The sequence below is a fragment of the Acipenser ruthenus genome, chromosome 6 (assembly GCF_902713425.1).
Source record: "Acipenser ruthenus chromosome 6, fAciRut3.2 maternal haplotype, whole genome shotgun sequence".
Classification (NCBI taxonomy): domain Eukaryota; kingdom Metazoa; phylum Chordata; class Actinopteri; order Acipenseriformes; family Acipenseridae; genus Acipenser; species Acipenser ruthenus.
This window is the reverse complement of record NC_081194.1, coordinates 33,022,593-33,166,771: the sequence shown is the minus strand read 5'-3', so window position 1 is coordinate 33,166,771 and position 144,179 is coordinate 33,022,593. Positions and strand designations below refer to the sequence as shown.

At 39.3% G+C, this 144,179-nt stretch overlaps 1 protein-coding gene across 3 annotated transcripts; it reads right to left on the bottom strand.

Annotated features, from left to right (window-relative positions):
- Positions 1-71,973: 71,973 nt before the first annotated feature.
- Positions 71,974-141,963, bottom strand: tmem63a (transmembrane protein 63A). Of its 3 annotated transcripts, none has more exons than XM_059025345.1 (23): positions 141,779-141,962; positions 134,118-134,288; positions 125,867-125,946; positions 125,278-125,350; positions 121,128-121,165; positions 117,783-117,925; positions 117,193-117,244; positions 116,936-117,044; positions 116,571-116,641; positions 115,684-115,764; positions 112,386-112,509; positions 111,548-111,681; positions 100,813-100,950; positions 100,256-100,409; positions 91,421-91,527; positions 90,892-90,978; positions 89,117-89,182; positions 88,069-88,231; positions 87,661-87,766; positions 78,185-78,352; positions 77,564-77,679; positions 77,097-77,153; positions 71,974-74,395 (listed from the first exon to the last, which is right to left on the bottom strand). In XM_059025345.1, the coding sequence occupies exons 1-23, from the start codon at positions 141,887-141,889 to the stop codon at positions 74,258-74,260; spliced, it is 2,487 nt and encodes an 828-aa protein (XP_058881328.1). In that variant the 5' UTR covers positions 141,890-141,962; the 3' UTR covers positions 71,974-74,257. The 3 variants fall into 3 exon arrangements, with proteins under 3 accessions (XP_058881328.1, XP_058881329.1, XP_034777607.2); XM_059025346.1 differs by having other exon boundaries at positions 134,118-134,314; positions 141,779-141,884; XM_034921716.2 differs by lacking the exon at positions 134,118-134,288 and having other exon boundaries at positions 141,779-141,963.
- Positions 141,964-144,179: the final 2,216 nt, after the last annotated feature.

Genomic DNA, 144,179 nt, shown 5'->3' with positions numbered 1-144,179 from the left:
AAATGACAACATTCCTTGCTGACCTGGTAGTGAAGATTCAAGCCCAGGAATCTCATTAAGGTAGGTACGTTATATACAGTGCCTATATTAAGTATTCACCCCCCCTTGGACGTTTTCACAATTTGTTGTGTTACAACCTGAAATCTTGATGCATTTAAATGGGATTTTTTTTTCTTTGATTTACACAACCTACTCAACACTTTGAAGAGGCAAGAGATGTTTTATTGTGACACAACAGTTAATGAAAAATAAAAAAACTGAAATGTCTTGGTTAGATAAATATTCACCCCCCTGAGTCAATACTTGGTAGAACCACCTTTGGCAGCAATTACAGCCGTGAGTCATTTGGGGTAAGTCTCTACCAGGTTTGCACATCTGGATCGTGCAATATTCACCCATTCTTCTTGGCAAAATTGTTCAAGCTCTGTCAGGTTGGATGGGGATTGTTGGTGAACAGCAATCTTCAAGTCTTGCCACAGATTCTCAATCGGATTCAAGTCCAGGCTTTGATTGGGCCACTCTAGGACATTCACTTTATTGTTTTTAAGCCACTCCAGTGTTGCTTTGGCTGTGTGCTTGGGGTCATTGTCCTGCTGAAAGGTGACTCTCCTTCAAAGTCTTAGGTCTTTTGCAGACTGAAGCAGGTTTTCCTCAAGGATTTGCCTGTATTTAGCTCCATCCATTTTGCCCTCTACCCTGGCAAGCTTCCCAGTCCCTGCTGATGAAAAGCATCCCCATAGCATGATGCTGCCACCACTATGCTGCACAGTAGTGATGGTGTTACCTGGGTGATGTGCTGTGTTGGGTTTGCGCCAGACATAATGCTTTGCATTTAGGCCAAATACTTCCATTTTTGTTTCATCGGACCACAGAATCTTTTGCCACATCTTTTCAGAGTCTCCCACATGCCTTTTTGCAAATTCCAAGCGGGATTTTACATGGGCTTTTTTCAGAAATGGCAAACAAACTGTGAAAACGTCCAAGGGGGGTGAATACTTACTCTAGGCACTGTAAATACTTTCTACATGTACTTATACATATACACATAAAAACTAGTTTCAAAAGGCTGTTGTTAAAAAATGTGTGGCAAGTGGCCTGTGGTAAAAATCCAAACACCAAGGTGGTCCCTACATTGAAAAAGGTCGAGAACCACTGTTCTAATAGACAGGGGCGGCAGGAGAGCACATCTGCGTTTGTGTGGTGGTTGCCCACTTTGTGTTGGATGGCAAAGTCATACTCCTGCAGCTCCTCCAACCAGCAGGCGAGTTGACCTTCAGGATCTTTAAAACTAACTAGCCACTGGAGGCAAGCGTGGTCAGTTCGCAGCCTGAAGCTCCTTCCACACAGGTACAGCCGGAACTTCTTAAGGGCAGCTACAACAGCGAGAAGCTCCCGGCGAGTGAAGCATTATCTGCGCTCTGGTTTGCTGAAGGCGTGGCTGAAGTAGTCGATCACCCTCTCCCTCCAGCCATTGGCTGGGACCCCCTTGGCTTGGTGGGATAAAGACATTCTGCTCAGAGACCAGCTTGTCATGGGATTGAAAGACAGTAATGTGCAATGTGAACTCCACAAGAAGTTTCGCCGAAGGAACGACATGACTTTTGAAAATATTTGACAAGAGGTGATCCTCTATGAAGAAGGATTGCTTGTAGAATGTGGGAGCCAATGCTTTTGTCATGCAGCAGGTGAGTCTCTCCCTTTGTTTTCCCACAAGAGTGCCAGTGGACAAGCCATAGAAGTGCCAGCAAACAGTGAGATCTTGATATGGGGGTGAGTGCCAAATTGAGTAGAAGGGAAAGCATATTGCTGTATGATTGAGCCAGTAGAAGAGCAGAGCTTATTGGGGGTAGCCAGGACTGTGGGGTTAGGAAGGTCACGTGCTAGTGAGAGTACGGAACCTGACTAGTTATCCTGACCAGTTAAAAAGATATCAAAGATTAGCTGCTGCATTTTATGTAGACCCTACATGAGGGAGATAAAGAGTTGTGCCTGATGCTGAAGAGGCTTTGTGAAATTGAAGTGGATGTGCGCTCAACCCATGTGGGAAGACCGGACTGGAACTTTGCACATTCTTGTCCAGTGCCAGCAGGGCCGGATTGACGCAGGGGCTTTATGGGCTACAGCCCAGGGCCTCAGGTTTTGAGGGGCCCCAAAATATATATATATACACACCTTATTACTATATATATATATATATATATATATATATATACAGTGCCTTGCGAAAGTATTCGGCCCCCTTGAACTTTGCGACCTTTTGCCACATTTCAGGCTTCAAACATAAAGATATGAAACTGTAATTTTTTGTGAAGAATCAACAACAAGTGGAACACAATCATGAAGTGGAACGGAATTTATTGGATATTTCAAACTTTTTTAACAAATAAAAAACTGAAAAATTGGGCGTGCAAAATTATTCAGCCCCTTTACTTTCAGTGCAGCAAACTCTCTCCAGAAGTTCAGTGAGGATCTCTGAATGATCCAATGTTGACCTAAATGACTAATGATGATAAATAGAATCCACCTGTGTGTAATCAAGTCTCCGTATAAATGCACCTGCACTGTGATAGTCTCAGAGGTCCGTTTAAAGCGCAGAGAGCATCATGAAGAACAAGGAACACACCAGGCAGGTCCGAGATACTGTTGTGGAGAAGTTTAAAGCCGGATTTGGATACAAAAAGATTTCCCAAGCTTTAAACATCCCAAGGAGCACTGTGCAAGCGATAATATTGAAATGGAAGGAGTATCAGACCACTGCAAATCTACCAAGACCTGGCCGTCCCTCTAAACTTTCAGCTCATACAAGGAGAAGACTGATCAGAGATGCAGCCAAGAGGCCCATGATCACTCTGGATGAACTGCAGAGATCTACAGCTGAGGTGGGAGACTCTGTCCATAGGACAACAATCAGTCGTATACTGCACAAATCTGGCCTTTATGGAAGAGTGGCAAGAAGAAAGCCATTTCTTAAAGATATCCATAAAAAGTGTCGTTTACAGTTTGCCACAAGCCACCTGGGAGACACACCAAACATGTGGAAGAAGGTGCTCTGGTCAGATGAAACCAAAATCGAACTTTTTGGCAACAATGCAAAATGTTATGTTTGGCGTAAAAGCAACACATCTCATCACCCTGAACACACCATCCCCACTGTCAAACATGGTGGTGGCAGCATCATGGTTTGGGCCTGCTTTTCTTCAGCAGGGACAGGGAAGATGGTTAAAATTGATGGGAAGATGGATGGAGCCAAATACAGACCATTCTGGAAGAAAACCTGATGGAGTCTGCAAAAGACCTGAGACTGGGGTGGAGATTTGTCTTCCAACAAGACAATGATCCAAAACATAAAGCAAAATCTACAATGGAATGGTTCACAAATAAACATATCCAGGTGTTAGAATGGCCAAGTCAAAGTCCAGACCTGAATCCAATCGAGAATCTGTGGAAAGAACTGAAAACTGCTGTTCACAAATGCTCTCCATCCAACCTCACTGAGCTCGAGCTGTTTTGCAAGGAGGAATGGGCAAAAATTTCAGTCTCTCGATGTGCAAAACTGATAGAGAATACTCCAAGCGACTTACAGCTGTAATCGCAGCAAAAGGTGGCGCTACAAAGTATTAACTTAAGGGGGCTGAATAATTTTGCACGCCCAATTTTTCAGTTTTTTATTTGTTAAAAAAGTTTGAAATATCCAATAAATTTCGTTCCACTTCATGATTGTGTCCCACTTGTTGTTGATTCTTCACAAAAAATTACAGTTTCATATCTTTATGTTTGAAGCCTGAAATGTGGCAAAAGGTCGCAAAGTTCAAGGGGGCCGAATACTTTCGCAAGGCACTGTATATATATATATATTATTATTCATTTCTTAGCAGACGCCCTTATCCAGGGCGACTTACAATTGTTACAAGATATCACATTATACATTATTTCACATTATACAGTTATCACATTATTTTTTTTTTTTTTTACATACAATTGCCCATTTATACAGTTGGGTTTTTACTGGAGCAATCTAGGTAAAGTACCTTGCTCAAGGGTACAACAGCAGTGTCCCTCACTGGGGATTGAACCCACAACCCTCCGGTCAAGAGTCCAGTGCCCTAACCACTACTCCACACTGCTGCCCAATTATATATATATATATATATATATATATATATATATATATATATATATATATATATATATATATATATATATATATATATATATATATATATATATATATATATATATATATTGTAATAAGGTGTGTGGAATGGTGTTGGAAAGTAAGTATATCAGCTTGAGAATGAAGAGGGCACTGTTCCCAGAAAGCTCCTGATCTTAAAACTATTTAAAAAGAAAGGGTTATGTGCAGAATGTCCACTAGGGGGTCGAGAGCCAGTTCTCTCTCTCAAATGCTTAACTAGCTGATTAGTAGGAGCAGCTGAAGTCAAGCTGTCTCTTTGTCAGTGCTTGGTGTTCGCGAGTGGAGAGAGTGTGGAAGACTAAGGGCAAGTAAAATTTACATGGTCTGTGAAAAGGGGGAAATCCCTTACTAAAGAAAATAACCCTATGTTTGGTTACGGTTTGATAATTGTTTTGTTTGTTGGATAAGCGGCTTATCCGTTCCAACCGTAGTTTAGGAAAGCCTGTGCAGATCTAGGCCTTTTCTTTTGTGCCCTGTGAGGTGCCATGTTTTTTTTTTTGTGTATTCCAAACCTGTAAATAATAAACTCCAAGTCCCGTTTTTGAAGACCACTTTCAGCCTCCAAGTACTTTTATTCTGATTCCAGCCTACCCTTCCAGGCACTGTGTTACAATATATATATATATTGTAAACGAGCGCACTCACTCGGGTTCGTTGCCCCTTTAAAAACACGACCCAGCACACAGAAATTGAGTTTTCAAGCGCTGACGCGCTAATTTTTAATAAACACAAAAATAAACAAAACACAAAACAAACACCTAACTCCGATTTGGAGCACTTACCACACAGGTATTTCCCTGACTAACTTGCAGGACGGCTAAGCCGTTTACCTGGCACAGACACAATCACCAACTCGGGTTTACACAGCACTTACTCTTTTTCTGACTGCTCAGAGACAGAGCACCTCTTCTGCCTCCTTCTACTCAGCAGCCTCGATCAGACTGACTGCTCTCCTTTTAAACCCCGCACCTGGATCTAATTCCCCAATAACACCCAGGTGCGGATGATAATTAATAATAAAACAATTAAACAATTAAACTAAACAATAAAACAATTAGCAAAACTAAATGAAACAATAAAGCAATACAATACAAAAAGGTGCATTTCTCTCGCAGGGAGGTTTTAACCCCCTCCCTGCTGTCACTCACAACCCGTTATCTCACTATATATATATATATATATATATATATATATATATATATATATATATATATATATATATATATATATATATATATATACTGTATATATAATTTATAATACAATATCTAAAAAATGAGTAAGTAGGAACAACAGGTCTGTTTAACCACACTGTATTGCGTTGGAGCAGGAACTGCCTGATCATATGACTTGACCTGCGATCAAGTCACCTGCCACTTTTATCAGGTGTGCTGTGCCGCGAATGTGACGCAGATCAGAACCTGTAAGTGTCTGATAACGCTGACACGCTATTTTAATACCTTAACAAAAAATGTACCAGTACTTTGGAAAATACTTTCTAGAGAAATCAACAGGAGGAAACGACCTAGGTTTACATGGATTACAGTGGGGCAATCTCCATGGAAAAATAAAAATAAGTCTCACCTTTTTCTCTCTCTATTTTGGTAGTAGTTTCGGGTTGTGTGTGTTTCCATGTAGTTTTCTTTTAGACTGAGAAATTCTGTGCCAAATGCAAATAAAGTAATTCATATTAAAATATGGGAGGCTATGTTTGTGACTGAGTTCCAATTTGGCCTTGCGCGACTTACTGATATCGTACATCTTTCTTAAACCGGGTTTACATGAAGTGTTTAGGTTGTCTTAAAACACATCCTGCCTCATTTGCCCCCCGCCCCCCGCCCGCCAAAAAAAAAAATCAAACAAGTTGTAGCGTTATACAAATATTAATAAAAAAACAACATTTCATAAGAAAGCGGCGTGTACTATCGTTGTATTATTTGCTAAACATTTTTGGCTGCATATATATTTACTACAAACCTATTATACCTATTATACATAGTGGTAAGAGATAAGGACAACACATTTCCAGATAACTTAACAACTAACAGATAACAAACAGCATTTAACACTAGAAGCCCCGCGGCAGTCATTTTGGTGTTTTTTTATTTTAAAATGTAATTTTCTCCATTCATGTAACACATATGGGGCTGTGCGTTGGTGTACCTTTCTGTCTGTATGTATTAAATATTCTCACAAAGCATGAAACGCGGGAGTGCAGAAATAAAGGAGATATATTACATTATACCTAAAAGCCCCGGGAGCAGTCACATTGACGGCCACACAGAAAACAATTGTATTTTGATTATACAGAACGGTATTCTACTTTCTTATTTTTATTTACCAGTCCGCAATGTGTTTTGCTGTAATCAGATTAGTCTCTACTCTCTGCCTGAATGAATGACTGACAGTTTATTGTTTTCAATCAGCCTTTGAAGGCTGGCTCCTGCTTGCCAGCTGCGCTGCTTTGGTCAGTCAATTAGCATCGGGACTAGTGAAAATAAATACCAGAGACCATGGAGTTTTACAACGCAACAAAATATGGAGTTGATGTTTTGGATCAGATGGCACAGAAGTATTCCATGAAAGCTGGCTCCCGACGGTGGTCTGTTCAGGTGTTTTACAATGTATTGACCTAGCAGCCATCAACTCCTGGGTACTTTACAAATAATGCATGGAGAAGAATTTACCAAGGAGAGAATATATTTTACAGTTAGCACAGCAACTTCGCAAGAAGCATTTGGAATAGAGGGAGACTACCAAGCATGTACCCACAGCTGAAGCTGGCAACCCCGCTGAGAGCCGCAAGAGACGCCAATGCCAGGTTGGCAAGTGCAACAAAAATAAAACTTTGGACAGCTGTGCCCTGTGCAGAAAGGTGGTGTGGAGAAGCGCATTATCTGTGTTGATTGTGAACAGTCTTAGACTCAAGGTAAAAAGGTACCCTTTTGTCGAAAAAAAGAAAAGGAAATTAGACTGTGCGCTTCTGTAAAAGAGTTGGGGAACATTGTCAGAGCAGAAGGAAGCAAATTTTCTTCCAGGACAACCTTGTACTTGGCTTGATTCATGCCAAAGCTGCCTGATTCCAGCCTTGCTGAAGCACCCCCAGATCATCATCGAGCCTCCACCACATTTCACAGTGGGTGCGAGACACTGTGGCTTGTAGGCCTCTCCAGGTCTCCGTCTAACCATTAGACGACCAGGTGTTGGGCAAAGCTAAAAATTGGACTCATCTGGGGGTGCTTCAGCAAGGCTAGAATCGGGCAGATTTGTCTTTGTGAAGGACGCATGAATCAAGCCAAGTACAAGGTTGTCCTGGAAGAAAACTTGCTTCCTTCTGCTCTGACAATGTTCCCCAACTCTGAGGATTGGTTTTTCCAGCAGGACAATGTACTGTGGTATTTATTTAGTCAGAGAACCGAACAAAGAAAACTCAGAGGCAAGCAGTAGCAGTAACACTATTCAAAAGCCATTTGAGAAATCACCACGCAAGTCTCACTCAGCATGTAATATATATATATATATATATATATATATATATATATATATATATATATATATATATATATATATATATATGCAGTAACGGCATCTACTTATTAAACTAAATATAGCCTTATAAAACTGACTAGCGAGTATGCAATGTTTAACACAACACAACTCGACACAACAGATACATCTCACCACTACCCTCTGATTTCAGAAACATATTTAAAACAAAACTAAAATCTCTCCTGCTCTCTGCTGACACAACCGTTGGGCTTTTAAACAAGGTCGGCTTCGGCATAGAATTCTATTGTGCTCGCCGCGGACGGGAAGGACTGCGGCACTGCACAAACTGACACGGAAGTCGTTTAGTCCACATATCATCTCATGCTGGTTTACAATCTAGGGAAATTATGCCAGTTACCAGACATCGGTGTGAAAACTCAGAAATGATTGGTCAGCTTCTCTTGAAGACCGCAAAGCCTGAGTAGGATCATTTCCTACAAAAAAAAAAAAACACTCGGAAGCCCCTCCCTCGAGTGCCAGTGCAGTGCAGTGGTTGGCTGTTCCATGAATCCTCCCTCAGATGTGTAAATCAGTCTACTTTCAATTCACAAATGCCATTTCATCTTGAAAATTTTACTATAAATGACTATGTTCAAAGTAATGTTTAAAATATATGTTACAATCAAACAGATATTCTTCAGGGACTATTTTTTCTCACTGGAAGGATACATAATATATTTCTTATTTTTTTCCTTAAAAAAGCTAGTTTGTGTAAAAAAGAAAATGTAGCCATTTTATAAGCGAAATAACCCACTCTAGGGTGTGCAGTAAGACCATTTTACCGCATTTCCTGGGTGGATGAAGGCACTCGGCCTCACAACACACCCAGGGTGTGCGGTAAGAATTGTCTTACTGCACACCCTGTTGTGGGTTATTTCTTAAGTAGACTATCGCAAGTTAAATGCAATAATCCATAAAGAGACCTATCCCCTCCCTTGCATTGAGGAGTCTTTAACAAGCCTGCGCTGAGCTGAGTGGTTTTCAACTCTTGACTTAGCCAGTGGCTATTGGCAAGTCGACGTGGATCACCAAGACCGGGAAAAGACTACTTTTACTACCCCATTTGAGTTATATGAATTTGAAAGAATGCCCTTTGGTCTCTGTAATGCACCAGCCACCTTCCAGAGATTGTTGCAGCATTCCCTTGGAGGCCAGGTCTCTGAATATTTGCTGAGCTATCTTAACAATGTGATCGTTTACTCTGCTGATTTTGCATCTCATTTAACAGACCTAGAGACTATATTTGTGAGGTTGAGCCAATATGGCTTGAAGCTACATCCAGAGAAGTGCACATTTTTTAAATCAGTTCAGTATTTGGGACATGTTGTGGGCTGTCAAGGAGTTGCACCTGACCCGAGCAAAGTTGCTGCAATAAGAGACTGGCCACCACCTAAGATGGTTAAACAGGTGCGCTCATTTCTTGGATTTGCTGGATATTATCGCAGGTTTATACCTGGCTTTGCCACAATTGCTGGACCAATCCATAAGTTAGTGATGGGAGTATCGAATGCAAACAAGGGGGCTGGGCAGAAATCAGTGGAATGGACTGAATAGTGTGAATCAGCTTTACAACAGCTAAAGACTGCCTTGCTAGAGGCTTCAATATTGACTTTTGCTGACTCTTTATGGCCCTTTATTGTCTACACACATGCCAGTAAGGACGGACTTGGAGTAGTTTTAGCTCAGCGTCAAGATGGGCAAGAGAGTTGTGGCATACACAAGCTTGAGTTTGCACCCAGCAGAGAAAAATGATGCTACCTATAACTCTGGAGCTTTTGTCATTGAAATGTGCAGTAACAGAAAAATGTAAAGACTTTTAATGGGAGTAAAATTTACAGCTTATACTGACAATAACCCCTTAGCCCACTTGCAAATCGCTAAACTGGGGGGCTGTGGAGCAAAGATGGGCAGCGCAATTGGCTAATGTAAATGCAGACTTTTTAGGCTGCCAGAGGATTTCCCAGGGAGAACAGGGATACAATAGTACCTGCTTTCTGGACTGTGAGTTATGAGGTGGTACAAGCTTGCTGTAGCAAAGTAGCCAGCTCGGTTATACAGGTAGAAGATGGTGATTACTCTCCACAGTGGGGGTGAGCACCAGAGAGATGGATAGAAGCATAACTTAATGACCCATTGATCCAGCAGTTGAGGCGCTAAAGAAAGGGGGATTGCACTGGAACCCGGCAACTCAAGAGATGCGGCAGGCCTTGTAGCAATGGGATTGGTTGGAGTACCGAGATGGGGTGCATGGTTCGGCAGCACTTGGACCCAAACATACTAAGTTTTTGGTCCAAAAGGTGAACAAAGATTTGGGAGACTTGCAGGACATTTGGGAATTGAGAAAACCCTCTCCATTATCTGGAATTCTCTTTACTGGCCCCAGTTAGAGCAGGATGTAAAGGGGTTGACATGTTACATGCCCTCGCTGTGTATTACGGGAAGCTAAACCTGATACTGAGGCTCCCCTGGTTGTACAGACTACAGCACCATTGGAGGTTGTATCCCTTGACTTTTTAACATTGAGTAGGCCTGGGGATGTGTATCAAGACATATTGGTAATTACTGACAAGTTTACTCACTTTGCCTGGGCAACACCGACTCAAGATCAAACCACCCTGACTATAGCGAGAGCACTGCGGCGGCATGTTATACAGCAATTCGGTTGCCCAGGAAGATTTCATTCACATCAAGGTCCAAACTTTGAATCGAACTTGATCAAAAGAGTTATGTACAGTGGCTCTCAAAAGTATTCACCCCCCTTGGACTTTTCCACATTTTATTGTGTTACAACATGGAATCAAAATGGATTGAATTAGGAGTTTTTGCCACTGATCAACACAAAAAAAGTCCATAATGTCAAAGTGAAAAATAAAATCTACAGATTGTTCTAAATTAATTACAAATATAAAACAGAAAATAACTGATTGCATAAGTATTCACCCCCTTTGCTATGACACACCTAAATACACTCTGGTGCAACCAATTGTTTTTAGAAGTCACATAATTAGTTGAATGGAGTCCATCTGTGTGCAATTAAGGTGTTTCACAAGCCTAACACTGCACATCATCCTGAGAACACCATCCCTACCGTGAAGCATGGTAGTGGCAGCATCATGCTATGGGGATGCTTCTCTGCGTCAGGGCCTGGAAAGCTTGTGAAGATAGAGGGCAAAATAGATGCAGCAAAGTACAGAGAAATCCTGGAGGAAAACCTGCTGAAGTCTGCAAGAGACCTGGGATTTGGGAGAAGATTCATCTTCCAGCAGGACAATGACCCCAAACATACAGCCAAAGAAAACTGGAGTGGCTTAAAAATAAAAAGGTCAATGTCCTGGAGTTGCCCAGTCAAAGCCCGGACCTCAATCCAATTGAGAAAATGTGGAAAGAGTTGAAAATTGCTGTTCACCAAAGGTCCCCATCCAACTTGACGGAGCTTGAGCAATTTTGCAAAGAAGAATGGGCAAAAATTGCAGTGTGCAGATGTGCAAAGCTGGTAGAGACTTATCCAAATAGACTCATGGCTGTAATTGCTGCCAAAGGTGCCTCTACCAAATATTGACTCACGGGGGTGAAAACTTATGCAATCAATTATTTTCTGTTTTGTATCTGTAATTAATTTAGAACAATTTGTAGATTTTATTTTCCACTTTGACATTATGAACTTTTTTGTGTTGATCAGTGGCAAAAACTCCAGGCAAGATGATGGCTGTTTGGTGATTACAGAAAGCTGCAGCATTGCTGGTGTGTATGGAAAGCTGAGATACACAGGACCGTGAAATATCCAGAAAGCAGTAGCATCGCTGTTGGTGAGTAGCGAGTATGTTCTACTTTATTGTTTGGTTTGAGAACTCGTTTACATATTTATTAATGCATTTTGGTTTAAAGTGCAGAGAAGCAGAAATACGTGGGACTTCTGGATATATTTCTGTGTTCGTGGGGGTGAGTAGATTTGCTCATTCTCGTTTTGTGTTATGTATTAAATCACCTATTTACTGTTGTTTACGTTCTCTCAGTGTATGCTGAAATTGTATGGTTATATACGTGGAGAAGTGTTGTGTACACAGATTAGCTACGTTGTGCTTGGGGTAGGTTATGGTATTTTTTGAGGACACTTTTCTTCTGCTTCATTACTTTTTAAATATTAAGCTACTGTGTTTTAGTTACAGGGTAGAATGTCTGTGGCTGAAAGTGCTTTTGATTTAAATAAAGGATTTTATTTTAAAAGGGTTTTATTACTTTTATGTGTTAAGCTACTGTGTTTTTAGTTACATTTTATGAAGCCAGTCGTCAAAAGTGCTTTTGTTTTAAATAAATGATTTTATTTAAAAAAACTAAAGAACAGTACAAAAAATCTGCATGTATGTTAATAATTTGTAAATACATTATTTTCCTTGTATTGCAGATTTTTGTTAGATATGTCACAGCTTTAACCCTTTGCGGTCCTATGTTGGACCAGGTCCGACATTACAATTTTCCCTTTCCGGTCCGATGTCGGACCCTGTCCGACATCATCAAAAAGAAATAAAGCATAGGTCTCTAGTCGTTTTTTCTCCGGAAAAAGCTGAGAAAACTACTACCGGTAGGTGAGACCGATAGGAGCCGAGAGAAGCAGAAAAATAAAAAAGGGGCGGATCTGAGCAATACACATAGCCCCAGCACCACAGAGATAACACGGCCAGAAACAAACAAGATAGCTGCTTCTGCATCCAGCGCTCAAAGAATATCACAGACATTTGCAGAGCTTTTTGAGATGTTACAGTAATAAAATAATGACTTGGATTGCATTATTGAGGAGTTTGGTGATAAAATGAGTGATCAGGAGATGATTTATCAGTATGCACGACTATGAAGAGGTATGTGAAAAATATAGCGAACAAGGGGTGGGGCGGGGCTGGAGATGCAGTACTGAGTGTCCTGTTGATATGCAGTGCCTTTTAAACCTGTTTTACTGTGAAAAAAATACTTTTAAACAGCGCGTCTAAAATAAACTGTGCGTGTGAAAATAAATTGGACCTGATGCGCCTGAGACACGCTGAATAAACCTCCCAGAATTGCTGCACTCCTATAATAACTGTGCATAGCTCTACAGATTTTATGCCATTCTTTCTGATGTTTGTGAGAAATGCCCAGATGCCAACAGATTTGGCACTGGGAACTGCAGAACCAGAAGTACCATGGAGTACAGAAGAATGGGTGTGTTACCATCATGAGAAGATGATCTTTGCCTACGATAAAGTGGAGAAGCAGATGATCCAGAGTGCTGAGCGACATCGCAGAATTTATGACCTGGTGACGAAGCATGCTCTCTTGTTACCAGGTGAAAGGGTGCTGGTTAGGAAAATTGACAGATAGATGGGTAAGTATTGCTAACACAAACTTGCCAGTTCACACAGTGCGGCCTGAGCAACGTGGAGGCCCTGTAAGGACCTTGCATTGTAATCTGTTCCGGCCTTGCCTGTTGCCTCCACAGGATTCACCACATAGCAAAAAGCAGGATAGTGTTTAGGCTCCAGTGTTTCTCCAACCAATGTGGGGTTATTTGTTTAGAGAGGCTGCTCCACCACTTATGCCAGACCTAGAGTTAAGGAGGTCCAGTAGAGCCAACCTGTGTATTTTAGCGACTCCTCATGAATTTGAGAATATTGAGAGTGCAGTAGAGCTATCTATTTTTGGGCCCTCTTCGAGGGAGTCGCGAGCACCTCGACCAAAGCGGGGAAGTGTGTCACAGGTGTGACTATTGCGTTTCCTTTTATTTATATGTAAAGTATAATCACAAAATAATTTTGTATTCACATAGTGTGTTAATTCTTTTATATATTTTGTTTTGATTGCACTTTTATCTTGTCTTTTATTATGATCACAGATATTATTTATTTGATTTGTACATATTTTGTTATGCTCACTCATTTGTTTTATGTACGGGACTGTCACGGATAACTTAGTGGTAATGTCAGATCAGGAAGAGGCACTCACAGTACTGTGGGATGAAACGCTGATACGCATATTTATTGAAATAAAAGGTTTGAACACAAAACAGAAAACACTTAACATAAAACAAAACTGCATGGTGGCCAAAGCAGACAAACAGATATACAACAAGTACTGTGCTGGTTCAACTTCAAACCACATAGCAATTGTTATTGTTTTCACTCATGTCTCTCTCGTTCTTATTCCCTGAACACCTAACACAGACTGTCGGTCTGTTTGGCAAACTAACCTAGTCTAGTTCGCTTGCTAAACCTCAATGTGAACAACATCTTGGGGAACTGCATTAGGGTTACCAGACATCCTGGGAAAATTGAGATTGTCACAGTTTTCAGCCTTCATTTTTTGTTCCAGTCAAAAACAGTAAAATTGCAAATGTATTAAGTTGTGTTTTAGCGCCATTCAAAAATAAAATAAACAATTTTATGGATTATTTGTTTAATCATTCTAATTATGTGTATACCATATTCTTAAATGATAATATCTGATTTATTTTTTAAATCTGGCTTTTTGTACATTCAACATGTTTTGACTAGATGAGAATATAAATAAATAATGAGTTGCCATCATCTGCAATAAATTAACCTGATGTTTCATTTTTAAACTATTATTGTGTTATTTCATATACTGTTGTTTTTGTTAACGGCTTCAGTTGCTACGACATCAGTGAATTGAAGAAAATAAACTGCCTGTTTTTCACTGAAATCTGGTAGTCCTAAACTACATGGACAGTGTGAGAAACTGAAGCTCTGATAGAAAATTTGTTCAGACATCAAAATCCAAGCCGAACTGGACAAAACTCACAAAAATAGTAAAATATATTCAGTCTTTTCTTAAATTACTTTAATGCCGACATTAGGAGAACTGTGCAGAATTGCGTAAACTGCATTCTTCTACTGAAGGCATTCAAGAAATATATTCATTAAATTAGCAAAGTGCATTTGTATAGTGCTTTCTTTTACAGCAATATGTAAGAATCTAAAACATGCTATATTAAAAACCGGAGCAATACATCAATAGCTGCAATCTTTTAATATGCTTTCAGGATATTGTAAACGTCTGGTTCACACACCATATAAACAAGCCAAGTGCACTTGCAAACTTCACTGTGAACACAAACGAACTTGGTCCTGAAAAAAAAGGGACAAAAAAAACCTGAACTTTAGCTCACCTCCAAACAAACTCAGTCCCTTTGCTCGTTGATACATTGTTTCAAATTAAATGAACCAGACTGAGTCTGTTTGAAATCAGTGTGAATGCAGCCTTAAAGCAAAGGGGCCAATTAAACTGAATTAGTGTTAATTAAAATGTTTCTTATGATGTGTACTCATGCACACTTGACAATAGGCTTACAGTACATTACCACATCGGATCTGCACAGCTGTCAAAACTAGTTTGGCATGGAAACTTGGTACTGACGTGAACAAAGTCCTCGGAATAAAAGGTCATTGTTTTAAGCTTCTACATAAATCCAGAGCTTTACTGGATCCTTTTTTTTAAAGAGGAAGTTTTATTTGCTCTGGTTAAACTTACATTCATTTTATTCCCTGATGTTAATGTGTAAACATGAATAGTAATGTCAAGGTTGTGTCTTTATTTGCACAGTGCCCTACTACAGTAGAAGCAGTGTGGAGTAGTGGTTAGGGCTCTGGACTCTTGACTGGAGGGTCATGGGTTCAATCCCAGGTGGGGGACACTGCTGCTGTACCCTAGAGCAAGGTACTTTACCTAGATTGCTCCAGTAAAAACCCAACTGTATAAATGGGTAATTGTATTAAAAATAAGGTGATATCTTGAAACAATTGTAAGTCGCCCTGGCTAAGGGCGTCTGTTAAGAAATAAATAATAACAGAAGGGTATATTTCTGGTCAACCACCATCTTTTAGTTGTATTTCAATGCCACGGAGCACACCACAGTGTGTGTGTGTGTTTGTGTTTATGTGGAAAATAGATTTAAAATTAGGATTCAAAAGTGCATCTCAGCACAGTATTTCACACATTATCATCAATTTGTGATTTTAGTACAGGGGGTAGTTTTATTTAAGACACAACCCTAACTATGAGAGAAAATTACATTGATGTCCTAGTTTACCAATTCACTGATACATGCAAAAAACTAAACTTTACGATAGATTGAATGTGGCAGGTCCCACGTTTGTGTCCCAAATCTAGAATACACAATTGTGCTTTTAAGGTATCGGGTAGGTCAATAGAAGGAAGCAGGGACCTCACTTCTTGATAGCATCAAGTGTTTGAGATACAGTCAGACCTGTATTCAGAGACCACTCAAGGGACAGTCTAATAGTGGCCTCTTAACACAGGTGGTCTCTTAAAAGAGGGCCCATAACTTATGAATTTTCTGTTTATCTCTGACATGCTTTCCTGTAATTATGTATGTCGTACATGCACTGTAAAAGCCAGCAGATGTAATATGAATAAAAGGAAGTATGTAATTTAATAACATTAATTATTTATAAATTATTTTGTGAAAGTAATGAATGTTTGCCTGTCTCAGATCACACAAAATGTTTTAAATCCTTTACAAATTTCAATGCCCGTGTCTGCCTTTCAGGTACGTGTTGATTCATTGCATCCTTAAACCAACGCCAGAATAAGCATAAGATATTTTTCGATTACCACGCACATTGTTTTCATGCTCTTATAAGTATGGCTTGAATTTTTCGGTGTTCATTTTCCTTTTAACGGTTTGCCTTTAAGTCTTAAGCCGCTACATCCTAATTATGAGACCTCTGGGTCTAACTAAACAGTTAAATTGGCCCTCTCTAAACAAGGACGGGCTATTCCTGTTTACCCCGATTTACACTCACAGGTAACTTATTTAGTTTTCCTTACTTTAGTTTAATTCGGCCCAACCAACTGCCCTAATGCTCTCAGTAAGTCCTCTCTTCATGTTCCACCCCACCTTCAACCTTACCACCCTTTTAACTCCAAGCCAATTAAACAATTAACCAATTAACCTATATTGGAGAGCATCCTCACACCAGTATCATCCCCAGGGTCTTAATGCCTCCATATACCCTATCCAATATAATGGCATACCTTTTATAACCCAACATAACATTAAATCTTTTTTTAAACCCAAGTCTGCGGTTTAACCTATCTTACCCAACCTGTATAATCCCCTTTATGTTCCTTTGATAACTCTCTGATTTTACTTTTACACCTTTTACATTATCGCCACCCTTTGTTTACCCTCCAGTTGGTTTATGTTGTCTTTTCACACTTTACCTTTGTTTGTTTAAACACCTTCTCAAAGAGTTATACAATCGTTCACCCAGCTGGAGTGTGCATTCTTTACACCCAGGGCCCCACAGCTGCCCAAGTTTGATCCAGAATGTACACTCCCTCACAATATATATATATATATATATATATATATATATATATATATATAATATATTGTGATGGAGTGTCCCGCCCTATTGTATATTTTATGAGTTATTGTATTGTTTGCGACACAGGTGAAAAAGCCTCCGCCATTATTTGTTATTGTTTTATTTTAGATACCTCGTGAGACTGCCTGACCATCAGCTACTGATTATTTAACTAGCTGACAGTCACACAAACTTAATAAACTCATGCAGACTATGCCCATAATTATAAAAGGACCTGCAGTTTGGTGCACGGTGATGAGTGGGTGGGAGTGTTGAGAGGAGAAAGAGAATAAGAACAAATGCCACTCGTGAGCCTCAGTTTCACCCACAAGTACTGTCTGTCTGTGTGTTCTTTCTTGGTCTGACGTCACCACCAAACCCAGCCTGTACACATATGGTGTCCTGCGTGGGATTTGAACCACAGCCTCCGAGTCAGACCAGGGAAGGATGGCATTTTTTTATTTAATTTTTGAAAACAGTGTTTTAAAAAAAAAAAAAAAAAATGGAGAGAAGAAGCGGGAGAGGAAAGCTGCAGCAGCAACAATAACAGCAACCGCAGCAACAGCAGGAGGAGATCTGGGATGATGGCTGGGAGGCATTTGCAAGGAACCTCGCGGCGGAGTTGTGCCCTGGCTGTGGTGAGTACAGGCACACCTTGGCTATCTGCCCCTCCCAGTACCAGGAGGAACTAGCGCCCAAGCAGGAGGAGCCTGAGCATCCAGCGCCCACCCTGGGAGGGAGGCTGCATGCTGCTCCCGCCTCCATCACCAGGGGGAGAAGTGGAGCTCCCGCTGCCCCCTTACTGGCTGGGGGCTCCCCTCCTACTATCACCTCCTGAGGGTCCGCTGCTGCCATCACCTACGGAGGGACTGTTCCTGCCACGCTCCGCACCACCTAGGGCTGCCGAGCCTGCACTACCTGGAAGGCCTGTTCGCCATTGCCTGGGGATGCCAGTTCGACATCGCCTGGGGATGCCAGTTCGCCATCACTCAGGGATGCCTGCACGTCATCGCTCAGGGATGCCTCTAAGTCACCGCCCGGGGATGTCTGCACATCACCGCCCCGGGATACCTCCACAACACAGCTCGGGGATGCCCCTTAAAACCTCTGTTTTTAGCACGAGACTTTGTACGAGACTGTTGGGTTTTTAAGGGGGAGGTGGCTGCGCACAAGGGGAGGCATGTGTGGCGAAGTGTCCCGTCCTATCGTATATTTTGAGTTATTGTATTGTTTGTGGCGTGGGCGAAAAAGCCACCGCCATTATTTGTTATTGTTTTATTTTAGATACCTTGTGAGACTGCGTGACTGTCAGCTACTGATTATTTAACTAGCTGACAGTCACACAAAATTAATAAACTCATACAGACTATGCCCATAATTATAAAAGGGCCTGCAGTTTGGTGCACGGTGATGAGTGGGTGGGAGTGTTGAGAGTTGTGAGGAGAAAGAGAATAAGAACAAATGCCACCAGCCAGCGAATGAGGTACCAGAAGCATTTAAACTAGAAAGGAAGCATTTAAACTAGAAAGGAAGGGGGGAGAAAGCAAAAAAACAGAAGGGAGACCACATCAAAACAAGGGCAACAACTCAGGTAAGACAACTATTAAATGTATTTATCTTAATGCTAGAAGTCTCAGAAACAAAATGTTAGAACTTCAAGCTACTGCACTAACAAGTAACTACGATGTGATAGGTCTTACAGAAACTTGGTTGTCTGAGAGTGATGGAGACGAATATAATATTAATGGGTACTCACTGTATAGGAAAGACAGGCAGGACAGAAGAGGCGGAGGGGTAGCGCTATACATAAGAAATAGTCTTGAAGCCCAGGTGTTAAATCTGGACAAAGAAAACAATGCCAAATCAATATGGGTCAGAATAATGGACAAAAATTCAAAAAGCATAATAATAGGAGCATGCTATAGACTGCCAAATTCAGACGCTGAGCAAAATAATCTGTTATACAATGGCATTCGAAATGCGTGTAGAAAAGGAGAAGCCATACCAATGGGGGATTTCAACTTCCCCTGTATAAAATGGGAGAACCCGGTGGGAAGCATGCCAGACGAAATTGTCAAGGCACCGACTAGAGGGGAGGCATGCCTTGATTTAGTCTTTTCAAATAACGAAGAAAGAATAACTAAAACAGAGGTCAGAGAGCCATTGGCAAACTCAGATCACAACATGGTCTCATTTGAAGTATTTTTTAAAACCCCAAAAGTAATGACTAAAGCTAAGGTTTAAAATTTAAGAAAAGCAAACGATGACGGTATGAAACAGAGACTAACAGAAGTAGACTGGAGTAAAATAGAGAAAACATCCACAGAAAAAGGATGGATGTTTTTTTAAAAATGTAGTACTAGAGGCGCAAAACAATTACATCCCAAAAGTAGACAAATCTAAATCTAAAACAAAATGGCCAAAATGGTTTAATAGATCAATTTAAAAAAATATTCAGCGAAAAAATGCACTTTTCAGAGCGTTTAAAAGGGACCAAAAACAAAGTACACAGAAAGAGTACTTGGAACTGCAAACACAAGTCAAAAAGGAAGTTAGAAAGGCCAAGAGAGAGATAGAAATCAATATTGCTAAGGGGGCTAAAACCAATTCCAAAATGTTTTTCCATTATTATGACAGCAAGAGAACATTCAAAGAGGAGGTTAAATGTCTAAGAGACACAAATGGCAAAATCGTAGATGAAGAAAAAAAATAGCAAATATATTAAATGATTACTTTTCACAGGTTTTTACAAAGGAGGACACGGACAACATGCCCCACATGTCGACCTGCTCCTATCCAATTTTAAATAACTTTAGCATAACAGAGGCAGAAGTGTTAAAGGGACTAGGAGCTCTTAAAATAAACAAATCCCCTGGGCCGGATGAGATCCTCCCAATAGTACTCAAAGAAATGAAAGAAGTTATTTACAAACCGCTAACCAAGATCATGCAACAGTCTCTTGACACAGGGGTTGTACCGACAGATTGGAAAATTGCAAACGTAATACCGATCCACAAAAAGGGAGACAAAACCGAACCAGGTAACTACAGACCAATAAGCCTGACTTCTATTATATGTAAACTTATGGAAACTATAATAAGATCCAAAATGGAAAATTACCTATATGGTAACAATATCCTGGGAGAGAGTCAACATGGTTTTAGGAAAGGGAGATCGTGTCTAACTAACCTGCTTGACTTTTTTGAGGATGCAACATTGACAATGGATAATTGCAAAGCATACAACATGGTTTATTTAGATTTCCAGAAAGCTTTTGACAAAGCCCCGCATAAAAGATTAATTCTCAAACTGAACGCAGTAGGGATTCAAGGAAATGCATGCACATGGATTAGGGAGTGGTTAACATGTAGAAAACAGGAAATACTGATTAGAGGAGAAACCTCAAAATGGAGCGAGGTAACCAGTGGTGTACCACAGGGATCAGTATTAGGGCCTCTGCTATTCCTAATCTACATTAATTATTTAGATTCTGGTATAGTAAGCAAACTTGTTAAATTTGCAGATGACACAAAAATAGGAGGAGTGGCAAACACTGTTGCAGCAGCAAAGGTCATTCAAAATGATCTAGACAGCATTCAGAGCTGGGCAGACACATGACAAATGACATTTAATAGAGAAAAGTGTAAAGTATTGCATGCAGGCAATAAAAATGTGCATTATAAATATATGGGAGATACTGAAATTGAAGAAGGGAACTATGAAAAAGACCTAGTAGTTTATGTTGACTCAGAAATATCTTCATCTAGACAATGTGGGGAAGCTATAAAAAAGGCCAACAAGATGGTTGGATATATTGTGAGAAGTGTTGAATTTAAATCAAGGGAAGTAATGTTAAAACTTTACAATGCATTAGTAAGACCTCACCTAGAATATTGTGTTCAGTTCTGGTCACCTCATTACAAAAAGGATATTGCTGCTCTAGAAAGAGTGCAAAGAAGAGCAACCAGAATTATCCCGGGTTTAAAAGGCATGTCCTATGCAGACAGGCTAAAAGAATTGAATCTATTCAGTCTTGAACAAAGAAGACTACATGGCGAACTGATTGAAATATTCAAAATCCTAAAAGGTATAGACAATTTCGACCCAGGGGACTTTTTCGACCTGAAAAAAGAAACAAGGACCAGGGGTCACAAATGGAGATTAGATAAAGGGGCATTCAGAACAGAATATAGGAGGCACTTTTTTACACAGAGAATTGTGAGGGTCTGGAACCAACTCCGCAGTAATGTTGTTGAAGCTGACACCCTGGGATCCTTCATGAAGCTGCTTGATGAGATTCTGGGATCAATAAGCTACTAACAACCAAACGAGCAAGATGGGCTGAATGGCCTCCTCTCGTTTGTAAACTTTCTTATGTTCTTATGTTCTTACCTGTTGATATAAAAGCAATCATTTGTTATTTACCTGTTTTATTTGGCCAACATGCCCTTTTCTTTGTGTTTTTGTTTAACTGTTTATTTTTGTTTAATAAAATGGTGAGCGCCGTAGAACCACCCGCCAGTACTGCCTGTCTGTGTGTTCCTTCCTGGTTTGACATCACCACCAAAGCCAGCCTGTTAACAATATATATATATATATATATATATATATATATATATATATATATATATATATACAGCTCTGGAAAAAATTAAGAGACCACTGCAAAATTATCAGTTTCTCTGGTTTTACTATTTATAGGTATGTGTTTGGGTAAAATGAACATTTTTGTTTTATTCTATAAACTACTGACAACATTTCTCCCAAATTCCAAATAAAAATATTGTCATTTAGAGCATTTATTTGCAGAAAATGACAACTGGTCAAAATAACAAAAAAGATGCAGTGTTGTCAGACCTCGAATAATGCAAAGAAAATAAGTTCATATTCATTTTTAAACAACACAATACTAATGTTTTAACTTAGGAAGCGTTCAGAAATCAATATTTGGTGGAATAACCCTGATTTTCAAGCACAGCTTTCATGCGTCTTGACATCCTCTCTACCAGTCTTTCACATTGATGTTGGGTGACTTTATGCCAGTCCTGGCGCAAAAATTCAAGCAGCTCGGCTTTGTTTGATGGCTTGTGACCATCTATCTTCCTCTTGATCACATTCCAGAGGTTTTCAATGGTCTGGAGATTGGGCTGGCCATGACAGGGTCTTGATCTGGTGGTCCTCCATCAACACCTTGATTGACCTGGCTGTGTGGCATGGAGCATTGTCCTGCTGGAAAAACTAATCCTCAGAGTTGGGGAACATTGTCAGAGCAGAAGGAAGCAAGTTTTCTTCCAGGACAACCTTGTACTTGGCTTGATTCATGCGTCCTTCACAAAGGCAAATCTGCCCGATTCCAGCCTTGCTGAAGCACCCCCAGATGAGTCCAATTTTCAGCTTTGCCCAACACCTGGTCTTCTAATGGTTAGACGGAGACCTGGAGAGGCCTACAAGCCACAGTGTCTCGCACCTACTGTGAAATGTGGTGGAGGATCGGTGATGAACTGGGGGTGCTTCAGCAAGGCTGGAATCAGGCAGCTTTGGCATGAATCAAGCCAAGTACAAGGTTGTCCTGGAAGAAAACTTGCTTCCTTCTGCTCTGACAATGTTCCCCAACTCTGAGGATTAGTTTTTCCAGCAGGACAATGCTCCATGCCACACAGCCAGGTCAATCAAGGTGTTGATGGAGGACCACCAGATCAAGACCCTGTCATGGCCAGCCCAATCTCCAGACCATTGAAAACCTCTGGAATAACTGATAATTTTGCAGTGGTCTCTTAATTTTTTCCAGAGCTGTATATAATTTATACCTGCATGCAGATATTGCACACTTACAATTATAGCAGAAAACGCATGACTGGCAGGCTCAAGTATTTTGTTTTACAGTGCAATTTATGAACAAAAGACATCTAAATCATATGAGATCTCCTTGGTGATATTATCCATTTCTTTTATTCGCTCGTCTTTGAACAAAGTGCCCCTCCAGTTTCTGCCAGATTTTTTTATGTTGACATTGTGGTGTTTATCTTCCTTGGTGAAGTAATCCAAGTCGTTGACATTCTTGACAGCTGGCATAGCTGGCTCTGTGTGCTGCCTGTCTTGTTTGTTTGGTGTTCCTGTTCCCATGTGATGGGACCTTGGCACACCACAGCTGCCTATCACAATTGTTTACTATCACCCTGCTGTCCCAAAAAGGAAATGTATTTGAACAGTGTGCCCTTTTACATTTCGTTAAAAGGTTGTGGCTTGTCTGATAAGAAGATTCACCTTTAAATGCCATTTCAACGTTTCCCATGTACAATCATAGGCAGGATTTTGGGCCAAAATGTCTGAGCAGATTTTTTGGCGGTCACTACATTTTTTCAATTTGAAAAATCTTTCTTACAAAACATTACCTCTTTGCAACCACGCACCCACCAAATACAGAGCAACAAAATGCTTTATACAGTATATATATATATATATATATATATATATATATATATATATATATATATATATATATATATATATATATATATATATTGTAAGAAAGAAGTAACGTCGCCTTTAAGGAATGGCGGCGCTACTAAGGAAAATGAAACAAACAGCACCCAGGAACCGGAGCACTAATTGGTAGGGCAGGGTTCCTGGGGTATATAAGGAAGTAGGGTAGGACAGGACGGGGGTGATCGTGGGGAGCACCGCCGGATTGTCCTGCAGGAGATACCCAGAAAAATATAGAGTGTTAGAAAACTTTGCAAGGTAAAGTGAACGTGTTTTGTTTGGTGAACAAGAGTTTTGTTTTGTGTAAATGGTGAGCGTTTTTCCTCTTGGTGAGGTAGCCTTTTGTTTACGAGGACAATTTGTTTTATTTAAACGTTTGGATGAACGCCGCTCCTCAGTGTTAAGTAAAGCAGTTCCGCAGCTTCCGTGACGGGTGAGAACCGTCACAGCGGCCGTCTGTGTGTCTGTGTGGAGTATCCGGGACCTGGAAAGGGATTGTATGAGTACGCGCTGCAGGAGCAGCGGGTAGAAATAAAAGGAAAAGAAAGCGGACTGAAACAACAGTTTGGTTTACAGGACACAGTTTATTGTAACAGGAAATAAGCACGTTTTACACAGGGGTGCTCTGGAACCTCCCAGGACACTGGCTGCCGGGGTTCTTCCCCACAGTCTGGATATAGTCATCAACGCCGTTGGGCACGTCTTGCTCGGGAGGTGGGACACAGGAGTGTTCATCCAGGAGCTGTTATTCAGGGCCCCATTACATACTCCAGCCAAGAGTCTTCCCGTTGTGTGTTACCTGTGTTGCAGCGAGATTCCAGCAGAGGGAGTCGGTGCTGTACTTACCTGTTACCTGTGTTGCAGCGTGACTCCAGCAGAGGGAGTCAGCGCTGTCCTTACCTGTTACCGGTGTTGCAGCGAGACTCCAGCAGAGGGAGTCGGCGCGGTACTTACCTGTTACCTGTGTTGCAGCGAGATTCCAGCAGAGGGAGTCGGCGCTGTACTTACCGGTTACCTGTGTTGCAGCGAGACTCCAGCAGAGGGAGTCGGCGCTGTCCTTACCTGTTCCTGTGTTGCAGCGAGGCTCCAGCAGAGGGAGTCGGCGCTGTCCTTGCCTGGGCTGCAGCGAGACTCCAGCAGAGGGAGTCGGTGCTGTCCTTACCTCTGTGTCAGAGAGACTGCAGCGAGTGAGGAGTCTGTGGATACTTACCCGTGTTGCAGGACTACCCCAGCAGAGGGAGCGGTTGGGCTACGTGGATTACAAAGCTCATACCACTGGGAGAGTCTACACTGACACTTCCTCGGGAGCGGACTTCTACAGGCTCCGACCTGTAGGACTTGGTATTCTATACGAGATAGAGAGGGGCGAAGAAGTGAGACAGTTAGTGTCCCGTACAGGGCATTCAGTGATTCAAAGAGTCTGTTGTGTCTGAATATTGTAAATAAAAGTTACTTGCCTGCAATCTGTACGTGTCTGTGCTCGTCGGTGGAAGCCGTGGAAAGGAGTATCCCGCAGGGTACCCCGCCAGTTTGTTACAATATATATATATATATATATATATATATACAGGTATATATATATATATATATATTGTGAGATAGAGGGTTGTGAGAGACAGCAGGGAGGGGGTTAATACCTCCCTGCGAAAGAAGTGCACATTTTGTTTAATTGTTTTATTGTTTTGTTAATTTGTTTATTGATTAATTATCACCCGCACCGGGGTATTTAAGACGTGCAGCTTGTCTACACAGGGCTGCTGAGTAGAAGGAAGCAGAAGAGAGGTGCTCTGCTTCCGAGCAGTCGGAAGAAGTAAAGAAGTAAGTGCTGTGTTAGCGTTTGTGTTCGGTGGCAGGTAAACGGCTTAGCCGTCCTGCAAGGTAGTCAGGGAAAATCCTGTTTAGTTAGCGCTCCAGTGGGAGTTAGGTGTTTGTTTGTGTTTTGTTTACTTTTGTGTTTATTAAAAAAATAGCGCGTCTGCGCTTAAAAACTCCATTTCTCGTGTGTTGGGTCGTATTTTTAAAGGGGCAACGAACCCGAGTGGGTGAGTTCGTTTACAATATATATATATATATATATATATATACACGTACAAATACGTACAAATACAAATAAATTGATACATTTAAGATAAATAAATAAATACAGTCCATCCTAAATTATGTATACTGATGCGCTGGGTAGGCCAGCAACACATGAAAATATAGCAAGTTGCTGTATGTTAAATTTAATTCTAATGAATAGAATGGTAAAGATGTAAGTATAGATGTTGTCACAACCAATAGACCAGAATTACATCAGTAATAATATAGCTTAGATTTAAATTTAAACAATAACAAATAGTTGTCATACCATAAATATATTGTACCTCTACTGTTTGAACAGATTTGTTACAAATCTTGCTGCATTTGCTAGGTCATGAAATTGATCCTTTTCCAATAATCTGTTCCTAGTTCTGGCACTTGCACACGCACATTATCTACAACTTTACTTCTTTTTGAAGACTAATATTTCTGTTTCTTCCTCATCACTTTGACTGCCATTGTCAATAGTGATTCTAGTACTATTTCATTAATTAATTAATCTACCTTTTATCTGTCTATTTTCTTTAAGAGATACAAAACTGCAAATGCAAGCAGCTTTGTGAATTGTCCCAAACTGAACCAATAATACTAATACACTTCAAATCTAGCCTTGTTTCTTTTTTTAATTTTAAAAGCAGAACCATTAACATCCCATGGGCACATTTAGTTTAGTTACCTTGCTGGATAATGCTATCGTTTCATAGATTCCTTGTAGTCATCCATCACCATTATTGCAAGTGGTGAGGCAAAGCCTCAGCAGTATTGTCAGCAATAAATCTTACACATCTAAAGGTCACTACATTGTCCATGATACAACATTGGTAATAGTTGTGCACCTTGAACAGATGTTGATTGTTTTAGGAAAGCAGTTACCTTTCACAATGAATGCATTAAGGCCAAGGACAGTATATGTGCAATCGTTAAAAGTGTTGATTCAGAGGTCTGCGATGCGGTCTTGGCAGCTGCGCTTCTGCACTTTAAGCAATTTATAATATAAAGTGGAAAGTTAAATGCATTTATCTATCAAATGTGCAAACAAGCGCTGTACTTGAGAAAGATGTTTTTCATTTGCTTTTGCCTAAAGGGCACATTTCATAAACTGCTTTGTTCTCCAAATTTCAAAATGTTTTAAATATCAGGTATGAAGACACAGTATCATATTCTCTTTTTAAAACCCTTAAAGGAGTTCTAACCAATGCTTTTACATTTGTTATCTTAATTATTAGCAACATTATCATTTGTCTCTAGGGCTGAGCATATACTAAGATTTTCCGAGTTATTCTCGCCGAGACTGATCAGGAATTTTGCAATCATACAGTAACTTTAAGGTTTAGATTAAACTAAATGTTTGTGGTAAAACTGTGATTTAAAGCTGGGATTGTGTTTATGTGTAGATGCTATTGAAAGTGTGGATGTTCCTGGATCATTTGGCTCCACACAAATAATCATTTGTTAACGGACCATTTTTTCCTATTCCCATTCATCACAAACACCTGCCTGTCTGTGGAAATATAACGTATAATTGAAAATCTTCTTGGGTGGTTTACCCTAGCCAGATTAGATGGACTGATGCCTAGAAAGTTTGGTTTCTGGCAGCACCTACCTGTTTTTTGGGCAATTTACTGTATATTTTAAAGTTCACAAAAGAGCCATTGTTCCTCTTGCAAATTAATGGAATATTATTTGTATATATTATTGATGTTTTTATATATTTATATATTCATGCAGTTTTACAAAATATATTGATTGACGATATTTCAATTGATTGTGATTATAATTTCTACTACTTAATCTATTTTCAATGTACCCCGTAGGTTAACGGTCAAACACTACTGAACTAATATTGAATCAAGCTATCTATACAAGTATTGTAGCATTAACTGTTCAGAAATGACAGTAAATATGATTTATCTAGGAGTATATAAATGAACACACTAAACATTTCCCATAATAATTCTTATGGTAACTTTAATGTCATTTTCCTATGCTCAAAGATGGTCAACTTTCAGGTAGTACTAAAAACCCCTAAAAGCCCTCAGCGGGCCATGCATTTATTTTAGTGGGCTACATATTGCATACTGAGAAATATTTGCTACAATGAATGTAGCAGCATGTCAACATACAATTAACCACGTATTAACAGTGTGAAACTATAAATGTCCCTTATAGCAAATAACCTTTTACATAAAAATATCTACATTTAAACATATATCCTTTTTCAGTGTTTAGAAGAGTAGGCAGTTAATAATTAATCATAGCAAAAAAATAAAAACATCTTTATTAATTTTTTTTTTCTCATTTTTGTATCTTGACAGTCACTCAGTGACAGAGTGAAACTTGTGGTTCAGGTTAGGCTATATTCCATTGGCATTACCACGACTTGGAGATACAAGGCATTAGGTCTTATCTTTAACTTCTTTAAGAAATCACACTCCCACTATGCATGAGAGACCTGGTTTTCTCTATCTGTCTACCTTTTATGATAAAAAGACAGAGGAATCGGTGACTGGTTTGTAAATGCTTCACTTCCCACCTCATGGCATCGCAAGGGCAATACACAGACCTGACACATCACACATTGAAATCCATTCTACTGGTAGATCTGTACAGCACACAAGTTAACTAAAGCTACCCAAACAAGTGCACAACCCTGCCCCCCAGCCATCAGTCTTCCACATTGAAAAAGGCAGTTTAGACAAAAATAAAGAAACATTTAAAAATCACAGCAGAATAATTTATCTCTTAAATGCTGGCAGACCAAATAAAAATGTGCAGTGAACAGAAAAATATGAGCGCTTGAATTATTTAAACATTGTATTCAAAATATAGTATCACAAAATCCCAACAAGAGGGTTTATTGATTGATTAGACTTTAGCTATATATCAGTATCGCATGACAGTATTATTCACACTATTTATGGATTTATTTATTTTTTGCGCCCCCCCACTTATGTCGCCAACCCCATAATGACGGGCCTATCTATCAGAAAAGTTCTTCTGCTCCATGGGCTTTTAGACTTCAATTCAATGTGCTGTCATTTGCCATGATGCTGGCTACAAATGACAATTTTGCCAAGCGCAGACTTGTAATGCCTACTGAGCATTCCTTTATAGCACAATGGTCCTCAAAGCTGTGCCCATGGGCAAATTTGTGCCAGCGACTGCAGTTAACAAAATCTGGAACAGTGCAATACTGATGTGTACAGTATTGGTAAGGGAATTTAAGTCATTACAATATACTATTCTGGATCTCAATCTTCGCTTTATGTTCCATTTGATAAATCTGTATTTTATTTCCAAAATGTGCTCATGGACAAATATTTGTTTTAGGTCCACTGCTTTAGCGAGCCTCTGCTAGAAAACAGTATATCTGCCGGTAGATTACTGTAGAAATGAATCACATAGTCCCAGATGCTTGCCACAAGCAATTCATTTGTTCGCATGCCATTTTTTCACTGTTGGCGCATTTGCTAACTTATTTCCCTAATAGACAGTGGATTTCATTTTTTTGGTCATTGCAATGAACAGCAATGCTTAAATACTTAACAGGATACATAGTCTGATGGGCGGCTGTTAGTAAACTAGAGTAACTTTGTTGCCTGCAACTATATCGTCCCTTGAAGTTTGTACTACAGTGTTATAGTATATCATCTGTGCATAAAGCTCTTGCAACATCCATCATCTTGGTGCTTGTGACAAAATCGCTTCATGCATCACAGACTTAGGACAGGTGCCTATATCCTCCTTCATCTTAGCAACAAAATGGTGTATACCACAGTGTGGCAAAGTGGTGCGTGGTGAATGGCAAATAATGTACACAAGAAGCTATTTTTACTCCCAAAACAGTCCATGTTTATTAAAGCAGGTTAATCCACAAAATAAATAGATTGCCCCTATACCAGCAATGGTATAGGGGAATTCAAAACACGGTGGATTTGCAGTCCCAAACAAAAATACCCTCCGATAGCTACAATCCTCCATGCACGAAACTGTGCTCTGTGATCGTGTTCTGAGTGTCCGTGCTTCGCTGGGCTGTGCTGTGCTGTGCAGAGATGTGGTGAAGTGTGGTTATGAGCTGGCTCCGTGGCTGCAGCTCCCATTCTCCATCTCACTCGTCTGCAACAACAAAGCAAAACAAAATAACAAAATACAGGCTCCGGTCGTATGTCTCGTCTCACCGTAAGGGGTTGTACTCACACAGCTGCATCCCTTTTGTACCACCAAACTCCTCCCTGCACCCAGCCCGTTGCCATGGTTTATCCAATCGCTGCCTGACCCGTTTCTGATCACAATGGAGTTGTTTAGGTACTTGCAGTAACGCACTTTCCCCAAGATGGCCGACTTCTGGTTTCCGCCCACCGCTGAGTCGACAAGTCTACGGGGAAGGTTACTACCAACCTTACCTGGTGCTCTTTCTGATCGGGAGGGAGATTCTTTCTCTCTTTATCACACACACAAACACCCAAAAACATACCAAATAAAAAAGCACTGTAGTTTGTGATTAAAATAAGGTAAATGCTTTCCATTTATGTTGCTGTGACAGGGTGAAATCTCTGCACATGATACATTTGAAAAGCACATTGACTGTGAATTTTCTGTGAAAATTCAATTTTCCTGAAAATATACCGAGCATCAAAAGAAACTTATCACTATTATAGCACATTTATTTTCGAAAAAAAGGTATATAAATGATGGACATTGACAAAATGTTTTTGGTTTCTTTTTAATCACTCGATCATTCATCCGTGACCATGACACGCTTGAGTGATTATGACTGAAGCATATGCACTTAATCACCTAATTGGTGAGACAGTTGATTGGACACTGGATATGGAGTGATTTCAACTGTTGAATTGCAAGCTTGAATAAAAGCAATAAAGAAAATCACAGAAAAAAAACAATATGCCACGTCTGTCAAGAGAGCAGCGCCTTCGTGCAATCGGCATGTTGGAGGCTGGACTAGAGCAGCATACTGTGACTCGCCGACTGTCAATGACAGGCCACGAACTGGGAGACCAAGAGTCACAACACCTGCCCAAAATCGACAGATCATTTTGCAGCATCTTCATGATGTTGATTGTTAATCAGCGTGTGGAAGGGTGGTGGGCAATTCACTGACACAAAGGAGACAGAACTTTATTTGTAACGCCGCTCAGGCGCACTCATTTATTTTTACCCAAAACAGTGCACATATATACAGTATATATATATTTTTTATAAGCCTATTGTACACGTACACCAGTGCGTAATTTGCTAAGGGGCAAATGACGCACTGATGTGTGTCATTTGCTTCTCCCCCCCCATATGGCACTATGACTTCCAATTTTTGACCCCTCCAGAAATAATATAATCACATATAAGATGGTCGAAGTTTTCTTCACAAACAAATAAAATAACATTGTTTTCTAATCTAACCCAGATCTGTAATGATCCAGTGATTATATTGACAACAAAGAATTACATTGCATTCTATTATTTATATAATAATATAATACTATTGATAAAATGATGAGTGAAAGGGAAATCTCTGATCTGTTTGCCACAGGTGAAAAACAGAAGAAATTAAACACGAGACAACAAGGAGGGATTCACTATTAATATTGCTTATGCCCAGCTACAATTATTTATACATGTTTTAAAGAAAAGGTACCATAGATTTGAAAATGAGATTTAGGCTCATGTGTAGGGCTGTGCTGTGTGTTTTTTGGGTTTCCTTGACCCTATTTTGATGTTAGATTTTTGTCATTTATTTAAATTCCAGTTATCTTTAAAAATATATATATAATTCACTGCCCATCCTTTGCTTGATCGGGTTAAATTAAATGATCAATAGTATTCGGTATTGCAGTTCTCACATAATATAATGCACCTGTCGGACATCCTCCCCACTAACACGGCAGGACTTTAACTCAACCAGGAGGCTCATTTGCATGATTGGCAGAGCAGAGCATGATGGGAGGTACTGTTTTGGCTAATGGCACTTATCTAAATGCTCCGGGACATTGTAAATAAATGTAAATAGTTGTGTAAATGCTGTCTTGACTTGCCCTGTTTCCCCTGTACCTGTTCCGTGTGATTTCGGTAAAAAGTGTCGGTGCCACCTTAAGTGGCAGTGGAGTGTGTGAGAGGCTCCAACTCCAGGAACTCATAAACACAGGGTCCACCATCAGCCTCATCTGCCCTGGTACGTTCCCTACCGGATAAAGACTGTGATCGGTAAAGTCGCTCCCATCCATGGCAAGCAGGTATTGCAGTTCGCCTCGGGAACCGCCTGCTGGACCACGAGTTCTGGTTCGCCGATATCGGGGATCAACGTATCCTAGGCTTGAACCTGCTCACCTAGGCTGGGGCTCGCCTGGACCTAGCCACAGCGATCCTGCAGGTTGGTTGACACCACCTTCCTGTGGGCCCAAGGTCAGATGCATCACCTGAGGTGCGCAAAACCACAGTGCAGCCCTTTTCAAGGCTCCGGTCCAGCTGCAACCGACACTCCAGGCTGAGCTCCAGCAGCAGACGGCAGAGCCTTTTTCAACCTTTTTCAAGGCTCCGGCCCAGCGGCAGCCGATGCCCCAGGTCCAGCTTTCCCCAGAGCTCTAACAGCAGGTGGTGGGAGGCTTTTTCAAGACTCCAGCCCAACCGCTGTCCCAGCCCGAGTACTCCCACCCCACCACCGGGACACCGTCTTTCGAGGGGACGATAGCCGAACTGTGGCAACTCAACTGCACCGGCCTCATCGCCAACAAGCAGCAACAACTTTGGAGTACAGGACATCTTTTCCACCAGCCCCTAGGACTGCGGCCCCTAGGTGAGAGCGACCCCACCATCATCCCCTGGCTAAGAGGGAGAACGCAGAACAAATGGTACAGGAGATGGCTGCCACCGGAGTCATTCAGCCCTCAAAAAGTCCTTGGGCAACCTCTGCTCTTCTGGTCAGGAATAAGGATGGCTCGTACCGGTTCTGCATGGACTACCGCCGCCTCAATGCCGCAACCCACAAAGACACCTACCTGCTTCCCTGGATAGACGAGGACCTGGACAGCATCACCCGGTCTTTCTGGTTCACCTCCCTGGACCTGAGGAACGGGTATTGGCAAGTTGAACTGGACCCTTCCTGCCTCTCGCCAAAGACAACCTTCTCCATCGGGCAAGGACTGTGGCAGTTCACTGTCATGCCCTTTGGACTGTGCAATGCCCCAGCCACCTTCGAGCACCTGATGGAGAGGGTCCTGGAGGGTGTGCCCTGGACCGCCTGTGTGGTCTACCTAGACGACCTCATGATGCACGCTGCCACCTTCCAGCAAGCCCTGGGCAACCTGTGGACTGTCTTCTCTAGAATACGGGGGGCCCAGCTCAAACTCCATCCGGGCAAGTGCCACCTACTGTGGCAGGAGACCACTTTCCTGGGGCACATCGTTGGAGCTGACAGAATTGCCATAGACCCGGAGAAGGTGAATACGGTGCGGGAGTGGCCAGTACCCACCTCAGAGGCACAGGCGTCATACTACCGGCGGTTCGTGTGGGACTTTGCATGAGTGGCCAGACCCCTGCATCGTCTCATAGAGAAAGGGCGCCGGTTCCAGTGGGACCCCGGATGCTAAGAGGCCTTCCACCAGCTCCGGGAAGCACTGACCCAGATCCCGGTCCTCACTTTCCCTGATCCAAAGAAGGGGTTCATCCTGGACACCGACGTCAGCAACGTGGCATGGCCGAATTAAGTTTAATGGGGGCCCGGCGCTGTTATTATTTTGGGGGCCCCTCTTTGCATATTAATTTCCTTCCTGTTACTGTTTTACCACCACCATGCTCGATTAACATTAATATCAAATTATTCAGTTTTAGCTGATCCATATTTTACCTGATTCGATGTTTGAATTAGCGCCAGTTTTGAAAATGAGCATTGGCCACAGCATTAGTTGCTAGCAGTTTCAAATACAAAATGGGAAGTGCAAACTGCAGACTCTTTTGTCTTAAAAACAAGTTATCTTGAAATGTGTTGTCCTTTTCTCTTACGAATATGTACGTGTATAATAGGTTTGTTGTAAATATATATGCAGTCAAAAAATGTTTAGCAAATAATACAACGATAGTACACAGCGCTTTCTTATGTAATGTTGTTTTTTATTAGTATTTGTGTAACGCTACAGATTATATATTTTTTTTGTTTTTGTTTTTTTCGGGGGGGGGGGGCAAATGAGGTAGGCTTTTTTTTAAGACAGCCTAAAAACTTCATGGAAACCCGATTTAAGAAAGCTGTACAACAGGCCAAATTGGAACTCAGGCAAACATTTAAATATAGCCTCCCGTATTTTAATATGAATTGGTTGATCAGCATTTGGAATGACATTTTCTCAGCTAAAAGAAAACTACATGGAAACACACACAAACTGAAACTACTACCAAAATATAGTGAGATAAAGGTGAAAATTATTTTTATTTTTCCATGGAGATTGCCCCACTGTAATCCACATAAACCTAGGTCATTTCCTCCTGTTGAGTTCTCTCCAATGTATTTTCCGAAGTACTGGTACCTTCACATACATTTGTTGGTAATGTATTAAAATAGCATGTCAGCATTGGTGTTTTGTTTAACATATCTTCCTCGAGATGACACTGTCTTTGTTGTGTTTCTGCTTTTCAGCGTCGCTCTCATACTTGCTAGGTGCTGCTTTGTCAGACATTGATTTACTGGTTCTGATCTGCGTCACATTCACGCCGCAGCACATCTGATAAAAGTGGCACGTGACTTGATCGCTGGTCAAGTCATATGATCAGGCAATATGGCGTGGTTAAACAGACCTGTTGTTCCGATCCATACAGTCACATGCTACTTATTCTTTTTTTAAATATAGCCCTGAGCTGCAGCCCCTAAAGCCCCTCCGTTAATCCGGCTGTGGGTGGTGGCCTACTTCAACAAGACGCTGGGGAAAGCAGAACACAACTAATGCGTAACTCGACGGGAGCTGCTGGCGGTGGTGAAAGGGATCAAGCACTTCTGCCCCTACCTATACGGGTGGCAGTTCCAGCTACGGACTGACCACGTCTCGCTCCAGTGACTTGTCACGGAGTGACCCTAAAACCCTTCCCTTGTACAAAGTGAGAGCACCTTTTTTGAGTGAAAGGTATATGCGGCCAAGATGTCTGACTCTTTGATAGAAACAGTTTCATTTATTTGAAGTCTTCACACTGACAATGGGAATGAAAATGTAGAGATGGGAGCCCAGTTAACAAGATTTAAGTTTTTGCAGGTATCAGACTTTTAAAGGCTGTCACCCACACCTGTGAACAGAAACTGACTCACTGAGAGCAGAAACTGACCCAAGACTGTCACAGCTACTGGAAGCAGGCCTATCTTTGGGAAACAAATTGAACATTTGTGAAACTGCAACAAATATTGTAATGACTGTAATGTGTTTTAGAAAATATTTTTAGCAGATGTGCACAGGCCTGTCGTGGTGTTCGCAGAACCAGTCCGAGCTGAGCATGGGCCAGAGTTTGAATCCTGTTGGGAACGTGCTAAGTTATTGGATGATTTAAACTAACCTGTATTGATTGAAATAATATGATATACTCTTTGTCAATAATTATAATAATACTGTATATGTTCCTTTCAAAAAGATCTGTATACTTAGTAGAAAACAATGGATAGATGTTGTGTGCAGTCTATGAAAGCACCTGCTGGAAGGAGTCAAACTCGGCAGGCTCTTATCATAAGGCCTTGTTAGCATATTACAGTTTTATGAGAAAAAGTAGCTTCTTTTGATACTTTACTTTCTTTGCTTCATGTCTCGTATTAATCAACACCAAAAAATTGGCAAAAAGCAAAGGTTGTCTTAAAACCTGCTTTGACTGGGTTTTGTATGAACAGAGAAAGGGGTCAGATTTAATTAAGTAAAATAATATTAGCAACTGCTATACTGAAGTAACTGAATTAGAAATTCATGTTATAAAATAATTTAAAGTTAAACTGTTATACAAATAACAGTATTATTGTTGAAAGAACATATTACAGTTAAAAACTAAAGAAGTTCAGTACAAACTGACACTGTCAGAATATTGTAATAATTGTACTGTGTTTCAAAGAATATAAAACCATCATAAATAATATTGCAGCAAATTATGAACAGATTACAATGATTTGAACTAAGAAGTGGTAACGTTAGAAAAAAAGCTTGTCTATGTGCCTTTGTTATTAGTACACATACACTCGTGGAAGTCTGTAACCTTGAAAGGAGGCATTCAGAACAGAAAATAGGAGACACTTTTTTACACAGAGAATTGTGAGGGTCTGGAACCAACTCCCCTGTAATGTTGTTGAAGCTGACACCCTGGGATCCTTCAAGAAGCTGTTTGATGAGATTCTGGGATCAATAAGCTACCAACAACCTAACGAGCAAGATGGGCTGAATGGCCTCCTCTCATTTGTAAACTTTCTTATGTTCTTATGTTTGAAACTAAAAAGACCTATTTGATTTTATTTGATTGTGTTGTTACTAAGCATAGAGATTTTTTTTTAAAAAAGTATTCTGATCTAATAATAGAGTGACAAAACTCTGAAGAGAGAAATAATATGTTTTAAGTATTTTGATCTAATAAGAAACATAATATTTAAACTAACAAGTGTTTTTGTTTGGTTAAGACTACTGTAATACAAATGGACTGTAAAAACAGGAGCGAGCATTTAATTTAATCAATTTAAGAATTAGTTCATTTTCTTTTTCCAACTAAACAAAAAATATTTTAGACATTACAATATCCATTAAATTAAAGAGTATAAATGTTTAGTTTATATAAAGGTTTTACTGCAATAAAAAACAGGAACGTTTGGCATATTAGACAAATAAAGTGTAAACTGTTTTCAATAATTTTAGTACACAATAAATCTACAGAAAAATAACCTTGCCCTTATCTGCTTTGAATCCAAGGTCTTTCTATAATAAGAAACCCTTGTAGTAGAAGGGAGCGTTCCACGAATTAGGGGAGTTGTGTCCAGTCACAGTTCTTATCAAATCAGTAGCGACTTTCGTTGGGAGAAAACTGATTTAATGCAATGAATTTGGAGAAGTGCTTACAATGGTGTTTCATATTAATCAAAACAATAGTCTTGGCAAGTAAACAGGGTGTCTGAGTCCTGCTTGCGCAGGCAACTTTTAGAAACAGAGAGAGATCAGGCATAGTCTGAGAATGGAACAGTTAAATAAGGCTTTTATATTTAACATGTTTATTATAGCTTAAATTTAAATGAAACTAGCTGAACTGACCACTGTATGCTTATTCAAAGGCAGTCTTTGTCAAACACACATTTGTATATGAAGTTAAACTGGCCCATTGATAACACACTGAAAAGGTAATGTAATATGCGGCTAATAGGGACATATCATTTTTGACTAAATAATAATATAATTTTACCTTAATATAATCAAATAGAGCTGGCGTTACATATTAAAAACATCTCTCATATATACACATATACTTGTATTATATTATAGCAAGGATCCTGTGAACTTCGGTCCACCTGACTTTTCAGAAAAAGGAGGAGTTGGAAAAAGAGAGCGATGAAATCATTTTTCAGTGTTTTTAGGCAAGAAGTTATATTCAATCAGTTTTGAAAAAGGAGTTGAATAGATCCTTCTAGAATGTATCATTAACTTAAAGATAAGAAATGTCAAGGCCGAGTGATGATTAGATTTACTTGGGACCTGATGTATTCAATGGAGGGAAAAACCTATAAAAACCAAGGTAAACCCCAGTCAAGTATCGCTCAACTCGCTAACAACAAGCTGATGTGATCCATGCTCTGAGGATCTCTGAAAAACTGATTGCTGTTTGGTCGTATTCACAAGTCTCTGCCTTTTGAAGACAGTTCTTATTTTTCAATATATCCTACACTACACTTCCATATATAATGTGATATCTGTAAAAAATGTGAAATAATGTATAATGTGATATGTTGTAACAATTGTAAGTCGCCCTGGATAAGGGCGTCTGCTAAGAAATAAATAATAATAATAATAATAATATATTGGAAGGTAAACATATATTTGAATTAAATATCTCTTTTATATTGATGCATTGCTATAAGGTATAGAAATTATGTTTTAGTCTTAAAAGAGTGATGTATATATTGAATGTTCTAGAATTTAGCGGTGGGCATTTTTAGCTTTTTGCATTTTATATCCATATTCATATTACTGTATTGAAGTATTAATGCTGTTAAACCTGTAAAGGCATCAGATCGCCTGGACTGCTTATCACTTGGGATTTATGGTGGTCTGCGCAACCAACCAATCCACTTTTTAACATAAGCATTGAATAAACCGAAAACAGCACTACTACTGCTCTGATTCGTTAAAACTTCAAATTAAATGAGTCTGTGTGATTTTCTTTATTATTAAAAAGTCATCTGGATACGTTGCAAGCCAAGTGCGCGAACAAAACCACTACAGGAGTTTGAAACATCTTTATGTCCTCCTGAACGTCTCCCCTGAGTTTAAGAGTGTGTTCAGAGCATATACATAAATAAAAAGAGTACGCTATCTCGTTGTAAACTGGCCCAATTACTGCCTGTTTTTTTTTCTCATTCATGATGCTATTTGGGACAGAGAGTGTTCAATGTTGACACAGGTTTTCCCCCCACCCAGAATATTATATATATATTATATAGGTACCCCTGACGTACATATATAATATATACAAGTTTTCCAACAGAACTGTAGCTTCTGCAAATCTGATCCTATACCTCTTTTCAACTGTACAATCGAGCCCAACACAGCTTAAGACGAGACGTTTTTCCACTGTAGATCTATGAAAGGCCATCCGGGTCAGAAATGCCTTATTTAGTATGTGTTTCTCATTTGACTTTAGTACATGTTGTAATTCTAATTACTACACATACTAATTTGACCAATCAGATCACTGAAAATGAACTGAGAACCAATTAATTTAAAGTAAATAGTATGTGTAAGAAATTATCCAATTAAAAGTCGTGTTACATCTGTCATGCCCGCCCAATTGGTGCAGGTATATGGACTTGACATTGGGTAAAGGCTACTGAAAGATGGATAGACCTGGAACCTCCGAGCCAAGCATCAACAGGCGGTTAAGAGCCTTAGAAATCGCTTTAATTCAGTGGTAACCCCACTGTAACTAGTATGTAATTTTAAACAAGTGTTGAAAGATCTGACATTGAATCTAATATTATCTATGGTAACTTAATATTTTAGTGTAAAACTGAAATAAATATAATAAAAAAAACAATTGTGTACCTCGTTAATGCAAACTGAACCGTGTCACAGTCAACATTGTCTGTCTCAAGAAGTAGGCAGCACTCAGCAAATCTTTATTTGCAGTCGCCACCATGATTTGCAATTTTCCTTATTCTTGATTTTTGTTACTGTATTTCATGTCTGAAATTGAAAACATGTTATCTCAAAGGTAATTGGCTACTCTTGTAATTACTCTGCATGACTGTAAAATGACCAGCCCCTACGTAGATGTGTAGTTAATTGCAATTTATTTAGAACACACAGCTTTTTATGTATTCTGATTGGCCCAAATCAATACGTGTATTAAATATTTGAACGTGTACTAAATAACGTGTTTTTGACCTGGACGGCTTTCCGTATAGATCCTGAGCCATGCAAGTGACGTCACACGCAATGAACGTCTCGAGTCGCATGTAGGTGATGCAAGAGGCACTGTATTTGACTTGTGAATTGCAGCTACAGAGGTTATGTTTTTTGTTCTTCATATATTAGGGTCATTTTTGTCACAGTTTATGATATTTTACTTTTAGTTAATAAAAAGGATCCTCTTATGTTGGCACACATTTTCTTGAAAGAGTACAGAAGGCAATGGAGCCTCAGACAGCTCCGGTTATTAATGTTTAAAGCTTTTCTTGGTCCTATCAAGTTCCTTTCTGGTGTATTGTGGTTAGTAATATAACTGTATTTCATGGGTGATTGTTTGAATGGCAAATGGTACAGAAAGACAGTAACACACAATTAAATTAAAATACAATTAATTATTAAATGGCAGATTTTTTCAGTATTTATTTGTTACTGTATTCCCCTAGTTTACAAATACATGCACCATTCATTCAGATACATACAATAAATAACATTTCTAAAATCTGTATCTCATACAGTACATCCTACCATAATATATATATATATATATATATATATATATATATATATATATATATATATATATATATATATATATATATTAAACTAAAACACACAGAAAAGACTATGTTTTTACCGCCTTGGAAATCCATAAACCAATGGACGACCACAACTGAAATGCAACTACGGGCTGTACTTGTCTGTCCTCCGATTCGCTGCATGCCGTGTTGTTTGTCTTTCTCCAGTGAACTGACTGATGCAACTTTATGACAAAAATCATTAACCCCGCCCCTGGCCCTGCTCGGCTCTGAGCCAGATTTAGATGTGTTGTGAGGCGAGTTTCACGGTTTGGTTCTCACTCGGCACAAGAAATAGCCAATGGAAAACCATCCGTACCATGAGGATCTGGAGCCCTCACGGCTCGGATGTGCAAGTGGAAAGGGATATTATAGGCTACGAACAAAGCTAAAATACCAGCACTTTAGGTTAATGATAATCCAGGTGCAAAGTTTGTTTAATGATATTCTTGTGTCCAGTGCCTGACGGCAAAAAAAACAGTAAACAATAAATGATGTTAAGTATACAGCAGCGTGTATTACTTAATTTTTAACCCACGGGTTTGTCCCGAAATAATAGTTCCATTTTTATTATACACCCACACAAAACACAAAACACATACACAAGTACGTTAGTGCGTGAATTAGTGCTAGTGGTGCAAATTAAATTATTTGTGATACAAGTGCAGTGCTGTTCTGGGTTTGTGCTGGCCTCTGGCGACAGCTCTGAAACGTGTTAACTGTCTAGTGATAACAAGCAACAAATCGACAGAACAAACAAACACTTACGGATATGGATACAAATATGGATACACAAATCACAGGTCCTTCCGGGTCACTTTTTAACCAAAACGAAGGAACAGATTATGTCGCTTCGACCCCTATTTATACCGTCACTCATGACTCCTTGGTAAATGATTTCTGCTGCTCTTCCAATCCGTGGCTGCCACATCATTTCCCTTTCGGGTCGATGAGTTATGTACCAAAGCCCCGCCCCTTTTCTAAATGACCGACTTCCTTTTAACCCTCGGAACGAAGTGTCAGACCAAGCAGTCCAGGGTACTGTAAGTTCCCATTATTTAGCGCCCTCACAGGTCAGGAGGGAGATTTACCACCAAGAATCATTGTCTTTCTGTAATGTAAAGGTGCCAATACTTTTGTCATGAACAGATATTTGAAATTGCTTAACTGCTTTTTTGTTTTTTCTTTGTTGTAAAGATTGTTTGTTAAACTACCAGAAAATGTATATTTTGGTCTCTGTCATATTAATTAGTGGCTCATGTTCACTAAATGCTTGTATTTAATTATCTTATACTAAGTGCAAGGCACCAATAATTTTTGTAATATTGGAATAAATAATGATAAAAGAGTATTAAAAGAAAGCATTTAGTAAATAAAAAAATACAGTATATTCATAATTTGCAAACAGCCAATTATAACTAGATATTTCTATTAATATTTTATTGACAAATTATTGTTTTTGTTTGGATATACCAAGCTGAATAATTAACCCAGAACCTCAAAATCAGAAAAACTCACAAAAACTTCAGGAGACATTTCCCCATTGCTTCTTCTCTTGGTCAATGGTTAATCAAGATTTTATTAATTGGTCCATTGTCGCTTGAGGTTTGGCATCATTAGGACAGACCTAGTTCCCATGCCCCCGTTCACTCATCTTGATTCTTAATTATCATTGGCATAATGACTTAGGTTTCATTATCGAAGGCTGCTTTTCATTGACTGAAGCATTCTTAAAACTGCAGGAAGGCAAAAAGAATATACTTCATATTGGTACAGACTGAATGTTGTCTACACAGATTGTGAGTTTCCTAAGTGTCAGTATCAACAGTTTGCATTTTCATAAGTCTAAATAATGGCAGGGATAAGTGGGTTTTGGGTGTTTCTTTAGAGCAGAAGGTTACATTAATTAAATGGAGTTGCAGAAGAGAGTCTAACAAACCATTCATAGAAATCATGGAAGTTACTGATGATGTTAAACTGAAAGCCTCTAATATAGTCATCCTCCTATTCCACAGGCCCTGTCAACAAACCTAAATGGACAGCATGGATGAGGTTTTCCAACACAGCCATTGACTCGATTGAGAATACCTTGTGACATGTAGCAAAAATATTTTCAACTCTATTTAAAAACAACATTTTATTAGAGAATAAAAACAGGTGACATAGCATGTATCACAGCATTTTAACTGCTTTATTTTTGGTGCTCAGCCTCGCTTTTTGGGGAATTTGAAATTTTGATTGACATTTCTCAGCCAGTGCTGAGAGATACACAGGTAGTCAGTTCGACTGGGATTTCCTATAAATCAAATGATCATTTTTGCAGGTGTATTTACTGTAGAGTTTCCTGTCTGAAACTTTGTGTGGCTGTACACTTTTCTTTGATAATATTGCATATTGCATACAGTAATTTTTTTTTGTTATAATGATATGACAAGTGCAATCCCTCCACCAACTTGACATACAGGGATTGACTAAAGAAAAATGGCACATACAACCATCTTCTTCTGAAGTGTTCTTATCCATTTGGAATAAGGCTTACTGATACAGATGTACATGTGCAGCTTTATTATTATTCCAATAGAAGAAGAAGAAGAAGAAGAAGAAGAAGAAGAAGAAGAAGAAGAAGAAGAAGAAGAAGAAGAAGAAGAGCTTTACCCGCGGGCACTCTCACCCCCCCCCCCCCCCCCCCCCCCCCATTTAATGATTATCTATCCTAGTCGATCAAAACAGTGAAATTGGACTAACTCATTAGTAGATTAGTGTTTTTAGAACTGTGTCTACAACTATCTGCAAAAGCAAACAACTAACTCAGAGAGTCATGACGAATCAGCATCAATGGTGACACTGAGTGACCCAGTAAGATTGAGGTATTTGATAGAAATCCGTTCTGAATCATAACTCAGACTTGGTTATGCCAGTGCGGTGTGATAATGTAAACAACCTTAATGACTTTTCACTTTACACAGCACACATCATTTATTTTATGGTTATTGTGCATGAGTTAAGTATTACTACTATGTAGTTCTCTTTCACACACTAACCCCATTTAGTAAATGGACTGGAAGCAATTACAGTAATGTTTAGGACTCATTTTTTATTTGCTTAAAGTTGGTACTGTTGAAATCAATAAAATACAGCCTTTCCAATGGGACGAGGGTAGCAACTGACATTAAGGGAGTTGGGAACTCCCTGCTATTTTTTTAACAGATTGACATCCATGTGGATTTTTTTTTTCAAGCTTTTCCTTGGGTCCTTATTATTTTTGGTCTCCATCCAACTTCAGAAGGCCCTTGAGCATGGTGAAGTAACAAGGTATTACATCTGGTAAAGTACAGAATGGTACAAACTGTTAAAATAAAACACCTGAACTTAATTAGCTCTACATGTCTCTTGCTGATAAGTTGATTTAACCTCTGCCCTGCTTCACATATTTGAAGTTTTTTTTAACATAACTGCTTTAATTTATGTACCGCTTAGTGTTTCTTTGTGCATTGTATGCCATGAGGATTTAATGTGGCTTTAAAGGTTTTTTTTTGTTTTACATTTTGACCACTTTTTAAAACCTTAAAATTGCATTTCCTGCCTCAAGATGGCTTCCCATGTACCCGCATGGACCTCTCAGAACTACATTTCCCATGCCTCAAGACGGCTTCCCATGTACCCCCATGGACCTCTCAGAACTACATTTCCCATCAACCTCCTGCTCACTTGTAAATCCATCTCAGTTACATATGTGAGCAGGAGGATGATGGGAAATGTAGTTTTGAGAGGTCAATGTGGGTACATGGGAAGCCATCTTGAGGCAGGGAATGCAATTTAAAAGTTTAAAAAAGTGGTCAAAATGTAAAAAAATAAATAAAATTAAAACAATATACACACGTTACGTAAACAGTTGTAGCAACACATAGGAACATGTAACACAATAAAATAAAAATCCTTATGTACTCTTTAATGTGTTTAAAATGAAACAGGATAAAAGAAAGCTGTCTTAACCTGAACCAAATTGACTTTTTAGGCCAATTTACTGTGATAATCTTCTATCTGATGTTTTATTCCTTTAATTACTTTAAATCAACATCTAAATCTACTTTCCGTCAAATGCTATAAAAGATAAGAAGGTATTTACAAAAGTCACACCGCTTGTGGCAACACATGGTCTTTGATGGAAGTTAAACATAAACAATGAGAAAGCTATAGGCCTCATCCTGGGCCTGCAAATTGTACTTATAAATACCATGTTTACTCGTGTGTCTTTACAGAAGACAAAAAGAAGATCATTGTTGTGTTTAAACCATGAAAACAATCTATTTTATAGTTCTGTAAGGACGTGTGTGAAGCGCAGAGAGAGGGGTAGGGTTTGAGTTGAATGTGTATTCATTGCACCCCTGTCCCCCTCTGTTGCTGTCCATGTCTTTCCCAGGGTGATGAATGCTCACTCTGTCCTGCTTCTCATGGCTCTTTGCCCAGACCTGTGACAAGAAGTCTTCTCTGCCTGAATAAGATATACCCCCTTTTTTCTTGTCTAAGTAATGTTTGAAGAAGCCAGAGGCACACATTGCCCAGTGCTCATTGATATACACCAGGAAACCTCCCATTGTGTTGCCTAACTGACTGACTGACTGCATAGATTTTAGTGTTTGAAGATTATTTTGACATCAGCAAATCCTCCCCTCCCAATATTGCCAATTAGCATGTGTACCAAGGTCAAATCTGTATTACTGTCTGCATAAACACACATGGGAAAAGGCCTCCTTTGTGTAAACGGCCTGCATGAGGCAATGTAATCAAATTCATGTATCTCCTAGAACAGGGAACAGGAAGGCAAGGCAGGGTTTAATAACTGAATTAGTTGTATACTTGCCGGGTGGTTATGCCATGGTTTTGTTTCCAGATGTTTCACTCCAGTCCACGCTACATAAAAAAGCATAGCATAAATAACTTCCCTTTGATGATCATTTTATAATTTTGTTACTTGGACTCCAAAACAAATACAGTTTATTGACTCATCCTTGGCAGAAGTACAACATGGCAGTGGATAAAATGTTAGAAAAGGAAAATTTACACACACACACACACACACACACAAACAATACATTTTGCAACAGCAGGTGTATTTCATTTTTGACACACCACTGGAAGACAAATAGTGTTTAATTTTGCAAGCTGTTCAAGTGAAGTAAGATTCTTTCAGACAGGGCAATTCCAGATTGGGTTTTTTTTAAAACTGAAACTGATTAACCGCAAAAATGTATTGGTGATAACAAGACAGACCATTGTATAGAAAACTAATGACTGTAGTAACAATACGCGACAATCATTTTACAGATGCCATAGTACGTTGTTTGTTCTTAAATAAGTTTATACAAAAGCAGACATGGCAGGTCGGAAAAATTGCAGGTCATGAGAAAAATGTACAATTCTCCAGTGCCACAAACGGGCGCCACTTCAGATTTCAGTATTGGGGGGAGGGGGGGGGGGAACTTTCAGTGGGGGTCCAGGGGTCACGTAGCAGATAAAAACTTAAATCTTTTTATTACAGGAGCAATTTCTGTGATTGTTTCCTATATTTTTTATAAATCATATAATAACAACATTACCAACACAGAACAGACAGGCAACTTTTAAAGCTAAGCAATCTGCACAAATACCAAATAAAGCCTTATTTTTAAGCTTATATATTAGGGCTTCTGATTTTTGATTTAACTGATAAAAAACGATAAAACACCCCCGATACAAAAACTAATGAAACCCATTATATACAATAAACACCAGAAAAACACTGGAAATGGTTTCACAATTCACGCTGACTTGACCCCTTTCCCCATGAAAAAAATTAAATAAAAATAACCTGCAAAAAAACTTGTGCACTGCAGTTGGGCAATGTCCCTCCTTCCTGATCTGTATCTCGCATTGATTCGTTCTGAATACTTAAACCCTATCGAGTGGCATTAAATTCCTACATTTCTATTGGAGGATTATAACACACTTGCGAGATTTAAAACAAGATTACAAGAAACAGAGGATTGTTCTTGCTCACAAGATTTAAAGCTATATTCCAGTTCGATAGGGAGTATTTACACGCTCGTGGAATTTAAAACAAAATTGTAAATTGTGGCGAAATGTAAAAAAAATGCCTAAACACACAAAACCCCAGAAGAATATGCCTGTAATGCATGTTTTACATATCAATACTACAGTGGGGTCACAAAGTAATTTTTATTGGTAGAAGGGGGTCGCAGTACCACGAAGTTTGAGAACCGCTGCTATAGAGAGTGCTGCCTGGTTTAAAAAGTTTTCTTATGACAGGACATGTTTTTTTCAGATGAGACTCGAGTTCATACAAATACAGTTTATATTAGATTTATAAATAATTGTCTCAAATGGGAGTTTTGGAAATTATTTTTCTAAAACAAAAAGAAAACAATTAAGGTTGCAAAAATGTAAATAATCAGATTGTTTAAGACCTTTTTTCTTTTTAGTTCTGTATTCTTTTTTCAAAAAATGAACAAAACATGGGAAAGCTTAACACTTTAGTTAATACTTAATGGATTGTCTGCAAGTAGAGTTAACATACTGTGATGGGAAGAGGCAGGCAGAGGATCAATAATAACACTGTCTGGAACATTTCATTGTCAACTATCTTCTATTTTAAATGAACAAGCTATTGCTGTATATAAACACATATTATCAATCAATCTGAATTTCTAAAGAAACGTTGATGCTCAACTTTTAATATAAATGCTCTTTCACTATTTGTGTGACTTTTAGACTTTCCTGCAGAACACTTTGCAATTTGTGAGTCTGGGAACATGTCCACTACAGACTTGCTGAACTCGTCATAACATGTAAAGGTCTCTGCATATGCAACTTTCTTGATCTCCGTTTTTCCTTTGGCAGTGAAAGATGTTATTGAAGCGTGGTTACAGAGAGTATGTATTTTCCAACGTTGCTTAGGATTATGTGAGAATATGTTTTGTGGTCCAAGAAGCTTGAAATTTGCATATATATATATTTTTTTTTACCGGACGAGGAGGGCTTATCGCACGAGCAGCATCGTAGATGGTCAACTATGTGAGCATGCCTCACACACTGAATGCATTCCTGCTACAGGGCTCCTCTGGGTCCTAAACCCTGATATGTACAGATGGAGATTGCAGTAACCACAGACAGTGCATGCCTTTTGTAGAAATTAAAAGTTTGCTGGCATAAAGAGGTTTAACAGTAAAGTTTTGAGCAAAATACAGGATCAAATCCAGGAGAAGTGTCTAAAACATGGGAGAGTCCCGGCAAATAAGGGAGAGTTGACAGGTCTGCATTAATTTCAATTAACAAGTGGTATGAAACACAGGGGCAGGCAAATGAGGAGTGGGGTGGCCTGAGCCTGCTGTGGGGCCAAAAACCAGCCTAGGAAAAACAGTCCCTGGTTTAAACAATACGCAAACATTGGCATAGATTTTCTTATACATCTCTGTTGCTAATGCCTCTTCAATTAAGTTAGATTTCCCAGTCTAAAAGGTATTCAAAATAATATGTGTTATTTAAGATTAAAGGTAAAATATGAATCATGGGTAATTACCGAAAGTGTAATTTAACATTTTACCTTTACCTAAATGAAATATGTTATAGCCTATCATTAAAGCACTGTGGAAATGAAGACCCACTGTATCTTTTTTGAAATAGACCAATGGCTTACAGCAGTCTATCTGTATTGTAGTTCATTTTAACAAAACATGCTTTTTTGCCAAAATGTAAAAAGATCATGAGGAGATGTCAATAGAGATATTACATGATATATGAGATATGATATTTTTGGTAATCATCCTTTTAAATTGTAGATATTATCAAAATAGCAATACATTAGCAATTAAATCACTTTTGTTTCTGCTGTAATTCCAGTAAAAGTAGGATGAGGTAATAGGGTTTGCTTTCTAAAAAAAAAAAAAAAGAAAACATTGACTTTTTATGTTAAACACTGGTTAATCAATTCCTAAATACTTGGCATATTTAAATGTCTAAACACATTTCAGTATTTGTATTGTGTCATTTTCTTCCTTCTGTATAATTGTGAACAGTGTGTGTGAACATTTAATATGCTCAAATGCAAGCTTCTGAAAATAGGAAATAAAAATCATACAACTTATAAAACTACCTTTGCAGAAGACAAACAACTGATAAAATGTAATGTTTAAATTATTCAGCATGGTATGCTATCATCCAGTCTTTGGTCAGTTTGAGGGTTAATTCATTCATAATTTAAACCCTTAGTCGTTCAACAGAAGAGTCTTTTTATAAACTGGTTGATTTGATCAATCTATACACTGCTGGGAAAAAGCCACAGATGGATTTTATTAGAGCATGATATAGAACGGGGGAGTACACTGGGTTGTATCCAGAGCGTTCCCACGTACTGTAAAATGTTCAACAACATCCAGAGGTGATCAAATATGCCCCTTAGAAATTGAATACATTTTTTTTATTATTATTTTGAAGTTAACCTGTATAGCTTTGCTCATTAGAAAAAAGAAAAAAAAAACATTAGATATGGATTTGCTGCCCTCTGCCCATTGTTACTGTAAATGCATGTAAGAAATATCAACAAGTACACTAGGGTAGAGTTCACTTACATCATTAAAAAAGAGGCTCCTGGAATTATCCCTTTTCTCTCTTATTTTGAATATTTTAGTGAAATTAAATAAAACTAAATCAGGATTGCTAGTGTTTGATGAGAGTGCTTGGCATACTTTTTTCATTTCAGTTAGGTGGCCAGATAGGTATCTCTACTAATGAAGGAGAAAACTCTTTAAAAAGGGGCAAAAAAAAAACTTAAATGTAAACTTAGAAACACAAAACATTTTTTTTTTCCAAAATACATAACTTTTACGGGACTCATCATAAACATGTAACTATCAGTCCAGAACCTCCAACCTGTCCAGAACCTCCAATTTATGTACAGAGAATCCCCTTGATGGAGCTAGAAGTGTGTGGCTTTAACATGGTCTACCCTCAGATCAGTTCCTCTTTTAGAGGGCGAATGCTTCCTTCTCCCCTTGAGATGCAGGCCAAATCTATATCTATATTTTTTCTTTATAAAAGGGTGACATGTCCAGATTTCTACCCAAAGATGTCTATTAATTTGATTGGGGTTCTTATCAGTTTTAAATCATATTTCATGTTTGAGGTTTTGCATGACTTAACCTTTTCAATAAGATAATGGAACCTAAAAGCGGAACCTTTCTCTCTTACAGATACACATGTTGAGGTCCAAGTGTCTGTGTCACATGGATGATAACTAACATCTTTTTAGTCTCCCACAAATTGCATAGTGGGGGTCAGTCACCCTGCTCTGATGCAGATTCCAATGTGGATTGAATGACCCATCCTAAATTAGTCTTCCGTTCGACTGATGAAGAAGTCGATCCATTTCAGGTGGAGTGAGTATTTTTAGTTTTTTTACTGAATATCTCAGTTTAAAAAACATCAATTATGAAAAAAGGATGGATAAATGATTTAAACTTATTTTATCTACAGCCATATGGCAAGTTAAATTCCTTAAACTAAATCTACAGGCTACATGTTGTTCCATAATCCTACTGTTTAATTGTATTCATGTTCAAGGGAAGGCTCTGTGTTAAAATGTCCTCAGTCTTTCATGGTCACTGGCTCTATTTGCTGGGATTACACGGTTAATGCAATAAAAATTCCAAGAATGTCATTTTAACAAGGCATGTTTAATCTGAGTTATGAAAATTGCATAATACAATTTGTGCATGAAACAAGACTACCCTACATAAATGATGTCAGGTGTACAAGATATCTAGAAGTAATACTCAATAACCATACACCAAGATTACTCAATTACAAGCATGGCTTTTAAAGTTCTGAATTGTAAGTTGCGGTCCCAATAGTTTCTTAGATTTCCGTGTGTTGCAGACATCCTTAGTTGAATTGCCTTATTATTTTGAAATTCAAATACACCCTTTTTTAAAATCTGTTGTAAGACAAATACAGTACATATATGCAATAACACTTATCTAATAAAAGCAAAGCATGCTGCACCTTCAATTTACTTGAAAAGGAAAGCAAAAATAAACCAGAAGTTGTGGAAATAAACTAAAACTATGCACTGGTATTTTATCTTACCTTATGTTTTTATTTTGGGTAGCTCTGAGCTGAACTGATTCTAATTCTGGATTAAACTATTAGGTAAAACACAATTCAACAATAAAATACTAAAGGGAAGATTTGGGGAGTTTTTTTATATATATAATTTCTTCACTCGTAAAATCTTAACCCATTAATACTGATCGTGGCCCAGTGTATTTTCAAGTGTACAAAATTAGGTGTTGAGGAAAATTGAAAGCAATGAAGCCAAGAGCTTAGTGACAAAAACTCTACAATGTTTGATTTTACGGTCAATTGTTTGGTTCTTTATAGGTTTTAAGCCTCCTCCAGCAACACTTGTTGATAAACTGCTTCTTTGCTGTCCTCTTCCTGCACACTACAGCAGAGTGTCTTCAAAGGCACTGGCTCGATTCTGAGTGGCTTCTTCGTGGACTGACAGTTTCCTGATGTATTATAACCAACCAGCTCCTCATTCACCCCCAGAAAATCCCATGTGTTTTTTTTTTTTTTTTTTTTTTCTAAAGCGTCTGGCTGGGTCAGTAGCTTTAAAACTACACCAAAGCCATATTACTGTTCTCTGGGGAAATATTTTCAAGGAAATCCCTCAGCAGCCAGCCTCCATCAGACTCACAAGTTTATCCAGCTCAAATTGAACAACGTGTGGTTTTTCAGTATTATTTAGCTAGTGTATCTCATTCTTATCTCTAACCAATTCCATGTGTTCAATTGAATGGGAATCTAAGGTCACTATTGTCATTTTATGATTGCCTTCATAATAATAATAATAATAATAATACAATCTTTGTGAAGGGGTAATGCCTGTGTAATGTTTAGGAGGTATTACTGCCAAAAATGTTTTTTTTTTAATTTCTCATAGTAGGATAAAAATGAGTTTGTGAAACAGATATGAATACTTAATTAGCGGAATAACAAATTGGAAAACAATGTGGGTGGATATCATTAAAATAGATGTTTAAGACTTACTCATTTATGTTCTTAAAATTGGTGATACCTGAAAAATGTTTGAGAATCAACCGCTATGTGTTGTTTCATGGTAGACTACTGAAGAAAAAAAAAAATCTATCAGCTCCAATATTCTTTACACTTAGTCGTTCACTTTACACATTCAAAATAAATCTTCGGAAACTGTGAATTTTAAAAATAAACAAAAATGTTATTTGAAAACTGAGGACTACATAAACACAAATACAGGATTTTGTTATTGTCTAAAGTAAAATATTAATAATAAAACTGATAAAAAGAAAACAGATATTTCAATACAGTACAGAGTCAATTATCTGGAAATCATTAAACTGAACCATTATCAGCATCCAATAAAAACAAAATGGTGTTAGACTTTGATTTGGGTTTTGCGGGATACAATGGGTCATAACATGTAGCGTTGGGTTTTTGAAGCAGGCAAAGCTAACTGCTTGCAATAGTTTAAAGTCTTCCAATTCATCCTGTCAGTCAGTTATCCAGAAAATACTGCTAACCCCCATTAGTCTTCACTTGATGTTATACTGTAGTTAAAAGATACAAGGAAAATAATTTCCTTCATAATCATTGAAATTATTATTTTTTTGTTGCTGGTGTATTCTAAGTCCAAAAAAGTAGACATTCCTTCAGTGATTTAACAATTATTTAGTTTTATGTTATTTACCTTTTACCCAATACACTCATCGGACCTACTTTTTGGATCATATATAAAACCTTTTATGAGTGCTATTTTATTAGCAAGATGCTGTTGTCCTGCTTATGAAAAACAAAATCAAACTTTCTATCAATTTATCACTTCATGGTGTCCACCAACAAAACTTGACCTGATTTTCTGTACTCCAGTGACATGTGACTACCCAGTCACCTACACTTTGAGCCCTGAATCTTAACTATTCCAAGTCAGAAGGAAAAAAAGAGGCTGTGTGCACTCTTGCACGTTGCTTGGATAATTGCGCGGTGGGGGAACCTGAATAAGACTAGCATATTAACGGCCTGACTGGCTTTATTTGGACAAAGCAGGGATTCAGTATCCTAGGTAATAAAATAGTTGGCCGGATAACAGTGGATGCTAAGCTTCAGAACTAAATAAGCCTAAGTAAAAAAAAAAAAAGAAATAGGCCTTCTCAGTCGAACGTAAGCAAGGGAGAAAAGGAAACACAGTGAGAATAAAACCTGCTCTGCTGGAGCTGTGCCCAGGTTCTCCTGGACTTAAAAAAAAAAAACTGAGCCTAATTATAAATGTCAGAGTTTCTGAAGGGCAAAGGTAGGGGGTGGGCAATACAATGGGCACGAAACCCACTTGTTCTAGACTGCTGCCCATGTCAGTCAGGCCAAGTTGTTGCATGGTTTCCATGGTAGCAGGCTTATGCTACTTTTTAATGCTTTTTTCATGCCTTTTTAAAGTTATATCAGCTGAGTTTCTATTCTGCCGGCATCCCTTCAGTTTCATTATATTGTGGTGCAAATTGAACATGAATACTTTGTGATGGCCTAATGAACTCTTCCATAATTACTGACAATATGTGCAGCTATCACCATTAAGCTCTGCTTTTCTGGATTTCCTGTGCTGTGAAGCTTGATATTTAGTTTGTTTATAGAAAGCGCTTCTAAATGGAATAGTTCAGCGATAGTGTCCGTTGATGAAGGCTTTACTGTGTGGTAGTTGACCGCGACAGTAGTTATGTGTCCCTAACCGAAGGCATGTATTTTTTTATCTATAAAATAAGGGTGCCCAATTATTTTATCTCAATTTTTCTCCCCAATTATGTTCTCTCACTGCAGCATCTCCCCACAACAGCTCAGGAGAACTGAAGGTCAGTGGGCATCCTCCAATCCCACCACCAAGCCAATTGCCTCCACTGGCCAGCGGAGATGTGCTCTCCTGATCCTCTGACTGGCACAAGCACACCACACGGTCCTCACTTTACCAGGTGAGCCACGCTGGGAACTCTGTTATATTTAAATAAGTCACTTCCAATAATTCGTATAGTATTTCAATTAAGTCACACTGATGTCTTTCCATAGGTAATGTGGGTCCTTCACATAATATCGAGTTCCACACTTCCTTTTTCTTTGAGACTGTGTCTATGCTAACACAGGCCGAGCTACCAATTGTTGCAGATATATATATATATACATACATATATATATATATATATATATATAATGTCTGCACGGTAGGGCAGACATAGTTAAGGTTTGAGCGAAGGTTCTGTTTAAAGTCGATTTTACAACCAGCTCAAAAGGGGGGTAAATCCCCATCGATATGCATGAAAATTGGTGTGGTCGGATTGACAGGCTCAACAAACCCTGTGAACGGGGTAGCATTTGGTGAAATACTTTTTGAGATACAGCGTGGCGATAAAAACAGCTGTTTTTTTTTTTTTTTTTTTTTTTTTTTAAAGAAAAATTAAGACGCTTTTATATACACATGTACCTAAAAAAGTACTGCTAATTAAGGAACCACACTTGGCATACATATAGTCCCGGGAGTGTAGATGTGCAACACGGTATTTATATTTTCGGGGGGTTGGTCCTGGTTTTACCAAAATTGAACCAAAAAAGATAACGGTCTGACGTCACTTCTGTCTGACGTCAGTGCCTGGCAGAGTTGCTTTCGACCGTTCCATTACACTGAATAGAGAGACATTACTGTAAATGGTTATGATCTTGTATAGCATACTATTATATGTATGCGTGTTATATATTTCATATTTAAGCACATACATTAAACACTTTCTGCTATTTGTTTACTGTATATCGCTGCCAAAGGACGTTTGAGATTTTTTAAATTAACAGCGCACGCTGGTCCACAAAGTTGTTCTTCAACTGCTACAGAATGTTTGATACCTTCTTCACAAAGCGAAGTAATTTACTGACAGGTGGGTAAAAGCTATTATTAATCATGTGTGTTGATTTAAGAAACCCCTGAAATAAGGATGTATCAGACAGCAGTAGAACATCCACGAGTAAAATAAAAAGTTATTGAACTTTTGTTAATGAAATGGGTCAATAACAATATATTTTTTAGAAAGTATAAGACATGGCTGATGACGATAATCAATTGGCATGAATTGAGAACATAAATAAATTAATATTACTCGCAGCGAGTAGTCTAAAGCCGGTAAAAAAAAAAAAAAAAACATTACAATACAGTATATTATTAATAGTGGCAATACAACTGTAGTAATATTCGTATTGTAATTGTTTATGTGTAAAACTCATCAAGACAGTACAGTAAAGTACAACTATACAGAATTCTATTTATTACATTTCGAGTAAACTTTTGGGCAATTCAATTTAGAAATGCATGTAACCTGTTATTGTTTTTATTTCATGTTTAATAAATACTCTTAGTATATCACAGATCATTATATACATTTTCAGATATCCAAATCACTATTCAGAATTCTATTTATTACATTTCAGAAACCTTTTTTTCCTTTGGTGGTTGGTCCAAATATCTCCTATCTAATTCAGGTAAGAACTGACAAGACTTGAAAGATGGGCCTGACTGATAGAAGAGAGAAGAAGCAACGGCAAATCCAATATGGCATCAAGACCTTAAATTGCACACAACGCATCCTTCTGCCTAAAAACCTGCAAGATTCTTACATGATCTTTCTAGAGAGAGTGGACAGAGCCACACAACATGAAGAATAACTACTCCCTGGCAGTACTGTTCAAATAATGTCACCAGCTCTTCAGCCTCAGGTACAGCCCTTGCTTTCCCCACCTTTCCAGCCTCAGATAGAGCCATTGCTGTCCCCACCTCTCCAACCTCAGGTACAGTCCTTACTGTCGCCATATCTGCAGCCTCTCTGGCAACCGTTGCTGTCCCGACCTCTCCAACCTCAGGTACAGCCATTGCTGTCCCCACCTCTGCAGCCTCACCTACAGCCATTGCTGCTTCCACCTCTTCAGCCTCCAAGGCAGCCATTGCTGTCCCCACCTCTCCAGCCTCAGGTACAGCCGTTGCTGTTGCCACATCTGCGGCCTCAGGTACAGATGTTACTGTCCCCACCTCTCCAGCCTCCAAGGCAGAAATTGCTGTCCCCACCTCTCCAGCCTCAGGTACAGCCATTGCTTTCCCCACCTCTCCAGCCTCACGTACAGCCATTGCTGCTTCCACCTCTTCAGCCTCCAAGGCAGCGGTTGCTGTCCCCACCTCTCCAGCCTCAGTACAGCCATTGCTTCTTCCACGTCCTCAGCCTCAGGTACAGTCCTTGCTGTCCCCATCTCTGTAGCCTCCAGGGCAGCCGTTGCTGTCCCCACCTCTTCAGCCTCCAAGGCAGCCATTGCTGTCCCCACCTCTCCAGCCTCAGTTACAGTCCTTGCTATCCCCACCTCTCCAGCCTCAGGTACAGTCCTTGCTGTCCCCACCTCTCCAGCCACCAGGACAGTCATTGCTGGGGACTCCAGGGACAGTCTTTGCTTTCCCCCCTCCTCTAGCCTCAGGGGCAGGGATTAACAACATTTGATTTTGCCTCAATAAACCTGGCTTTTAAAAAAAATCTTTACATACTTGTTGTTGGTTGTTTGATTTTCCAAGATGCCTTCTGCAAAACTATGGAAATTCAATGGCAAAAACTTTGTTAAAGTAACGTTAAGGTTTGTTTGCAAATGTCCAAAAGGTTAGGAAATTGCAAGTTAAGGTAGCCACGCAACCTTAACTCTGCACCCTTATGTGTATGTTTCCTGTCACACTTGACATCACATGACATCATCAATGACATGGGCAATGACATCATTAAGCACATGACAAATTCTCCCCAAAGACTGGCCATACGGAAGTCATTGTGACTGGTAACATGTTCAGTAACTGCATTCCCACAATCTTTGCTGTCAAGCTCGATATTTCACCAGCGTTCTAAATAAAACCAATTAACTCAGAATACAGTAGAGAAATTAATCAGCTGGGACCTTCCACAAGCCATATTTCTCCAAACTCTAATACTGGAATCCACAACATTGGCTTTCTTGTATGAACTACACTGTTTCACATGGCAAAAGGAGTCACTGCATTTTCTACAGTATTATTATTCATTTTATTTTTGCACTGTTACCCATTCTTTCAAACTTTACAGTTCAGTAAGAATTCTTGCTAACATAATCTTATGGCTGGAAGCCAATTATGACATTGAAATGTTTCGGTACAATTGCAGATTTCTGCAGTTCAATGAAGTACATAAAGCAGAAGTGGATTGTAATGCGTGGATTTTATGCTTCCAAGAAACATATAACACCGCTTTGTGTACCACAGTATACATGGAGCAGCAGTATACCATACAGTACTACAGAAGATTCCTTTTCTATTTCACTGGCGCCTAGTGAGTGAAATTTAATGGAGAGTGTTATCTTACATGTAGGGTTTCACATATTGCATGTCCCATCCATTTTCAGGTACTCCTTTCCAAACATCAAATACTGATCACCACATACCTCAGCATGAATTACACATTTCTGAGTACATGGAAATCTGTTGTTGGTTAAAGCACATTTCGAAAGGCAAAGATAATGCAGTTACTGAACATGTTACCAATCACAATGACTTCCGTATGGCCAGTCTTCGGGGAGAATTTGTCATGTGCTTAGTGATGTCATTGCCCATGTCATTGATGATGTCATATGTGATGTCAAGTGTGATAGGAAACATACACATAAGGGTGCAGAGTTAAGGTTGCGTGGCTACCTTAACTTGCAATTTCCTAACCTTTTGGACATTTGCAAACAGACCTTAACGTTACTTTAACGAAGTTTTTGCCTTTGAATATATATAGATATTACTTTTCTAAGACTTTTGTTCAAAGATTCACTCCTTTTTTACTTTTATATCATTCATTTATCTTTTTGTTTTATTCATAATTTTCTTTTTTTGTTGTTGTTAATTGCAAAATCCAAAGGGCTTTAATATATAATATAATATATCAGCTATAGCTACTCTTCATAAGAACATTCTGTAATTGTTTTGCCTGACATTACCCCCTGAAACATTGTGGTAGATCACAGAAAATGTTGGAAGTGTGATCTGGAAACATACATGTCTTGTATTATGTGAAATATTAAAAAGCAACTTGGTGTGGGTATGAGATATAACAGTTATCTTAACTAAGATACTCTTGTTGTGTAGATGTGTTCTGTTCCAGTCGCCACATCTCAGAAGTTTGAAAACACATATTTACAGTCTGGTGCAGGAATGTTTGCAATGATTAGGAGCAGAACATTGTTTTTTATATGACTATGATTACCTCCAGTACATGGCCGTAACTAGCTATGAGGACACTGAGGTTGTGTCCTCTGTTGTTTTTTTGCATCATCAATGCTGATGCTCATGAAAAATTCTGGTAAAGTACAAAAGACTCCTTAATTTTCTCTGTTGGTTTGCTGTGTAACACACATTTTCTAGGTTGAATAGTAAATACCAAGCAGTCATATAAATTCTGCCAGCTATAGCTTGAAACCTAAGTTTGACCTTGGCAGAATGTCAGGTCTGGTTACGATGCTGCTCCAGTAGTTGAAATTACCGGTAAGTCATTACATTCAAGAAACTGAAAAGCTTTGAAAAATAACACTGATTTTGAAACACTGAAGCAGCTAAGAAAACGCTACCTGCTGTATCATTTTTTTGCAAAGACTAAAGGTGTGTCATTCTTGATAGACTGTGTCACCTACCATTTGTTGCCTCCACCTGCCAGTTAAATGTTTGTGGTGTGAATCGACTTTCTGTCTTTGTTTTAGGTGTGATGTGCTTTTAACAAAACAAAAATGTTAACTTCATTCTTTCTAGTCTCTTATCTTGGTAGAGCTGCATGATTAACACAGCCTAGACTCGAAAGTCCTTTGGTTAATACAAGTAAATGAATAATACTGTCTGAAAACTGGAGAATGCAAAATTATTTTTTGTATTTTTGATTCCTTCCTAGTCTCAGAAACAGGAAACTGGGTATGGTAATTCTCACAATATAATACACACCCTGTCTATAATGTAATCTGTATGACATACTCCTGTGTATAATGTAATGTGTATGACATCATCCTTTGGTTACTTCCCTTCTATAACATTTTTCTTTTGTATTCAGTATATTCAGGGCCAGCGTGAGGTTAGCTGGCGCCCTAGGCAGCATTTGGTGGCACCCCCTCCAAGCTAAAACTAAAGCATTACTGTTGTGTTTTGTATCATTAAACTCTATTAGTTTCTGGTAAATCTTGGTGAATAGGTTTAAACTATAACATTTTCAAGATATTGTTATTCATAACTTTAATGTAATTTCCCTTCTTTCAGACACATTTCAATCCCACCCCGACCCAATTACACAAACAGCAATACAATGCGTCCAACAGTAAATATTCTCATCAATCAAAAAACTATTTGTTCACACAACTCATTGCTTTTCTCTGAAACACTAATGAAAGCACACGGCCAGTAATAAATACTTATTGGCTTTGCATTTTTATTGGTATAGCAAAAAAAGTGTATTCTGTAAACTTAAAGTGATAATTCTGTTATAAATATTACAGCTATACCAACGAGTCCCCAAGGCACCAACTACAAATTAAATCTATAGGTGAAATGGTAACCCCATAATGGTTATTTGTACTTTCATAGTCTTGCTATGATATCAATGTCTGTAAATACATCAAAGACTTTATCCCCAAAATGATACAAGAAAACAACAAACAGTCCGGTTTCAGGAAATGTGTTTCAATACAAGAAGTACAAACATCTTCCAACAGAGCAACAGTTCAGTAACAGCACATTTATTTTAGTAGGCTACATAATACATAAATCCAAAATATGTGCTACACTGAATGCAGAATGTTATTATACATTTATAGTGCCTTGCATAAGTATTCACCCCCCTTGGACATTTTGTAGTGTTACAACCTGGAATTAAAATGGATTTAATTGGGATTTTTACCATTTGATTTACACAACATACTTAACACTTTGAAGGTGCAAAATATTTTTTTATTGTGACACAAAAGTTAATTAAACAAAAAAAAAGACATTTGTTGGTTGCATAAGTATTCACCCCCAATACTTGGTAGAAGCACCTTTGGCAGCAATTACAGCCGTGAGTCTTTTTGGGTAAGTCTCTACCAGCTTTGCACATCTGGATCCTGCAATTTTTGCCCATTCTTATTGGCAAAATTGCTCAAGCTCTGTCAAGTTGGATGGGGAACGTTGGTGAACAGCAATTTTCAAGTCCTGCAACAGTTTCTCAATCGGATTGAGGTCTGGGCTTTGACTGGGCCATTCTAAGACATTCAGGTTCTTGTTTTTAAACCACTCCAGTGTAGCTTTGGCTGTGTGTTTAGGGTCATTGTCCTGCTGGAAGGTGAACCTCCGCCCCAGTCCCAGGTCTCTTGCAGACTGAAACAGGTTTTCCTCTAGAATTTCCCTGTATTTGGCTCCATCCATCTTGCCCTCAATCCTGACCAGTTTCCCAGTCCCTGCCGATGAAAAGCATCCCCATTACATGATGCTGCCACCACCATGCTTCACCGTGGGGATGGTGTTCTCAGGGTAATAAGCAGTGTTGGCTTTGCGCCACACATAGCGTTTTGCGCTAAGGCCAAAAAGTTCAATTTTGGTCTCATCAGACCAGAGAACGTTTTTCCACGTTTGCTGTGTCTCCCACATGCCTTTTGGCAAAATCCAAACGGGATTTGATATGGTTTTTTTTCAGCAATGGCTTTCTTCTCGCCACTCTTCCATAAAGCCCAGCTTTGTGCAGCGTCCGGATTATAGTTGTCCCATGGACGGTTTCTCCCATCTCAGCTGTGGATCTCTCCAGCTCCTTCAGAGTCAACATTGGCCTCTTGGTTGCTTCTCTGACTAATGCCCTCCTTACCTGGTCACTGAGTTTTGGTGGACGGCCTTCTCCTTGGTCTTCATGATGCTGTTTGTTTAGATATGCTCTCTAACAAACTCTGGGGCCTTCCAGAAACAGGTGTATTTAATCTGAGGTCATGTGACACTTTAATTGCACACAGGTGGACTCCATTCAACTAATTATGTGACTTCTGAAGGCAATTGGTTGCACCAAAGCTTATTTAGGGGTGTCACAGCAAAGGGGGTGAATACTTATGCAATCAAGACTTTTCAGTTTTTTATTTGTAAATCATTTTGAAAACTATGTAGATTTTTTCCCCACTTCGACATTATGGACTATTTTGTGTATATCGGTGACAAAAAATCCTAATTAAATCCATTTTAATTCCAGGTTGTAACACTACAAAATGTGGAAAAGTCCAAGGGGGTGAATACTTATGCAAGGCACTGTAACTATGTATTAACAGTGTAAAATTCTAGATGTATATATTTATACATTTTTTCAGTGTGCAGAAATGTAAGGGGTTCCTAGCAGATGATTGATCTCAAAACTTTGTCAAGTTGGGTTACTCTGTTGTAAAATGTGTAAAATGCATGTTATATTCTGAAAACACAACGCTGTCATGAGCTCTAAAATAAAAGATGTAGACTTGTATTGGCATGTGACTTTACTAAGACATCAGTGTATAAGAACTTTGGGCTCATGTACAACTGGAAAACTAATGTGTTAAATGTCTCTTTTCAATACATGTGCTGTTTCTTTTGTGAATAATATTCTAGACCTAATTTACATACCTTGGATTGCCATACCTTTTATTTACAGTGAACATGGAGGAGCAGCTTTAACTGTGCACAATGTGGCTAATCAAGCTTGTATTAAAACCTGGATTAAGGGAAACTGTTATGCAATAGGAGTCTTATTTCCATCCCTGTACAGCTATGGCCAAAAGTTTTGCATTACCTCAAATTTTAGGATTGAGACATCATTTAAATATATATATATATATATATATATATATATATATATATATATATATATATATATATATATATATATATATATATATAGATAGATAGATCTTTTATTTAACATCATGTAATCAAAAAAACTACAAAATGATATCACAAAAGTCTACTGGAAACCATAATAGTAGTACAGTAGTACACATTTTGTGTTGTTATCTTTTTTAATGATTTGCTTCTCTGCCATGTTTCAGAACATGAAATAACCAAATTAAAACGTTCTTCAAAACTATAACTTTACTTTGGGGCAAAATGCTTCAAATAACTAAGTAAGTCAGTTCAGATAATTATTTTAACACTAATGCATACTCTGTGTAAAATGCACACCCTGTGTATATAATCTATAACTAATACACAGTCAACAGTGCTATATTTAATATTTCTTCACCCTCTGTATAATGTGCATGACTGAGCAGACTTGGGCTACTGCGGCTTGTATAATGAGCATTTCTTATATAACACACACCTCGTGTATATTACCCTGTCAAAAACACCATAGTATACTATATAGAATGCTATTAACTTGAGTATATAGCACAACTCTTACATACAGAATGCACCACCAGTATATAACACTCAGAAATCCTCCCAATACCTGTCAAGGGGTGCACATTATATTTTGTAATTACGGTAATCATTTATTAATAGGGTTTAATATGAATCATCATGTCATGCATCATTTAATGCAAATTTTCCATTAATTATTCTTGTACCATCTGTGTTTTTTATTTTCTGTTAGATTTTGTTTTGTTTGCATAAGTCAATGTTATTGTAATTCAAGTTATTACTAAAGCCTCATGTTTCCTAGTCTGTTCTCTTGTTTGTTTCAGATATCTCCTGAAAACATCCCCTGGGGAAGTTTTTAATTGATACAGCATGCATTTTCACTCTAGACTTGTTTCACCACCAAATGTTTAAAAGTGTGCCAAGGTCTGTGACACTGTGGGGAATTGTAGCACAGTTCATTAGGAAAGCAACCAAGAACATTTCTGCAATGTGACCAAAACCTAATTTAAATGGGTGCCAAAGGGGAACATTTCAAAATCAGAATACTATGTAGGCTTTCTCTATCAATGTTGTGTGAAAACATTGGGTTATTATCATAACCCTTTTCCCCAGAAATACAAATGTAACCATTACTGTATGGTATTAACCTCTTCAAGACCCAAAACCTGAATAAGAAATAACAAAGCTGCTCGCAGAGCCTGTGACGCAGTCATGTCCCACCTATAAATGAACTGCACGCACAGATCTCATCATAATTTTTCCTTCAAGCCTGCTGCAATCATGGACGTAGCGACCTTGAAGGTTAATGGTTACATTTCTATAAGTAGGGAAATGTAAACATTTCCATATGGGTCAGTGTATCCAAGCCATCGCAAGGGCAAGATTGCCACATAACCATAATGCTACAAGGCTAAGCTGAGGCTGCCTTGTGGGTTACCATAAGGAACCCCAGTAACAAGTAGCTAGATATAAAAAAAAATGATGGAGAAACTCACTATGCCTGTGTTGTAAGGGTCGACTCAAAAGCCGCCCTTAACACTCTAGTTCCAAAAACAGGGTTTTGAGGATCCACGTCATTAAGTCTGTAGAACCTAGTAAAGGTATGGGGAGTAGAGCCTTGCTACCCGACCCGAGCCCGACGGGACCCGACAATAAGTGTCGGATTTGGATTGGGTCGGGTGTAGTTTGTGTATTATAGTTCGGGCTTGGGTCGTGTCGGGTCAGTGTGTTATCAGTGAATGGATTATGGCTTTTTTTAATTTTAAGTGACTTTTTTTTTTCTCTGTGTGCAAGTGCTTACTAAAACTCACTTCTTGCTTCCTTTTTTGCTTGTGTGAAGAAACAGCCTGCACATCAGTTAACCAAACATTTGTACGAAGGAAAGATTCTCTACATTAAAAATATTGAGGCTGATGGAGTTAAAAAAAAAAAAAAATCAACAAGAGACTGTGTAGCAGTAGAACGTTCCGTTGCTGGAAAGGGTATGTCTAAATCCACTGTTTGGAAAAATTACAACTTTTTTGTATTCTGCGATAATAAAACTCCATGTGGCTTTGTACAATGGAAATATTGCAACATATTACTGAAATATGACAGCAAAAAGACAGGAACTTCATCTTTGAAGCAGCACACTGAAAAGGGATGTATTTGTCCTGGAGCTGGGCCAAGTCAGTCGTATATGACTTATTTTGTCCAAAATGCAAATTTGCAAGGGAATCTTAATGTGTGGCTATTTACGATGTAGTGAATTAGGTATACAATTTATTTAAATATAAATTAGTCTCTAGGCGCCCAGTATAAGAACATCCAAATGTTAATAACTGAGACAAACCATAATAGTTTGGTGGGAACATGTAGAACTCGGATTACCTTAGACAATAACCGACATTCACACAATGTGTCAGAAATATAAAACAATAGTTTATTTAAGAATAAAAAGGGGTGTACAACTAATCTAATATTACAGAAAGGAAAGGCTATTGGTTAGAAATATGCATGAATAGTATATAGATCATTGATCTCATAGTCAAACGATTACAGAAACCATAACATCATTAGCATGGTTAATATACTAATATTAAATACTTTATGACTCGAGAAAGTAACTCAAGCAAATGCTATCAAGTGGATAAACTGTTCTAGGAATAGAATATAACTTCCTGTTTTAGAGTGTGTAAGAAATGTATTTTGTTTGTTGAAATGTGCAACTTAAAGGAGTTGCCTCATAAATGCAGAGAATTTGATCATTGCCCCATTTCTGAGTTAATGCTCTCTTCAAAGCTGATTTTAGCCACTCTTCAGAACATTTGTTCTTCCTTGCCTTCCGTGAATTCGAGCACTTATGCTCCCATGATTCAGAAACTTTCTTCAGAGCAGTTTAGCTTCCATTTCGTTCCTCTGAACTCCAAGCCACTTCTAGCGGGTGGAGCTCACTACTTTCTCTTGCCTGGAGCACTGTTCCTTCTGTGGCGCACACTTCTAGTGTTGGGAGCTCATGGGAAGCTCTCTCATGGGGCAAACTCCAACATGGGCAAACTCAAGCTCTCTCATGGGCAAACTCCTTTGAGTCTGAAAGTCACACGGCTGGTTTTGTTGTCCTGACTTCCACCCTGTCATTGGTTAGTTTGGTTATTTTGGGCTGTGCCCAAGTCCACGTGGGGTGTTTCTCATTGGTTGTTCTCGTTCAGAGACAGCCCATTGTTCTCAATTGGTCCGTGGCTTCGCCCCCTTTTGGCTGGATTTATGAGATGAACTGGTTCCTGTCTTAGGTTCAAAGCACCCAGAACTGTCTGGCTTGTGGCACCGAAATTGTCATTCAGCGATCGTGACGATAAGCCATTTGTTCAGCAGTTAGTTTATGACTCTTTTTAAAAGCATTTTTTGTCAGTGGGGGAGTTTGTGACCAGAAACCAAGAAGACACAGAGAATGGTTTAAGATTCCCCTCTGTATATTTCAATTCTGTTCCTTTCATACACAGAATTTAATTATGACCCCCTCTGATGCTACAATGGTAACAACATTTAGAAGAAGCCTGTTGTTGTCTTCTTTTAAATCATGCAGTGTTGGATTATTAGGAAAGGAAGTAAATGAGATATGATTAATTGAGTGTTTTTTTTTATTTATTTACATTTTAACTGGAAATCAGGAATGGACTACACAGAAAGCACTTAGTTTCAATAGTGTATGTTTGGAATTATGATATTTGTGGAGATGGTCGAGTCAGATCGGGTATGCAAATATTTCAAAGGTCTCTGGCTCGGGTCGGTTTTGGATCGGGTTTTAAATTTTGGCCAGAGCAGACCTTTTTTTTTTTTTTTTTTTTTTTTTTTTAATTTAGTCGTCGCCAATTATTTTTACCCCGGTTTTCACCCCAATTTAGCATGCCCAATTATTATCTGTATCCTCGGCTCACCGCTCGCAACCCCCCCCGCCGACTCAGGAAACGGAGGCTGAAACACGCGTCCTCCGAAACGTGCTCCTTCCAAGCCGTCATTTTTCGCACTGCAGATCCACAGCAACGCCACCAGACCTATAGTGCCGGAGGACAACACAGATCTGACGGCTCCGCTGCAGAGCCATAGGCCCCCTATCGGTCACAGGGGTCGCTGATGCGCGGTGAGCCGTGGATTCCCCTGCCGACCTAAGCCCTCCCTACCCGGGCAGCGCTCAGCCAATTGTGCGCCGCCCCCTAGGAACTCTCGGTCACGGTCAGCTGTGACATAGCCTGGATTCGAACCAGCGATCTCCAGGCTATAGAGCACATCCTGCGAGGAGCGCCTTTACTGGATGCGCCACTCGGGAGCCCAGAGCAGACCTCTAATGGGGAGTAGCCCACACCACACCATCAAACGTCCTTGACAGATGCACACTGTAACAAAGCCCATGAAGTTGCCATGCCCCTGGTGCAATGGGTAGTGAGATTTTCTGGAGGGGCCAATTTGGCTCACTCATAGGCAGCCCTGACTGTATCTGCTATCCTTTTGGACAGCCTCTTTTAGACAGGGCTTTATAATGGGACTTCGCGACACAGCAGACAAAAAACTGTTTGGACTCCCTCCAACTTTTCAACATAGTCAACATAGTAAGCTAGTGCCCGCACAGGGCAGAGCATATAGAGCTGCCGATCCCTGTCAGAGGTAACTGGAAAGCCTCCAATTCCACAGACTGGTTGACATGAAATGCTGTGATAGTCCTGTTAGGGAGCGTAACCTTTGTCGTGGCTTCTGAAAAAGGCTTAAGTAGGCTTTCGTAATTGAGAATGCCTACATCTCACTCACCCGCGTAGCATAGGTTATTGCAAGCAAGAAAGCCACTTTAAGCGATATACATTTTAGCTCAGCTGAATGCATGGGCTCAAATGGAGGCTTCAAGAGTGCATCAAGCACCATGTTAAGCCCCTAGCAAAGAACAATATCCTTCTTAGGCATCTGAAGCCATCAAGCCCCTTTCAAAAATTGCCCCACCACGAAGTAAGCGCAATCTTAGACAGAATCAATCTTGACATGACAAGCAGAAATAGCTGCCAGATAGACCTTTATCGTGAAGGGGGATTTCCCCTCATCAAAAAAGGTCCTGCAAAAATTGCAGTATAACTGCCATGGGAAAAGTCATGGGGTCGAACCCACGAGGCAGGCACCACATCTGGGAACACGTGGCCGCTGCCCTGGCATTCTGTAGGGTGTCAATAACCCTGTTGGAAAATCCCAGGCTGCTCAAATGCAGGCTCAATGGGTCAGGATGCCATAAGGTCCCCCGTACCTGACTCAGCAGGTTGTGGGGCTTCGGTAGTCTCCACTGCTGGCCGCTCAGGAGTTGCATCGGGGCCGAGCCTCCTGGGCCAATAAGGGGCTACTAAGAGCACCTTGACCCGGTCCTGCCTGATTTTTTCCAGACACAGCGGGAGCATGGCGAGCGGATGGAAGGCAAATAACAGTTGCCTCGGCCATTGGTGTGCCAAGGCATCCATCGTCAGCGGGTCCCCACCTCCAGTTATGGAGAACCAAAGTGGACAGTGGGTCAATTCCTGGGAGGCAAAGAGATCTATCTCTGCGCTCCCGAATCTCTCCCAATGGAGTGGGAGACCTGAGGCCACTCTGGTGGTGTATATAGGCCACCACTCTTGTGTTGTCCTTACGGACAAACACGTCTCCCTCGAACCTCCTGCTACAGAATTGGTGGCCCGTACGGGGATCGAACCCGAGACCTTGGCGTTATCAGCACCAACGATGATGATATTATTTTCACTTAGAGTTTGTTTTGCTTTGTTTTGTTTTTATTATTATTAGAACAGGATCGAATATAATAGGAATAAATGGCTATAGCCTGGCCAGGCAAACTACTACTCAATTAAGAGAAGTAGACAACAAACTTATTATGCTGAATGCTATAACGCCCCGAATGGCAGGGGAACCATGCTTGATCTGCAGAAAGTAGCCGGTTTGAATGGTAGTTAGCACCCAGATGTCCGTGGTCCTGTGCCTGTGGCAGCAAACCCCTAGGGCCACTGCTCGGCTTGAGGCTTTTGTCTCTCTGCTCTCTAGCTGTTTCCTCTTCAAACAGGCCTGCATCACCCCCATCTTAAAAAAAAAACCTTCCCTTGATCCCTCATCCCTCCAGAACTACCGTCCTGTCTCCCTTCTCCCGTTCCTCTCTAAAACCCTTGAGCGAGCGGTACATCGCCAGCTCTCTGCTTTTCTGTCAACACAATCTCTGCTCAACCCCCTCCAATCTGGTTTTCGCCCAGAACACTCCACTGAAACTGTTCTTCTCTCTGTCACTAACTCTCTACTTTCTGCACTGGCTCCCTATCACTGCTCGCATCCAATTGTACTCGCCTATCACTGTCTTGACCTTTCTGCTCCCTCCTATCTCCATACTATCATTTCTCCATACACACCCTCTCATCCAGTCTGCTCCTTCTCCACCCTTGCCCCTCAGTGGTGGAACAACCTACCAACGGATATCAGGACTGCTCAGTCCCTAAACACCTTCTGGCACCTCCTCAAGAGAAGGGTATCCATAGACCTGGAAACAGCAGGAGCTGTAGCCGGGTGACCCCAGGACAACTGGATCTCAAAAAGACGTGAGTGATGCAGAGCGCTCTGTAGAGCTGCAGGACAGACATTTCTCCAGCATGCGCTTGGATAAATGTGCACAAAACTCGCAGAAACTGTGGTTCACCAGTGCCTTGTTTGCATGCTCTGGCCCCAAGCAGGAAGAGCATCTGCCATGCTTGTTCTCCATAGGCAGACTAGCCATGCATGTCTCACAGTGATAAAACCCAGGCATTATGCAAGTAGCAAACAATGTACAGTAAGAATGTACAGATGCTGCCTCAGCTGGTAAAAGACAGCAGTGGGGCTGTTCAGACCCAACAAGACCTGCTTGGTACCAGACTGGGTGATGTAAACACCAGTCAGTAGTGGGTCGGAACCGTTGATGCACCAGGTAGGCACGGTATGGTACGGTCAGAAACGGGATGGTACCGGGATGGTACGGGTCAGTTGGGAACTGGTTCGGTTCCTGTAGCACCGGGTCAGTATGGTACGGTACGGTTTGGTTTGGTACTGGTTTGGTGCCTATAGCACGGGATCGGTACGGTACGGTACGGTACCAAAAGTACGGTACGGGGTACCAACGGTATGGTACGAAGCAGGTCTACTCACTTCATAGTTACTGCAGGTAGCAATATGCAGGGATGTCCACCTGTGCAAGCTACTGGCAAAATAACTCAGTCAGTACCCACACAAGACTGAGGGAAGCCTGCTTGTTAGTAAACTAATAGCCCTCTAATGGTGATGTGAAAGCTGTCAGCAAAACGTCATCAAGATGCTGTGGGAGGGATTTCTGAAGCAGTCTTTTGGTCTGGTGCAGCTCTGCTGTAGCCCAGCAGCTGCTCTCACTGCTGCAGAATGCAATACAGACAAGCCTGCACGTAGTCTCTGTGAAAACAGAAAAATATGAGAAAATAAATATTTCTCACATACAATAATACAGTAATATAATTACTTATACAAACCTTCTCATAATTTTGGCCGAAGCCAAAACGAGAATAAAATCACTCCACCTGAAGCTATTGCAGCCTGGGGGAAGAGCACAAAGTCAGCTGACTTACATTGCTTGATCCCGGGGAAGGAGCGACTAAAGCCACTGGCTTTATACGGTGCCGCTGTAGGATGTAACAAACAACAGGCCGTAGTGCACAATATACTCGTAATTAATAATAATAAAAAAAATATTAAAGCGTAATTAAATTATTGCATAAATTATGTAAAAACACAATAATTAGTTATAATTATAGTCATAAGCAACAAGTACTTATCTGACAGGCTCCTCCTGTCAGGTCAGTCTTGAAAGGAAAAATGGCGATGAGATCTATGTATGCAGTCATTTATACGTCACAGGCTCTGTGAGGAGCTTTGTTACATCTTATTCAGGTTTCGGGTCTTAAAGAGGTTAATACAATATGGTAATGGTTACATTTCGTACTTGAAAGGGAACTACTTTATAAGCCACTGGGAAACAAGCTAGTAAAGTTGCATTATATTTTATTTACAGAAAGGTTTAATTGACTGTATTTTAATATAGTGGTGGGAAAGAATATTGCAATATGGATCTCTATGGCTCTATTTATGTTTTTTCACAGAGATATTGGTACGGAGTGTAGTACCAGTTATAACTATAAAATATAATTCCTTGGTCTAGTACATTACTTCATAGTTTAGCTTTCTATGCACTCTGCTTTATCAGAAAGATGACACTGTTTGTTTGCATGACCCAAAGGTAGTTTTCACTGAATAGAAAGTTTTATCCCCCCTGCTTGCCACACAACCTATATGAGAAAAATATTCAATTTATGAATTTAAGCCTTCACTATCACTGTTTATGGTAAATTAAAGCATCAAATGTGAAAACTATATTTTATGAACCACATGTATCTTTAATTCGACTAAATTTGACATTTTTAAACGATAGTTTTTTATCATGTATATCGTGTGTAATGTGTGTATTTTATGTTCAGATGTTGTGAAACCACTATTATATTAATAGTCTCCATTTCACCTTAAACTGCTTCTGCTTCCAGGGAGGTTAACTAGCTAATTGTTTTGAGTTGACAAAACTGCAAGTCAAGATAATCTAGCCTGCGGAAATCTGTCATTTATAAAACAAAGGAGGTGTGGGGAGAGCAGGGGGGAAAAGTCCATTAATCTTGAAACAAAACTGCTTTATTTCTGTTTTTGTAATACATCATCAAGCAACGCCTTCAATAAGCAGGGAAAAGAGCATTCTAAATTAACTTTATGTGTTGTGTTTTTCTGTGAGGCTTAAGAAATACTCTCAGAAACTCATCTGTCATTGAATTTTAGGTTATTTTAGTATTTCTTAATTCAGCACTATTGAGTGTTTAATAGTTATGAATGATATTATTGTGAGGCTATAAATGACTAGGAAACATCCTGGTTTCAGCTACAGGAATACAACAAACTGTCTATTTAACGCCATGTTACAGTATTCAGATTTACAATTAATTTATTTCTGAATTGAGGACCCTGCAGAAATCTGCAAGCAGCTTAGGCAGTTGACCGAGCCAGCAGAAACAACAGACAGTGTATTATTATCAGATTATTATTTAGTTTTTAATAGGCTTTGTGGATTTCAGTCGTATTCAAATCTTAAGGGGGTTCTTAATTAATTAACAGGAAATAATGCCCCCCCGAGCTGAACAGAAACAGACCCTTGAGAAAAAGGTCATGTCAAAAAGCAGCTAAATATGTCAACAAAATGACATGTTGGGCTTTTTCACATGAGTTACAAAGTAACACTCAACAGGGTTACATTATGAAGTTCATACCTAGGGGAGAGTAACACATGGCCAGCAAGAGCATAGATGTGTTTAGTATACAATATTGTAGGCTGGTGTAGGATGGAGAGCGCAAGTTGAGGCTAGTAGACATGTTATGGCCTCCCATATCAACCAGTGGTCCATAAACATAATGCAAGCCTTCAGGGACGCTTATTTAGTTAAAGAAAGAAAGCAAAGGCTGTTTAATTTCTGTTTTTGTTTAAAAGAAAAAGTGGGCATATCAGGTCAAACCAATTTCTAATAGACATTGCTGAGATGATTAAACATATTTAGGCTTTGATATGATTAGAAAACAGGCAGTTTGTTTAACTTAGCAAATATAATATAAACATTGTAACAGTGAAACCTTGGTTATCTGAACTTTTATTTTAGTCTATGGTAACCTGTCATGTTGTGTGCAATACTCTGCACTCCGTTGTCATGGAGAATATGCTTACCACCTTCAGTCGTACATGCATCTCTGATATTTACAGTACACTGCTTAATGTTATTTACAGAATTTGAGGGTTGTACTGAATGTTCGATTGTGGATGTAATATTACAATATCAATTTGACATTAATACTTTGCTGTAGTATTGATAATTGAGATTGCACTGCTATGTATGATACCAGTGCTACACTTGTTCATAGACAGTACTATCACTGCTACAATGTAGGATCTTACGTCCTTGGATTTGGATTGATGTCCAATATCCTACATCACTCAGCAGCAAGAACAAAAACTGTGTTAATGGTGAGAACTGCTGCAGAGCTTTAAAATATATGTGTCTCACAAAGTTAAATAAATGTGAGTTACCTAGTGTTAGGCTTTCTGTTGTGTAAATAAACATTATAATTGTGTTTCTGTTGCTCTTAACAAGTGAGGCCTGGTAGTTTGCATTATGGATAGACATGTTTCTCAAATTATATTTTTATGGTTTGTTATGTCTCGCAACCATTAAAAAATAACATTACAATAACATTAGCCGATCCAGGTAAAGATACTCAAGCAAACGAGTATGTTTAAAAATAACTTCCCTAAAAGCTTCAACCAAATGTGTGCTATATAAACCATGCTCAGCTACTGAAACTTCATTACAGTTTTCATTAGACCAGACTATACTGTTTCACCAGCCAGTCATGCTTCAATTATCCAGGTCAAACTTACACCAACCTTGCCTTGATCTGTCACAGACACATGAGCATATAGGAGTTTGTCGTTTTCCATTAAAAAGTACACGGTGCAGGTGTTTGTGATCAAATTCTAGGTCTGTGTCTGTGGGTGGGCTACCCTGAGATGGAGACCATGGTAAACCTATTACTTGGGTGCAAATTAAATTTTGTGCATTCATTGCCATTAATCAAAAAGGTGAGTAGGAGGCAGATTTGTCCACTGGAGTAGAGTCATATTACTTGTTTTCAATAAACACCAGACCGGTACTGGTTTTACCAGAAAATAAAAACATTTAAGCAGCTGGATTTACATCTGGTGGTGATCACAGTATATAAAGGTCAGTTAAAAGGACAAGGTAGAATGTTACCTTAAATAATGATATAAAGGACAGGTATGATGCTAGGAGTATGTGAAAAACAGGTTACCCGTCCATTCTAATGGTACTCTAATGCTGCCTGATCTCTATCAATTTTTAACTGTTGAACAGCCAGCAGTGCCTGAATTGTCATATTCTGGTCTTGGTGTCTGCTGCAGCGCTGGTTACATTTTTTTTTTCAACACTAAAGAGGCTGCGAAAGGGGGAAGACATTCTTTTATTATTTAGTTTTTTCAGCATTCTTGCACAGTGGTCTCCTTTTTCATTAAAATGTAAAGTATTTTTTAATGTTGATATATTGTTTGTGCTCCAGACAGCTATAGAATTGGGGTAATCGTCCCCAAGGAAACATCAGGGGTTATACAGTTACAAAATGCATTATTAATATCCCAGATTGAAAGACACTGCTTTTTCCCAGTTGGTTCCTTGCTGTGGCTTATCTAGCCAACATATACAGCAAATGCATACAGTACATTCCCAAAGCCAAGTGATTATAAGCCAGCCCTGTAATTTTTAGGTAATAGTTCTAGCTTTGTGCCATCCAGACAACACCAGGCTCAAGCTTCAGATCTTCAATTACCATGACACACAGTACTTTTATAATATAACTTTTAAAAAAATGTATAGGTCTATATAATAAAACTTCTTATGAACTTGACATAGTGACAAAGGCCATATTTCTGGAGATTTTTTTAATGTAATTAGGGTATAAAGTTTATTTTATTTTTTTTCTTCATGATTAATCAAAATACAGAAATACAAAATAATCTTTTACAAATGTATATAGAAACAGTCCAGATGTCAATGTAGGGGGAAAGGCAATACAATTGACGAATTACAAATTATGTTTAATTATGGATTCACAGGGACACACTGCCCTCTTGTGATTAAATAGTATTACAGCAAAGAGAAGCTGAAATGTATTTGTTTGTATTTTTGATGGATCTGTGGCAATCTATATTACAAATACAGTACTAAAAAGTACTTTGTCCCTCTAATATGGAGTGGTTGGAGAGACCTTTATTTTTAATAAGCTCAACATATATGAGGAACATTTTGTTTGAAGACAGAACCTATGGCTTTAGTGTTACATAAAGTCTCATCTGTGGATGAGACTAGTAGTCGTGGCAATGGGCTCGTTGGGTCTATTATTGACACAGTATTTTTGAGGCCCCATAGATGCAGTGCATTACACAATTAAAATAAAAGGATGAAAGTCAAAAGGGCCTTTTTTGGTCCAGGACGCTTAAAAATGTAATTTCTGGAAATGTCTTCATATTTATGCAAATTGATAGTTATCAATATACACCCATTTGATGCACAGCTGGGTAGCATGGTATGAGAAACTTGGCTTGGCAATACGGCTTTAAAACTGATTCAATAGGCAAAATGGCAGAACATCTGTGCTGTTATAGTGGCACAGCACAAAAACAACACTGTTGAAAAATGTTGACATGAACACATTTTCAAAAAAGAAATGCAAAACTGTTGAACTTCTTTTTTGAGGAGGAGGGTATAAATGTACACAATTTTAAGCAGCTCTATATCCAAACATTCAGTCAGTAGGATGTGCATTATTTATTATTCAGCTGTTTATTCATTTATTATTATTATTTTTTTTTAAATTGTGTCCTGGGTCAGACCACAACACATTCCTTTTTCACTACATGCCCTAAAAATGCATTCAAATCTAATAGTTTAATACAGCATTTCCCTGGTTTTAAAATATGTGATGCGCCTCACTGAGCTAGAGCTCTAGAAAGTTATTTTCTACCCAATTACACGGTTCTGTATTGTAACAAGTTTATCAATGGATTACAACACATTTATGGGGAGAGGGATAAGGTGAATTAATGTAATTTGGAATTTAAAAAACAAACAAACATAGAAATAGACTTGGTCCATGAGTTGTTATGAAAAGAAATTTGAATGTGGAATGGCATTGTACCGTACTAATGTCATTTAAAGAAAGTTGACAACCAAACAAAAACAACCATGAAAAGACACTGAGGGATGTGTCCAGATTTGTACGAGACTGAGATTGAAATCATTAGTTACTGCACTGGTCCCTTTACAGTTACGTCAACAGTTTATTCATCTTTCTTTATTTATGTCTGTTCAACATAAAGAAAGAAATGTGATAAACTTCAGAGTACCACTCTACCCATGGATTATATCTGTGTCTGCTCTTGTGCTCCATGCATTCCACTGAAGATCATCTGATTGCAGGCTGGTTGTGCATCTTGCAGTGTTGGTCAGAAAATTGTAAAAAAAATTGTTATACCAATATAAAAATGCTGGTTTTTGATGCAGAAAAGGGAACAATTTCCAGAGAAATACATTTCACTTTCTTAACATTTGGACACAAATTATATGAAACTTGTAATGTTAAATCCTGATTCTTTCTTTGGCATACAAAAAGTGCAGTTTCGCCATCTACTGGCCACTGTAAGTCCCAGCTGAGCCATAGGAGTCTGTGGTTCCTTACTCTACCAAGTAGATTTTGTCTGAGTCCTCTGCTGTTTGGATGTTGTCCTCCACAGTTCCGTATGACTGCTGAACTTTGTGATCCAAGGGAGTTGACTCATTCTGTGGGGTTTGCAGAACCTTTGGCACATACATCTGTAAAACACAGAAGACGTCATTTTGTATTGCTACAAGATTGGTACATAGGAAAAGTCACATGTTTTGTGTATGTGAAGCATTCAGTCAGGATATTTAATTGTTCTTGCTGCTTGGAATATGCATAGCAAAAAACTATGAACTACTTTCTAAAACATGCATACCCTTTGTGTTATTATTACATCTTACAATGTATACAGTGAAACCTCTATTGTGGCCACTCACGGGACCAACAAAATGTGGCTTTAATAGGATGTGGTCTTTCTATTGAAGGTACATAGAACTTCTTGTAACAAATTTATATATATATATATATATATATATATATATATATATATATATATATATATATATATATATATATATATATATATATATATACACACACATACATACACACACACACATACAGTGCCTTGCATAAGTATTCACCCCCCTTGGACTTTTACACATTTTGTAGTGTTACAACCTGTAATTAAAATGGATTTAATTGGGATTTTTACCATTTGATTTACACAACATACTTAACACTTTGAAGGTGCAAAATATTTTTTATTGTGACACAAAAGTTAATTAAACAAAAAAGACATTTGTTGGTTGCATAAGTATTCACCCCCCTGAGTCAATACTTGGTAGAAGCACCTTTGGCAGCAATTACAGCCGTGAGTCTTTTTGGGTAAGTCTCTACCAGCTTTGCACATCTGGATCCTGCAATTTTTGCCCATTCTTGGCAAAATTGCTCAAGCTCTGTCAAGTTGGATGGGGAAATTTGGTGAACAGCAATTATCAAGTCCTGCCACAGATTCTCAATCGGATTGTGGTCTGGGCTTTGCCTGGGCCATTCTAAGACATTCAGGTTCTTGTTTTTAAACCACTCCAGTGTAGCTTTGGCTGTGTGTTTAGGGTCATTGTCCTGCTGGAAGGTGAACCTCCGCCCCAGTCCCAGGTCTCTTGCAGACTGAAACAGGTCTTCCTCTAGAATTTCTCTGTATTTGGCTCCATCCATCTTGCCTTCAATCCTGACCAGTTTCCCAGTTCCTGCCGATGAAAAGCACCCCCATAACATGATGCTGCCACCACCATGCTTCACCGTCGGGATGGTGTTCTCAGGTTGATGAACAAAAAGTTCAATTTTGGTCTCATCAGACCAGAGAACCTTTTTCCACATGTTTGCTGTGTCTCCCACATGCCTTTTGGCAAAATCCAAACGGGATTTGATATGGGTTTTTTTCAGCAATGGCTTTCTTCTCGCCACTCTTCCATAAAGCCCAGCTTTGTGCAGCGTCCGGATTATAGTTGTCCCATGGACGGTTTCTCCCATCTCAGCTGTGGATCTCTCCAGCTCCTTCAGAGTTACCATTGGCCTCTTGGTTGCTTCTCTGACTAATGCCCTCCTTACCTGGTCACTGAGTTTTGGTGGACGGCCTTCTCTAGGCAGAGTCGCGGTTGTGCCATATTCTTTCCATTTTTTAATAATGGATTTAACGGTGCTCCGGGGGATGTTCAAAGTTTGGGATATTTTTTTACTTGTTTTGATAGCTCCTTGGTCTTCATGATGCTGTTTGTTTAGAAATGCTCTCTAACAAACTCGGGGGCCTTCCAGAAACAGGTGTGTTTAATCTCAGATCATGTGACACTAATTGCACACAGGTGGACTCCATTCAACTAATTTTGTGACTTCTGAAGGCAATTGGTTGCACCAGAGCTTATTTAGGGGTGTCACAGCAAAGGGGGTGAATACTTATGCAATCAAGACTTTTCAGTTTTTTATTTGTAAATCATTTTAAAAAATATGTAGATTTTTTTTCCCCACTTCGACATTATGGACTATTTTGTGTAGACCAGTGACAAAAAATCCTAATTAAATTCATTTTAATTCCAGGTTGTAACTCTACAAAATGTGGAAAAGTCCAAGGGGGGTGAATACTTATGCAAGGCACTGTATATATATATATATATATATATATATATATATATATATATATATATATATATATATATTATTTTTTGTTTGTTTGTTTAAGTTTAACTGGTTAACACTTTACTGCACTGTTTAACATTTTTCTTGATATCATTTGTTTGAGTTTTCTTTTATGTAAATAGTTTTAAGAGGAGATTTGTTTAAATAATAATAAAAACAGTTGGCTTAATATTTAATGTGATTTTACTCTGCCATCAAAAGGATGAAATCAGATTATAAAAATTAGGCATTAATTGTGAAGAAGCCTTTTCAGTAAGGAGGCCTAAAGCCTTGTACTTGATTTCCTAGGCTACCTATTTTGCAACATCAAAATCTGGGAAAGACCCTAAAAATAAATATTGGGTCCCATTGTTGTTTACATTAGTTAAACCAGGGTTCTGAAATCATGTGGCCAAGGTAAATTACCTTAATGTATATTGTATCTCCTAGAGACCATTATGGAAGTTTAGCGTGCAAAGGTACATTAGCATGGTAACTTCACACTTTTCTTTTTTGTTCAAAGGGTTTTCATTACACTCTACCACTGTATCACACTGTAACCTAATTCTTAAATCGAGAGTGGTCCATATTGCAATACCACCATAATTTGGCTTCGTAGCAGTTTTACATTTTCAGACTTATGGGGAGGCTTTCATAGTGCTGAGTGTGTTATCAGAATTCACTGCAGCTTGTGCAGACAGTCATTCACTATTATGGATACAGAAATTATGAGAGACTTACTGCAGATTCAGAAATCCTTGCTGCAACACTGTCTGTTTCATCCACGTTTTCCTTTACCTGTAAAGAAACACACAAACTTGACTCAAGTAATGTTTTGCTTAAGCAAAAACTGCATTATATAACCATTTCAGATGCAAACTTTATATTTAAAAAGGCCACCTTAGAGTGAAGAGAGCAATTAGAGTAAGGAATAAAGCAGGCTTAAAGCATTCTGTTTACTAACATATTGGTAAGCACTTAGTCGAACCTGTTCAAATGAAAAAGTTAACTAATGGTGTAATAACAGTCATGGTTAGAAGACAAGGCTTTGTTAAAACTCATAATTAATTTGGCATCACCATGTGATTGTAATTCTGCCATTACTTCAACTGCTAATATATCATAAGCCATTTCATATGCAGGTTTAATATTATGACTGCACTAGTTTTAATCCTAAAAGGTTGTTTAGAGGAATAAAGAAAATGTACCTTGTAATTATGTGGACTCAGATACTTGAAGTGTCCAAAGCAGGTGTAAGTTAAACAAATAAAAATGGTAATGCACAGAACTATGAGGGTGAAAAGGGAAGTTATTGCCGTAAATCCTGAAAAAAAAGTACAGAAAGAGGCTTTGAATATGATATATATATAGTAGAATACCACAAGCAGAACTGCTGGTCTTGCTGATCTCTTGTATCTTCCATTACATTAAACATCTGATTTTTAACTCTTTTGATACTAACTCCCTTAACAGAAAGGTTACCCCTAGGTTAACTAATAATAGTTTTACTGTCTCATATTGAGTTAAGTTGTGCCCATAAAAGGAAAATGCAAGTGCAATGACCATTTCAGATTCAGAAGATCAATACAAGGATAACTACCTCAACAAGTAGAGGTAACCACATTCTGTATATTGGATTTAAACAGTTGTTCAGCCAATTAGTGATGCAAAGATGGTGGCAACCAACTAGAAGACCCCAATTTACCTTGTGACCTTGCAGTCCCTGCAGCTCCTATAATGCAGACCAGTCTAATACCAAATACTTTGGAATCATGTCTGCTGCTTTCAGACTACCCTATATTATTTGGTTCAGTGCATTAATACTCTACCTGTCCTCAGGACTGAGAAAAAGTAGAGCCAGAAGAGGCACATGATTGGTGCAGCCAACGCCTGGTTTACAGCCCCATAGTGGATCTTCCTATCGAGTTTGGCTGGCAGGTACGCAAAATATAGATTGTGCTTGTCAACCACGTGTTTCAACAGCATGTATAGTAGACCTACAGAAGCATTACAAGCAAAACACAGAGAGAATATATCATGATTTAGATCGATTTTAGAACTATTTTATTATACATCCTAAAAGGGATAATAACCAAGGCTTAAACAAAAACTCACTGCAGTTAAAGTAAAAATGGCACTTGTGAGAATGTTGTTATGGTATGGACAAGTTCATAAAACTTTCAGTATTACAGCTTTAAGGATTGCTTATAGGCTGGTTTAGAATTGGTATTCCTCTCTGCTCCATTGTAAAGTCCAACAAAGCATAAACACACAACCGTACCTGTTAACTTGCTTATACAGTGGGGCCAAAAAAATTGCCATACATTTCAATAGCGATATGGATCCATATAATAATTGGGTTCAACTTTATAAAAGCAAAGTTCCCAATACCTAACTTGAAACATAAACATTATATATTGAATGTGAAAAATAATACTGTTTAAATAACATACCTGTAATTTTTCTTTTCATTGTTAACATCCGGACAACTTTTTACACTTATAACTTGAAAGTCTGTTTCAAAGCTTTTTTCAAAATGTCCACTATAGTGCACTGAGTGTAAGGATTATTGCCCACTTTGTCAAACAGGTAACACAGCAATAATGATCCATGATGTGGTAAGGAACAATCGCTCTTCCTGTAGTTAAACCCCAGTGCACTACAGCCGACATTTTGAAGCTTTGAAACAGACATTAAAGTTATCAGTGTAAAAAGTTGTCAGGATGTTAACAATAAAAAAAAAATCCAGGTACGTTTTTTAAACAGTTGTAGAAACAATTCGGGACGTGTAACTCTATATTTTTCTGAACCCTGCTTCTTACTCTAAGTCTGGTTGGGTGAACATATTTTTAAAAACTGTAGATAAACAAGAGATTAATCTGCTTTCTAGTTTTTTTTCTGTCTTCTGTCTTTCCAAAACCAGTTTCTTGGACACTGTAGGGGTAGTAATGTTTTGTGCTGTGACCTTTCAACTCTCTGGTTTGTTTATTTGTTTTAAAAAGGGGGCAGTTCTGTAGCCTACTCAGAAACATTCATTCACAATCTAAATTTCTCATTCTTATTATTGAGGAATAAATATATAAGGTTTCATTTTGAACACGTAATAAAACGATTTTGCCATATTAAATGTTAATTTTTCATAAATACACAGTAAAATTGCTAAATCGTCCATATTAAGTACAAAACTGCATCTGTGTGCTCAGCAAGATAATAGAGTAATTTATTAGGTTGTGTTAGTGCCATTCAAAAATAAAATAAACAAACAATCTTAGATTATTTGTTTAATCATTCCGATTATGTGTTTATCATGTTTAAATGTTAATATTATTAGCTAATCGATTAAATCAACCTATTAAATCAATGCCTACAGAGGAGAACAGTGCAGTGTTGCATAACTGAATACTGCACTATTCTCCTCCCGCACGTCATTCAACACATGTATTAATTAAATTAGCAAAGTGCTCCCCCGTTCCCCGGCTTTCTTCCACAGCAATAAGCAAGAATCTAAAACATGCTATTAAAAACTGGAGCAATACTTCAATAGCTGCCATCTTTCAAGACACCTTGCAGGATATTGTAAAGATATCGGTCCCTTTGCTCGCAGATAAGTGTGAACAGCAAGCGCATGGATACATTGTTTCAAACAAAACAAACCAGACTGAGTCGGTTCGAAACAGACCCAGTATGAATGCAGCCTTAATAGATCATTCAAGAAAACAGGTTAAATACAAGCATTTAGTGAATATTCACTGTTAATTAATATGACAAATACAAAATTTATGGTAGTCTTTTTAAAAAAAAAAAAAAGATCTGGTCCAATTTCACTCCTCAGGCTGGCCTGAATTCTGAAGTCTGAATTCTGCCTGGGAGGAAATTACATTACTAAATGTCAAATCAAAAATGTTGTAGGGGGTGGGAACATACTGTACTAACGGGACATTTTGGCTATTAAATTCAGCAGATTTGCTACCTTGGGGGATTTTGACGATTTTTTAATTGGTGTTTTTCACTTTGCTTAATTACAAAAACATTCAATTAAATGTTTACTTAATTAAATCTATCTGCTACAATATCTCATTTACAGTAACTCGTTATAGCATCTACAATGTCACTGCAGCAACTTGGAGAACAACAAAGAAGACCTTCTTTCTATTCAGTTACAGTATTTATCGTTTTTATATGGCTTTTCATTTTAAGGTACAAGTAAACTCCTTCTATTCAGTTACAGTATTTATCGTTCTTATATGTCTCTTCATTTTAAGGTACCAGTAAACTTTTACGATTAGCATTTGCTGTCTCTCAGTTTTAAAACTTAGCTATGGTTCACAACATAACACAGTGAAATGATCAGTATTATGCAGCAATTGTAGGGCAGTATTGCCACGTATGAAAACTTTAACAACAAAGCCAAAAAGAAAATGCTTTAATTTGCTTCGAAATTACTGAAAACTGGTTAATAGACTAGCAAGCACTGGCAAAATCAATTCAATTTCATGCAGTGCAGAAGTCATTTATTTTAACTTTTTATTTCGTTTATGGACTTTGTGATACATGCATGATGGTTGTCTTCAGTAATAGTCGCATCTACAACATATCGACAATAACAATCAAACATTTTGTTACAGACTTTCTTACAAATCTGGTATAAACAATTCTGTCTTAATTAAGACTCTCAAGTTACACTTAATTAAAAAAAAGGTACACAAAAATGCTTAACATAAAAAAGAACAGTCATACTACAGTAGCAGGCAGAGTTTACAGTGCCTGTGGGTTTCTGATCGCAGCAGATCAATTGCATATTTTTGTAATTCCTTTGACGGAAATATCCGGTCTAATTTTAATGTTTTCAAGCAAATTGGCTTCATCACTGCCATTCTCATATCCACATTGACATCTGACACATTATTTCCCTTGTCCAGTGCTTCTTCCCTGTTCTGCATACCAGCCTGTTAGAGGTATATGTACTGCGTGAAACAAATGCGAAAGAATATCTAGATGGATTTATATTTTAAATCGTTGACTATTTGACTAATACCTGCAGCAAATTCACGTCTTGACCTTTAACTTGCAAGTATTTCTGGGGAAAATCAGTAGTATTTCCTGCCCAACTCGTGATAACTCAAGTAACTCGGAAAATCATGGAAACTCCACTTTTTTCACCAACTCGAGTTGTCCATCAACTCGAGTTCTGTGAGAATTCAGGCCAATTCAACTCGAGTTGGCTGTCCATGGAAGCAAGGTATTACATCTTCTTGTTGAAATCTGGGCCAATTTTGTCTTGCATATTTCCTTCAGTTCAGACAGATATACAGTCAACCCTCTTTAAACCGCCTGGTAAGGGCCATGGGCAAAAACGGGCAATAAGCGAGGGTGGCGTTATAGTGACGGTCCAAAAAAAAAAAAAAAAATAAACACACACACCATTCTATGTCTGCAATAAATTCAAACGTTTTCTTTTTTTAGTTATACAATTACAGTATCTCCAGGCCATTTTAATAAAACATTAATCTTTTTTTAAAAAACTACAGGATGTTTTATCATCTTTTCCCATCTGTATGAAACATACATGGTTACTTTTGAGGAGCAGTTTATACTAAAATAAATAAATAAATAAATAAATAAATAAATAAATAAATAAATAAACAAAACGCTCATTTAGTGTCAAATCACCCAAACAACAATTCCATAAAAACAAAGCGTACGATTTATTTTTTATTTTTACTGTACTGGTCTGGTCATTTGAACGTTTGTGGCACGACTGTAAGCCTGCTGAATACTATCCCCCATTGAACAATGCCATCTATTTATTTCACGAAGCAATTTAAGCTCAACAGCATTCTTTTTTAAGCAAAAAAACGTTGAATATGTACAGGCAACGAAAAGTAAATGTACAGATCCACCACATACAGTGTTATGGAAGAACCTCGTATTAAAAGGGATATCTTTAGAAAGTAGATCTTTCCATAGAGTTTAAAAAAGACTTACATACAACTTTGGCAAAGAACAATCGATTATCTTAATTTGGAAATACAGTAGAATCAAGGGATTGCTTTATTATTTATGAATTTACATTTGCCCAGCAATAATACTCTCATGAATAATTTCTAGGGTTACTTTTTTAAATATATTAATTTACGGGGTAGAAGCCTAATTTTATATTTATTGATTAACTTATTGAATAGTTTGTTTATGTGTATTTATTGTTAACAATGGTTCTTTTAAATACTGATTGTTTGTGGATTGTATGTTCTGTAAATAATGCATACAATACTGTCTTCAATATCTTTGATTTTGTTTTATTGAAAATTAATAAAAAATATAATTTGAAAAAAAAAAAAAATCTTTGCAAGCCTCTTTGTAAGTCTGTATAGAAAGTTAGCTGAATGGGGTCATGCCGACCAGTATCACCTCAGTTTTCCCTTATCTGAGAGCTGCTGGTGCGGAAGCCTGTGTTAACCTTGAGAGAAAAGCAGAAGCAAGCATTTCATGTCATTAAATTAGAAAAGTGTTCACAGTGAAAGTTCTTATCAGAAAAGTAGTAACTTTAATTGGGAAGAAGTTTGTAAGCCAAAAACATGAAGCCTCTTAGGTATTGCAAAGAAAAAGCAACCATTGGACATGATTACATTTGAAACTAAAAAAGAAGCATTGCACTTATGTTTACAAGTTTTACAAGTTTTATTGTAACAGAAAAGCTGTAAAGGAAGAAAACAAGCATTTAATTTAACTGGCTTGAGAGTGTGTTCACAAAGTTTCTTATTCAGAAAAATAGGTAAGCTTGATTTGGAAGCAGTCTTCAAGCTAAAACGCAGGTATTTTAATCTAATTGAAACAGAATATAAGTGTAAAGGTTAAACTGTAATAGAAAACACATGTATTACAACAAAGACCGTTAAGCCTAAAAGTGAGACAATTTAATACAAAACTATGACCAGATTTAAGAACATAAGAAAGTTTACAAACGAGAGGAGGCCAGTCAGCCCATCTTGCTCATTTGGTTGTTAGTAGCTTATTGATCCCAGAATCTCAAGCAGCTTCTTGAAGGATCCCTAATAAACTTAGGCACATGCATGAGGCTATGAGCCCTTATTAGTAGATTTACTGCGGGGTACTCCTCGACTCTGCTTGCCTGAGTAAAACAGTATTAGACATTCACAGTTGGTTTGCTGGTCAGCTTTGTCTCCCATTCAAGGCCCTTGGCTAGGTATAAACTGTTACATTTTACTAACAAGAAGCACTGTATGAGGCAATAGTGGACATTAGCAGATAAGGGAAAATTGATTTTGGCATCCAAAAGCGGTCATTTGTTGGTCAAGCGGTCTCGGATCCAAGGTCTCTCTACAATGCGTTTTGCATGTCTGGCCTAAGGGCGAAATCATGTGATAACCATAACTGTATTGAAGTGTTAACGCTGTTAAAGCTGTAAAGGCACTGGATCGCCCAGGACGGCCACTCCTGGGAAGATTCCCTACTGTCCCAAACTTTCTCCATTTGGACAATATGGCTTTGACTGTAGTTTGGTGGAGCCCCAGAGCCTTAGAAATGGCTCTGTAACCCTTTACAGACTGATAGGCATCAACAACTTTTTTCCTGAGGTCTTCAGGAATTTTATTTTGTTCGTTGCATGATGTGCCTCTAGAACCTGTGTGCTGACAACTTCACTCAACTGGTAAGGGCCAAAATTAGTCAGATTTATATTGGGCAGGGCTGGCACAAATCAGGCCTGGTTGTTAACCAATGTACTCAAACAGCTAACCCTAATTATCCCTTTAATTGGGTTGAGTTAACTAGGGGGGGGGGGGCAATAACTTTTTCACACCTGAAGATTGCAGGTTTGATTACCTTGCACACCAAACAAATGAAAGCAGCACCAAACTTTGGTGTCATTTTTTCTCTCAGACTCCCTCTATATACTACTACAACCCACAAAAAAATTTGACCAAATACAATGTGAAAAATGTGCAAAAATGCAGAAAAACAGACAGGGGGCAAATACTTTTTCACGGCACAGTACATTGTGTCAAGTTTACACAGCAGTTAACTTGTTTACAGTTGCACATGATTCACGCATGCACACCCAGCACAAGCAACAACCAGGGAAAGGAAGGACAGACATACACATACAGAAGTGGCGCTCCTGTTATGCTGCTCTCGATATACTGTACATAAATATTTGTTTTAATTCATATATTTATTATTAATTTACGAATAATATATTGTTTAGTTTCTTATGTTTTGTTATTTTTTTGTCAGGTTCTTTTTTTTCTTTTCTTTCTTTGATTTCTTCTTTCTATGTCAGTCCAAGCGCATGCAGTTGCAAAGTGATCAATTGTTAGAGTTCCTGCCACTAAATAAACCTGGTTTCAGCGGGTCTTAACACAGTTCTCAATTGTCTATTAGGGACCCCATTGCGCTGTCATCAGAATCACTTCGGCGAATATGTTAATGATACCACGCTCCAAAATTGATGCCGACCTGTGGCGATGGGGCAGGCGCTCTATAGCACAAGAACTTTAGGATATGTAGTAGCTGTCTGCACACGGACAGTGATCAACATAACAAGATATTCAGCGGCACTTATTTTAAGGACCATGAAAATAGGTAAAAAATCAGTTAAAATCCCAACCCCAATTCCACAACACAAACCGCTACACATAAATAACCTCATCAGTAATGTAATAGTGGATCAACGGCAGGGATCTTTTAAATGCACAAAATCTAAATTTTTCACTGTATGCTTTTGACATATAGGCAGCAGATTCAGAGCAAAATCCCAACATGCTTTCCCATGTTTTGCCCAGCTTCTGGAGTGCATTGTCAACAATAATTGCAATCGAGACTGAATGGCATTCATTACCTACATTAACACTTGTAAGTACAGTGCCCCTACCTTTTGCTTCTGTGGATGAGTAGTAGTACGTGATAATAAATGCTACTGTTTGTTTTCCATGCAGCTCTGGGCTCTCTATTGTAGTGAGTTAGGGATTTCACCAATTTCCTCCTTGATTCACTGTTGTTCAGCTTAAAAAATCTTGGTCAAGTATTTCTCGTACATTTGAGATGACTCATGTATAGTACGTGCTAGGGGACAGTGCGCTCTGAATAATTTTCCAGTGGGGCCATCGGTCTGGTTTAATGGCATGCAAGGCTCTGCAGAATGTATGTGGAATATCAGCAGTCTCTTTCTGCATTTTGCTTACTCTAGTTATACACTATTCTGTTGCTGTATTCTGCTATTTTTTGGGTCAGGTGGTGCGGAACGTCTTGCATGCTGCTTGCTTCTTATGTGTTTTATTCTCTCTGAGAATTTCCCCCAAACATTCTACATTTATTCTGCAGCTTTTACATACAAGTTCTCTTTTGGTCATGCACCATTTCCATCGCAAATTCTTCTTTCACATATTCATCAATAGATTTTCTCTCTCCCCCGTTTTGATTTGTGTATGTCTAACATAGCAGCAAACCAGATACAAACAAACAAATACGTGAGAATCATTCTCTCAGCCATTTTTTTTTCACCAGGGTGTGATTGGAATTGGAGTTCATAAAAACAAGCTGAAATTCCGCTTTTAAAAAATAAATGTCGTAACATGAACTTGGAATTCGGCAGGTATTTATCCGTTAAAAACAGATTTTTCTTCCAACAAAATGTTGATACAATTAAATGTATCTGAGTTTATTATAATGAAAGTTTAGATTAATTTCTAACATTTAACATGAGTAAAAGCTATGCAAAGAAGAAAAAAAAAGTAATCCGTTCAAGGCTGTTTCGATTTGTTTGAAATTGCACAGTCAATATGATCCGAAACATCAGATGTAGCTAAATTCTGAACATAATAGAAGGGTTAAGAAAACATGTTAATAGCACTAATTCAAGCACACAGATTGATAATTTGTTGAAGGGTATTAGCACCGATATTGAGACAGAAATAGTACTAATGCCAATAAAAACATTCTGTGAATCAGGCCCCAAGTGGTTTATATCTGGTTTGGTAACTTTATTGGGTGTGTTTCTACTGACGATTTGGAGTAAAAAGCTTTGAGAATTTAGCCACATGGGTGTTAACATGAAGGGAAACTGCTTTTGCTTCAAAAATCCTTCCAAACCAAACAAAACTAAATGGCCCCAACAGTAAAACTCAAACTCTTTACTGTGCAAACAATGACAACATGATGACTACTTCGAATGATACTGCAACTGTTCTCTAGATACGAGCAACAGTCTTCATGCCAATTACGCATTTTGTTAAAAACAATCTTTTACCAGCTGCAGAATCTTGGCAGAAGTTACAAGTTGCATCAGTTGTCTTCCTTGGCGATAGGGAAGCTGTGTTTTTAACCAAATGGGAAACCTGTGACTGCTCCATTTGCTGTATCGCTTGCAGCTGTTTCCTTGAAGAATGCCTGAGAGTCTGAATATCAAATTCAGCCTTCTTGCCTTTTCAGTATCTACATTAATTATCCTGGGTTTGTCCTTTATACTATTTATGTATTTACACTTCTGCACAACAGAAGATGCCCCTTAAGAAATTAAATCTTATTGCAGAGTAAGTCATATTTCCATCAATCTACGCAATCCAATTTGATTAAACACAGTTACATGCTGTACGCAATACAACATATGTTTTAACTTTGGCATTCTCCAGAGATACATGTGTACAGCCAGACCCTTCCAAGCCCTAAATTCCTTTTTGCTGTACGCAAAAAGCCTTCTATCCAATCAGGTGCTTGGGTGCAATGTTTATTTGGGTATGGCCTTTTTAGTTGTTATGATTAACACTGTAACTGACACAGTGGGCGGTTTCTGATTCTTGGCAGTACTAAGTTAGAAAAGACTTTTGCAGCCACCAGTTTAGCCCAATAAAATCAGAACTCCGGTAGTTATTAGAGATTCATGTCATTGTTGTGAAATAGAATGTACTACAATCAATAGCTGATGCAGTAAGAAAACCCCTTTTCTTACCTCTCATTAGTACAACTTTAACACCTGGATAAAAAATACTGTCAGCTAAGGTTCCAATACAGAGATAATTAATTTATAGTGTGGTGTCAGGATTGGCTTAACCCTTGTCAAAGTGAAAACTAAATGAACTACAGCAAAAAGATGATAGGCTTGTGAGGACGTGGTTGTGCTAAATGTATATTTTGTAAAAGCTTGGTTGTTACCCCTCTGAGACTGTGAACAGTAAAATATGAAAATTAAGTTCTTATTAGAAAATACATACTAAATGAGAACATACATGGGTCATGTAAAGGCTGGTAAAACACAGTTGACTCCACCTAATTAAGATGTGCATTCACTTACCAAAAGGAACAATTACAGGACAGGTTATGCTGTAAGCCATGATGACAGTGAAGACACACAGCATCCAGGCATACATCACTCCATACTCAACCTCATTGGCTTGGTGCTAGGTAAACAAACAAGAAAAGAACATGTATGCAAAAGTGGAAAGTGACGCGAGCGATTTGTGAATTGGTTAGGCTGGGACTGCCTCCAGGGTCAGTAGCAACTTTAGGTTTAAATGTCAAAAAAGATTATTGGTTCGACAGCAGGAACGAAGGCATTAAAACTAAAATAGAATTGTAAACCCTAAGTAAATAATAATACCAGTGGTTCTATATTGTTTAAATAGATCTTTAAATGAATAATAATTATAATATACTTCAAATATTTTCATCATTCAAGAAAAGGCAGGCCAGGCAGACTCACCTGTTTCACATACTTCCTCTCAGCTGCTGACCTCGCTAAGGCCATGCGGATGGTGTACAGGAGCAGGCCTGGCAGACGCAGCAGCTCCATTCCGCTCCCGATGAAGGCCGAGGCAATAACGTAATTCACAAAGAAGGCGCCCTGGTTAGGAAGGAATACACATCTGAAATAAAAAGACATGGAAAGTTGTATATAGTGCAGAACTTAGCTTGTGTCCATTTCCATATAACGTCTGAAATAACATTCAATGTTATAAATCACAAGACCAAATGTTTCATGGTTTGTAGTCATCTCAATCCAAGAGCTTCATGTCTTATTATTTTCTTAATAATGTACAATACAAGTCCTCTGTTTTATTAATATGTTACTTCAGTCAGGAAAGAAAAATAAGGATAGCATATTTTATTGGTTTCAGAAGCTGTTTAATACGCACAGGAGTAAATGACCAGTGGTCTTGCCAAATCGAGGCAGCTTATGGAATAAAACAAAGGTGCAGGTGGTGTGCAAACAACAACAAAAGTGGCACAATCAGCATTAGTTAGGCTCTGATTGGCTGGGGAAAAGGTGTAGTTTACTTCTAAAAATATCAGAATATTTATTTTTAATACACTGCTATTAAAATGACAATGGGGAATGTTTTTTTTTCAGTAGCATTTTTAATATGTAAAAACTAAGCACAAAACCCTCAAACAGCCAATAGAAACAGATGCTTATCTTTTTTCCTTCTACCCATGACTTTTACCCATACAAATAGAAACACTTATTATTTACTATGATTTCATCTGTATGTTTTTTTTTGTTACTTTAAATAAAACACAAATAAAATCCAGGAATATTTTATAAAAACAGAAGGACCTTGGGTGATAGTGTACCTCCTCTAGAGGTGGTCAAAAAACAAACACTTACAAAAAGCGCAGAATGTACTGTAATAAACCTACTGCAGTTAAGTTTATGCAATTACTACAACAACCAATCATTATCAAAATATTCAAATCTGTAAAATGTATAACAATAGTAATTAATAGTATTAATATAATGATATACTTACTCAAACCTGACTTTGCCATCAGACAAAAATGTTGTATCAAACAACCACTGAAAGAAGTAGTCTAAACTATAAAAAGAAAATAAACAAGTTTTAATTACTGTAAGTTGGAGTCTTGAAGGTAAAATCTCTCTTTTTAAAGCTTCACTTCTGGTGTTTTTTTAAACCTTTAAACATAACGTAACCTGCACATAAAGAAGCAATTAAAAGTATTTTGAATAAACGCCATAATATTAGCTCTTTAAAAAAGTTAGCTCACCACTGATGTTTATTTTCCGATTGGAAACTCGGATGGAAACCAACTGTCAGTATAGCTTTTAATAAAGTAGGGGTCTACCTAATTCGCGATTTTCACTGAACATCGGGAAATTGAGGGGTCACCGCAAAATTCACGTCTTTAGGGGCCAATGCATACCGGACTAGTACTGAGAGAGAGAAAAAAAGATGTCCTAATTTAAATAGGCTTTTTATTTTAAGTGCATTGCACTTAGGCAAAAAAAAAGTCCTAAGACAAATAACATAAGAAAAAAATACTCCAAAGAGGTTAACTTTCTTGTTTATTGTTCAAATGACAATGATGCTTTAATCAGCCTATCAGCCCGTCTGTACTGGCTTTTCTGTGACCTGTACTGTACAGCAGGAGGTGGACAAAGTCAGTGTTGCATTGTTATTTTGATTTAGTGTTACTAAAATCTAGTTGTTTTCAGCATTGGAGGTAAAATACCAAAAATGGATGACAAAGCAAAAAAAAGCAAAGTATATTTCGGGTGAGGATCGTGTCAAGAAATTTCCCAAAGGTAAATTGTTTTGCACATCTTGTAATGTGACTTTGGAGAAAATACGATTGATCGCTACTTAGAATCACACTTTAAACAAAATGCTACTACAGAGGCTGCTAAACAGAATGTAAAACAAACAACATCTTTCAGAAAACAAACTGGAAAGTCAGAGCAGACAAAAAGTATTCCTGTCGGCTGTATCCAAGTTAAAATCAGTAGCTCTAGCACAGCCACCTTGGTTCAAACAACCTCTGCTGCTTACTTTTTAAATGCAGTTAGAATTTTAGACCCAAATAGGCACATTTTCTTTCTTTTGACTCAGTACTAATAAAATACATTCCTGGATGGGATAAACAACATGACAACGAACGTGCTGCCTTTATTAAAGAATGTCTGATGCCCTTGGGTAACCAAGTTTTGAGACTGTTTCTAATCGATTTCCACATCTGTATAACTTGGCAAAGTTTTACCTAACACTTCCAACCAATTCAGTGGATGCAGACCATGCAGTCTCAATGTATAGGCAAGTCTTCACACCAGAGGCAGAGAACGTCAGCAGCAGTTGCTGCTCGTGGATGTTACATGCTTGCCTTTAACAAAGGACAGCACTCAGTTTTTTATAGGCTTTTATAGTAGTCTACTTAGGTGTATTTAATGTTTAAACAGGTCCGCGAAATTTCAGCAAAATCCTAATTTTATTCCATAACCTACCCGGGAAAAATATGTAAATTCTCCGCGATTTAAGTAGACCCCTATTGATAAGGCAATCTCTAGGGTGGAGAATATTTAAACAAAAAGAAAAAGAAAACGATAAAAAATAAAAAATAAAAAGTCACCCCCAGTTCTGGAGTTCTGGACAGACATCCGGGGGGAAGAGAAATTAGTGCCTCCTCAAGACTATAGTGAAATTATCTAGAATATTAAAATTATCTCCTCACTTAATATAGCCCGTTATCACTTGTAGAAGATGGACGGCTGAAATAAATCAAGTATACTTACCTAGTGAGGCCCAGGGAGGGAAGTATCAATACCATAAAGATCAGAAAAAAGTACAATTTGTGCATGGTCACCCTGTTCTCATTTGACCTGTCCAAGAAAGAAGAGCAAGGTAAGTTTGCAAGGTAGAAAAAAGTATAAACAAGATTAATAAAAAACCCAGCTGTTAGTTATTCTAAAACAGATGAAACAGGGTACATTCTGCTGCAGTGCTTACAAAGGTACCACAAAATGTTCCTGTCAGGACAACTGAGGAAGTCAGCACCTACGGTCACTTTTATTCACTGCCAAACATGAACTACTTTAGATGTTGTAATGACTGCAGTATAGGATACTGACCTTAAGGTTAGGGTTTTGGTGTAGGGAGAGGATTATTCATTGTTTTATTAACAATAATATGATAGCCAGAGTGCAGTGTCCTGACAGGAGAATTTCGTGTTACCTTTGTAAGGACAGCATATTCTGCCACCCTTTATAAGATGGTAAATTGGCTCTACTGATGAACAATATTAAAATTCAGTTACTGCCTTACCTTGTCCAGTGAGATTCACCCAATGTGGAATAGTACACAACAGTGGGTAGAAGTGCAGAGAAGGACCACAGAAGGAGTGTGGGAAAAAACTGGCTTATAACCGCATTCTGAAAGAAAATATTAGGTTATTATCATAATGCTGGTTCTCTGAAATAGAAATATTAACCATCACTAATGGGTTATTCCCCTTTAAGAACTCAAGAACTGAAAAGCATTATGCCAACAAACTCTCACGAGAGTGCATGACGCAATGGGAGTTGCCCCGACAAAAGCACATTGCAGCCATTTGCAAATTCTCTTTTTACTTTTGAGTCTCGTTGGTTGGTTAATATTTCTATTTCAGAGAACCAGGGTTATGATAATAACCCAACGTTCTCTTTCAATTACGAAATATTAACCATCTGTCCCAATCTGTCGTGAGGACAGGCGCAAGACTCTTCTGAGCTAACCGCACTTGCAGTCCTACAAGGTGACAAGTTACTTACCGATCAATCCTTAGTTGAGGGGACGGCCTCTGAGGCAGCCCTCAACGCTCTTCAAACCCAGGACACAGCTGATCCACGACGTTCATCCTGTAGAACCTTGTAAACGTGTGGGGGGTCGCCCACACCGCTGCATTGCATTTGTCCATGACAGATGCACCCTGGAACATCGCCCAAGAAGTGGCCTGCCCTCTAGTGGAATGACCAGTGATCTTCTCCAGCAGGGGCAACTTCGCAAGTTGATACGCCATCTTCACGGTCTCCGTTAGCCACCTAGACAGGCGCTGTTTAGACAGAGCCTGACCTTGGGACTGAGAACCGTAGCAAACGGCTGGCACCAAACTTTTGTCCTCTCCACATAGTACACCAGCACTCTCACAGGGCATAGCATGTGGAGCATTCGGTCTCTGTCAGACTGGAAAGGAGGAGGGTGAAAAGCCTCCAACTCCACTGACTGATTGATATGGAAAGCCGAAATATTCTTCGGCAAAAACGCAGGGCTGGTCCTTCGCAAAATATAAACAGGCTTTGGCGACGGATACTGCCACCAAAAAAAGCTATCTTAAAAGACAAAAGCTTTAGCTCTGCGGAATGCATGGGCTCAAAAGGTGGTTTCGTAAGTGCATTCAGCATGACATTCAACCGTTGTCTTCTTCCCATTGTCCAGCAAGTCTTGCAAAAACTGCAAGATCACTGCCATCGGGCATGTCGTGGGATCCTCTCCCTTCGACAGACACCATGTCTGAAAAACGCCCCACTTGTAGCCAAACTGGGAACGAGTGGTGGCAGCCCTAGCATTCTGTAAGGTGCCAATCACCCTATTAAAAAAACCCAGACGGCACAAATGGAGCCGCTCAGGGGCCAAACCCAGAGCTGTAGGCTCGATGGGTCGTAATGCCACAGACCGCCCTGCGCCTGGCTGAGCAGGTCGTGGCGACTGGGCAACTGCCAAGGCTGTCCGTACAGGAGCTGTATCAGTGAGGCAAACCAGGCTCTCTTGGGCCAGTTAGGTGCTACTAGTAGGACTGTGGCCCTGTCCTGTCTGATCTTCTCCAGACACAGCAGTAGCAAAGCTATCGGTGGAAACGCATACAGTGGGCGCACTGGCCACTGGTGAGCCAATGCGTCGACCCCTAGACACCCTTTGTCTCTCCTTATGGAGAACCACAGGGTGCAATGTGTCGACTCATGGGAGGCAAAGAGGTCGATCTCTGCTCTCCCAAACTGTTCCCATATGAGGCTCACAACCTCGGGATGGAGTCTCCAATCTGCGCTGTCCGGAACCTGCCTCGAGAGGAGGTCTGCGGCAATGTTCACCACTCCGGGTAGGTCTACCGCTTGGAGTGAGAGGAAGTGGGTGTGTGCCCAGACCAGAAGCATGGTGACCACCCTGTTGAGACTGTACCACCCTGATGGTTGATGTAAGCCACCACTGTTGTGTTGTCCGTCCGGACAAGCACGTGTCTCTCGATGATCTCCTCTAGAAATAACTGAAGAGTGAGAAACACTGCTTGCAGTTCTAGAAGATTTATGTGTCGGCCCCGCCACGGAGGCCGCCACACCCCTTATGCATCCTGACCGTTCCACACTCCGCCCCAACCATGGTTGGAGGCGTCGGTGGTGACGACTTCTCTTATCATGACCGCTCCCAGCCCGACGCCTAGGCGTAGATGAGTCGGTTGTTTCCACCAAGAGAGAGTCTGGAGACAATATCTGGACACTGTCACCAAACGGTTGCAGTTCAGCACTGGTTGAGGGACCATCCTGTTGAACCAGGCCTTGAGGGGCCGCATATGCAGGAGGCCCAGGGGAAGGGATTGAGAAGCTGCTGCCATCAGGCCCAGAAGCTTCTGGAATGTCACCACTGGTAAAGCTCTGCCTAACTGGAATAGGTCGAGGCAGGCTGATATGCTTAACACCCTGTCGTCCGACAGCGCTGCTGTCATGGACTGGGAGTCCAGACTCAGACCCAAGTAGCGCGCTACTTGAGCTGGCATCAGTTGACTTTTCGCATGATTTACCTTCAGACCTAATATGGATAGGTGATCGGTGACAAGTTCCGTGTGTTGCTGCGCTTGACCTGGCGATTCCGCACAAATGAGCCAGTCGTCCAGGTAGTTTAGAACTCTGATACCCTTGAGTCTCAGAGTGGCCAGGATAGCGTCTATGCATTTCGTGCAAACGCATGGCGCTAGGGATAGGCCGAACGGCAGTACACGGAACTCGTAGCCTTTCCCTTGAAAGGCGAACCGAAGATATGTAGAACCCCCGACCATGTCGGAGGGTTGTAAGATGCGAATAGCCTGCTTTTGCAGGACGGTTTTTAGCTCCTGAGCCAGTGAATCGTGGGCTCGTGGGTCCTTGACCACCCCCCTTTCGGTAAGTCCCCCCTCAGCAGTGGAGCTCCAAATGTGGCTCTGGTAAGCCACCAAACATGTACTGGCAACAAAGGCATCAGCGGAGTAAGCCCTCTTCAGAAGGACCTCCGTGACCCGACATTGCTTGTTTGGGCAAGCTGCATCCTTGGACTGCAGCGCAAGGTTCGCTGGCTGTGCCAAGGCTGAAATAGCTGACCCGAACCAAACCCATTTTATCCCCCTCGTGAACCCTATAGGTCGTACCCTACCTAGGAACTGCAGGGGCTGTGGCCGAGTGTTGCCACGATGAGGTCAATTCCTGCTAAAAATCCAGGTGGATGGACGGGGCCTCAGAGGGTATCTCCTTATGCTCGTTATAAACAAAGCACCTCTCAACTGTCGCACTCGGCCATGGCACCCTAAGTGCGTCACTGGCTCGGCTCATCATGGGTATGAGCTCCCTAGGCAAGGGAATCAGAGGCAGCGAGTCAGACACTGGGTCCTCTGAAAAAAGCTCCTCGCGCTCCTCAGCTCCTTGTGAAGCGAGGACAGAGAGAGCATCGTCCATTCCCATTCCCACCCACCCCCCACCCCCAACTCAACCGGCCGACGGTGGGGGGGGGGGGGGAGCCTTTTGTGAAGGTGAAGCAACAGGTGCTCACATCACAACAGGTGCTTGCTGGAATATCTCACACATATCCCGCCAGTGGTCCGATGATCGGGACCTGTGCCTCCTCTTCTTACTCTTTGGGGAAGGAGAAGAAGCAGGAGAGGAAGAGGGTGAGGAGGAAGAAGAAGAGGGACTCCTCCTCCTGTGCTTCCTGGAGGTGGACTCTTTGGCGACACATGCCCTGGCACCGCGCTCCGTGGAGCGAGGCCTCTGGCTAAGCTCCCTGGAACGGTGCTCCCTGGAGCACCGCTCTCCAGAATTGCGCTCTCCAGAACTGCGCTCCCTAGAGTGCCCCCTACTGCTACCTTCTGCCTCCGTAGGAGGTAACTGTGAAGGGGCAATGGAGCTATCACTCGACTGGCGCATAAGCCTGGACCGTAGTGATCGCTTGCTGAAAACAGCGCACTGCGTTCAAAAGGGAGGGTCCTCCAGAGCTTGCTCTGCATGTCCCTGACCTAAGCAGCGCACACATCTTTCGTGGCCATCAGCTGCTGGCAGCTTGGCGCCATGGTCAACGCAACTGTGAAACACAGTAGTGTAGGTACCAAGACATTGGTACCAACAAACTTAGAATAAACTAGTCTGGGTACCCAATGTAAAGTATTACTGGTATCAAGGCTTACAGTTAGCTTGGTACCGAACCTGGTACTGAGCATTTGTTCTAGGTACTGAGGGAGTTGGTACTGACAGACTTAGTATAACTAGTCTGGGTACCAATAAAAATATTACTGGTATCAAGTCTAACCAAGTTAGCTTGGTACCGAACCTGGTACCAAACGTTAGTTCTGGGTACCGTTGGTATCAACAGACCCGGTATGAACCAGTCTGGGTATCGAGTACAAATACCTACCGTCGGTACTGAGAGAGCAAAAAAACGCAGTAGTGTCAGTACTGAAGCATATGAAAAAAAATATGGTAGCGTCAGTACAGAAGAGTATGCAAATGCGGTAGCGTCAGTACTGAAGCATAAGCGTACTGTCTCAGTATAGAGTTATTAACTCAAAGGTTGTGTCAACTCTGGTACCAAGGTACAAAGAAGAAAAAACGCTAACCTTGTGCTAATACACAACAGCAGCCAGCAATCCCACAAAAAGCAGGAGATCTCATGAAGAGATGCACGCCAGCTAACTGTACAGTCAAGAAGACTGTGTAACTGTGGAATGAGCAGCACGAATACTACAGTTACAGGTTATCCTCAAGCCTGAAGATAACCTCTGTACTACAGCCGTAATTCAGTGCCCACAGAACTCAATCCCGTTTTTTGTAAAATAAAGAAAAACAAGGGCAAGGGTATACAGTAATGTAAAACAGCACTGAATACACAAAAAATAATAATGGAACAACAAAACTATCCCAGCCGGGAAAGAATTTTTTTTTTTTTTTTTTTTTTACTGGAACAGAGCCCTGTCCAGATGAGAGTTCTTTGCCGTAATAGTGAACTAGACCCGGGGGAGGGCGAACGCAAGTCGCAGGCTCCCGCTGGTGCACGGCCGGTTCAGGCTGACTAGATCAAAACTCGGCAAAATAATAATTATTTTAAACAATGGTAGCGACTGCGAGTACAACACTGCAAAAAACAGGTTAAACAAGGCATATACTCCTAAGTAATAAGAAGTACTTAGCTCAGATGCTTTCACTCTTAGTGAAAAAGGAAAAAGAGAATTTGCAAATGGCTGCAATGTGCTTTTGTCGGGGCAACTCACATTGCGTCATGCACTCTCGCGAGAGTTTGTTGGCATAATGCTTTTCAGTTATTGGGTTCTTAAAGGGGAATAACCCATTAGTGATGGTTAATATTTCATAATTGAAAGAGAACAAATGTTAACACATTTGGATCAATCTAAACCTGCACCAATTAAAAGTGGCAGACAATATCAATAAGGGTTGAAATAAGGATATTCTGTAAATACGCAAATTAAAAGCACGATTGCCATTCACTTCTTTCATAATCATGCATTCATCAAATTATTTAGGGAATGCGAATACAATATTAGTGTTATCTTGCCTTTTATTAAAGGATGTAATTATTTGAACTACATTATAATTATTTATTGAAATTAGTAATGCCTATGTATGTATGCATGCATGCATGCATGCATGTATGTGTTATGGTTCATGTGTAAAATAGGTAAATCTATAGATTAACCAGTAAATGTGTAGATTTACCAGCTCAGCAAATAAAATAAAATAAAATAACTAAGGCGATGATAGTAAACAATCTCTAACTCACATCCATCACTGTCTGGCAACAATTCACAATACAAAATAAAGGTTTGCCGGCAAAATGATGTTGCACACAGTATGATTCTCAGTGAAATGCGAAACCTGTGTGCACTTAGATTATCCTTTTTTCTAAATGAGTTGAACTGCATAAAACCAAAATCACACATAGCAGAGGCATGAGTTTTGCTGAAGAGATGTCATTATTGCCATTGTTTATACCATGCTAAGCAAGCCGTATATTTCGGGCAAACTCAGATGCTTGGATCTCATTATGTGCCATTCACACAGATTTAAATAACAAACGCACTGCTTTATACTGTAGTTCTTACTAATCCACCACTCAGCTGGTTTCACCTTGTTACCTTGCCATTCACATAGATTTCAATACAAAAGGAAGAATTTTACTGTAGTATAAGCTTGACAGATCGATCAGCTGTTTGCACCTCGTTACTGAGCGATTACCCCTGTACTGTACCATGCCTATTTAATCACTGTACGCACTGTCGGGTTTACAGTTTGAAAAAACAGCACTGACTGCAACAGCAAGCATGGCTGTAAAGAGAAAAGCGATGCGCATCAGCACGAAACTTCAGTGTAAATAAAATGTCTCTGTTAGATGCTGTGTGTTTGCTAGAGCATGCATGCAACTCTGTCAGTCAGCAAACAATGCAACTTCAAAAAGTTGGGTTTTCTGTAGTTGAGGGGGAGAGTGCTAACGAAAATACAACTGAAACTGAAACTCTGACAACACCACAAGGCATGCCAGAGGAAAAATTCTCAGCTGTGTCACCTTAGCGACCAGGACACTCAGTCTGAAACAGACAGATGACGTAAGCGTGCGTGCTGTGCTTGTAACACTGCGGCGTGCTATGGAGCAGCATCTGGACATAGAGCGAAACGCTAAAAGTTTGCCGTCCAAAAGATTGTCCAGATGCGTATCACAGAGTTCTTCGCTGGAAAAAACTTGCAGTAATATAGCCTACCTATACTGTACATTTCTCCACGTGCATTACTTTTTTGCACTTACTTTTTATTACATTCATAGGTTTTATTACATTCATAGGTTTTAATACATCTTTTTTATTAGTGTAATGAGTGTCTTAAAGACTTAACCGCATTCACGCTTGTTTGGTTTGATTACTGTATTGGGGATTGGGGGACATTTTGAATATCATATTGACTTATTGGTAATGACAGCAACCATCCTATGCCTAACCCTTTTATAGTCTAAGAATGTTCACCTACAATCCAGCATTTTCTAGACTTTTCTAGAATTAGGTTCTGCATTATCATAGTGATATTTCTAGCACCTTGTAGACAATACTATCACAGCATAGAAGGAAATAAATACTTCTGAATTAGCATTTTTTGAGTTTTGCAGAAAGATTGCTGCATCAAATTAGAACCCAATTTGATGTCTCTGTTGCCGGTTTGCATTAAAACTATGAGTGTGTGAGAATGCGCTTCTTTTAGTGCTAGGCTAGTACGGTAGATAAACAACGTCAGTGTGTTGCTAGGATACATACTTTAGACCTCTACATTCACATTGGATATACCCAGTGTAAAATTAGTTGAGTTGCTTCACTGGTGAGTCTATGCATTTTTTTTGCTCTAAAAAGTGACAAGAACTCAGCATACCTTTTATGTTATGCGTAATAATTTCAAAAGAATGCCAATATTAAATCTACCGATTACCTTATTTTGTTTCAATGCATGTTGTGTTTGGATTATAAGGCAATATTATATAAAAAAGCTGAATTTAGTATGGTAGTTAAATTAGTCAGGATTTGTGAGATATTAAAATGTTTTGCTTTGGATATAAAATGTTAACAATAATGAACAACCATAGTTCAGATAGAATGATTAAGTAACTGACCACAGGCTGATAATAATGGGATGAGTGTTTTGGGTACTGGTGATGAGAAGGAGTTTTGGAGAGAGAGAGAGAGAGAGAGAGAGAGAGAGAGAGAGAGAGAGAGAGAAACTGAGTGTACGATTAATAATACAACTGCGTGGGGATAATTTTGCTGCAGTGGAAACACCAAAATACTTTAATTGTAATCCTGTAATTCGATAGAAACAACTATTTAGTCAGAACTCCTTGTTGTTGGAGTTAGGTTTTTGTTTTGTTTCTTTTTTTCTTGTTTGTTATCTACCCTTGTAAATAATAAACATGCGCAGTAGCGCTTTCCTGTAAGTACTGTCTGAAGTCTGCTTTTTACACTGCTGCCTGCCTTGACTGTCACTCTACCAAAATATACACATACAGGGTGATTAGAAAGTAAGTTTACCACATGAGATATGGTGTGTTGATGTGGTAAACTTACTTTCTAATCACCCTGTATATTCTGAAAGGGTAGCGTCATGGCCCAGGCTGGTTACCCTCAGGAAGCAGACTCAAACTTACATCAACAAATTACACAAACAAAAGAAGCATGCACTTAGCAACCGCTATCTCTAGCTGTGAGCACACCCTGCTACTCATAGCCTTTACTTCCCTACTACCACTAGCTAACAAAGGATTTCTTCTGCTTTTATACCATGTGGCTGAGACTTGATTGATGATCAATATATTATGGTATTAGTTGCAGAACAGCTGTTACACACACACACACGACCTTTTTATTTAAATATTTGACTAAAAAAACATAGCAAAACAAACCAATCAATTTTCAAGAGCATTCTGTGAGACTGAGTACTTCATGAAAACATAGACCTAACCGAATACTTACAGCTTTTCTCTTAAATAAAGAGAACACAATATCTATCAGAATCATCTTGTTAACAGCAGCTATTAACTCAACCAGCAAATCACATAGCAATTTTCAATATGGAAGCCTGTTCACATGTTGAAGGGGACACTCTTCTGGGGTACTACACAACACTATAGGCAGCTTTAAATTAGTTATGTTGCTATGAACTTTGGCAAGCTTTAATTTTTTAATAAGGTTCAAGGATGTATAAAAAAAGAAACAAGACGAGAATTGGAAACCAAATAAAAAGAATGGCACATGGGTGAGAGTTTTTGTAAACTCTATCCATTTTGCCTTCAATATTAACCTGCAGAGACAGTACTCAGAGACCAATGTATAGCAACACTCACTTTTTGATAGTAGATGGGCAGGGTGATGTTGAATCTGTCCATGGTGCTGATGATGATGGAGGGTGTGGTGAGGAAGAAGAGCAGAAGAAAGAGGAAGAAGTTGAGACACAGACACCTGATCCACCAGCACACACCCTGCACTGAGATATTCTCCCTGTGAGAGAGGGGAGGGGGAGGAAAGGTTAGTGACCTAAAACAACAGAACAGTGTAATCAAGTACAGTGTTTCAATATAAGGCGGCACTCTGACATTTCTTCCAAATTAAACTACTACAATAACAAAACATCTGCCAAACCCTCTGCATCTACTGTAACAAAGTTTGTGCAGAGTTTGTGCATTAGTTGCAGAACAGCTGTTACAATTGTTTTAAGGGATTTTTAAAATACTGAAAATAGTGATATGTATAGGTTATAATCTACCTTTGTAGTAATGTCTGGTTAGAGATTGGATTGTAGACTGCTATGGAACCAGCAGCAGTCCTACATTGGAACACACTAGTTTCAAGGTGCAGATGGGAAGAAAACACAGTTAATAGGCAACTAAACCTACTGACTTACCAGTAAATATTCCGTGGATCAGGTGCATAGGTGACGGACCAGTTCTGTACGTTGAGGTGTTTACTATAAGAGGAGGCCTGCAGCTCTCGTTTGCATCTACAGCCACTGATGACAATGGCATTGAAGTCTTTAAGAATACTGTGGACAGATAAGATTTCTTCGTTGTAATTTTTTTGTTGTTTGTATTAGAAAATGATCCAACAGAACAGATGGGCTTCTCATAAAGCATTACTGTGTGTAGTGTTTAGAAAGCAGGCATTTATATGACATGCTTTTATATGCATTGAAAATATATATAGATAGATAGATAGATAGAGATATATATATATATCTATCTATCTATCTATCTATCTATCTATCTATCTATCTATCTATCTATATATATATATATATATATAGATAGATAGATAGATAGAGATATATATAGATAGAGATTTTATATATATATATATATATATATATATATATATATATATATATATATATATATATATATATATATATATATATATATATATATATATATATATATATATATATACACACACACACAGTGCCTTGCAAAAGTATTCAGACCCCTGACCGATTCTCTCATATTACTGAATTACAAATGGTACATTGAAATTTCGTTCTGTTTGATATTTTATTTTAAAACACTGAAATTCAAAATCAATTATTGTAAGGTGACATTTTATGTTGGGAAATATTTTTAAGAAAAATAAAAAACTGAAATACCTTGCTTGCATAAGTATTCAACCCGTGCTGTGGAAGCTCCCAGTTTACACAGATGAAAGAAATTACCTTACCATTGGCCTCCACCTGTAAACCATTAAAGTTGCTGTCACATTTTCTGGATAAAAACCCCACTGTTGAAGAAGCATTGGTCAGACTGTGAATCTGAAGGAAAATGAAGACCAAAGAGCATTCTACAGAAGTTAGAGATAAAGTAATGGAAATGCACAGATTAAGGAAATAATATCCAAGTGTCTGGATGTCCCAGTGAGCACAGCTGGATCAATAATCAGGAAGTGGAAGCTGCATCACACCACCCAGGCACTGCCAAGAAAAGGCCGTCCCGCAAAACTCAGCACTCAAACAAGAAGGAGACTTGTGAGAGAAGCCACAGAGAGGCCAACAATCACTTTGAAGGAGCTACAGAGTTCAGTGGCTGGGAGTGGAGTAATGGTGCACCAGTCAACTGTATCAAGAGCTCTGCATAACACTGGCCTGTATGGGAGGGTGGCAAGAAAGAAGCCGTTACTCAAAAAGAACCATCTGAAAGCACATCTGGAGTTTGCCAGAAAGCATGAGAGTGACCCAGCTGCGATGTGGGAAAAGGTTTTGTGGTCAGATGAGACCAAGATAGAGCTTTTTGGCCAAAACTCAAAGCGCTATGTGTGTCGCAAACCTAAAACTGCCCATGCCTCAAGACACACCATCCCTACAGTGAAGTATGGTGGTGGCAGCATCATGCTGTGGGGATGCTTCTCATCAGCAGGGTCTGGGCAACTTGTTAAAATTGAAGGAAGAACGGATGGAGCAAAATACAGGGAAATACTGCAAGAGAACATGCTTCAGTCCGCTAAAAAACTGAAGCTTGGGAGGAAATTCACCTTTCAGCAGGACAATGATCCCAAGCACAAGGCCAAAGCAACATTGGAGTGGCTCAAGAACAAAAAGGTAAATGTCCTACAGTCGCCCAGTCAAAGTCCTGATCTCAATCCCATTGAGAATCTGTGGCACTATTTGAAAATTGCGGTCCACAAGCGTCGACCAACCAACCTGAACAACCTGGAGCAAATCTGCCAAGAAGAATGGGCCAAAATCACTCCGACACTGTGTGCAAAGCTGGTACATACTTACCCCAAAAGACTTAAAGCTGTTATTGCAGAGAAAGGTGGCTCTACCAAATATTAATGTGTGGGGGTTGAATACTCATGCAAGCAAGATATTTCAGTTTTTTTATTTTTCTTAAAAATATTTCCCAACATAAAACAAATGTCACCTTACAATAATTGATTTTGAGTTTGTGTTTTAAAATAAAATATCAAAACAGAACGAAATTTCAATGTACCATTTGTAATTCAGTAATATGAGAGAATTGGTCAGGGGTCTGAATACTTTTGCAAGGCACTGTATATATTTTATAGATAGATAGATAGATACAGACGTGCTCAAATTTGTTGGTACCCTTACAGCTCATTGAAATAATGCTTCATTCCTCCTGAAAAGTGATGAAATTAAAAGCTATTTTATCATGTATATTTGCATGCCTTTGGTATTTCATAGAATAAAGCAAAGAAGCTGTGAAAAGAATTATTGCTTATTCTACAAAGATATTCTAAAATGGCCTGGACACATTTGTTGGTACCCCTTAGAAAAGATAATAAATAATTGGATTATAGTGATATTTCAAACTAATTAGTTTCTTTAATTAGTATCACACATGTCTCCAATCATATCAGTCATTCAGCCTATTTAAATGGAGAAAAGTAGTCACTGTGCTGTTTGGTATCATTGTGTGCACCACACTGAACATGGACCAGAGAAAGCAAAGGAGAGAGTTGTCTGAGGAGATCAGAAAGAAAATAATAGACAAGCATGGTAAAGGTAAAGGCTACAAGACCATCTCCAAGCAGCTTGATGTTCCTGTGACAACAGTTGCAAATATTATTAAGAAGTTTAAGGTCCATGGAACTGTAGCCAGCCTCCCTGGGCACGGCCGCAAGAGGAAAATCGACCCCAGATTGAACAGAAGGATAGTGTGAATGGTAGAAAAAGAACCAAGGATAACTGCCAAAGAGATACAAGCTGAACTCCAAGGTGAAGGTACCCCAGTTTCTGATTGCACCATCCGTCGCTTTTTGAGCGAAAGTGGGCTCCATGGAGAAGACCCAGGAGGACTCCACTTTTGAAAGAAAAACATAAAAAAGCCAGACTGGAATTTGCTAAAATGCATATTGACAAGCCACAATCCTTCTGGGAGAATGTACTTTGGGCAGATGAGTCAAAACTGGAGCTTTTTGGCAAGTCACATCAGCTCTATGTTCACAGACGAAAAAATGAAGCTTTCAAAGAAAAGAACACCATACCTACAGTGAAACATGGAGGAGGCTCGGTTATGTTTTGGGGCTGCTTTGCTGCGCCTGGCACAGGGTGCCTTGAATCTGTGCAGGGCATAATGAAATCAAGACTATCAAGGCATTCTGGAGCGAAACGTACTGCCCAGTGTCAGAAAGCTCTGTCTCAGTCGCAGGTCATGGGTCCTCCAACAGGATAATGACCCAAAACACACAGCTAAAAGCACCCAAGAATGGATAAGAACAAAACATTCAAAACAGACTATTCTGAAGTGGCCTTCTATGAGTCCTGATCTGAATCCTATCGAACATCTATGGAAAGAGGTGAAACTTGCAGTCTGGAGAAGGCACCCATCAAACCTGAGACAGCTGGAGCACTTTGCTCAGGAAGAGTGGGCCAAACTACCCGTTAACAGGTGCAGAAGTCTCATTGAGAGCTACAGAAAACATTTGATTGCAGTGATTGCCTCTAAAGGTTGTGCAACAAAATATTAGGTTAGCGGTCCCATCATTTTTGTCCATGCCATTTTCATTTGTTTTATTATTTACAATATTATGTTGAATAAAAAATCAAAAGCAAAGTCTGATTTCTATTAAATATGGAATAAACAATGGTGGATGCCAATTACTTTTGTCAGTTTCAAGTTATTTCAGAGAAAATTATGCATTCTTCGTTTTTTGTGGAGGGGTACCAACAAATTTGAGCACGTCTGTATATTGTAGGGATATACAGAGCGCAGTATATCCTGGGACACTATCACCCTTCATGTAAATGTGCTTTATTTTGCTCTTATCAGCCCCTATTTTACTGCATTTAATCCTGTACTTCAGAATACTGTAATCTGCCAAGTTTTTAACCTGTAGTACTTTGTATTTAATCACATCCTGATGTAACTATCACTATTTAATCATATCCTGATGTAACTATCACTATTACCTGCTGTATTATTGAATTGTGGTTTGTCAAACTTGTACTTTACTTGTTTTATTGTATTTCTTGCTCTTATTGTATTACTTGTATTGTAACGCTTGAAATGTTTTTGCTTACGATTGTAAGTCGCCCTGGATAAGGGCGTCTGCTAAGAAATAAATAATAATAATAATAATAAAGTATACTCGTGCAGTAATGAGTTTGTTCTGAACACTACTACATTGTGTCTAATTACATATGAACGTGTCCCTGAATGACTACTCTCCCTTATAAATGTTTGGCTGAGTTACAGTACAAAATTCCATATGTTCATTATTGCACTTACATGTGTTAAGATGTGCTTCTATTGTTTCCAGGCAGTTAAACAGAAATGGTGGTAATTAGACATGTGGTAACAACAAGCAGTGGTAATAAAGAGGTATAATGCAGCTATGTTCCCACTGTATACCCCCGTAAGTACCTTGCTTTGGCAGGGGAAACCAAAGCTGTACTAGCAGGCTAAATATTTCAGATCCTGGACAGTATAGACTCTCAAGCAATCTTTACCATGGTACAGAAACCTTGGTCATTGGTTCAACCATGAAAATCCTTCAACTAAATGCTGAACTTCTCTCGGCTGCTAAGCATTCTCCAGTCCCTAGCCTATGTATAGCTCAAGTATAGAAGGCGCTGGGGCACCACCAAACCCAAGTATGCAAGCACACACACGCACGCACACACACGTGTGTGTGTCACTAAATATGAATTGCGAACACAGCAAATCTACAGCACCGTTTTTCTCCACTGCACATACACAGTTTTGATTTTCAAGGTTTGACAGGCAAAGTGGCAGCGATTTTATGTGAGGTTTGGGGGGTAAATCCAACCTACAGGAAATGGTAACTGATGGATAACAGCAGCCTTGCATGTGCTTCCCTTCAGCTTAATTCTTCTAGTAGATTAAATTAATATGGTTGAATAATTACTTTATGAAACCAGTCTTGGAACTAAATTATGAAGGGAAGCTTCAGGTGAAAAGATTAGGAAGTCATCAGCCTGGTTTAAAACTCAAGCAGTCCTCAAAAGACAGAGGTATGGAGTATATGTGGAAGTTTACAACAGCATGATACGAAAAAAAGAAGTGCTTTCCCTACTTGGACACAAATAGGAGTGAATGACTTAAAATATCTTTCTGAAAAAATGAAGAAACACAAATTGTGTAGATGCCATTTAGACAACTCAATAAAATCTAGCAATTTTCAGAAGTGTAAATATTGCAACACAGTGGGCTAAAGCTATTGTGTGGGAATAAGAAAGCAGAAAAAGGAAGTAGACAGGAACCGGTTCATTCTGTCAAAATCAATTGAGCGTGTACAGTTTCATATTGAATTGGCATTACGTGATGATGATGGAACAGAATCAGCATTGAATCCAGGAGTGCTTCGAGGTTTAGTGGATTTTTGTATCCAGTAATAAGTGCAATGGAGAAGCATGTGAGCACTGCTACAGTGTTTAAGGGTACTTTAAAAACTATACAGAACGAGCTGCTGACTGCATGCTGCAGTTGAGAAGCACCGAATATGTGGCTGTACAAGCCGACTATACAACAGATGTGTCAACAGATGTGTCAGTCAGTATTGGTTTATCAGTATAATGATGGAAACAGTAAAGTTGTTTTATGGTTTTACACATTTGAAAGACTCTCATGCAGAATCAATTGCTACAGCTTTGCTTGATCAACTACATATTGTTTTCTCAGAGCTTCCGAAAGGGGCTGCAATGCACTGGTACTTCAATATTTGGACAGTTAATATAATCTACAAGTAACAAGAGGGTCCCTTTAATCCCTTTCAGACAATTGAATGGTCTGGTGACTGAGTCCACTGCTATTCCTGAGGCCAGGGGATTTATTAGAATGCTGGGAGTTCCTTTTCTATCTTTTTGTCCCCCCTTGACATAATGCCCCATGTTGACATGTTGTACAGTCAGCTCCAACAACTAGATACTGGCACAGTATATGTTGAGAGAGTTACTACCGAAGCAGGAATCCATTGAGGATCTGGGTTCAAAATTGCTGGACGAGTCTGAGTTTCCCCAGACGCAGAACCGAAATGAAAACAATGGAGCAAGTGGCACAAGAACTGTGTGACATTATAACGGTTCATGCAAATGAACACTTTGAATTCACAAAACATCTGGTGAGTGCATAGTTATTGCAAAGTTTCAAAGACATAACCAATGCTTCCATTGCAAGCATTAACTGACAGTGCAAGCATATCCACTGTTGAACAAAGAAAGAGCTTTTGATTATAACCGGATGCCAGAATTCCATGGTGCTAAGGCACTATTTTGGTTGCAGGACACATTTTCCAGAGACTATGAAATTATTGCAAATTCTAATTTCAACACCTATGACAATGATGGAATTGAAGAGATGCTTCTCTGTTATCAAGAGGATAACAATTTTAAGAAACACGATGAACCGGGATCAACTGAACACATGAGTGATGCAGTCAGTGGAGAAACTGCTGATCCAAGAGATAACGGACTTCAACAAAAGAACTATTGAGAAGTTTGCTGTTCTAAAGAAAGATTGCTGGGAAAAATTCCTTCACCGCACTGCCCCCTTCTACCTCCAATCCATCGCGTCTCCGTACACCCCCTCTCGCCCTCTCCGCTCCTCCTCCTGGCTGACTAATCATGCCTTCCCTCTACTCTCTGTCTTCCCGTGCCCGTCCTTCACTTTCGTAGCCCATCTATGGTGGAATTAGCTACCGGAGAACTCCAGGACTCACTGCCTGCCGCCGCCTCCTAAACACCCACCTGTTTAGACTACAAGTCTAGATCTCTTGAACTAGTCCTCCTATTATGCACTGGACTTCCCTGACCTACGCACAAAGTTACTGGATCCTCAGCTAACGAACTATCCTTGCACTATTATATCATTGTAGATAGAACTTGTAATCCTAACTGGCTGCATCCATTTTCATATTGTATTTTAGTTGTATTTATTTCCACTTACTGTAAACTATACTACAGGGTTAGAAACTCCTGCTCGCCCGAGGTGAAATAAATCTGATGAGGACTAGTTGATGTCTGTGTCTCAGTAGCCGAGTACTTACGTACATACTCTCACGTTCAGAGTGTTGCATTAAAAAAATACAGGAAAGTCAATTATCTAACAGGATGTAGCAGTGGTGAATAAGCATTCATAATGCTTACAACATAGTCACTTGGAACTGAAACCTCCCTTCATCTCCCCTGCAATGCCAACCACACTATGATGTTTAACATTTTGAGTTCTCCCTCTACGCGGGATGGAACGTTTATTTGGGCGTTTGAATTTATTGAAACACGATGCATCTTTGAAGTAAGTGTAAAGTCATTTTACAAAAATGTGGAGACTTATACCGGGTTGCAACCCCCCACCACAAAAGAAAAAAAAAAAAAAAAAAGACTGAAGATGTGATTAGCAAAGGGGGCTGGTTGTACTAACAAGGTCAAAAAATAGGCCACGTTTTACAAAAACATTTTAAACTAATAAATAAACAATTACCACAATGAACATTATCGTAATATGTTGCTTAAAACATAACACCACAATATATTAATAATACAGTTGAGTTCTTACCTATAAACAACAGTAACATGTTTAAAGTTTGGGACTCGCTGTCTGTAGTTTGGTGTTTACATTATCGTCAGCATATTTTAAGTGATTGGAAGCTAAAATTACTTTAAAAAAAAAAACACATTTTTCTTATACCAATACAATTAGTTCATTTGAAAACCAGGCTTTAAATCACTGATAATAGGTGCATAGGCGGCGATTCCGTGAGTGCTCTGGGGCTCAAGTACCAATGGGGGGAAATATAATATAAGGTCCCGCATAGTGCAAATAAATCACCGGTTCTGTCAAATGAAATTAGGTGTCAATCAGAACTGTTACTGCAGTGTTCAAAAAGTAAAACATTCACTGGCTGCTCTGACAAACCATAAGGCAATCCTTCACATATTCAAATCCATTTATACAAAGTCCCCCAGCTTTCTTGAAAAGATCTGCATTTCCCTCGTTTTTCTTTTGTATTTGTTATGATTCTCATGTGACTATATGCAATGTAAGCGGGAAACTAAAATACTACACACTGTAAACAAGAAAATTGATGTCTCTAAAAAGGCTAAAAATGCGTCTGCAGCAGATCACGTAAAGCAGTATCCAGCAGGAGTTCACACAGCGATGGAGGTAAGCTCTTCTGTATGACCTGCAACGTTACTGTAGATCACTACTGAAACTCGTCAGTTGACAGCAAGTATTCACCGAAAGAGAAAGGCAGAAATCCAGAGCAGTACCACGACTGCTTTACTTGCAAAGAAACAAAAAACGATGACTTCAATATTCCAAAAGTCCACTTATTAAATTTTGACCTGACAGAGGTGTTTGTTTGTGCAAATATCCCTTTTGAAAATTGGGCAACCAAAAGTTATGGAACTTCTTCAGACAGAGTGTAGCAAATGTTGGAGTGATTCCTTCATCAGCCCAGCTGAGATGTGAATACTTACCTAAAGTTGCCGAGTATCACAAGCAGGAGATTATTGAATTGGTAAAACAGTCTGGTTGCTTGTCAGTGGTCACACTGACGAGTCGACTGATGCCCAAGATCAGTATGGGTTACACATTGCATTTGTTTTGCAAGACCCGTGACACTGCCATGAATTTTAAAGAAAATTCCCGCGATTTTCACAGGGCCTTATGTATAAAACAGTGTTTATTTTAGTCTATTTTAGTCGGTTATTGGTAATTCCAACTTAGGCACTTCACATAAGAACTAGTAAGTTTACAGCAGGACTAGCAAGTTTCAAAAGTTACTAGTCCTTTGGACTAGTACCACAATATTGTTAGCTTCTAACCCTGATACTGTATTATATATTAAGCTTGCATTGTAACCCTGTACTGCCCTGTAACATCTAAAAGTCACCCTGGATAAAGGTGTCTGATAGCCGTGGAAGACTGTAACTCCTTTAGAGTTGCCTCCCTGACTAGTGCCCTTCTCGCCCGGATACTCAAGTTTTTGAGGACGGCCTGTTCTAGGCAGATTCACAGCTGTGCCATATTCTCTCCATTTCTTAATAATGGACTTTACTGTGCTCCGGGGGATATTCAATGCCTTGGAAATGTTCTTATATCCTACCCCTGATTGGTGCTTTTGAAGAACCTTATTCCGGATTTGCTTTGAATGTTCCTTCGTCTTCATGATGTAGTTTTTGTTAGCAAATGTACTAACCAACTGTGGGACCTCCCAGAGACAGGTGTATTTAATCTGAAATCATGTGAAACACCTTAATTGCACACAGGTGGACCCCATTCAACTAATTATGTGACTTCTAAAGAATTGGTTGCACCAGAGCTTATTTAGGTGTGTCATAGCAAAGGGGGTGAATACTTATGCAATCAATTATTTTCTGTTTTATATTTGTAATTAATTAGAACAATTTGTAGATTTTATTTTTCACTTTGCCATTATGGACTTTTTTTGTGTAGATCAGTGGCAAAAACTCCTAATTAAATCCAGTTTGATTCCATGTTGTAACACAATAAAAATGTGGAAAAGTCCAAGGGGGGTGAATACTTTTGAGAGCCATTGTACCTGAAACCGAAGAAGACTTCCAGCATAACATCTCCCTAGCCATCTTTCTTTCAAGAGTCATCCAGGAAAATAAAATACCCAGGATCTGGTTCAAAGCAAAGGTCTCAAAGATCTCAGAAAGACCATCGACTTGCAGTAAGTTACAACCCTATCTCTGTGCTAAGCTGCATGTACAAATTACTTGAAAGGCTTATACTTCAAGGAATTGCCCCACCCGTTGATGGTATCCCAAGTGTAGATCAAGCAGCTTTCAGACCAAACCGCAATATCCTCATATAAAGTAATTTATTTTAGAATAGGATTTGGAATCTCATGAAAGAGAACAGTAGAAATCCTACTTGCACAAGTTATATTGATGGGCTACTTTCTGATCACTCAAAAAAAGATCTTATAAACTTGCCGATTTTCTTCAAAAGAAACCTTTACAATCCCTGCACCCTTATTAAGAGGGAAAATAAATGTACAACTTGCCCCATTTTGTCTGAAAGGCAAGAACAATAATGTTTATTTTACAAACCCACCTGGAAACACATCAGGCCACATTAACAAGTTATTTAAAAATAAATAAATAAAAGGGGGGGGTGGGGGTGGTACATCAAACATTATCATATGAGGCCCCTAGTACTCATAAGCAGTACACCAGCAACCCAGGACCCGAAGAGCCACTCTCAATCTCTTAACCCCTTGCAGCCTCCATTGGTTATGTTCAATTCCCCTAGCGGTCTTTAGGTGGCTACCATTGGCCATGTTCAATTTTGCTTCCCTTCTTAGCTATGTAAACTATATTTTAAGGTAACAATTTATAAAAAATAAAAAAAGTGTTCTTGTTGAAAACATATCTCCTATAATAAAAGAAACACATGTTTTGTTAGGGTGAAAATGGCAAGGGTCTGGAAATAAAAAATAAATAAATAAATAAATAAAATTCTCACTCTACTGTCTCAAATACGTTTTTTTCTTTTACCGCACTTTAAAAGACAGTGTGGTAAAAATGGTCATACAATTCTTGGCTGTGGGGTGACATCTATGACAAAAGCGCTTGGCTGTAAAGGGGTTAATCCACCATGTACTACACCAAAATATGAATTCTGAAAATAACTTACCAAGTTGCCATTGTTTCATTCTCCAAGGTCACAAATGCCATTCCCAGGGGTTTGGAGGGAACAGTTTCTTTCTCCTTCATGTACTCTTCTTCAAATTTTTTTTCAGCACTGGTGTAGTAATCAATGGCATCTACCTGTTAGAAGTGATACCAATTATTTATTTATTTATTTACATATAAAACAGTCCTCAAATTCTGTATTTTTTTTAAATTCCACAATAACCCAATGTTACCATTTTCAGCATGTTACCACCATGTTAGTAGATGTCTATATTCAGTGAAGAATATACGACCCCAATCTTCTAAAGTTTATGTAGGTAATTTGTTAGCTGAGATTTGGTTTACAGTGGATTGAGTTTACTGGGATAAATTTATTATAAAATAAAATGACCCTTTGAATTGTTTAATTAAAACTACCACAAGATGGTGCTATTATGTACATAATGCTAGTGGGAGAGACAGCAGGAGACATGGTAAATCAACTAAACAATTGAGATAGTAAGTGGCACAGTTCATTAATGCTCGATTCTTTCACTTCTAGTCTGATGGATTAGGGCAGCAATGAGCTTAGTGGTCTCTCAACTCAGCAGACTTTAGAAACCACCTCACATATCTCTGAGGATGTTATTTAGAATCCCTACTGCTGCAAGAAGCCTGCCTATTTATCATACAGCAATACGATTTTAAGGGCGGGGCACTTGTGTTCATTGCTCAAACCGAACCATCTGAGTATGCACAGGACACTGTCATTTTAAAGGGGGTGTGGTTTTAGATATTTTCCTGGTAATCTCTTATCAACCTGTTACTGGGAACTCCAGAGTTGTATTGCATGTACGTACCTTCTCACACCCCTTGAGGTTGCAGCAGCACAAGTAACCACAAGGCCTGGGGTTGATTGTTGCAACCTCCCTTTTTTGTTCCAATCGTTTTTTGTAATAGATTAAATTCTTCTCTGCCCTCTTCCTGAAAGTGGAGGCAAACAGAGTTCAATATTCCAATTAAAAGTCAAGCTGATAGAACTTAATGAAGATATTTGTGTTTCAAATGCAGACATACAGTGCCTTGCGAAAGTATTCGGCCCCTTTGAACTTTGCGACCTTTTGACACATTTCAGGCTTCAAACAAAGATATGGAACTGTAATTTTTTGTGAAGAATCAACAACAAGTGGGACACAATCATGAAGTGGAACGAAATTTATTGGATATTTCAAACTTTTTTAACAAATAAAAAACTGAAAAATTGGGCGTGCAAAATTATTCAGCCCCTTTACTTTCAGTGTAGCAAACTCTCTCCAGAAGTTCAGTGAGGATCTCTGAATGATCCAATGTTGACCTAAATGACTAATGATGATAAATAGAATCCACCTGTGTGTAATCAAGTCTCCGTATAAATGCACCTGCACTGTGATAGTCTCAGAGGTCCGTTTAAAGCGCAGAGAGCATCATGAAGAACAAGGAACACACCAGGCAGGTCCGAGATACTGTTGTGGAGAAGTTTAAAGCCGGATTTGGATACAAAAAGATTTCCCAAGCTTTAAACATCCCAAGGAGCACTGTGCAAGCGATAATATTGAAATGGAAGGAGTATCAGACCACTGCAAATCTACCAAGACCTGGCCGTCCCTCTAAACTTTCAGCTCATACAAGGAGAAGACTGATCAGAGATGCAGCCAAGAGGCCCATGATCACTCTGGATGAACTGCAGAGATCTACAGCTGAGGTGGGAGACTCTGTCCATAGGACAACAATCTGCACAAATCTGGCCTTTATGGAAGGGTGGCAAGAAGAAAGCCATTTCTTAAAGATATCCATAAAAAGTGTCGTTTACAGTTTGCCACAAGCCATCTGGGAGACACACCAAACATGTGGAAGAAGGTGCTCTGCTCAGATGAAACCAAAATCGAACTTTTTGGCAACAATGCAAAACGTTATGTTTGGCGTAAAAGCAACACAGCTCATCACCCTGAACACACCATCCCCACTGTCAAACATGGTGGTGGCAGCATCATGGTTTGGGCCTGCTTTTCTTCAGCAGGGACAGGGAAGATGGTTAAAATTGATGGGAAGATGGATGGAGCCAAATACAGGACCATTCTGGAAGAAAACCTGATGGAGTCTGCAAAAGACCTGAGACTGGGACGGAGATTTGTCTTCCAACAAGACAATGATCCAAAACATAAAGCAAAATCTACAATGGAATGGTTCACAAATAAACATATCCAGGTGTTAGAATGGCCAAGTCAAAGTCCAGACCTGAATCCAATCGAGAATCTGTGGAAAGAACTGAAAACTGCTGTTCACAAATGCTCTCCATCCAACCTCACTGAGCTCGAGCTGTTTTGCAAGGAGGAATGGGCAAAAATTTCAGTCTCTCGATGTGCAAAACTGATAGAGACATACCCCAAGCGACTTACAGCTGTAATCGCAGCAAAAGGTGGCGCTACAAAGTATTAACTTAAGGGGGCTGAATAATTTTGCACGCCCAATTTTTCAGTTTTTTATTTGTTAAAAAAGTTTGAAATATCCAATAAATTTCGTTCCACTTCATGATTGTGTCCCACTTGTTGTTGATTCTTCACAAAAAATTACAGTTTCATATCTTTATGTTTGAAGCCTGAAATGTGGCAAAAGGTCGCAAAGTTCAAAGGGGCCGAATACTTTCGCAAGGCACTGTAGCTATCGGTTTCATGAAAAAATAGATCAGCATCCACAATATGTACATATAGAAATGTGGCACAGACAGACACCTCTATATATCCCCAGGTGCTGATATGGTACTCAATTCCTATAGAATGTCCTTAGCATGTTTATTCACAACTGGTTAAGTAGTGCATATGTAAAAATGTAAGCAGTGGACAACAAGAATGTATTCAATAATGAAATACTCAAAAATAGTCCAGGATGTACTTCAGGAAACTTCTCTTTTGCCCAACTGTGTTTAAAAGAACACTGCAGTGTTTTTTGTTTTGTTTTGTTTTTAATTGTTTTTTATAATGGGAAATGACAGAGAGTAGTATTTATGAACAATTACTGTTTGTGGTTTATTCCAATTGAATGCATTTAATTGTATATTTGTTGTTGTGTTGGGAGAAAGGTTCCCATGTGGAATCTACACACAGTAGGAATTAGACTGCAGAGCATTTTAATTTATTTATGTTTGCTATTTTTTAAAGGGTCCCTTGAACAGATGTTAAGAACCTACATTCTAATACATATAAAACACAAGCCTGAAAGTCTGAGACTAAACAGTGTGTGTGTGTGGAACGGGTATGTATGTGTGTGTGTGGAATGGGTATGTGTGTACGTGTGGCATGGATATGTGTGGAACGGGTATATGTGTGTGTGTGTGTGTGTGTGTGTGTGTGTGTGGAACGGGTATGTGTGTGCGTGTGGCATGGATATGTGTGGAACGGGTATATGTGTGTGTGTGTGTGTGTGTGTGTGGAACGGGTATGTGTGTGTGTGTGTGTGTGTGTGTATGTATGTGTGTGTGTTTGTGGAACGGGTGTGTGTGCGTGTGGCATGGATATGTGTGGAACGGGTATGTGTGTGCGTGTGTGTGTGTGTGTGTGGCATGGGTATGTGTGTGGGGAATATTGGATGACAGGGAGGGAGTTAAAATCCTCCCTGCTAAGACACATGTGGGAATGTGGCTGGAGCCATCAATTGAATAAATGTTTAAATGATAAATTAAGGCTCCAGCTACAGGTGTATAAATAAGGTGATCACAGGTGGTGAAATGGTTAGTGTGTTAAATGTGAAGGATTGTCAGTGTTCCGTGCTGTCTCGTCCGGTCTGTTTATGTGCGTCTGTGAGTGTTTTGTATAGTCCTTTTGTTTTGGCCCGTGCGCCGTTTTGTTGATGAATGTGTTTTGTTCGTGTCCATTCTGTGTTGTACTTAAAAGTGTTTGTAGAGTTTTGTGAAACTGTTTATTTTGGCCACCGTTCCAATGTTAGTTTATTGTTATTTGTTTTATAATTAAATGTGCACATTCATGCTTTACTGCAGCCCTTCTGTGTCAGAGTCTCCCTTCCTGGTCTATACACCATTGCCAGTGACGCTGTCCTGTCACAGAGAGCCTGAGGGACAAAGCTTGACAATCAATAGTTTGACAGAATACCAAAAGACATTCCTACCTTTCTTTGGCCAGATAGATTAGTTTTGCAACATCATAGCACAGACTGACTTCTAAGATGTTAAATTCTGGGTAAGCCTCACTAAAATGAAGTAAAACAGAAATAAATTAGAAAAACAGTGCTTACTAAACCTTCACTCTTTTCCCTTCAACTGGCAAGTTTCTCACCATTGCTATTTCAGCAATACCCTCTCTCCCTCACATTCTTTTTCCTCCTAAAGGTCTGAGACTTCTGTATTGTTATCAGTATTTATATAAAAGTGTAACAAGGTACCAGACTGCCTTACAAATTTACAGTAACAACCAGCAAGTATAACCTTTGTTCACATGAAGTCACCTACCTTTTCCAAATAAGAATAAAACTGAAAATGGCAAATCATACCCAAGCAGATAAAGCATCACATAACTACAAAGAGGTACAAAATGAATTGAAGTCAATGCCATATAACTGTAATGTGTAATTTCTGATGCAGATGTGCATAACACTGATAATATTTTTTTATTTAATTTGTACTTGATGCATATATGTATAATGTATGGTGTATTGTGTAATGCAATATCAACTCTGTTTATAGTGCAGGGAGTACGATTTTGAAAAAGCTCACTCTCAGCTAACACAACAAAAAGTTCATGAAGTCTCTTAAACACCAGGATGCATCTAATTAAAATGGCACCGAGATGCAGTGAAAACTGACTGGTCAATGTACCGGCACTATTGAGCCAGGTCAGCATCACCACAGACATCAACAAATATCTCTGAAGGCATTCTGTATACGCAACTACTCTATTGGCTGACAATAATACATTGCCTTAACTTTTAATTACACCTATTACATGTCAACCATTCAAATAATCTTTAAAATATAAATGCATTTACTTTCTACTTACTTAAAGTACCCGTTGAGAGATTCTTTATTTGCATCTTTTGATATGGAACTTATAAATAAGGTACGTTTCACCTAACAAGGAAAAAACACACTGAATTTCTTAATGAAGCATATGTAGAAGCACATAAAGCGTCCCCCAAACTTAAAATTCCCCAAAACATTAGCCAATATTGAAGATAAATACACTGTGTTTGTTTATCAGAACTGTACCTTGTCTAGTTATTGCAGCAGAGTTGGAATCCAAATGATAGAAAACAGAGATTCCACTTATCATAACATACACTATATAAAAATCACACTTGGAAAAACAGCAGTTTTAAAGTTTAATAAAAGTTAACATCATGTATTAATTTGTCTGGTACTTACAGAGTCATTGACCTTATATTTCATCTGTGATGTGTGGTGTCTCATTGCTATGACTGTTAGAATGAGATACAAAACTGCAAACACAGTGTGAAGCCATAGAAGGTTGTTACTGAAACGAACCAAGACAAACATTAATTTAAAATATATTTCTTATTATACAACAGAGCAGTCCTTATCTCAACCAACTTTTCACAAATTAAGTATGCAGGAATACAATCCTATCATTCTTAGAAAGAATATCCTGACCGAGTACTTACTTTTTGCTCAAGTTTCCTATTGTAGTTCTCCCAAAACTATAAGGGTCATTGTCTGCATTTAGAAGAAATTAAAAGAAAAAAAACACAATTGGTTTTGATACATTTTGATTGGTTTTCTTGTTAAACAAAATTTCTCATAAGTTACAGTAAAACATGTACAGTATTCCAGCAAAGTGCAAACAATATGAGAATTAATAGTAGACAGGCTTTAAAGCTAGGATTTCAAGACAAGTGTTAGTGAAATTGCATCAAAAACATAACCTCTTTCCTAGTTAGGTTTGCACTCCACTTACTTAGAAAGCTGGCTTTGTTTAGATTGTGCAAAGGTATTTAGCTGAAGAGAACGGTGTTCATGTCATAATGGTAACATCTTAACAGACTATAATAAATAAGGCACAGAGAGCTCCCTACTACATAGAACAGTACCATTTTAAAAATGAAAATGCTTGTTTGCTGTAGCATCTGCTTCTTTCAAAACTACATAACAAATGGAAGGGTATGACAGTAAATATTTACGGAATTATTTAATTGGCTATAAAATATTTTTTAAATCATTACGCAGGCAACTACATGTAGGTAATTAGTCTTACCTAATAAATTTCCTGTGAGGTTGGCAGGCAGGATAATAGCAACAGATGTGATGCTGAAAACCACTAGAAGGCCAATGAGATGCCTCTGGAAGGACAGGTAGTGCAGGGCATCATTGCCACATTTCTCTTTAATTGTGTCTTCACTACATCCAAGCAAAAAGAATACATGCATGTCAGTAACAGTATACATCCCACACCAAGCCATTACTGTAAAAAGAGAAATCATGGAAGAACCAGAACAAGCAAGTCACTTGCCTAAGATGTGGGGAAGCCGTTCTCAACTTTTATAAGCCAAACTTGTGCAGAAGTAGGTTTCCATGACCTTCCTTGATTACACCATACAACTGTTTACTTTCAGGGTTTCCCTTTTGAAATGCTAGGATTAAGCCCTTATCCATTATCTAAACCAAAAATGTAAGTTACACAGAGCTGTATATTGATGTAAATCACTGACCTACACCATGACCTATAAATTAATCTGTGACAGTTTTGAATATATTTAATTCATTAATGCCTTAAAGTATAAGTCTGAAGTCTTATACTTTTAGCTGAAGAATAAGGAAATGCAGTTTAGCTGTTTACTTTATATTTGACAGTTTTTAACAGTAGTTCCAATATAATTCACTGGACACAAGCGAGGGCTGCAGGAAGAAAGAAACATCTCTGTGAATTGATAAAAGGATAAATGTGCTTCGTGAATTAGAGAGGAGTAAGGAGATTCCCCTTGGCTCGGAGAGCATCCCTCAAAGAGGTGAGACCGAACCAATCAGTCTAGAAGGCTGAGAAGCAACCGATACTTCCCCCAAGGAGAACCTAGAGGTGAATAAATGGGTAGATGACAGAGCTACATTGATTTGGCCAGGGTTCCCTCTTATCTGTTGAACCATGGTTGAGGTGGCTGATTTCTGAATGATGTTTGTCTGCTGAAAAAACCTCTGTTTCACGATGCACCTCTCCCTTTTGTAGAGCTATTGTAGAGCAAGATCTTATAGCCTGTCTAGCCTCCTTCATATCATATCAGACAATCTTTGAGGCTTGTGCCAAATAAAAGCTCACCGTGAAAGGGTATCTCTAACAGAGAAGAGGTTATCATTTGGATGCAACTTCTTGCAGAGATGACATTAGCCACAGCTCTGGCGTGGTATCAAATCTCATCACATTCTACTTGCAGTTGAACCTGCAAAATTGTAGACAGCTGGATCCACAGCATATGCTGATACTTTACTGCATAGACCTGATTACTGACACAAATGCAGCATGTGAAGACAGTGCAATCTTTTTTTTTTTTTTTTTTTTAAATCAGATCCACCCAAAGAAGTAGCTCTAGGACATACCTGCAGTTGGTGTAGCCATGATGGTATCCAGTTTAGGCTGTTTGAAAAGGTGGTTTTTATGATCCACTGGTACCCTGTAGAATTTATCTACTCTGGGCAGGCAGGCATCCTCATGGAAGGCAAACCCCTCAAAGGCTTTTTTTTTATCCCTTGCATCTAAGATGCTAAGGAAGTCATCCTGATCTGCAAAGGTCAGGGGATGAAATCCTTCCTTCTCAGTACGGCATCTGCATCTATCTATCTATCTATCTATATATATCTATAGGAGAGGGGCCATCTGTGTACTCCAAAGTGTCATCCTCAGAGGAGGAGTGAAAGACGTCATCGTCCTAGGGTGGGAGCACCTGGAACATATTGCTCCTGTTTACTTCCAGGTGCAACGGTACCAGAACTTGCTGTGTGGGTTACAGGCTGTAAAGGTAGAGCATGCTTTGACTGCTCATATTCCTTTAGCCATTGAAAAAAATAGATCTTTAGGCATAGGCAGCTGCAGAGGAAATGGATGAGCCGTGGCTGCTGGAGCCTCTATAATGGCTCTATAATGTTTCACCGGCATGTCTCTCTCTCTGTTGCTGCGAGAGTGTGTGGATTTTCTCATTCTTTTCCTTGGAGGAGAAAAACCTGAACTCCGCTGTTCTCTGGGGCTGCATGCTTTTTTAGAAGTAGAGGGTGTAGAACAGCTTTTATCAGAAAGGAAGTGACAGTGGGGAAGAAACTCCCTTGTGAGTCGGAGTGACTGACATATCTACACACATTAACCCTTTGCGGTCCTATGTCGGAACCTGGTCCGACATAGCAATTTTCCCTTTCCGGTCCAATGTCGGACCCTGTCCGACATCATCAAAAAGACGCAACAAACAGGTCTCTAGTCATTTTTTCTCCGGAAAAAGCCGAGAAAACCATTCAATGGCCGAGTGAGACCGATAGGAGCCGAAAAAAGGGTGTATCTCATGAATATTGATAGACCCAACACCACACAGATAACACGGACATAAACAAACAAGATAGCTGCTTCCGCATCCAGCGCTCAAAGAATAATACAAACATTTGCAGAGCTTTTTTTAGATGTTATAGTAATAAAATAACGACTTGGATCACATTATTGAGGAGTTTGGTGATAAAACGAGTGATCAAGAGATGATTTATCGGTATGTACTATTTTTAAGAGGCATTTGAAAAATATAGCGAACAAGGTGTGGGGCGGGGCTGGAGATGCAGTACTGAGTGTCCTGTTGATATGCAGTGCCTTTTAAACCTGTTTTACTGTGAAAAAAAAACACTTTTCAACAGCGCGTCTAAAATAAACTGTGCGTGAAAATAAATTGGACCTGACGCGCCTGACACGCGCTGAATAAATGGACCGCTGAGGGTTAAACATAAATCTGTGGTAGAAGATGGTGAAAGTGGAGAACCACACTTAGAACAAATAGAAGGCATAGAAACAGGAAAAAATGAAAAGAAAAGCTTTTTTTAGCTTTTTTTCTCAAACAAAAATAAAAAAGCAGTAAGCGAAACGCAAACTAGTCCTTACCCAAACATTCACAGGAGAAATCTGGACAACAAAGTCCAACATAGGAGATACAAAGTCCTACACAGGAGATAGAAAGTCCTACGTCCTGGCACTAGGACGCTTCCGTACATAAGGGATATTTCCTCCTTTTTTTACGATACTTTACTGTAGTGTAACACCATTTTATTCATCTGACAGTCATGCAGACGTCTGTCCTGATACTCTAAATAACTAATGGTAATGAATGTTGTGTTGTTACAACTGGATGTGTGGTTCACTGAGTGTATGTAAAATGTAAAGTGTCAAATACATTTTGGTGCCTTCACTATCACACAAATGGGACCAACTAATTAAATGTCAAGTATACTGGACTCAATGCAACATAGATTCATATATTTCACCCCTTACTATGCCAGATATACATATACATATATACAAACAGTATATATCAAGGCTTTGAATTAACAGGTGTATTAAAACAAAAACTGCAGCTTTACTTACTCCATTAGGAAGACAAATGTAATCCAAGAACAATATCCCTATAAAATAAAAAATATAAAACACCACATTTTACTTTGTGCAGAAAATAAAATAGCATCACAATGGTGTTCCCAATTGACATAACTGACAAATCATATGGTGTACAGGGATGGCGAATGCAAGTTATGCATATTTCCTAATTCAGCCTCAATGCATCCATTGTACATGCACCCATGTTAACTAATTGTTAACATCCTGACAACTTTTTACACTTCTAACGTTAAAATCTGTTTCAAAACTCTTTTCAAAATGGCTGCTCTAGTGCACTGAAGTTTGAGATCTGATCATTTAGCTTCAGATTTACCTGGCAAAATAAATATTTATTTTGTGAAAACCCAGATTTATTTTTTCAGATTTAATTGTTGAACAATAATATTTTTCAGATGTATCTGTTAGGTAAATGTTGAATCGCCAACATTACATGTATTTTTTCACGGATTTAGTTGTTATAAATGCTAGCTAAATGCTGACTCACCAAGTGTAATATTATATATATATATATATATATATATATATATATATATATATATATATATATATATAAAAATTCACAGATTTGTGTGTTAGGAATGTTGAATTTGTGATACGCGTTTTCAACATTTATAAATTATATCTGAAAGTACAAATTCAAAACATTTAAGAATGTGTTTGTTAACGGGGGGAGGGGGGGGTGCAACAAAATGTATGCCAAGAAAAGGGGACAGCATAGAAAAAGTTTACGCACCACCAAAAAAAAAAAAAACATAAATCACCATTGGACGGAAAAATATTTTGTCTCGCATTCACGGGATGCACAGGATGGGAAAGGGATGCAGATATGCATATTTGTGGTAATCTAGTGTTTAAAACACTGTTCTGGAATATAACAGCATTGATTAAAATACACCCCTGTCCTGTAGGTCGCAGCAATATTAAGAATATTTACTTGTAGATGTTTCTGGTGCCAAAGTGTCTGTGACAATATAGAAGCAGTTTTTTTTGCTAAGCAGTCATGGGGATTCTCATTAAGATTAACCATCTGCATCTTAGCCATCTACTTCTGACTGTACAAGTACTACAGTGACCGAAGCAGTTGCAACCAGTAGCAATGCAGAAAAATGCAAATGAAAAATACGTTCATATCATCAATGGGAGATGAAGTACTCGTGGCTTGTTTATCGAGACAGCAAGATGTACTGTAGTGTGCGAAAAAGCTGCTGGGCAAAAAAAAAAGCATATACACGCAGATGTACAGATTCTCAAGAATCTTAGCTTAAAAAGACACAGACACAGCGATGCTGTTGCTGTTATTGGAATGCAAAAAAAGATGAACACATGTAGATTAAGGCAACAAACACTGCTTAGAATCCTGGTCTCATTGTCATGGGAACAGTCCACTGGATGGCACAAGAAGAAATAGCAAATGAGCAGTTCTCTTCTGTAATGCGGCTTCAGAGTTTACACACAAAACTCATATTTGATGATTTATACAGACATCACTCATCTGTCACAAACATTCAGCATGCTCTTGCCGATTGTGTAAGAGAAGAAATTCTTCAGGAAGTAAGTGCAAGTCATGTTGGAATTTTGGTTGACGAAACTACCAATATCAACATTAAAAATAAACTGATTGTCATTTGCTTTATGAAGGATGGCAAAGCTACTAATCGACTGATTTGTAATTTTGACGTGCCTGATGGTAGAGCTGAAATGATAACCAATAAAATTCGGTCTGTTCTACAACAGCGTAATATTCCAATAGCTAAAGTCGTCGGTTTGGGGTCTAATGGAGCAGCTGTATTGACAGGGAGACTGTCGGGCGTGAGCACTCGTTTAAAACAACTGAATCTCCGAATTACTTCTGATCATTGTGCAGAACATCATGTCGCACTCTTCTCTTCAACTGCTGCTGCAAATGTACACAACATTAAGAGGTATTGGCAAACAGTCAACACTGTGTTCAACTATTTCAAGTACTCTGTGTGTCGCTATGAGAGACTCCAAGAACTAAACCAGATTCTTGATGAAGGAAACTTCAACTTGAAAGAGCCATGCTCAGTGCGGTCACTGTCGCTTAGCAGAGCTGTGGAAGGAATCGAAAGTAATTGGCCTGCACTTGTACTGCAGTTCAGTGAAGATGGACAAAACAACGCGACTGCGGAGGGTTTGCTTAAAGAAGTCTCAACCTACAGCTTTGTAGCAACTACATACATGTTACTTGATGTGATGCCCGTTACGGACAGACTCAATAACGTTTTTCAAATGGAAGATGTGGATCTTGGCTTGATCAAACCGCCAGTACAGACAGCTATAGATTTGCTAGGCGACTTACTGATCAATAACGGTATCAGAGAGGTAGACTTTGAGCGAGAAATCACCGACCAGCACTTCAAGGGTCACAAGCTTACTTTATCTGGTCAGGCAACTACAAAGCCATGAGACGAGAATTTACTGAAGAGCTCAGATCAAACCTTGAAAAAAGGTTTCCGTTTGCCGAAATTGAAAAGATCAATGCCTTCGACATTGTCTTTAATCCGCTGAGATTCCCTAATGACGGAGGGGAACACGTGACTAGGTAAAGAAACATCTGATTAATGTTTTTTGTGCAGATGCCCAAGGCATACCACTGGTTACAGATGCAACTGACCTAAGAAACTAATTTCTGCCCTTTAAACATGCTATGAAGAACGACAGTGGTTTGAACTTCACACGTAATTGTTTGGGTTTGGCAACAGACTGTGCTAATATTTTCCCTCAGTTTTCAAACCTTTCAAACAGTCGTCGTCATACCTGTTTCTGCAGTGCAATGCAAAAATGGTTTCAGTGCTCAGAATCACATTCTCAACTCGAAAAGAAGCCGTTTCTCCGAAGAGCACAGTGAAGACTTAATGATTCTTTGACATTGAACATTTTAACTACAGACGAGCAATCAAAATCTTCACCAGTAATGCAGACTGGCGCAAATTTAGATTTCTAACGAGGAACAACGTTTTCTTGTTTTTAATTAAAATTACAAATATAAAAAGAAACTAATTTAAAGAAAATACATGGATGTACACTTTTTTTGTTTTTTTAAAAGCATGTATTCTTATAGATGTTACTACCTTCTTGTTGTTTTCCCCTGTTGAAGGACTGTTTAATTTTTGACACAAACAAAAACATATCCAATGCAGGTAAACTACCTGCTAAAGTTGTTTCCCCATCCAGAATAAACTGCATCGTTTTTGTGACAGTTATCAGAAGATAGGATTGTTCTCTTTGGCTAAAGAGCACAATGTTTGTTATACAGAATTATGAGGAGCAGGATGTAGTGACTAACATGCCACAATCAGGACGACGCTCAAGAAAGACAACTTAATTGCAGAGTGTTTTGTCTTTGTGATGTTACAACTTTATTTGCTTATTTAGAGTTTATTTGCTGAGAAATACAAAACAGGGCTGTTAGTATATAGCAAAGAAAAAAAGTGTCTGTGTTCATATGTATATCTATACACACAGATTGTTTAAACTACGATATAGCATGAAGTTTAAACTTTCATAAACATGTACCAAAATGCACATCCCTGGAGTTTATTAGCCTTTGTGTTAACAACTGATCGTTTAGTATCTGATGATGGGACGCAAAATTTTGGGCATGTGTGTTTCAGGAATACATGAACAGAAAAGCTAGTGCGACCTCTGACAAATGCTCTGGCTTTTCTTTTCCGTACCACATCATGGATCGTTATTGTTGTGTTACCTGTTTGACAATGTGGGCAATCGAGCAACAATTTTGAAAAGAGCTTTGAAACAGACTTTAAAGTTATAAGTGTAAAAAGTTGTCAGGATGTTAATGAAAAGAAAAATTACAGGTACGTTATTTAAACAGTTGTAGCAACATATGGGGACATGTAACACTATATTTTTCAGAACCCAGCTACTTACTCTTTAAATTTGCCTTTAAAAAAATTGCATGTGTAATGGGCAGTATCGTGTGATGCGCTGCCATTATAGATTATGACCCCTGTCAATGATATGCTGAACCCACACATGCAGGGGAGCCTGGATCTTTTGCATAGTGATTAAGAAGCTCTCTTGGAGGGTGTGTGGCTGCTAGTTTGCGTCCAGCCTCAGCCTTCTTACTCATGTTTACCTTGTTGTCTTGTTCAAGTTCTTCATTTGTTGAAGAGAGCCTTGCATATCGTCTGTGTGACTTTCCTGTATAACTATACAAGATTGGGTACCAGAGGTGAGTTGTAGTATTGTAGCATATAACAGAGTTGTAGTATAGTACAAGAATGATCCTACACTCAGATAAGGCTTTACTGACTATAGAGACCACAGTATCCGTAGCAATTTTTAGGGGGGAAATCTTGTGGCACATGCATTTACCCAATGCTACAAAAAAAAAAAAAAAGACTGTCAGATCTTAGCATATCAACTTTCTCACCAGTCCCCTACCACTTTTCTGTATCTGGTTTTAGATCTTCAGTTTAATTATGCTGACACTCATATATCCTGCCCCCACACTGGTTTAAAGCATGAGGACTTCAACAGCTTGTAATTACGATGGCTGCAGCAAATACACATTTTACCAGATTAATTTGATCAATGTTGCCCCTAAAAATAATATTAAAAAAAAAAAAACTTTTAAATAAATAAAGCAGAACAAGATCAAATCCCTTGTCATCCCCTGCTCTTGTGTAATATACAGTGTGGTTAATTTCAACTCAGAATCTTACCCATCAGTATCAGACACCAGTGCGAGTCGTCCATAATCCCATAAAGTCCTCCTTATGATGGCAAAGATTCCTAGAAGGACCTAAAGGGAAACAAACATACAAAATAGCAATAATCTTTTATAGCCAAAATACAGTTCCTTCTTAGTTACCATTTAACTTGAAGTATATTTCATCACAAAGATAAGTCAGTAGGCGCGTTTACACTGCCATTTCTGATCTGGATCAAATGCATCGGTACATTTGATCACAATCAGTGGTGTTGTGTTTGCACTGCCGTTTGAGCGGGATCAACTTTCACGCAGCACGAGGGCTTCACATGCGCACTTACAGCGTAAGTCCGAGCTTCACGTTATTACGTTCTACGTCATCCCGCTGAAGGACGCAACAAGAGGGAGTACTACAGTTTCTCCAAAGAAGGCATAAACAAAGCAACAGCAAACTGTTTTCTACTCCTGTCCTCAAGAATTTAAGAAAAAATAAATAAACAACACGGAAGATGTATTCTCTTACCTGCTCCTCCGATGCGCTGGAGGGAATGTTTCAGTCTGGCACCTATCTTCAAAACAAAAGGACGTCACTGCGTCACAGTGCATGCTGGAACTTGTGCCAGTCGAGCGTTTACACTGAAAGGATCAAATGCTACCGATGCATTTGATCATGATCTGTACCATCTTCCCGAGAGCTTTTACACTGCCATTTCTGAGCAGGATCAAATGCTACCGATGCATTTGATCCGGATCAGAAATGGCAGTGTAAACCCCATGGCAGTTTCAGACCGGACAGTCCAGTCTTTAAACTTGCTGTCCGCTTTTAGACCAGACAGTCCAGTTTTTAAACTTGCTGTCCGCTTTTAGACCGAACAGTCCAGTCTTTAAACTTGCTGTCCACTTTTAGTACACTGAAAACCAGACACGCATAGCCCATTAAGACTCGAATGGAGACCACTGGCTGTTGCAGATTTGTGCCTTTAATTCTCAATTGCTGTTGCTAAACAACAAAAGAGCTGGACATATTGACATTGCCACAATGAGCAGCACAATTTCAGCTTTGATAGGTACATAATTTAATATATGATGCCATTCAATTATTTTCAGCAAATCTCTGTAAAGATAGATGGATGTTTAATATATTTATAAATTACATTTATAAAGACATATTTGAATAAAACATTTATCAAATGTTATATGTGTATCGCTGTCAGAAAAGCTGTGTTCAGTGAGGTAGTTTGTTTTATGAATAGAACTAGTTACCACACTAAAATAGACAGGGGGGGTTTGAATAAATGCAAAGTTGGCAATCCTAGCAGCAGTCATGGCGAACGCCGGAGAGAGAAGCTCGGTGTGGAACAATTGTGGATTTCAGCCAGATGACAAGATGCAATCTGGTTGAAGGCAGACAGTCAACATGTCAAATGTGTTTTAAAGAAGTGAAACACAAAAAGGAGGAAATGACAACAATTTATTGAAACATCTTTCAGATCACCACCCCAATCTCTTTGCCGAAGTTTACTTTTACTGTAGTTTCTTCTGTTCTTTCAGTTTAGAATCCCAGTGCATATTACTTATAAAAAAATAAAGCAAAGATAACACATAAAACAGGAATGCGCTAGAAGCTGATCAAAAGCATTGATGCTTCTTTATATCATTAAAGTGCATTTGCTAGAAGCTGCCCAAATACAGTTTGCCAACATGTGTCATTAAAACTGTACCGTATGTCAAATGTTAACAATGTTTTTACATTGTTTGGATTTTGTGTTAGTCCGTATTTTATGTGCATGTAATGTGATAGCTGTGAAAATCCTGTGTTTTGAATTGCATGCATGAGTGGTGGAAAGACTATTAAGAGTGGTTGTCTTTTGTCTAACTTACTTTCTTTGCAATATTTTTAACAACCAAACGAGCTTGATGGGCCGAATGGCCTCTTCTCGCTAGTAAAATGTCTTATGCTGTTATTTAAGGTGCACTGGGGCATTGTTTTGATGGAGACGTTCAGCTTGAATACGCTTAGAATTCTGTTACAATTGCACGTAAGAGGAAGGCATCTACATTAGTAGCCTTTTTGTTTTAGAAATGTAGCATTAAATATAATGCTTAACTATTGAATTGCGTATGTTGGCAGTGTTTTTTTAGTAAAACATTTTTTTATCCGCTGAACTAATTTTAAAATATCAAACGCTATAAAATTGTAAAATGAACGCATTGTGTTTAAAATTAAGGAATACAATGGTTTGTGTGTATTCCCTACAGTTTTTGCTCAAAGAGCCAACTTCCCAACGTTTCTTTATGTTTAACATACCTTTGTCAAAGGAAAGTGTGTTTGAAAACAAACACTGGAGGTATTTATAGGCTTTTGGATGCCATGGTAACCACACATTTATTTATCTTTAAATCTAATTTGTCTTTGTGATGTCATTCACTACGTAGCTAATGATGTGACGATCTACTGTTCCTTTATTAAAACCTTCAGGCATCATGGTATCTAGTCTATTTATCCATTTATTTTATTCTACTATACTGTACATTATCCAATTTATTTTTTTCTAAAACCACAAACTTTAGGTCATCCATGGTGTGTCTGTTCCTTGTAAAGTGCTGAACTACTGGTTCACTTTCTTTTTTATTTCTTATATTTGATAAGTGGTTCTGTATTTTATATAATGATGTACCTGTCTCCTACACATTTCATGCAAAATATACCATATACAAGGTTGCTATCCTTGCACGACAGATTTGACTAAATATGTATTTTCTTTATTTGCAATTTCACTGGTATCTTTACCAATATATTTGCACACTTTGCATGTGCTTTTACAGGTTGCACTGTCCCTTAATGTATCTTTGACCCCTTTATGTTTAGTGTAGACTAAAATGTCAGATAAATTTGCATCCCTTCTAAATGCTACGATCAGTGCTTTCAGAAATATTTTTTTCATTTCCTCTGAATTATTAAGCATTAGTAAATGCTACCAAACTGGGTAATAATTTAGAATATGTAATTATTAATGGTACTCTCATAACCCTCTCTTCCCTTTCCTTATAATCAAGTTGTTCATTCCTATTGAGTTTGTCAACTTCTCAATTCTCAAGAATTCAATTTAAGATTTTGTCCACATTAAATCTACTGAAATGTTAAATCTACTGAAATGTTAGGGTGGATATCATTTGCTAATTTATGAAACTGTACAAGAGATTCTTCTCCATGTGTCCATATTCCAAATATGTCATTGTGACAAAGAGAGAATGATTACTGGTGATAAATCTCCCTCCTGGCCTGTGAGGGCGACGTGTAAAGGGAACAGAGTGCCCTGGACTGGATGGCCAGACAATTCATTCCCAGGGTTAGATGGAAGTCAGGTCACCTAGAAAGGGGGTAGAGCTACAATACACTAAATCATCAAAACGGAAGGGAAACGACGTGGCATCCGCGGATTGGAGGAGCGGTTGCACTAGTTAACCAAGGGGTCATGAATGACGGTACAAAAACGGGTGTAGCGAAGTGATCTGTTCCTTGTTATGGTTAAACACTAAACCAGAAGGAGACCTGTATTGTAATCGTGAGTGTTTTGTTTGTCGTGTCTAAAAACTTTGTTTGTTGTTATTATATGGCTAACACGGGACTGAGGCAGATAGGCTAGCTCCTGCTTCAAGTAATCTTTAATTAACTACATTTGGTAACTCTGTAAGGTGGTGTTTGAATTAGCTGAGTTGGTGTGTGATTAGTACCAGGTGAGTGGTTTAATTGAATAGAAGTTGTTTTGCTATCTGATTGGTTTCCACGCAGTTGTTTTTTATATATTAAGCAGCCTATTTTAGCGCCAGCCAGAAGCGCCAGCCAACAGAAGAGCCTCAACAAAAGAGCCGGGAGTCTAGCTGTGGGAGTCTACAGGGAACCAGAAGTCTGTGGCAAGATAGCCTATTTTAGCGCCAGCCAGAAGCGCCAGCCAACAGAAGAGCCTCAGCAAAAGAGCCGGGAGTCTAGCTGTGGGAGTCCAGCGAGGGGAGGCCTGCACTGAGACGCTGTTCCAATAGATCCAAACCTAACGGGGCTCTAGAAGAAGCTCTCTACTAGTCAGGTCTGTACCCTCCACCCTACTGCTCCCACTGTGCCTTTTGTCCTGCTATGACTGTCTCTCACATCCCTGTTCTGTCCTCCCGTCCTCGTCCTCTGCCCTCCCTCCGCTACTGCTCCTCCAACCCCTCTAACCTCATTTCTCTGCCTCTCCCCCCCTCCCGCACACTCTCTGGTGCACTCTGGAACTGTCACTCTTCTGCTAACAAAGCTGATTTCATCTCTGCCTTTGCCTCCCACCTCTCGCTCGATTTCCTTGCTCTTACTGAAACCTGGCTGTCCCCTGATAACACTGTTACTTCTGCTGCCCTGTCCTCTCTCTACGTCCTGTCCCATACCCCGCGTCTCACTGGACGGGGAGGTGGGACGGGTCTTCTCTTCTCTCCCTCCTTACTCTTTTCGGTCCCCTCCGATCTCATCTCACTCTCTGTCAGTACCTTTGAATTTCATGCAGTCCAACTAACCTTTCCCTGTCAACTCCTGCTCATTGTTCTGTACCGCCCCCCTGGGCCTCTCACTCACTTTCTGGATGAACTCGACTATCTACTCTCCTCCCTCCCCTCCCTGTCTACCCCGACTGTCCTGTTGGGTGACTTCAACATCCATCTCTCCAACCCCTCTGCTGGATTCCTCCCTCTCCTTCACTCCTTCGACTTCTGTCTCTCTCCGTCCCCTCCTACCCACAAAGATGGCCGTCAACTGGACCTCACCTTCTCCAGGGTCTGCTGCCCCTCCACTCTCTCTGTCACCCACCTGGACCTCTCTGATCACTATTTCATCTCTTTTTCTCTGTCTCTCCCCCCTCTCCCTGCTCCTCCTACCCCCACTGTCGCCTCTCGCCGTAACCTCCGCTCTCTCTCCCCCTCTGTCCTTGCCTCCACTGCTCTCTCTCACCTCCCTCCTATCGACTCCTTTTCACAACTCTCCGTAGACTCTGCTACCTCCACCCTCTTTTCCTCCCTCACCTCCTCCCTCGACTCCCTCTGTCCCCTCCCCTCCCCATCCCTGGCTCTCCTCTGCGCTCCGCTCGGCAACAATCACACTGAGATCTGCTGAAAAGAAATGGAAGAGAACCAAACTCCCTGCTGCCCTAGAGCTTTACCGCACTCTCCTCTCCTCCTTCTCCTCTACTCTCTCCTCTGCTAAATGTGCTAATTTCCAATCTGTAATCCAAGCCTCCACTAACAACCCACGTAAACTATTCTCTACCTTCTCCTCCCTCCTATACCCTCCCCCCCATCTATCTCCACTGATGACTTTGCCTCCTTCTTCTCTTCTAAAATCTCAGATATCCGCAAACTCTTTAAACACCTCTCCCTCCCCCGCACCCCCTCCTGCTCCAACCCCAACCCCTACACCCACTGCATTATTATTATTATTATTATTATTATTTATTTCTTAGCAGACGCCCTTATCCAGGGCAACTTACAATTGTTACAAGATAACACATTATTTTTACATACAATTACCCATTTATACAGTTGGGTTTTTTACTGGAGCAATCTAGGTAAAGTACCTTGCTCAAGGGTACAACAGCAGTGTTCCCGACCGGGAATTGAACCCATGACCCTCCGGTCAAGAGTCCAGAGCCCTAACCACTACTCCACACTGCATCCCCTACTAACTCACCCTCCTTCTCCACCTTCTTGCCCCTCTCAGACTCTGAACTCTCCTCCCTGCTCCAGGGTCACAAACCCACCACGTGTGCCCTGGACCCCCTCCCCACTCACCTCTTTCAAGCTGCTGCTCATGCTCTACTTCCCTTCATCTCCTCCCTTCTCAACACCTCTCTACTTTCTGGTCTCTTTCCCTCTGCCTTCAAAAAAGCCTCTATCACTCCCCTCCTCAAAAAACCCCACCTCCCTCCAGAGCTACCGTCCTGTCTCCCTCCTACCCTTCCTCTCCAAAACCCTCGAGCGGACTGTACACCGCCAGCTCTCTGCTTTCTTGTCCAACCACTCTCTGCTCGACCCTCTCCAATCTGGCTTCCGCTCTGCTCACTCCACTGATACCGCCCTCCTGTCTGTCACCAACTCACTTAAGTCTGCCCGAGCTGCCTCTCTCTCCTCTGTCCTAATTCTCCTTGACCTCTCTGCTGCCTTTGACACTGTTGATCACTCTATTCTACTATCATCTCTCGCTGACCTGGGGATCTCTGGCACTGCTCTGGCCTGGTTCTCCTCCTACCTCTCCAACCGCACTTACCAGGTAACCTGGCGTGGAGCAACCTCCACACCTCACCCTCTCTTAACTGGAGTCCCCCAAGGGTCAGTCTTGGGTCCTCTCCTGTTCTCTCTCTACACCCGCTCCCTGGGCCCCCTCATCGCATCCTATGGTTTCTCATACCATATCTATGCTGATGATGCTCAGATTTTCCTCTCCTTCCCCACCTCTGACTCCACCATCCCCTCCCGTATCTCTACCTGTCTGTCTGCTATTTCCTCCTGGATGCACTCGCATCACCTCAAACTCAACCTCTCTAAATCTGACCTCCTTTTCTTTCCCTCCTCCTCCCCCTCCTCTGATCTCTCTATCTCTGTTCCTCTGGAATCTACCACACTCTCTCCCTCTTCCTCCGCTAAGAACCTCGGAGTCACCCTGGACCTCTGCCTCTCTTATTCCCAGCACATCTCCACAACATCCGAAGAATCCGACCCTTCCTCACCAACTATGCCACCCAGCTCCTTGTCCAGGCCTTGGTACTCTCCCGCCTAGACTACTGCAACTCCCTCCTGGCTGGCCTCCCTGCGTCCGCCACCCGTACGCTCCAGCTCATCCAGAACTTTGCTGCCCGCCGGGTGTTCTCTCTGCCTTGCTTCTCCCATGCAACTCCACTACTCCACTCCCTCCACTGGCTCCCGATCACCGCTCGCATCCAGTTCAAGACTCTTGTACTAGCCTACAGATGCCTTGACCAGACTGCACCCAGCTACCTCCAGACCCTCATCTCTCCCTACACCCCCACTCGACCTCTCCGCTCCATCTGCACTAGAAGACTGGCTCTACCTCCTCTACGCTCCCCTGCCTCCAGAGCCCACTCCTTCTCCACCCTCGCTCCACAGTGGTGGAATGACCTTCCTACAGAGGTCAGGACCGCCCAGTCCCTGACCACATTCCGGCGCCTCCTTAAGACTCACCTCTTCAGACAGCATCTGTAGAACTCCTCTTTTTTTCCTTTCCTTAAATGCGCTTTATTTGCTCTTATCTGCCCCCTATTTTACTGCATTTAATCCTGTACTTCAGAATACTGTAATCTGCCAAGTGTTTAATCTGTAGTATTTTGTATTTAATCATATCCTGATGTAACTATCACTGTCACTGTTATCTGCTGTATTATTGAATTGTATTTTGTCACACTTGTACTTACTTGAACCAAAGTCATTGTATTTATCTTGCTCTTATTGTATTACTTGTACTGTAACACTTCAAATGTATTTGCTTACGATTGGGATAAGGGTGTCTGCTAAGAAATAAATAATAAAAATAATAATAATAATAATAATAATAATAATAATAATAATATCAAATCGGACAACAATTGTGTGATTTTTTATGTTTCACACTTAATGTACTGTATCGTGATACATATTGCATCGTGACCCTTGTATCGCGAAGGCACTGCCGATGCACATTCCTAATGTTTACAATAATCAGTATAAGTAGTATGTTATATGGGTGACACAATAACAATCTCCAGTTGGTTTTGGGCTGTAATGTGTGCGTGGTGCAGTGCATCTGAAATAATCCAGGTTTAAGCATGTAAATAATTGAGATCAGACTTATTTTACTACTTCCCCTGTCCTTTTGTACCCACTGCTACTCCAGAATCTAAATAAATATAAAATACCATTACATTTGTATGTTCAACAAAATACAAATCTGGTACAGTTTCCTATACGAACACACAATACAGCTCACACAGAAACCCCACTATTGCACACATCTGCAGACAACCTTTAACAGTACAAAGATCAAATTGCAGTTTTGCAGGCTACAGTACGCCAATACATGCTTTAAGTAACGTACCAGTGTTTGCAGTAATAATAGAAGCCAAGTGTCCTGTATGTAGTACCACAACACATTAGAAATATTACTAAGGAAATTCCTCTTTTGTAATATCACAGCAGAAACTGGACTTGGAATGTTGACAAACATTTACATTAAAATAAAAGTAGTTACTTACCAAAAACAAAATAAAGTATATAAGAAGTACAACATGTATGCCTCCAAAGCTCAGCCCCTGCAACACTGTGCTACCCTCTGGTTGGTTATAGCAGTGACCAGTTTCGTTACGTTCAGTTCCTTTGCCAAACGTGGCAGAAGCCAGATGGGGCATCTCCAAGCTCATCATCATCTTGTTTAAAAAAAAAAAAAAAAAACCTGAAACAAACACATTTTCAAAAGGAAACAATAAGATTGTCATTAAATCAACAAAAACTTCAAAAATGCTACTCGTTTCTGTTCTAATAATACAATAACTAGGGTCATTCTATACCAACTAAACCAGAGCCGTTGCCCGACCGTCTCAGATTTTGCTAATAAAAGTCACTTTAGGGTTTTCTGGCCCGCTGAGCTCAGAAATGCTTTTTTTATTATTATTTTTTAATTTCTCCATCGAGCTGTGTACTGGCAAAGGTCAATCTAAAGTGAAAAAGTGACCCTGACCTGAAACAAAATCACCCTGGGCTCAAAAGATGCTACCATCATGTGTAGCACCTCGTTCAACTCCTAACCAATAGGGCTTTTGAGAAACAAATACCAGGAGCACCTAACTCACTTTTGGCAAGTTGCCAGACGACGCCCTGCTGCTGCCTTCCCACATGCACGCTACAATACTAATAACAATATGAACTTACGCTTGTCAAGTGACCCCAGAGATTGGCTGTGCCTCCATGATACATCAACAGTCATTTGCACAGTTTGCATTCAACTTTTTTTTGGTCGTCTGGGCATTTAACAAAAAAAATACCAAACAGCAGAGGGGTTTGAGACATTTCTTTCAATACAGCTATCGCTATACAACGCTTTGCTGTCGAGATGGTGAATGGAGAAATTAAATGTTTGCCTCTGGATAACACAAGCTGGAGGGGGAGGGGCGGATGGTGCTCAGTTTTCAAAATTAAAATTATTAGTGTTAGCATATATTTCAAACATATTCTACCATAGCACTTCTCTTACACTGTCTTGTACACTTCAGTACATATTTTACTGAAGCACTACAACCACTCTAGGTACTGTATAACGTGAAGGGCATATGTGGGTATTTTTCTTCATGATAAATCGAGATAAGTAACAAATCGTGATGCATGACTCAAATTACTCCTTTTGCATTTGCTTTTGTAATCAGGTGAAATTTTCCAGACATTAAAAGAATACAATTGGATACAATCAATAACGTATTTACATTAAAATAGCATGAGTATAAAAGCACTCCAGTTTTGTATAGTTGTTATGCAATGAGGAAAACACGTGATTGTCTCCTAATCTATCTACCGAGAACACCAGGTGTCTGCTGCAGTCAGCAAGATATTAACTTGTGTTCACGAGATAGGATAGTATCTGGTGCGCACGATTATGTATTAGATCTATATCTATATATATATATATATATATATATACAGACGTGCTCAAATTTGTTGGTACCCTTACAGCTCATTTTAATAATGCTTCATTCCTCCTGAAAAGTGATGAAATTAAAAGCTATTTTATCATGTATACTTGCATGCCTTTGGTATGTCATAGAATAAAGCAAAGAAGCTGTGAAAAGAGGCGAATTATTGCTTATTCTACAAAGATATTCCAAAATGGCCTGGACACATTTGTTGGTACCCCTTAAAAAAGATAATAAATAATTGGATTATAGTGATATTTCAAACTAATTAGTTTAGTATCACACATGTCTCCAATCTTGTAATCAGTCATTCAGCCTATTTAAATGGAGAAAAGTAGTCACTGTGCTGTTTGGTATCATTGTGTGCACCACACTGAACATGGACCAGAGAAAGCAAAGGAGAGAGTTGTCTGAGGAGATCAGAAAGAAAATAATAGACAAGCATGGTAAAGGTAAAGGCTACAAGACCATCTCCAAGCAGCTTGATGTTCCTGTGACAACAGTTGCAAATATTATTAAGAAGTTTAAGGTCCATGGAACTGTAGCCAACCTCCCTGGGCGAGGCCGCAAAAGGAAAATCGACCCCAGAGTGAACAGAAGGATAGTGCGAATAGTAGAAAAAGAACCAAGGATAACTGCCAAAGAGATACAAGCTGAACTCCAAGGTGAAGGTACGTCAGTTTCTGATCGCACCATCCGCCGCTTTTTGAGCGAAAGTGGGCTCCATGGAAGAAGACTCAGGAGGACTCCACTTTTGAAAGAAAAACATAAAAAAGCCAGACTGGAATTTGCTAAAATACATATTGACAAGCCACAATCCTTCTGGGAGAATGTCCTTTGGACAGATGAATCAAAACTGGAGTTTTTTGGCAAGTCACATCAGCTCTATGTTCACAGACGAAAAAATGAAGCTTTCAAAGAAAAGAACACCATACCTACAGTGAAACATGGAGGAGGCTCGGTTATGTTTTGGGGCTGCTTTGCTGCGCCTGGCACAGGGTGCCTTGAATCTGTGCAGGGCACAATGAAATCTCAAGACTATCAAGGCATTCTGGAGCAAAACGTACTGCCCAGTGTCAGAAAGCTCTATCTCAGTCGCAGGTCATTGGTCCTCCAACAGGATAATGACCCAAAACACACAGCTAAAAGCACCCAAGAATGGATAAGAACAAAACATTAGACTATTCTGAAGTGGCCTTCTATGAGTCCTGATCTGAATCCTATCGAACATCTATGGAAAGAGGTGAAACTTGCAGTCTGGAGAAGGCACCCATCAAACCTGAGACAGCTGGAGCACTTTGCTCAGGAAGAGTGGGCCAAACTACCTGTTAACAGGTGCAGAAGTCTCATTCAGAGCTACAGAAAACGTTTGATTGCAGTGATTGCCTCTAAAGGTTGTGCAACAAAATATTAGGTTAGCGGTCCCATCATTTTTGTCCATGCCATTTTCATTTGTTTTCTTATTTACAATATTATGTTGAATAAAAAATCAAAAGCAAAGTCTGATTTCTATTAAATATGGAATAAACAATGGTGGATGCCAATTACTTTTGTCAGTTTCAAGTTATTTCAGAGGAAATTGTGCATTCTTCGTTTTTTGTGGAGGGGTACCAACAAATTTGAGCACGTCTGTGTATATATATATATATATATATATATATATATATATATATATATATATATATATATATATACACATACACACACACACATACACACACACACATACATACAGTATATATAGATAGATTTAGCTCAGAGAGCCAGCTGTCCAACGTTTCGATATGTAGTACATATATTTCTCAAGGGAGCATGTGTTTGAATAAAAACATTGGAGGTATTTATAGGTGTTTGACGGCATGACATATATCCTGCGACTGGGAACAGATCAACCAATTGTCTAGATAGTTCATCACCCTGAGGGAGGGAGCTAGGATGGAATCCATGCCGAAAGGCAGAATGGAAAACTTGAAGACACTCCCCTGAAAGGCAAAGCGGAGATACTTCCTGTGCGCTGGATGAATAAGGATGTGGAAATACGCATCCTTTTGGTCCACTGTTGTAAACCAGTCGCCCGGCAGGACAGACAGACTAGAGAATATGATGGTGTGCATAACCGTTGCGTACGGTGGCGAGCACCCAAGTGGGGGCTGCCTGGGGCGGCGTTGGGACCACCTCCGAGATCGCTGCTGTGTTCAAGTCCCACATCCGGCTCCCTCCCATCATTGTGGGTAGGCCCGGTTGTTAGCTGCCTTGGAAGCCTGAAGTTGATGCCTCAGATCATCATGCGGGGCAGTGGGGATCAGAACAGTCCGAGTCACCATGAGAGTACTGCAGACGCCAGCTTCTTGTTCTCTCCCGTACAGGGAGAGTACAGGAAGGGAGCATTGAGGCTACCTGCCAAGAAGCCTTGCATTCTCAATGAGAGCGCTGCAGCAATTCCTCTACCGCTGACCCAAAGGAATGGTCAGGGGAGGTCCCTGCTTCTCCCATGAGGCCGCGATCGAAATCGCATCATGGACCTCCTCAGCAATGCTGACATCCGGTTCTGTAACATCCGGGGTGACACCAGTGCAGGCAGGATCAGCCCCAGGTGCGGTGTTATCGGCTAAGCTGGGGCCAAAGCAAGGACTTGAGCCTGCTGCCTGGCCAGGGGCTCCCAACGCCGCACACGACTCAGCCGTGCTAGCAGGGGACGTTGTGCAAGTGTGGAATTTAGCCATGCTTGATGTCTGTTCGGCCCCAAGGGCGTTGTGTAAACACCGGAGGGTGTAGACCTGTGTACTGACGCACTCAGGCACCAAGGGTGCTGAGGCACCGAGGACACTGAGTGAGGTAGAATACAGTACTGGTGCACCGAAGAATCAAGGCATCAAGTGCAGGTGTTATTGACATGCTGGTGTGCTAAAACACCGAGGCACAGAGCGTCTAAGCACTGAGGGCGGCGAAGCACTGAGGTACTGAGGCACCTAGCCTTAACCGCTTGTAGTCAACAAAACCCAGGGCACCACCTAACATACACTGGGGTGGATACACAGGCTCGAATGGCTGTGGTAGGCAATCAGGACAGAAGTGTAGGGAAGCATACAGTGTTACACCAGGGTGCAGCACTGCGATAACCTGGTTCTGGACCGTGTGCAGTCACACAACAGGCCAGCGCGTAGCATATACCGGAGTGGAGCACAGGCTCAAGGAGCTGCGGTGTGTTAGACAAGAAGAAAAAGTGTACTGTTTTTTTATTATTTTTTTGAACTGCAAAGGCAGTAATAGGAAAAGAAAAGGCTCTCACACAGCACGATTGAGCTATGAGAGAACAACAGTCACCATGCCAGGCAAAGCTGGGTCCCGGTGGAGGAATCACACTTATCTTCGTTTTTAAAAAAAAAAAAAAAAAAAAAAAAAAAAAAAAACCAACACATACAAGCACACAATAGCAAAGCTGTGAAAGTATATTTTTTTTAACCAGCGCGCCGATTAGGCAGGCTGAAACAAGCCGTCAGATTCAACAACAGCGGGGCGCAGCAGAGCCGGGGCCCGGTGGAGGATCACGCATCAGTTTTTTTTTTTTAATCTGCAATAGCAGAACACCACAAAACTGTAAGGTTAGAAAAGCAGACTACAATCACAAAGCGATGCATGTTGAAAAGAAAAAGATTAAAACGTAGCGCGGTTGTGCAGCATTTATAGCTGAGTTCACAGAAACAGTTTCTGATTCCAGGGAAGTGGCAAGCCGGCTTCCAGCAATAAATTGCATGGGAACTCCAGAAAACTTGAGAGAGAGAGAGAGAGAGAGAGAGATGTTTCACACAGGCTTAATCACAGCAACTGGACAAGGATGTCTAGCCTGGACTGCATGCAGTCACACAACCGGGGCAGCACGTAGCCTACAGCGGAGTGGAGCACCGTCTACAGGCAGAGGGCACTGAGCCACCGATGGCCACCATGCACACCGAGGAACCGAAGTACCAAGGGCTGAGCATGCACCGAGGTAATGAAGCACCGGGGCCAGCTAATGTAACGGTGCCTACCCAACCACATGTATTCAGCCATCTGGTCAGCGCGCAGCATTTAGGGGAATTTAGAAATACAACTACACAGAGAAACTTAAAGGGTTTGCCTACATGGATTACTATTTACCATACTTAATAACTACTTAAGAAGGACATTCCTGTTTTTGTAATCAGGGCAGCTTCTAAACAAAACTCAGAAAAGCTGATTATCTGGTGGAGAAGCTTATGATGCAGTGGGCTTCATTTATTGCACACAGTCAAAAGACAAAAGATTTCATCACCTTTCATCACCTTTAATAGTAATACTGTAGTTTAATAGTAGAAATTGGCTCAAAAAAAACCCTAGTATCTATTAATCACGTCACACTAATGATCCAAGCAGAAACTGCAATAAAAATGAAATATTTAAAATATATATATATATAGATTCTATGAAGTAACCATTTAATAAATATAAATATTGAGATATGTAATGTTTTCATACAGGAAGGGCCTAGTTTGCAGATTGGACACTGGAGGATAGCATGACACAGATATAGTCAGATGGAAAGTGGAAATCAAAGAGAGAAGATGCAGTTCCTTAGGCAGAAAAGGGACAAGAGTTGCAGAAGTAAATCAGCAACAAAACAGAATTTCGGAATTTGATATTGACTTGCTACTGTGTAATGTAACTACTTGTTGCGTAGAAATGAAATTATAAAAACAATAAAATAATTTATTCACAAAAAACGTTTTTTTAAAGTACAAGATTCAGCTCTGAATATCACCATGAGTCTCTGCATTCACTTTCAATGATATTAGATCAAACATTGTGTAAGGATGTTTGCCTATATTTCCCTGACCTTGTAGCTTGTTAGCTTAGCATGTGGCCCGAAACACACCCATGTAGGGAGTGACTGGCTTTTCATAAGTGCAGCTATGACCTCGGGACAGATAACACTTATGTTTTCATATAAATTGTGTCTGCTTAATAAGCTGTTTTGACCCTATATACAAACCACTTACTTTTGTTAAAAGTGACATGCTATAACTTTAGGTAAGTGTTACAGAAACCATTATAATAATACATTATACAATTGGAACATGTAGGTTTTTTCTGATAAACATGCACCTTGTGTGGGGCAGTGTACACATTGTTCCAGTTAAATTACAAGGCCTTATTATTTCATCAGCCTTTGTTCCTTTTCCATTATACTACTGTTACTTATTCCCATTTACTGTTCCCATTTAAATAGTAAAGAAATCATTTAAACTGTCTGTAAACCTTACATTCCTGTGTTTAATGTAAGCTCTGAATCAGCACAGGTGTACATCAGCAGTCTTGTTGTTCGACCTTGTGATGCGTGGGTATAGCGCTTTGCTGCCTGTGAGAATTGAGCAAAACTCAAAGCATTGTTCTCAAATGTAACTTTTAATGTGCTTTGTATCATGCTAGCGAAGTAAGACCAAATTTGGTCAAGGAAATTACGTATGCTAGCTGTCTATCTTTGCTGTAAAAATTAATTTGTGAACTTAGAAACTAACATCTACACTGATGCCAGCTCTACATCGTATGCTGTATGTGTTATTTGATTTGCTTTGTTCCTGTTTGATTCCTGAATAAACTATTTTTGATTAACTTTACCTGTAGAAGATTAATTATTTAAAAAAAACAAATCGAACCTCTTACAATTGCCAAAGTGAAAACAAAAACCCTAGAGCTTTCCGGTAGCTTGGAAGATGAAAGTTATTCACAATATTTCCATACTGTCCCAGTTAAGGACTTCAATCTGGTCACCTTAACGATATCCCATAAACCAATTGAATATTCCTATAGTTCAAGTCTTTTGTACAATGTTTGTATATATTACTTAAGTAAAATGATTGAAGAACATATTAAATTCTCAGTCTGTGTGCAACAAATAACGAGTGTAAACATTTTTGTAACCCATGTTTATTTAAGAAGAAAACGTATTTTACTCTAAACTGAACAAATGCGTGCGGTATGACAACGTTTCATGGTTTGTCTGTATGATTTCCAGCACTTCAAAACGTTAAACAGCTGTGTTAGTTTTGAACAGTTTCGATTCAAGTCTATACAACGTTATTTTGTTTCCTGTTATAAAACTGAGCAAATCATTTTTCACTTCAGACTCTTATCAGCTTCAACAAGCTGCGTTATTAACGTTTTACGTTCTTTACGAGTTTTAAACTAATTCAAAATCATTATTAAAGCTATCATACCTTAACAGACGGTGTCCCTGTTTCCAAAACTTTCAAATAGAAAAACAAAGTTAGGACTAATGCACAGATCCGTCCATGCGCACTCGGCAGAAGTTGGACTTCCTCAGGCATTCACTCCGTAGCACGCAGTGCTCTGGCCGACGTGTCATTTTGCAGTGTGTGTAAGCTACTGTTTCCTGCGTAGTTAAAGGGCTTGCCGGTGGAGTCTATGTTTTGTAAAAAAAAAAAAAAAAAATGAAATGTTCTTATCTCTCTTTATAAAACCTGGGTGTTAATGGCAAATCATTTGAAATGTATTTTTCTGTCAAAATAATAGACCTGGGACGTCTTGACTTGCTCCAGTAAAAACCCAACTGTATAAATTGGCAAAAATAATGTGTAAAAAATCATGTAATTGTATGTAAAAATAATGTGATATCTTGTAACAATCGTAAGTCACCCTGGATAAGGGCGACTGCTAAGAAATAAATAATAATGTTAAAACTTTACAATGCATTAGTAAGACCTCATCTAGAATATTGTGTTCAGTTCTGGTCACCTTGTTACAAAAACGGCTCTAGAAAGAGTGCAAAGAAGAGCAACCAGAATTATCCCGGGTTTAAAAGGCATGTTGTATGCAGACAGGCTAAAAGCATTGAATCTGTTCAGTCTTGAACAAAGAAGACTACACGGTGATCTGATTCAAGCATTCAAAATTCTAAAAGGTATTGACAATGTCGACCCAGGGGACTTTTTCGACCTGAAAAAAGAAACAAGGACCAGGGGTCACAAATGGAGATTAGATAAAGGGGCATTCAGAACAGAAAATAGGAGGCACTTTTTTACACAGAGAATTGTGAGGGTCTGGAACCAACTCACCAGTAATGTTGTTGAAGCTGATAGCCTGGGATCCTTCAAGAAGCTGCCAAACAACCAAACAAGCAAGATCGGCCGAATGGCCTCCTCTCGTCTGTAATCATTCTTATTTTCTTAACTTATTATATGTCAGGATTAAGTGCAAATATGAATACCATGTATAGCATCACCAATAAAAAAAAATTAAAAACTCACCATTGCCAGGTTTTTGTAAAGATACTGGATCCTCACAGGTAAAAGACTTTGTCGAGTCTCCTATAATTACCAGAAACCTCATTCTGAAATAAAAACACTTCAGCTTTTATGTTTTTATATTGACATTGCTTTTACCTTCACTTGTCAATTTTCCTATTGTATAATTAGTAGGGTTTCTGATTTATACCAAATTCGGGTGATTTCTTTTTTTTAATCAGGTAGAATTATTTAATTAAAAAATTGTGTGAATATCTTTAATATATGACCAACAAAGAATACATATTTTAGGTATAAATCAGGTACAAATTTAGTTAACATCACCAGTGCTGCCAGCCAACTGTGCATGTGTTTATACATATACTGTACAGTCCTACCTATTCAGTGAGTTTTCAGGTTTACCCCTAATGTGGAGATAAGCTTTCAGGGGGTAGGGGGAGAAATCGGGTAAAATCAGGTCCCTAATCATTTGCAATATTTATTGTTCAAAACATAACCTATAGATGAAATTTAAATAAAACATAAATGTACATTTGCTCAAGGACAAAAAAACCTTTCACTAATCATATTAGCAGTCTGTTTCACCACTTTCCAAAGAAAATGGCGATGAACTCACAAGACTTCTACCAAATAGTCAGTACATAGCTCTGTCCTGTAGTAAAGGTAATTCAAACAGAAGATTGCTCATCAAACAGAACATTTTTCAAAACTATGTATCTTTTGTTTTCAAAAATGTGTGCTGTCAGTGGGTAATAATCATGCAAATCAGAAGGCGTACACTGCTGATTGCTTTAGAGGCCTGAGGAGATATGCAGGCTTGTGACTGTCATACTGTGACTCAGAAAGCTATCGGAAGAAATATGGTTGCATGTTTTGCAAGAATATATTGTCAATTCTGCCTAGTACTGGTTCATCATTTAACATCCTTAGGACCACATACATTTTCTGGTAATACATAACTCCATCAATTTTTACAAATTGACATTGATGAAGAGGTTCAGTACTAGATACTCCAATTGAGACAAGAAATCCATTTCAACACCAACAGTAACTGAAAAACTGATCTCATCCTCCAAGAAGCCAGAGTCTGACAACAATTTGTACGCCTGTTAATACTGGTGTCTTGTTGACAGTGTTAAACACGGATTGATGAAATTGTTGACTACTCGTATTAGACAAATAAAATAGTAATGTTTTGCTTCAAAATGCATACACCAACACTGTCTTCAAGGTCCGAAAAGCCTAAAATACAAGGGGTAATGCAGCAGGAAATGCTGTTTGGGCTTCAGTGGCTTATCAGAAAACAAATCTCTGAAAGATTGAATATGGTCATGTATTTTTTGTTGCAGATGTA

Bases quoted from the DNA above. Each gene is read 5' to 3' on its own strand.
- tmem63a (XM_059025345.1), bottom strand. From the start codon at position 141,889: ATGCCTGAGGAAGTCCAACTTCTGCCGAGTGCGCATGGACGGATCTGT. The intron at 134,289-141,778 runs GTATGATAGCTT...TTTTTAAACAAG, and splicing joins CAGGGACACCGTCTGTTAAG to ATGATGATGAGCTTGGAGAT. The intron at 115,765-116,570 runs GTAAGTAGAAAG...ACTTCATTTTAG, and splicing joins TCTCTCAACGGGTACTTTAA to TGAGGCTTACCCAGAATTTA.